The 130,640-nt window shown below is 44.8% G+C and overlaps 1 protein-coding gene across 1 annotated transcript; it reads left to right on the forward strand.

Moving 5' to 3' along the window:
* Positions 1 to 31,152: 31,152 nt before the first annotated feature.
* Positions 31,153 to 113,094, forward strand: ERO1B (endoplasmic reticulum oxidoreductase 1 beta). The gene is made up of 16 exons (XM_074988647.1): positions 31,153 to 31,451; positions 36,590 to 36,709; positions 45,246 to 45,329; positions 50,536 to 50,577; positions 76,159 to 76,241; positions 84,298 to 84,371; positions 92,282 to 92,402; positions 92,495 to 92,541; positions 94,479 to 94,490; positions 95,014 to 95,040; positions 97,691 to 97,783; positions 98,110 to 98,356; positions 101,676 to 101,745; positions 104,412 to 104,498; positions 106,351 to 106,484; positions 112,697 to 113,094. Exons 1-16 carry the CDS (start codon positions 31,356 to 31,358, stop codon positions 112,755 to 112,757), a joined length of 1,398 nt encoding a protein of 465 aa, XP_074844748.1. The 5' UTR covers positions 31,153 to 31,355; the 3' UTR covers positions 112,758 to 113,094.
* Positions 113,095 to 130,640: the final 17,546 nt, after the last annotated feature.

Genomic DNA, 130,640 nt, shown 5'->3' on the forward strand with positions numbered 1-130,640 from the left:
GATTCATTAACCTAATATGCATGTTCCACAGTGACATGACTGGCTTTGTTCTTTCAAATGGCAAGTCCTCAGATCCATTTGAGATATCCAATGGTGTGAAGCAAGGGTGCTTACTGGTCCCAGTGTTATTCAACCTCTTTTTCACATGCGTCCTCAGCCACGCAGTTAGGGACCTAGACCATGGAGTCTACATAAAATACAGACTTGATGGGTCACTTTTTGACCTTCGTCGTCTGAATGCTAAAACCAAGACGCTTGAGAGGCTCATCCTTGAAGCCCTTTTTGCTGACGACTGTGCACTTATGGCACACAAGGAATCTGATCTCCAGCTCATTGTCAGCAAGTTTGCTGATACCACTCGCCTCTTTGGTTTGATCATCAGCCTAGGAAAGACCGAGATACTATTTCAACCTGCTCCAGGATCTGCTGTTCTCCCCGCTTCAATCTTTATTGAAGGAACAGAGTTAAAAACAGTAGAGGAGTTCAAGTACCTTGGCAGTGTGATAGCCAATGATGGCTCCCTTGACAAAGAAATCAATGCCAGAATCTGCCAGGCCAGCCGGGCACCAGGATGTCTGAGAGCGCGAGTGTTGAATCAGCACAATATCCAACAGTCCACTAAACTGGAAGTGTACAAGGCTGTAGTCCTGACCAGTTTCCTGTATGGCTGTGAAACCTGGACCTTGTACAGAAAACATATAAAACTGCTGGACCGCTTCCACACATGCAGCCTGAGGTCAATACTGTACATCGATGGCAGGACAGAGTTATGAACCTGGAAGTCCTGGACAGAGCAGGAACCACGGGTGTTGAAGCCATGATTCTGAAAGCCCAGCTTCTCTGGACCGGGCACGTCATACAAAGGGAGGAGTCAAGAATCCCTAAGGAACTCCTCTACAGTGAACTCTCCCAGGGCAAAAGGAATCAAGATGGGCCTCGCAAGAGATATCAAGACTGCACGAAGGCCAACATTGCTCATGCTGGTTTAAAACCAGATCAGCTAGAGAAGCATGCAAAAGACCACACAGGCTGGCGTGCTCTCGTACAACACGCATATGACAACTTTGAAGAGCAGCGACGTGTATGCCTCATTGATGCTCGTGAGAGGAAGAAAGCAACAGCAGCAGCCGCACCAACAGAGCCAGGACAATTCCCTTGCCCCCACTGTGAATGCCCATGCCGTGCAAAGCTTGGACTCCTCAGCCACATGCGAGTCCACAACCAATGAGCCTGTGCAAGCTCGAGACATCATCGTTGGACACAACGGACTACCTACATACATACATACGATACCTTTCAATTCCTCAGTGTATTCAATACAGCACAAACCTTCTAATATCCATAGACACTATGCCAAGCCCATTGCCAAACCTTCCAACCTGCCACCAGTCTGTGTACAACAGACCTACATTCTAATACTCGATTCTGCAAATGGGATTTTCAGAGCTTGTAACTTAGAAGTCCCCCTGAGAGGACTTGGAAATCCTCTCCCCTTGCCCCGATGCTGCCTCCTGCCATATCCTACTGAAATCCCATATCATGGGGTTAGCTCTCCCAAACCGTGACTTGAACTCCCATCTAACCACTAGGCCCAGCTGCCCCTCTCCACTGTAGAGATTCCCAGACCCCATGATGCCTGCTCGTTTCCTAGGTGCTGCCTGTGAGCCATCCTTTCCAAGAAGTGGGTCTGTCCCACAAAAGCTGATAACATAATAAATAATATTGTTAGTTTTTAAGGTGCTACAGGACTGCTTTTTTGTTTTCTAAAAATACAGACTCGTCCCACCCCCTGCAGTCCTGGCCGAGCTAGCTCCCTCATTCCCCAGGGCAAGGCCAGATTAAGATAGGGGCTGCACACTAGTTGTTCAAATACTCCTTCCCAAACAAATGCTAAAACTTGATGGAAATAACTTATCTGGAGATCCAGCTCTAATTGAAAAGTCAAACAAACAGAATCTATGGTAAAGTTCTTCCAGTTTTTAAATTTACCTTTCACCAAATAGTAAAGTAAGAGTATATTTATTTAAAATTATTAATCAAGTATTGATTATGGCTTGCAAACAGAGCAATTGCAAACAGGAAGGAGTTTTGAGAGGGGAGTTTAGAGCAGGGAGGTTAGAGGGTGTCATTTACAATCCCAAGAAGCTCATTTTGCACAGCTTAGCCAGCAGCAGCACTGTGTAGACATAGCCAAGAAGAGGAAAAGACAGTTACAGACCTCTTATAACTGTTGCTCTTCCAAAGACATTGATCCTGTCTATCCTAAATTCCACCTACCTCCCTTCTGTCAGATTAGACCAGCACTTCCCCCACCAAAAAAAAAAAAATCTAAACAACTAATTCAATTACTCGCTCCCTTCTGCCTCAGAATGCTCAGATGCAGGGAGCCCTGTTCAATCCATATCTAACTTAGCAATGATGACTGCCCTGTACCGCGCCCCCCCCACCCCCCCAACATCTTCAAACATTGGTGAGACTCCACAGTTCTTACAATGGGTGAGATCATAAATTGTGACTTTACAACAACATGTTGTTTACAATAGACAAAACCTCATTGCTTCACCTGCTCCCATCAGGCTTTGTTTACACAATATTAATATGCACATCTTTGCATTTTCATGCAAATGATCTCTAAAGGATGCATTCCCCAAATCCTTCAGCGGTATTGAGCATTGCTGGCACATTCCTTACACTTTAAAGGTCTAGCTCTGTGATTTTCATATCTTTGCTTTTTTTGTCTTCTTGTATTGAATCTAACCCATTGTGTTTATATATTCAACTCAAGAACATTCCACAAGTCCCTCTTTGTTTGAATGACCGTCCATTTCTTTTTTCTTTTTATACTTCTGTCTTTTAAAAAGAGACTTCTAAGCTGTGTCTACACTACACACAAATTTTGAAAGGTGGAACATTGAAAATCGAAATTGAAACAAGGTATTTTGAAAGAACGTGGCTACACGCACAAAGCAGATTGCCGTACTAGTCCCTTATTTTGAAAAAGGCCCCCAGTCTTTCGAAAGGGGTGTCCACACAGCAACGTGGGCCCTTTAGAAAGAGCAAGCTAGGAAACACAGTGCATGGGGTTGCATGGCCAACAAGCCCTTTCAGGTCTTGCAACCAGTGGCCCCCTTAAAGGGCCACTCTGCAATACAACCACCCTCCACATACAGAGCACTGCAGAGCAGCAGACAGCACTGTGGAGGCTGTGCTCTGGGAACCATGCAGCACATGGAGCATTAGCAGCTGCATGAGGCTGATGCCTCCACCCACACCGGGGCCCGGATGGCGATGGCTGTCCTGGCCATGGTGCAAGCCCTGCACCCCACAAACCACCACTCACACGGGGGTCCTGCAGGCCCTGGGAACAGGGCAATCACCACACCCCATTCCCCATCCCCTATAATGCCTCTGGAGCCACCCCAGCAGTGGGGACTGGTGGGAGAGTCTGGTACTGGGCCAGTGGGAAGACAAAAGGTTGCTCCAGAACTTCTGAATGTCAAGGCAGACATTCATGGAGTTGTGCCAGTGGCTCACACCCACCCTTTAGCACACGGACACCTGTATGCAGCCCGCATTCCCAGTCGAGAAACACGTGGGGATCATGCTGTGGAAGCTGGCCATCTCGGATAGCCACTGTTTGGTGGGACACCAATTTGGGATGGGCAAGGCCACCATTGGAGCCATCCTCCTGGAGGTAAGCCTGGCCAGGACCCCACAACCACCCCTGGAAGGCGGGAGTGGGCCCCTGGGAAGGGGGGACCGTGCAGGGGAGGGGGATGGGGGGACCAAAGGGGTGGGCAGGGCAAGGAGGGCCACGGGGCTTCCTGCCATCTAGGCCCACATGTCAATGCGCCCCCTCACACACATGGTCCAGGCAATCAACCATGTGATCCTATGGAGAGCCATCCGCCTTGGGGATCTGGATAACACCATGGCAGGATTCGCAGCCATTGGATTTCCCAACTGGTTCCGCACTTTCGAAGGCACCCACATAGCAATCCACACCCTGGACCACAGCGCAGGCCAGTACATAAACCGCAAGAGATACCACTCAGTGGTGCTGCAGATCATTGTCGACACCAGAGGCTGGTTCAGTGACATCTGTGTGGGCTGGTCTGGGCGAGCCCACGTCGCCTGGGTGCTGCGGATCTCCTGGCTGGGGTGCTGCATGCAGGAGGGCACATATGTCTCTGCCTGGGAGCTCCCCATGGGGGCCACCACACTGCCACCATGCATAGTGGCCGACAGGGCGTACCCATTGCAGCCAGGGCTGATGCGCGCCTACACAGGGCACACCACCGCCAGCCAGGGCCCTTTTAGTCACTGCCTCAACCACGCCCACAATACCGAGGAGCAGACCTTAGGAAGCCTAAAGGGGCACTTCTGATGCCTTAGCCTGCGGCTGGATGTCAGCCTCCCCAACATCCCTGGGTTGGTCGTGGCTTGTTGTGCACTGCGCAACATAACGGAGGGCAAGCACGCGTGTTTCATGCAGGAGTGGACCGTGGATGAGGGCCCCAGGTACGAGAAGCCACCTGTGACTCCATGCCACCGGGCACACAGGGATGGGGTTAGAGTCTGGGAGGCCCTCCGGGAGGCCTTTGACCAGGAACCTCACTGACCCTCCCCCGGCACCCTCCAGCCCATATCCACCTTGCATCACGCTAACCACGTAGCCACCCTGCATCACTGACCTCCATGCACCCACCCCACACCACAGCCCACACACGCACAGGGGACATGGGGGTGCACAATGGAACACTTTACTGAACAGGAACTAACCAAACATGTAAATAAACTGCACTTGAACAAAAAGCAGCAGTAAACTGAGAGCCAGGTACAGGAGCAAATGGGGGAGAACTATGTACGTGGGGGGTGCCCCTGTAGACGGGGGTCACAGGCCTGGGTGCAGGCAGGCCGAGTCCTCCACAGGGGTGGAGGGGTGGGACCCTTGGTGCATGCGGGGGCCACTGCCACCCCAGGTGCGGGGCACCGTTGGGGTTGGGATGGGGTTGGGATGACGGGGAGGTAGGGCTGGGGCAGAGGCCAGGGGCACCACCCCGGCTGTGGTTGGGGAGCTGCGAGGGGTAGGAGGTGATGAGGGTCCAGGAGGGTGGGGGGGGCAGGCTCCCCTGGCCCACACTGGTGATGAGCTTGCGGGCCAGTGCAAGCTGGGTAGCTGGGGAGAGGGAGGCCTGGATGGGGGCAGTGGGGTCAGGGGCCGCAGAGGTGGAGATTGGGGCAGTGGGTGGAGCAGCAGGGGGGCAGCAGGAGGGCAGCAGGGAGGCAGGCAGGGGGCCAAGGCACCAGAGGGCCATGGCTGCCTCACCCCAGACCTCTCACCGCGAGACCCTGTCTTCCCACTCCATGAGGAGCCACTCCCAGAGGATGTCCGTCTACTCCCATATGGCAGTGGTTTGGGCCACTGCGGTCTCCTAACCAGGTTGTAGAGGCAGTGATGGTGGGCCCTCTAGGGCTAGGTGAGCAGCAGCCTGGGTGGTGGTGACGGGGGTTCCCCATCTCCATCGGGTAGCGGGGCTGAAGTGCTGGCACCCAGGATGTGACTGGCCCAGCCCTAAGATGACACTGTGGATGCACAGGGGGGAGAGGGGCCACTTTTCAGTGTTGCTGCCTGGCCCTGGGGGCCCTGCCCATCCCCCCACTCCCAAACCATCCCCTGATACAGCATCCACTCACCCAACCCCCCCCAGGGAGTCCTGTATGGCCACTGGGGCCGCATCCGTTGGGTGCCCACTAGCTGCGTTCTGGCCCCCGCACCCCTTTCCAGGTGGGGAGGTTGTGGCACTGTCCACAGGCGCGGGTGCTGGATGCTGCCACGCATGGGTCTGGGATGTGGCCAGGGGACCAGGATGTGGTGCCTCTCCCACCCCAGGCTGCACAATCTGCCCGTTACCTACCTGGGGCTCCAGAGAAAGCATTTGGGGACACCTGCCCCGAGGGGGCCTGACTGGTGGAGCTGGAGCTGAAGGCCATGGTGAAGGGCCCTTTGTCCTCTGAACTGCTCCATCACCCCAGTCCGACCTACTGGTCCTGGCTGGTTATGCACCTCTGCCTCAGGTTCCAACTTGGGGCCGGCCATGTCCACCACGGCTACTGGCTTAGTGGCATCCTTGGGGCCAAGAAGCTGGTTCAGCTCCTGGTAATATGGGCACCTCGGAGTGGTCTCTGCCCCGATCGCCTGCAGGCGTCCCTGTCCCAGCTGTAGGCCTGCCTGAGCACCTTCCCCTTCAATCGGACTTGATCGGCTGTGTGCTGGCGGTGGCCCTGCTTCCACAGCCCCAGCAGAGCTGATCGAAGGTTTCTGCATTCCGGGGCCACCCAGTGCTGTACAATAGAACATCCTCATCTGCCCAAAGGTGGAGGAGGTCTTTAACCGCGGCCTCTGTCCAGGAAGGGCCCTTCCTCTTCTGGCCCTGGCTTGTCTCTGCGACCCCTCAGGCTGGGTGGAGGGGGTCTCCTGGGAGTCTGGGGAGTTTGGGGGGCTCGCCATCTGGCCAGTGAGCTGTGTGGCTACAAGGTCTGTGGTACTGGAGGGTGTGCCTGTCAGAGCTCATGCTCCTGAGGCTCTGGGCACACTCTCAGCTTCCTGCACGGGGTTTCTGGGTCCTTACAGATTTAAGAGGCTGGCCCTGGAGACCACAGAGCCCCACTGGGGCTTGCTAGAGCCTCTCTGGGCTCCCTGCAGCCACCACCATGGTTGATCTGCTATTTTGAAAGAGCAGACCTCAAGCATCTACACATGCCCTGTTTCGAAAATCAATTTCGAAAGGGGCCGCTTTTCCTGAAATTGCATGGGAAGAGCAATTTCAAAATGTGTACCCCTTCTCACCAAAAACAATTTCGAAAGAGGCCGTTATGCGTGGGGATACTCTGCGGTCTCTTTCGAAATTGAGCCCCCTTTACAAATTGCTTTTGAAACAAGGGGCTAGTGTAGACGCATCCCGAGAGTGATTTTCCTTCAATCCTTTGTATATGCTGTCATTTTAAAGCAGAGAGATACCAGTGGGTAAAGCAGGCTATTATCTCAATATGTGCTGTTACTCAGCAGCCTTCATGTTCCCAAATATATTGATTCTGCTAGTTTGCATTGCTAACTTTAGAAATGAGAAGTTCAGATAGGAAAAACCTGTAAAGTTCACAGGCAGAAGGCTCTCAAATCCATAGGTGAGGGATTCTGAAAATCCATTTCACAAACTTGGCAAAGCAGCTGTGACATACGAAATTGAAATGTGAAGCTGGTTATCTTTTACACCTGTACATTAATGTGTTCCTAAGTTAAAATAAATAGCATGTGACAGACTCTAAACCAAATACTGAACGCCAGTCTTGGATCCTGTCCACAGTTAAAATATCTGACCTGTGTGCAGGGTACCTATGCTGCAAAATGAAAAACTGGCCACACACCATCAATGAATCGTAGAAAACTAGAACTGGATGGGACCTTACGAAGTCATGAGATCCAGTCCCCTGCTTCATGGTAGGACCAAGCACCATCCATATCATCCCTGTTAAATATTTATCCAACCTGTTCTTAAATAGTAACAGAGAGGGAGCCATGCTAGTTTATATACTATCAAAACAAAGAGGCAGTCCAGTAGCACTTTAAAGACTAACAAAATAATTTATTAGGTGATGAGCTTTCATGATACAGATCCACATGAGAATTCCTGAGATACCATCACTGGACCTAACCAGGTTACTCACAGAATCACGGGCACATTCTCATGTTCCTCAACTAACATCATATGTGCCATCATGTGCCAACAATGCCCAGATGCTTGTATATTGGACAGACTTCAAACTCTCTTAGACAAAGAATTAATGGGCATAAAACAGACATAAAAACACTCCTGATCCACAAACCTGTCAGTCACCACTTTAATGGAGTGGGCCATTCTGTTAATAACCTGAAAGTCTGCATCTTACTGAAGAGGAATTTTCACAACATTTTGGAAAGAGAGGCTGCTGAACTCTCTTTTATATTCAAATTCAACACATTAACATGTGGTTTGAACCACGATGGGAATTTTTTTAGGTCATTATAGGGGCTCATTTGCATACTTGGCTTAATCTAATTATTGACTCGCACCCCCCTTTTCTGCCCCTCTACTCTTTGATTTGCTCACCTTGATAATATTTTTCTGATTTGTCTACCTCGATTACTATTTTTGGTTGTCTGTGCTTTAAATATTGACTCTGTTCTGGTGTGGCGATGGTCTGAAGAAGTGGGTCTGTCCCACAAAAGCTCATCACCTAATAAATTTTTTGGTTAGTCTTTAAAGTGTTATGTGACTGCTTTTTTGTTCTGTTCTTAAATATCTCCAATGATGGAGAGTCTACAACCACCTGAGGCAATTTATTCCTAATGTCCAACCTAAACCTCCCCTGCTGCAATTTAAGCACATGAAGCCTGAAGCCACTACCCTTAAAATGTTAACAGCTGCAGTAGCTTCAATGGCTGCTTTTCTTCTCTTCTGCTTTACTGCAAAGGAAGGTTTGACCAGTGGATCCATATAAAAATCCATGGCCTGCTCCCCACTGCTCCCCACTTTGTACCCAAATATACCTATATCAAAAGCAGAGAGAAATGCCATCATCACCAAGTTTAGTGATGTAGATCTCCTTTGTAGTTTCCCATTTTTGACCTTTCTACCTTCACTGTTGAATTGTTCTGGCTCTGGCACACAACGGCAATTGCAAGAAAAGGATAGGACTTGCTGGAAATTATTTGCATTTTTTGAGTAATATTAGCATATAGTTTTAATTTTTATACCTATATTCTTGTGCTTAACAGCACTCTTTATACATTCAAAATTAAATATACTGCCAAATTATCTCCATCAGCCTTGTTGGACACGCTATATTCCATTAAGGCAGAAGATGAGACTATCTGTCTCTTTCTTCCCAGTGAGAGCCCCAGGCAAGGTATTATAACATTGCTGCACTTTTCCTTGAAAGAAGCCAGTTTAATATATATTACCAGCCTATAAATTTGCTGTGAAGGCTGATTTGCATTTTGCAGTAGAGCTCTGTTTCCTCTAGGGCCATTCCATAAAACCTACAAACCACAGGTCCTGGTTATACAAAGGCTATTTTCCAAATATTTTCCATCATTGGGAAAATAACATTCTGGCTGAATCAATGTTAGCAACAGTAGGAAACGACTTTAAAAGTTCACAAGATTAGACAGAGCTATGCTGGGCAAAGTAACAGCAACGAAAGGTCCTGTGGCACCTTATAGACTAACAGAAAAGTTTTGAGCATGAGCTTTCGTGAGCAACGGCTCACTTCATCAGATGCTGCTCACAAAAGCTCATGCTCAAAACTTTTCTGTTAGTCTGTAAGGTGCCACAGGACCCTTCGTTGATGTTACAGATCCAGACTAACACGGCTATGCCTCTGATACTGGGCAAAGTGTGGCACAGGTGTAATTACACCAATGATGAATTTGGTTGTGTCTGCAAAAAAAAAATAAAGCACGTTTCCACAGTCAGCTCCTGATTCTGTTCCAAATGATAGAAGAGGTTTTGGAACAAATACTAAATAAATGCAAAACCATTACATGGTGCTTCCACACTAGCCTTAATTCGATCTTTTAAATTCAAACTTGATGCTACACCCAGTTGTTTTTGATGATGTTGTAATATCAACCTCCATATTGGTGCGCATGATAAAATTCATTCTGCACATGGACAATCTGTGGTTGGCTGAGTGTGGGAGGGGACTGAGGGTTGGGGGGATGACGACTTTGGGATGGGGATGAGGATGAGGTGTTTCGGATACAGGAGGGGACTCCAGGCTGGGGACAAGAAGTTTGGAGTACAGGAGTGGGCTCAGGGCAGAAAGCTGGGGTCGGGGGTGCAGGGTCTTGGTGGGCTTTAGAATGCAGGAAGTGGGTCAGTGGTTGGGTGTGGGGTCAAGGAGGGAGATAGAGCACTGGAGTGGGCCCCAGGTTGGGGTGCTGGGTTGGCGTGTGAGGTCTGAGAGGGAGTTAGGGACTTAGGGTGAAGGAAGGGGCTCAGGGCTGGAGCCCAGGAGTTGGGGTGCAGGACGCTTACCTGGGGCAGCTCCTGTTTGGTTATAGGGTATCAGGTGGCTCTGCACAGCTCATGCTAACTGGCACTCACCTGCAGGCACTACCCCCAGGCAAAGGCAGTGTCACAAATCATGGGTGGTATAAATGGTTAGCATGAGTAAATTGACAGTAATTGGGCTGAAGAGGAGCCATCCTGAGACAGTACCCCAGTGAATTATGGACATGTTCATCACTTTGGGAAAGAACTGCGTGTGTGCTGAAAAGGAAGAATTGCACAGAAGGAGGTGAAGCTCTGTTAGCCAATGTCCGGGTAATGAGTGGTCTGTGAGCCTAGTCACATCTAAGTCTTTGACTGCTAGGACCGACAGTCCCTTCGCAGCAGGCAGCCAAAATGGCTGATGTATGCCCCAGAGATCCACCTGAGTCTTTAACTGCTAGGACAGGCAGGCCCTTTGCAGCGGGCAGCCAGTGCGGCTGATGGGTGCCCCAAAGGTTGGTGCAGAGAGCTTATTCCACCCGAGTCTTCAACTGCTAGGACAGACTGTCCCTTCGCAGTGGGCAGCCAGGATGGCTGTCGGGTGCCTCAAGAGTCTGCCCCGTGGAGGTGACACGACTCAGCGCTCAGCTTTTACAGCACCTTACCACTGACCAGGCTGATATAGCCAAACGGCGAAGGTTCTTTGTTTTGTGTTCGGCCGAGTTACAGTAACTGAAAGGAGTCAGGCTGAAAGCTTAAATGGTTGCTATTTATTAAAAGCAGAAACAAGAACCTTAATGGTTACAAGGTTATTGCTCTATCTTCTTAATTACTAGTAGGATGATACATATGACATGTCAATTAAATTACATGTGAAAAGTTACCCATTTGAGGACCAGACGCCTCAGCCTAAAGAACTCTTACTATTAAATGTGCATAAAAGTACATTGCAGGTATAATTCTCACCCCTGCGTCCTTCGATGCCTGGCATAGCCAACGTCATTCACCGAATCCCTCGGGAAGAACAGTAAGAGAAGGGTGTCCCCTGGGTCCTCGAGAGGCAAAGATCTTACCCGACTGGTCGGTATAGGTAATTGGAGCTCAGTTAGAGTGGTCTGCCGGGCCCTTCTTTATACCCCTTGGGTCACATACACTCTTCCTTATCTAAAGGTACCAATTGTAGTGGTTCATCTTTGTGACGCCAGTTCTTACAAGGGAGTTGCAACTTAATTTACACTTGCAAGATAGAGATAACTAAATCATTAAGACAGGACATTCTTTTCTTATGGGAGGGAGATTCCTCTTCTGGGACAATGTGTGGGCATGCCATCCAAGGGCAGTTTGAGGCCTTGTGGTCATCGGCTGGACTGTTAGCCCTCTTATCTGTGTTGTTCTGTTCAGGGTCACGATGAGACAGCACATCTGGGCTCTGAAGCATCAAAAGACTGTGCTTGAGATAAGCGCATCTGTGCTCCCAGGCCTCTAGGACTGTGCTGCTTCTTTGTTCTTTGTGCACTGAGGCACCTAAGAGAGGCAAGATGGAGTAGAGCGGGGGGGATTCTGTCTGGCTACAAGCTCCCAGATAAAAAGTTAGCAAGGAAATAAAAAGCACCAAGGACCATTCTGCTGCTTATCAGTCATGTCTGGGTAAGCTGAATTGGGTGGTTTAAACAAAATGTTCCAAAACTGTTCATGGACACACACCCACAGAGGTGTGACCAATGACTAAGCAGCACCCCACCCGGATTGGGGGTTCAACCAATGGACTGGACATTACTCCCCACAGACTGTCCCCCACCAAGGGAATATATACTACACCAATTTGCCACACAGGCCAGAGTCCATCAATTCAGCATATTGGGGTGACATTCATGTCGGACTCTTGCCGCAGTCAACTGACCAACATTACCTGGAGACTGGCCAGCCTGAGAAGGTGAGTGTATGACTGAATGTGCTTAGGAAAGTGTGTATTAAAATTGGGTTAAGAATTAGACTGTTAAATTGGGTTAAAAATTGGACCATTAATTAGTTAAGCTACACGTTACTTTTGACCTGCTTTCTAATTGCTAACTATTCAATTAAAACAAGGTTCTTGAACTGCTTCTTAATTGCTTACAGTAAAGTGTGCTAAAGAAATATGCCTATTCTGTGCTGTAGATCCATTTTGTTCTGTGAATTAGCCTAAGTGACTGCTGTTACCAGTCTAATCAACTGCACAACAGCATCCTCTTGTAACAGCAGCATAGGGACAAAGATTCCTGGTGCTTGTGGCAATGGAGGAGGGTGAGAGCAATGGTAGTGTACAGAGCTGCATCACCACCCTCGCTCCCCTCCAGGAAGCACTGACCTAGAACACAAGGCCTTTAAGGGCTTCAGCCCTATCAGAAGCTGCCAGGGGTGGGGAATTGTCTCCTCAGGCCCCAACAGGGAGCTGCCACAGCCAGGGGAGAGATGTGCTGCTCCAGCCCTAGCAGGGCTTGTTAGGTAGCTGTGCAGCCACTCAATTTAGAAGGAATCTTGTGGTTTATAACCTATTGCTTGAATGAGCCCTGTACCAGATGACAGGATTTTAGCTAATGTAATGCTGATTTTTAAGAAAGCCTTCTGAAGTGATCCTGGCAATTACAGACCAGTAGTCGCAGTATCACCCAAATTGGTAGAAACTGCAGTAAAGAATAGAATTATCAGGCACATAGATAAAAACATTTTATTGGAAAGAGCTAGCATGGCTTTTGTAAAGGGAAGTCACACCTCACTATTCTATTAGAACTCTTTGGGTAAGTAAAGAATGTGTGGACATGGGTGATCCAGTAAACAGAGTGTACTTGATGTTTCAGAAAGCCTTAACAAGGGGTCCTTCACCAAAAGCTCTTGTGCAAAGAAAGCAGTCATGGGATATGAGGGAAGGTTCTTTCATGAATCAGCAACTGATCAATCAATAGGAAACAAAGAGTAGTGAGGTCAGTGCACAAAATGGGTATATAAGCAGAGTCCCTCAGTGAGACATACTGAAACCTGTGCCATTTCACATATTAATAAGTGCTCTGGAAAAGGAGGTGATCAGTGAGAAGACAAAATCTGCATATGATACAAAATCATTTAAGACAAGTAAGTCCAAAGCTGACTGCAAAAAGTCACAAAGAGATTTCACTAAATAGGGTGATTGGGCAACAAAATGGCAAATGAAATTCAGTGTTGATAAGGTCAGCACCTTTCTGAGGTGGAGTGCTGAAATGTGAGTTTTTGACCTCTGTGTACAGTCTGAGTGCTGGTGATACTTTTTAAAGTCACTAATTGTCCTACTTATAACAGCGTAATTAATTAATAAATTAATAAATAAATAACATTAATATGCAGAGCTTTACTGTTTCTGTATTTAAATCTCTGTCCTGAAGGGATATTTAAATATATAAAAATGTCCAGAATTTGAATACAGGTTGACTTTTTCCGATCCTGAATTCTCTGGTCCAGCAAAATCCCTTGTCTGGTAGGGGAAGGTGATATGCTCCAGCCTGCCTGAGACTGCCCCCCATCTGTCCATAGGGGAAGGTGAGTATGCAAGACATCCCTGACCCCACCTGTCTGTGCTGGGTGGGGGGCAGACATAAGACACACCCACCTGTCCATGCAGCGGGGAGGCAAACACGAGACATACGACTCCTCAGACTCCAGGAGCGGTGGGGGTGGCACAGGACAGGAGTGAGAGGGGCAGTGCAGGCTCAGGGCCCAGGTTTGATTGCTGAGCCAGCCCCAACCAGGATTCCTCTTGGTCCAGTTTCCAACATACCCTGTCAGGTTTCTCTTGCTCCAGCCCCGACCCCACTCCATCAGGGTCCCTCTTTGCCCCCACCCCTGCTCTTACTTTCTTATTGTTTGCAACTGGACTGAGGCAGCAAACAGTAGGGAAGTTTCCACTGTTAAGTACAGGTTGAAACTCTCTTCCAGCACTCTCTGGTCTGACAACATCCCTCATCCAGCAGGACAATGGATGTTGCAGGGCACAGCTGGCAGCCTGCTCTGGGGAGCCCCAAGGTCAGACCCAGAGCAGGCATCAAGGTCCATGAGCCCCAATACCAAGAGCCTGGCTGGGGTTTGGGAGCCCCACTATGGGAAGCCCAGCCCAGAGCCCCACAGTGGGGAGCCAGCAGGGAGCCCGGCTGTGGCACAGAGCCTGCCAGAAGTCCTGCAGTTGCTGGGACCCCAACTGGGCCCAGGAAACCCCTCAGCCCCATGGAAGGCAGGCCTGCTGGCTAGGGCCAGGGGAAGTTCTGGAGCCCTGCTGGTCATCCCACTGCCCCATGACCAGCCAGTCCCACCAGTCTGAACTGGTGATGTGCCTCCAAACATGATCTCCCAGGGGATACGAGCACAGGTGGGCCCGTACGGCACTGACAGAGTGCTCCTCAAAGCATGTCCAGGCATGTCCCCCCAGAGGAGGTGGAGGACGGCCGTGATCAGGTTCAGCAGTAGCTAAAGGAATTGTGAGTGAGGCCAGTGCAAGCTCTCTCAGAAAGTGTGGGAGCCCTGCACTAGCTACGCTATCCCTCAGCGAGGTAGGCAAGCCTCAGCATGGGCAGGGAATGTGCATGGGGGCAGGCACTTTTAAGGGCACACCTTGCCGGGGCTCTTGGAAGGCACTGCTGGCGATCTGACCCTATGTGACAGGGTTCTAGGCCCCATTCTGTCTAGAGAGCAGATGGGCTATCTGACCACTCTGTGGGGACAGAGTAGATTGCTTTTTTGATCTGATTTCATGTCTGGCTGTAATCCATCAACAGACATTTTGTGGGAAGATCTCTTTCGACAGTGAATTCCTTTGACAGATCACTCTTGTGTAGATGTAGCCATAGTGCATAGTACTCTGAAAACATCTGCTCAGTGTGCAGGGGCAGTGAAAAAAGCTAATAAAATGTTAGGAACCAGTAGAAAAGGAATACATAATATAGCTCAGTGGTTTGAACATTGGCCTGTTACATCCAGGGTTGTGAGCTCAACCCTGAGGGGGCCATTTAGGGATCTGGGGTAAATAGATTAAAAAGGGGATGGTGCTTGGCCCTGCCAAAAGCACAGGGGACTGGACTTGATGACCTCCTGAAGTCCCTTCCAGCTCTAAGAGATGTGTATCTCCATTACATATATCATAAAGCCCTGGAAACCCACACCTTGACTGAGTACAACATGTATTAGAATTGGGAAGAAGTGCAGAAATGGTAATAAAAATGAGTAGAGGTAAGGAACAGCTTCTCTATGAGGAGAGATTAAAAAAATTGGGGTGGTTCAGCCTAGAAATGAGACTAATAAGGGGTGATGACAGAAATCTAAAAAATCGATATAATGCTTCTTCCAGAAGGAGTTGGCAGCAACCAGGGCTGGGTTCAATATCTTGGATTTCCTTCTCATCCATCTCACACAGAACGGCTGGAGCCCCCGCCCAGTAACCTGGGAAATTCAAACACCCCTGGGCACCTCGGAGAGGCAGTGCTTCTCTGCTTGCAAGCACAGAGTCTGAGTGTAGAAAAGAAACTTTTAGTGAAAGAGGCAGGGAGCTCATATGGCATTAGCTTGGGAAAATACCACACCCAGGGTGCGTCTACACTAGCCAGCTACTTCGAAGTAGCTGGCACCACATCCAAATAGCATGCATCGCGTCTACACACTCCGTGCACTATTTGACGTTGAAATCAACGTTAGGTGGCGAGACATCGAAATCACTGTTCCTATCTGAAGATGGGAATAGCACCCTACTTCGACGTTCAACATTGAAGTAGGGCGTGTGTAGATGATCCGTGTCCCACTGCATTGAAATAGCGGGGTCCTCCATGGCAGCCATCAGCTGAGGGGTTGAGAGACGCTCTGTCCAGCACCTGCAGGACTCTATGGTCGCTGCCTGCAGCAGCCCTTAGGCCAGGGCTTCTGGCTGCTGCTGCTGCTGCAGCTGGGGGTCCATGCTGTGTGCACAGGGTCTGCAAACAGGTTCTGTGGACCTCGTGCTGTGCAGGCCAAGTGTGTCTGGGAGGGGTCCTTTAAGGGAGCAGTTTGCTCTTGCCCCAGAAAGGCTAGGCCAGCCTGTGACCCTGTCCACAGGCTTTGCTGGCCCCTTATTTCAATGGAGAGTGCTTGTGTGTGTGGACATTCCGCATTTCCTTCCGGGGCGGCTCCTTTCGACATTCCCCGTCGCTACTTCAACATTGAATGTCGACAGCACAAGCCCTGGAGGATGTGTAGACCATATATGTGTCAAAGTAGCCTATTTTGATGTTCTTACTTCGAAATAGGCTACTTCAATGTAGTGTACTAGTGTAGATGTAGCCCCAGAATCCATAACCAACCCTCAAGTAACTGTCCCAGCTCAAATGGATTGAGCAGTGTCCTTGGCCTTTTAGGCTCCCCAGTCCAATACTGTAACCAGCCAATCCACACACCCAAACTTTCTCTGTATCCCTCTTCAAATGTCCCATTTACAACTCAGTCCAGTCCGTGCAGGCCCTGACACATTACCCTGATGCATTCCCTCATTGAACCTGAGGCAATTTTGCGCTGATCCAGCATTCTGCTGGCTCCCTGCCAGCTGCCTCACCAGCCACCCCACCAGTTGCTCCTGCCCGCCAACCATCAATAGCATCTGCTGGCCGCCTGCGGCCTCTCCTACCAGCCATCCAGCAGTTGCACCTGCCCATTGTCTGCTGGTTGCCCAATGCTGTCCTGTGGGTTTTGCTGTAGGCAAAACCCTGCAGTACCAGCTCTCTGCGGCATTCAGGTCTGGGTCTAGCCACAGCATCTCAGTATCCACCAAGGCGGGTTCTCACAGAAAAACTGTTGACCCATCTTGAGGTCTGCCTTTGGACAGTGGGGTAAGGACGAGTCAAACCAGTCTTACAGCTGTATAGTCAAAAGGCTTCTAGCTAGCTGGTTCAACCATTATGCCTCCCCACTTTCTATCCTCACAAGTGCTTTGAGTGAGGAAGTCCTCTGTAATCCATATCTCACACAGTAGTGATGACTGCCCTGTACCCCCACAAAACTTCAAGCATTGTTGAGACTCCACAATTCTTACACTGGGTGATAGCATAAATTGTGACTTTACAACATGTTTACAATACACAAAAACTCATTGCTTTGCCTGTTCCCATCAGGTTTTGTTTACAAGGCATTACAGATGCACACCTTTGCATTTTCATGCAAGTGATCTCTGAAGGACTCATTCCCCAACTCCTTCAGCAGTATTGAGCTCCTGCTGGCACATTCTTTATATCACTAAGGCTGTGTCTACGTGAGAGCCCACCATCAAAAGGGCTAAACTGAAAGGCAGGAATTGAAATCCTGGCATTCAAAAGCATACGACCACATGGCAAAGATGTGTCGCAGGTCTGACATCCACTTTCAATTATCCATCCCATTTTTTGAAAGGGAGCGTCCACATGGCTATGAGCACTCTTTCAAAAGTGAGGTGGAGACGCTGCAGGTGGGGTTGCATGGCTGCTCAGCCCCTACAGGGCTAGCTGCCAGCTGCTTTCTTAAAGCGCCCCCTTCCAACTGTCCCACACTGCACGAGCCAAGACCTGTTGAGCTGCCAGCAGTGATACAGACCCCAGCGCAGCAGCACTGTGGCCAATGCTAGATGCAGACATTGTGGACACTGTTGCTCACCTCATCTGCATGGTCACCATGGCTGCCCCCTTCCTCCTTCGGAGACAGAGTGGTCCCCTCAGGGATGTGGACACCCCCAACCTGCACCACACCTCCTGGCACCCCAGTGCTCATAGAGCCACCCCAACTGGTGCTGGGGCAATGGGATGATGCTACATGGCTGCAGAACTTCCACATCAGCCAGGACACCTTCCACGAGCTATGCTACTGGCTGGCACCTGCACTGAGGCACCAGGACACAACCATTTAGTCCTTGAGAAGTGGGTCACTACTGCAATAAGGAAACTGGCCACCTTGGACTCCTACTGCTCAGTTGGCCACAAGCTTGAGGTGGGCAAGGCCACTGTCACAGCGGTGCTCATGGAAGTAAGCTGGGCCCAGGGTGCAACCCCAGCATAGGGAGGAGGGAGGGGGGCCTGGGCACAGGGACCCCTGGGGTCTGCTGGCTGGGAGGTGGCATGGGGGAGATGCTGGCTGGAAACGCCCTGCTGCACCCTCATGAGAGCGCATGGCCTCCCTCCCATGCAGGTTGTCTGCACCATAAATGTGATACTCCTGCATCGGGTCATCCGTGTTGGGGACCTGGACACAGTCATTGGAGGTTTCTCCTCACTGGAGTTCCCGAACTGTTTCAGTGCCTTGGATGGGATGCACATCCCCATCCATGCCCCGCCACACAGCGCCAGACACTATATCAATCGGAAGGGCTACCACTCGGTAGTCCTCCAGGCCCTGGCAGACCACAAAGGCTGCTTTATGGACATTTATGTGGGCTGGGTGGAGTGAACCCATGATGCCAGGGTCTCCCGCAATTGTGGTCTATGCTGATGTATGGAGGCCGGCACCTTCATTCCCCCAGAGGACATGCCAGTTGGGGACACCAACATGCCACAGTGCATGGTCGCGGATGTGGCATACCCATTACTGCCATGGCTGATGTGGCCCTAAGTTGGCCACCTTGACCCCAGCCAGGAGGCCTTCAACACCCGCCTCAATCAGGCCCAGCATGTGGTCAATTGGGCCTTTGGGCACCTCAAGGGGTGGTGACAGTACCTCCTTGCCAACCTCAAGGTTGGGGTGCACAATGCCCCACAGGTGGTGGGCACCTGCTGTGCCCTCCACAGCATTGTGGAGGGCAAGGGGAACACCTACATTTCGGGGTGGGCGGCTGAGGCTGCCACAGGGTTCAAGCAACCGGCCACTGTCACCAGTTGCCAAGCAAACTGCGACAGGGTACAGATCCAGAAAGCCCTCTGGATGAACCTCACCCCTGGGCTGCATTGATCCCCCTGACACCCACCCCTCACTGTTGCCTCACACATCCACCCTCCACCACATGCACCGTCACCACCTCCACCATTACACCCACGCCTCCCCCCCCATGAGACAACAGAATACAGGCATTGGTATGCAATAAACCTTTATCAACATGAACCACAACCCAGTGCTTGTGCAAATGTGTAACTATTTACAATGAGGGGTGGGGGGCCAGTCATGTATGTCACTGGGCAGGGAGAGGCCTGAACTGGGAGGGGCCCGAACTGGGAGGGTCACTCGGGGACAGAGGTTGCGGGCTGAGAGCCCTGTTGGCCCCAGGATCCCTTCCTGTCCCCCAAGTGAGAGCTCTGCGGCGGGGCTGGGATGAGGCAGGGAGCACTGGAAGGTAGGGGTGTTGGGGTATGTCAGTGGGGGTGTGGGGGTGCGGTGGGGCAGGGGCCTCTGTGGGGGGTAGGGCTGGGCGGGAGCTGTTGTGGGAAGGTCTGTCGGGTGGGGGTGCCTCTCTAGGGGTCTCAGAGGGGTGGCTGGCAGGGTTGAGGGGGCTGTATGGAGGGCCAGGAGCTGGGCTGCATTGCATGGATGCCCTCCAGGCAGGACATCAGCCAGTCCCAAACCTCCCTACACCTCGCCAGGTCAGCCTCCTTCAGCTGGAAGTGCTGCTCAGTCAGCTCAGCCTGGTGGAGGCTGACAGTGTCATCCCCCGTGTGCCACTGCAGTCTCTGGCTGCGTGCATGGTGCAGGCGCCTGGCCCCATCCACCACCTCAGGGGGGTTCTCGGGGACCACTGAGGCCAATGGACTGTGTGGGCCCTTGCTTGCTGCACCTGGAAGGGGAGATGGATGGTGAGTCAGTCCCTGAGCAGAACCCCCAGGGCCCCATTCCCTCATCTCTCCAGGACCTCTTCCTCCGTTCCCCCGGGATCCTGTCCCCCCAAGCCCCTGGGACCCCATTCCCCTGTTCCCCTGGGGCCCTGTGAGGGCTCTGAGGGGGGTCACTGGGGCTCGGGAGGCTGCTGGTCACTGGCCATGTGGTCTCTGCAGTTATTGGGGTGGCTGACCAGGCGTGCTGTTGGCAGCTTGTGCTGTTGCAGCTCACCTGCTCTCAGCTTCCTTCCACGGGGTTTCTGGGTCTGAGCAGCTTTAAGAGTGGCTGGATATGCTGATCATAGAGCCTTGCTGCTGCAGGGCAGGGCGTCTCCGCACTCTAGCTGGACGCCACCAGGGAGGACTCCTCTTTCGAAAGAGCAGGCCATGGAGCGTTTACATATGCCTTCTTTTGACGTAGTTTGTCGATGGAGGGCGCTCGTCCCCCTACGGGATTGGGGTCCAGCTTTTGACATCTGGGCTGCGTTCCTCTGATTTTCAATCGAAAGAGCAAATGGCATGTGTACACACTCCCTCTGTTCTTTCGAAAGAGGGCCTGTCTTTTCGAAATAACATGTACATGTAGACACACCCTAATAGTATGGAGAAAGTGAATATGGCAGTGTTATATACCCCTCCCATAACACAAGAACCAGAGAGCACCAAATTAACAGGCTGCAGGTTAAAACAAACCCAAGGAAGTACTTCTTGATACAACACACAGGCTGTGTCTACACTAGCAAGTTCTTTCGAAAGATTTTTTTGAAAGAAGGGGGCTCTTGTGAAAGATCCCACCGAGTGTCTACACACAAAAAGAGTTCTTTTGAAAGTAAATAGAAAGAATGCGGCACTCCTTTCAAAAGTGCTCTTCCACTCCCATTTCAGGAAGAATGTCTTCTATTGAAAGAAAGCGTGTGTAGATGCTCCACGGGGCCCTTCTTTCAAAACAGGATTCCTCATGGTGCTGGATGTTTCGATCCCCATCTTGTTCAGGAACTGCATGGATGCTGTCTATTGAAAGGAGTTTTTTCAGAATATATCTTCTGGAATAGTAACAGAGAGAAAGCCGTGCTAGTCTATGTGCTGTCAAAACAAAAAAACAGTCCAGTAGCACTGTAAAGATGAATAAAATAATTTATTAGGTGATGAGCTTTTGTGGGACAGATTGAGTCTGTTCTGGTATGGCTATGATCTGAAGAAGTGGGTCTGTCCCACGAAAGCTCATCACCTAATAAATTATTTAGTTAGTCTTTAGAGTGCTACTGGACTGCTTTTTTGTTTTGATATCTTCCAGAAGAACTTTTTTTGAGAGATCTCTGTGGTGTAGATGTAGCCACAGTCAGCTTGTGGAGCTCATCACTAGGGGATGTTGTTAGGCCAAAAGTACAAGAGGTTTAAAAAAGAACTAGATAAGTTCACAGGGGATAGGCCCATCAATAGCCAAGCCATAACCCAATGCTCTGGATGTCCCTATGTCTCTGAAGGTCTGCACAGCAGCATCAAATCAAAATAAACTATGCCAGAAGATATATTCCAGAATAATGTATTTCAAAATAACACTGCTATGCACAAAATGCATTTCAAAATAGGGCTCAGCTATTTCAAAATAGAGCGTCTACACACAATAGAGCCGATTTCAAAATAGAGCCAATGGGCACACTATAGCTTATTATAAAATAGGCTCTAATCACTGAATACACAGCCTCAATTTTAAAATAGCTACTTTGAAATCGGTGCAATTCCTCATGGAATGAGGTTTACCTATTTCGAAATAAGCCAACAGCTATTTTGAAATTATTTAAAAGTAGTGGTTCCATTGTGTTGATGCTAGCAAAGATAGTCGAAATGTCTGTTATTTCAAAATAACTTTTCCATGACTGACAGAATCTAAGACTGGACAATGGGGCATGATTCATGCAACAATTGCCCTGTTCTGTTCATTCCCTTTGAAGTAACTGGCACTGGCCACTGTCAGCAGACAGGATGCTTGGATTGACTCAATACTGTCGTTCTTATGGTCTTATGAAATCAAAAATCAACATTCCCACTGACTGCACCTTCAGCAAGTTTGCAGATAACACAAAGCTAGGGGGAGAGGTAGATACGTTGGAGGGTAGAGATAGGATCCAGAGTGACCTGGACAAATTGGAGGATTGGGCCAAAAGAAATCTGATGCGGTTCAACTAGGAGACATGTAGAATCCTGCCCTTGGGATGGAAGAGTTCCAAGCATTGTTATAGGCACGGGACCGACTGGCTAAGCAGCAGTCTGGTGGAAAAAGACCTTGGGGTTATGGTGGGTGAAAGGCTGGATATGAGTAAACAGTGTTCCTTTGTAGTCAAGAAGGCTAACGGCATATTAGGGTGCATTAGGAGGATCATTTCAAGCAGATCTAGAGCAGTGGTTGTTCCCCTCTATCTGGCACTGGTGTGGCCACATCTGAAATATTGTGTCCAGTTTTAGGCCCCCCAGTATAAAAAAGATGTAGATGTGCTGGAGCAGGTTCAGCGGAGGGCAATGAAAATGATTAGGGGGCTGGAGAGGATGAGGGATCTGGGCTTATTTAGTTTGCAGAAGACTGAGGGGTGATTTAATAGCAGCCTTCAACTTCCTGAAGGGGAGCTCTAAAGAGGATGGAGAGAATCTGTTCTCAGTGGTGTTAGCAGAACAAGGAGCAATGGTCTGAAGTTACAGAAGGAGAGGTGTAGGTTGGATATTAGGAAAACCTACTTCACCAGGAGAGTGGTGAAGCACTGGAATGCGTTTCCTAGTGAGGTGGTGGATTCTCCGTCCCTAGGGGTTTTTAAGTCTCGGCTTGACAAGGTCCTGGCTGGGATGACTTAGTTGGGATTGGTCCTTCTTGAAGCAGGGGGCTGGACTAGATGACCTCCGGAGGTCCCTTCCAGCTGTATGATTCTATGATTTTCAATGTGGACAAGATTATGCCCAATCTGTGTTAAAGGCAAACCCATTTTAGTGTATATAAAGCAGAATTATATGCATTGACAACTGAATGAAAAATGACTCAACAGATATTTTGTCTCTAAGTTCTATGAAATAAACACAACTCTATCAATAATGCAATTATGTGCAAATGGTTGCATAATTGTGAGTTTTTCAAAGTTTGTCATGTCATTCCTGAATGTATGATTTCATTAAAAATAATCAACACTTTATAGTGGTGAAAAAACTTTCATAACGTGACCTCAGTGTAAACTGATGAAGTGCTGTCACTTTACAGACAGCTTGTCAGAAGTGTGAACTGCCTGCATTAAGTACTGTGAAATGTTGACATTAAAGGCTAAGGATGGCAATGTCATAGTAACCATTACTTGTTTTACCACTAATCATTTAAGCTGAAATACTCAGTAAATATACCCGTTCTCTACTATAGGAAGTAGTAGCAGATTCCGCAATGGGATGAGATCAGAAATTGATGTTAAGGTTTCCTTAGATGGTAAATGAATTATGGAACCTTCTATCTTCCTGATCAAACATCCACTGAAATCATTTGGAAGATCTGCATTTTTCAATGGGTATATTAGATCATAAAGGATATTCTGTGAGGCTTTGGGAAATTTTTGAGTGGAATAGAAAATGGAACCATAATTCTAGCACCCAAGAACATAATTTAGGTCTAATGAAAAACTGCACACCTGACTTCACCTATAACTAAGGAACCATTCTCAGGTTTTTACAACATGCAACCAATCTGTAAAGAACTTCTAAATAATAAAAACTCCTTTTATGAATGTGGGAGAGGTTTATTTTTTGGCCACCAGAGCCTAGCATCTCTGTGAAGTAAGCATTGCTCTTGAAGTCTTATACAGCCTTCCTTTTCAAACATTAGAAAGATGGAAATATTGTCAGTGAATTACAGTCATAAACTTAATTGTCTGGAACCAATGGTTGTCCCTGAGCCAACTCTTGGCATTTGGAAAAGAAGAGAATATCACTTTTTATTGCAGTTCCCATAATTGCTGGACCTTTCAAAAAACAAGTGACAGGAAAGGAGCTTCAAATTTCAGTTAGTTGTAATACATAAACTTGACCGAAAGCTTCTTCAAAACAGTCAGGCCACAAAGAAGACCTGAGGACTGAGGTATATTCCACAGCTTCCTACATTTCTTTTAGTTACAAAAGGAGAGATCATGCTGATATCTATAGAAATGTCTCTGATGAAAGAAACTGAAGAGAAAAAAGGGTAAAGAGAAGTTTAATTTGAAAGGAAAAAAGCCTTTAATTAGTGAGTTTTAATTTTATATATATAATCTTTCACAGTAACTTTAAGACATCATCATCAACAACCATGGGCTCAGTGCCTGTTAGTGTCTGATGCCGCTCTACTTCCTTCCATCTTTCCCCGTCCAGCACGGAGTGGCTTAGTTTCTGTAGACTAGCTCTGCACCAATCTACTGTATCATCTACCCATTCTCTGTGGGGTCTGCCTCTCCTATTCGAACTGTTCATTATGCCAGGATCTTGATTTCTCATTCCCCATTCATTCTGCAAATATGCCCGAATACCTGTAACTTCCACTGGAGAACCTTCTGCAGTAGCTGTAACTTCCATTGTATAACCTTCTGCAGTAGGCTCTCTTTCAGCTGTATCTTCCCATATAATTCCTCGTTGGCGACCTTCTGCATCCCTCCTACTCTCAAGATCTTTCTGTAACAACTCTTGAACGCCAATATCCTTCTCTTTGAATCTTTCATTATCACCCATGTCGCACATCTGTACAACGTGCTGCTAAATTCATGTTTTCAAGATGCTCTGCTTCATTCCTAAATTAAATGTTTTGCTTTTCCAGATCTTATCCATTGCCTTAAAACTTGCTGTTGCTTTCGCTATTGTACTATTTCCTTCTTACAGTCTAGATCATACATTATGTTGCTCCCCAGATTTGTGAACTTCTCTACATTCTCTAGTTCAATCCCATCTACACGGACCTTCCTTCCTATTTCCTTATCTCCAAATACCTTTGTTTTTGTTTTTATTGATATTCATAATTGGTATGTACCACTACCTCTCCTCATTTAGCACCTACACCATTTTCATTAGCTTCTCTTCATCTTCCTCAATGATAACTATATCATCCGTGACCCTCAAGTTGTTAATTCTTTCCCTGTGCACAGAGATCCCTTCTACCTCTTCCTTGATCTAGTCCATCAGTCTCTCTAGATGCACGATGAAGATACTTGGCGATATTGAATCTCCTGGTTGCATTCTAAACCAACTTCTCAACTCCCTGCACGTTCTCACTGCTGCCTCTGCATTGTCATCTATATCCTTCAACAACTCTATCAAGCTGCTACCCGCTCCATATGACTCTCAGCACTGCCCAAGTCACTTTCTGATATATCCTCTCAAATGCCTTCTGAAAATTGACAAAGCAAGTGTAGGTATTCTTGTTCTTTTGTTGAGCTTTCTCCACTAACAATCTTAGTGCCAATATCTGCTGCATGGTACTTCTATCTTTCCTGAACCCCACTTGCTTGTTTGCTAGATATTCCTCTATCTGCGATCTTTGTCTCTCAGTCAGTATCATCATCAGCACATTGCCTAGATGACTTGTTAGGGCAATCATTATGTAGTTTTTGCACTCCACTGTACTTCCTTTCTTGTGTATTGTCACTAGCATGGATCTTGTCCGTTCCTTAGGTGCCTTCCCTTCCTTCCATGCTATGTTACATAGTCGGTGTATCTCCCGAGTCATATTTTCTCTGCCATATTTGATCATCTCTCCCATTTGCAGGGCTCTTGTTGTTCTTTAGTCATTTCACTGCTCTACTTCCTCCTTTGAAATATCAGTCTCGCTCTTGATGCTCAGTGGAGATATCTCTTTCAGTTCTTCAATCAGTCTCTTTGAGACACTTGGGTCCAACTGTGCTTTGTATAGATCAGTGCAATAGCTTGTCCATCACTGCATAAGCTTCTCCTTGTTCATGAGCACCTCTTCATTCTCATCTTTGATCACCATCCGCTTTGGCTGCCACTTCCTATTAATATTCCTAATCCTCTTATATACTTCTCTGGTCTTACATTTGCCATAATACCTCTCTATATCTTCACACCGCTCTCTTAGCATTTCGCCTTATCCTTTCTGGACACTTTCCTTACCTCACTGTGTTTCACCTTACATTGATGTTCAGCCCTCTCGGAAACATCCCTTCTGATCTTCAGTGCTCTCTTATCTTTGACCCACTTCAGTGTTTCCTGCTGTCACTTCTTACTGATCTTCTCTTCTTCTGGAATAGTCTGCCCAATTGACTCTTCTATTGCCATGGCTGTCCCTTTGACTCTCTTATCTATGTCTTTCTCTGTTGTTGCATTGCTAATCTCCTCTTCGAGTGCTGCTCTGTGTGCATTCCCTATTTCTTCCTTGCCTAGCCATGGCACGTCTCTTCTCTTCTTAAACTGTGTCTTACACTTTCTATTCAGTTTAGCTTGATGTCTGCAATCACTAGACGGTGCTCCTTGGAAAATTTGGCACTGCTGTACTGATATTACCCATCTTCTTATCAAAATCATATCTATCATGTTCTTGGACTTCCTGTCATTCGATCACCATGTCCACTCCCTAGAGTCCTTTTATTGGAATCTCATGTTGCAGATTACTATCTCATGCTCCACAGCAAACTCTAGTAGTTTCTCACCTCGTTTGTTTTTTTCTCCATATCCAAATCTTCCCATGACTCTCTCCCAACCTTTATCTGTTCTGATCTTTGCTTTCCAATCTTCTCCAATGAACAACACATTTGTCTTTAGTATCTCCTCCAGTGTCTTTGTCAAGTCTTTATAGAATAGCTCCATCTCTTCCTCTGTACTGTACGATGTGGGTGCATACACCTGTATGACAAACAGGGAAGAACTAGTAGAAGAAATAGAAGTGGGAGGGAACCTGGGCTGCAGCGATCATGAGATCGTAGATTTCAGGATCTGGACAAAAGTAAGAAAGGTGAGCAGTAACATACAGACCCTTGATTTCAGAAGAGCAGACCAACTCCCTGAGAGACCGGATGAGCAGGATCCTTTGGGAAACGAAGATGAAGGGGAAAAGAGTTGAAGAGAACTGGCAGTATTTTAAAGAAGTCTTACCGAAGGCACAGGAACAAACCATCCCGCTGCATAGTAAGAAATGCAAACATGGTAGGCAACCAGCTTGGCTTAACAGGGAAATACTTAGTCAGCTTAAATTCAAAAAGGATGCATACAAGAAATGGAAACGTGGACAGCTGACTAAGGAGGAGTATAAACATAAGGCTGGAGAATGCCAGGCAGTAATCAGGAAAGCGAAAGCACAATTGGAACTGCAGCTGGCAAGGGATGTGAGAGTAACAAGAAGGTTTTCTACAGGCATGGGAACAAGAAACAGGGAATCAGAGAAGGTGTGGGGCCATTACTGGATGAGGGAGGTAACCTAGTGACAGATGATGTAGGAAAAGCTGAAGTACTCAATGCTTTTTTTGCCTCAGTCTTCACGGACAAAGTCAACTTCCCCATGATGGTCCTAGACAATGCAGTATGGGAAAGTGGAGGGCAGCCATCTGTGGGGAAAGAACAAGTTCTGAACTACCTAGAAAAACTAGATGTGCACAACTCCATGGGTCTGTATTTAATGCACCCAAGGGTACTGAGGGAATTGGCAGAGGTTATTGCTGAATCTTTGGCCATTATCCTTGAAGACTCTTGGAGATTGGGGAGTACCGGATGACTGGAAGAAGGCAAACGTAGTGCCAGTCTTTAGAAAAGGAAAGGAGGACAATCCAGGGAACTATAGACCTGTCAGCCTTACCTCAGTCACTGGGAAAATAATGGAGGGGATCCTCAAGGAATCCGTTTTGGAGCACTTGGAAGAGGGGAAAGTGATCAAAAGTAGCCAACATGGATTCACCAGGGGCAAGTCCTGCCTCACCAATCTGATTAGCTTCTATGACAAGGTAACAAGCTCTGTGGACATGGGAAAGTCAGTGGATGTGATATACTTTGATTTCAGCAAGGCTTTTGATACGGTCTCCCACAACATTCCTGTCCATAAGTTAAGGAAATATGGATTGGATCCTTGGAGTATAAGATAGATAGAAAGCTGGCTTGATGGTCAGGCCCAACGGGTAGTGGTCAATGGCTCAATATCTGGATGGTGGCCTGTTTCCAGCGGAGTGCCGCAAGGGTCAGTTCTGTGGCCTGTGTTATTCAACATCTTTATTAATGACCTGGATGAGGGACTGGATTGCACCCTCAGCAAGTTTGCGGATGACACAAAACTAGGGGGAGAGGTAGATTCATTGGAGGGTAGAGAGAGAATCCAGAGGGATCTGGATAAATTGGAGGACTGCGCCAAAAGAAATCTGATGCGGTTCAACAAGGAGAAGTGTAGAGTCCTGCACCTGGGGCGGAAGAATCCCAAGCATTGTTACAGGCTGGGGACTGACTGGCTCAGCAGCAGTACGATGGAAAGGGACCTTGGGGTTATGGTGGATGAATGGCTGGATATGAGTAAACAGTGTGCCCTTGTAGCCAAGAAGGCTAACAGCATACTAGGGTGCATTAGGAGGAGCATTTCGAGCCGATCTAGAGAAGTAATTATCCCTCTCTATTCTGCACTGGCGAGGCCACATCTGGAATATTGTGTCCAGTTTTGGGCCCCCCAGTATAGAAAGGACGTGGATTTGCTGGAGCCGGTTCAGCAAAGGGGAACAAAAATGATTAAGGGTCTGGAGCACAAGACCTATGAGGATAGGCTGATAGGTTTGGGCTTGTTTAGTTTACAGAAGAGAAGACTTAGAGGTGATTTAATAGCAGCCTTCAGCTTCCTGAAGGGGAGCTCTAAAAAGGAGGGTGAGAAACTGTTCTCAGTGGTGTCAGATGGCAGAACAAGGAGTAATGGTCTGAAGTTGAAGAGGGAGAGGTGTAGGTTAGATATTAGGAAAAACTACTTCACCAGGCGGGTGGTGAAGCATTGGAATGCGTTACCTAGAGAGGTGGTGGATTCTCCATCCCTTGAGGTTTTTAAGTCCCGGCTGGACAAGATCCTGGCTGGGATAACTTAGTGGGGGTTGATCCTGGTTGAAGCAGGGGGCTGGACTAGATGACCTCCTGAGGTCCCTTCCAGCCCTGTGATTCTGTGACAGAGATGTTGAACGGTTTTGCTTTGAATTTCTCTATCACCATTCTTGCACTCACCAGTTGTATGCTAATGATGCTCCTCTAGCTCTTTTGCTAAGAAGGAATCTGACTCCCGCCTCATGCTTCGTTTTGTTCCCTGACCAAATGACTTTGCAACCACACATCTCCCCAATGCCATCCAACACATCTCTATCAGTCCAAGCATATTGCACCGGTATCTCTCCATCTCCTTCCAAAGCAGATCTAATTTTCCAAAAACAACAAGATGTCCTGTGGCACCTTATAGACCAACAGATATTTTGGAGCATAAGCTTTTGTGGGCAAGGACCCACTTCATCAGATGCTAATTTTCCATTCGCCCACAGTGTTTGGATGTTCCATGTTCCAATAGACAGCATATGTGTTAGTTGTAATTTTCTTTCAGTAGCCAACTTATCGACCCAACCCCGACTGCTCGATGTGTGTTGCAGACCTTGTTTATCTGGGCCATGTCCGAGCCGGCATCTTTTATCATTTAGTCATACTGGCATTGGATTTCATTCGTATTGTTGTTTCGCCCTCAGCGCACTGTCACTCATCTGACCAACCCTCCTCCTTTATCCAGGCTTGGGACTGGCATGGAACTCCTGGTTGTTTCATGGCAGAGCTAACTTTAACACATGCTTTTCATTATTTAACAGTGGTGGTAAATGCAAAGAGTTAGTCTTTAAATATACTTTCTATTTCAATAATATCTTATCTCCAATGCTCTCTAGGAAACTGCACAGCACATTAGCAGATAACTGAGGCTGTGCTCTGTTAATAAATGTTACATGGAGGGGACACGTAATAAATCTCAATACATGACATTATTATATTATTGTATTTTATATGTTAATTTTCTATGTAATTAGTAAGCATGAGGGAAGCTGACTTATTTATGATAACAAGCAATTTTTGATCACTGAGGTGTGCATAATAGAGGTTGTATTGTATAACCATGTTGCAGAAGACAGACAGAGTAAGTCAGAGGTTTGCCACCAAAAATATCAAGATGAGCCTTTTCTTCCAATTTGGTAAAAAAAACTCAGTAATTCAAGAGCTACAATGCATGTGAATACAAAACAGTTCTTCACAATGTCAAACCATATTTTGTAACTCCTATTTTAAAAGCAGTGCACACTCAGTGATTTGTAATATGATATATGATTACTGCAGGACCTTCTCAAATGTTTACCATCTTCTATTTCCTCACACTTTACAGTAACAGAGAGAAAGCCGTGCTAGTCTATATACTATCAAAACAAAAAAGCAGTCCAGTAGCACTTTAAAGACTAACAAAATAATTTATGTGTGTGTTTGTACCACTGTTTTCCTGACTTTTACTCCCAAACCTTCTCTCTCTACGGAGGATGCTAAAGGGAGCTATCCAATATTTCAAGATCACCCTTTGTTTCCTATTTAGATATGAGTTCATTTTCGGGCTTTTAGGCTTTTGTTGTCTAACAAAAATAATCATTTTTTTAAACTTTGCAGTTATAGCATGGGGAGCCACAAAGAAGTCTAGTTGCAGAACTCGGCCCACTCAACAAATCACTTTCAGAGAAGAACAGAGAATTCAGAGGTCCTCCTCACACCCGTACCGACGTCTCAGCATTAGATGGCGTTGCCATCGCCATGGTAGCCTCCTGCAACTGTCAAAACGGCACTATTTTAATTTTATTATCAATTTTTCCATTTTCAAAATTATATTTTCCTGCGTGGCAGTACGAAAGGGAGCCCTCCCCCAACGAACCAGGGAAACTGACCGCACGGTAAAGAGCCACTGCGGCGCTTCCTCCTGCCCCCCGCCGCCCCCACAGGCCGTGCGCCGAGCGCAGAACACAGAGGCGCCAACTACACCCGTCAGCCGTGCAGCGCCTTCGCACAGAAAGCCCGCGCGCACCCCTCCAGCCTCTAACGCTGTGGCGGCTGTAGCAAAGAGGGCGGGGAAGGAGGCTCTGGGCAACGCTAGCCGAGCCGAGCCCCGCCCAGCGGCGCCCCGCCCCCACTCCCAGTAACAGCTACTAAATCGCCTCTTCTTGTTTTGGAGGTGCGCGTGGTTGTCCCTGATTGGCTGCCGCTCAAGGCCCCGCCTTCTGTGGTTGCAGCCCTCAAAGCGGGTTGGGAAGGGCAGTCGGTTGGACTTTAAGTCCCAGGGTGCTTTGGGCGGCGGTTGCGCGAGGCGGGGTGGGGGGGAGTGAGCCGGCGCGCGCTTGAGGTGAGAGTGGTGGCGCTGGCACCGGCGCCTGATAGGTGTCCGGCGGAGGCAGCGCGGAGAGCGTCGGCAGGTACCTGTTCGCCCGCGTCCCTCCCTCGCCCAGTGTCGAGCCGGTGGCCGTGGAGCGGGGCGAGCCCTCCCCCTGTGGCAGGGCCAGGGGGAAGCAGCATGAGCCGCGGCGTCGCCCGACGAAGAGCGGTGGGGACAGGGCTGGCGCTGCGGCTCTTGTTGCTGGGCAGCATCTGGACTCCCGCGGAGGCCCAGGTGAGAGACGGGGACCGGAGAGGAGCTCTGGTGAAACGACGGTGGCTGCTTGTGTCGGGGCAGGGAGGCGCTGCGGGCTTTGCTCCCGCGGCAAGGTGACGGCTCACGTGTGGGCAGCCTTTTCCGCCCTCGGGGCTGCCAAGACTCTGAGCTTGCTGCTGCTGCTGCTGCTGGGGGGCTGCTCGGAAGGACCCCGAATCATGGCTCTTTACGCTGCCTGCCTCCTGCTGAGTGAGATGTATGGAGATTTCACTGGGGAGGTGTTTTGGTTGCATCGGCTATCAGTAGCCAAGCTGCTGTTGAATGTAGCTGACTTGTAAACGTGCCCGGGGGCCGTATGATTAGGGTATGATTATATGAAAAGGCGAATGTTCAGAGAGGTTCTCTGTTACCGGATACAGTCGGATTGTATGCAAAGTTTCAGACTTTAAACGCGTTAAGTAGGAAGCAGTGCTTTATATACATATATGTAGATTTCATCCTAAACAATCGCAAAGTGCTCCACAGGTCATGGGTGGTATCATACCATTCATTTTTGAGCAAAATTGATTTATTTAGAAAGTCTGTGAGAAGTGACGGTCTCTTGGTAGTAAGAGAGATGAGTTATATGCCTGCCTTTATTACTGATTGCTCTGGGGTGGTGTTGGACATTATAACGTGTACAGCTGAAGTTAATAATGCTTACCTCTCCTTTGGAATTGTTTTAAGAAATTGAGAACTTCATCTGCCAAGAATATACTATGGGATTAAAGTGGAGAGTCTCTTAGATATGTAACGGAGAGAAAGCCATGCTAGTCTATATACTATCAAAACAAAAAAGGAAAAAGAATATGGATTTTTAAAAAAAAAAAATATGTATTTGTGTCAGATAAATACAAGATAGCAGCTCTGAGGTGGTAAGGGTGGGGGCTGTGGCGGGTGCAGGGCTAGATGAAACTTTGGCAAAAGAGACTAGGGAAAACTTTTAGGAATTACGAACAGGCACACAGAGCAAGCAGTTTTCATTGTCTCTTGGTTGATTTTAAATATATCTTTTCATTCTGTGAAACCTGCCCTCTGGTAAGTGACCATCCAAGCGACTGTCAATAAATCACATGCTGAGTATAGATAACCATTTATTTAAGTGAAAGTGAAACAGTCATACTAGATAAATTTGGGTTAGGAAATAAGGCTTACATCTTTAAGTGAGAGTGATAACTGGAACAAGCTACCTGGAAAAAGGGTGAATTCTTACTGATGTCCTCAAACTACAGTTAACATTGAATGCCTTTCAGAAAAGTTATGCTTTAGTCAAACGTGATTTAATGGACTCCATTTGGTGGTAATTGGATGAAATTTTCAATGGCCTGTGATAGAGAGGAGGTCCTAGTAGATAATCTCATTGTTCCTTTTGGCCTTAAACTCCATGGCTGTGTATACACTACATGATCTATTGACAGAGTCCAACAGGTAACTTCTAAGTCCCAGGGTGCTTTGCGGAGCAGGATCACGGCTACACGTGAAAGTGGATCATTCTGTTGATCTGCTCTACCTGGCTGCTGTCTTGACAGAATGGCCATCTGGAAGTACAGCAGACAGGACTGTCTGGTGACCCAGAAGCCCTTTCTGTCGACAAAAGGGCCCCTGGAGCTTCCACGTGCCTTTTTTGTTGACAGATTCTGTTGAGAACGGCATTCTGCTTCATGGGGGAAGAGGTCAAAAGAATGCATTTTTAGTGTGGAGACTGCAAGTTTTGGCAACAAAATTCTACTGTAGAAGTAGCTCATGAATCTATGAAAACTGTATTGGAAACTTAATGGAATACATTGAATCATCCATATCCAGATTAAATTGCCTTTAAAACATGGTTTTGGGGGTGGGGTATTTTGTTTTGTGTTTGGCTTTGCTGGTAGCCCTGAAAGCTGTCATAAAAAATGTGACAGCAAGTTTCATTGTATATGTTTCTTTCTTAAGCTGTGAGAGAGATCGAGTGCTTTAATAAAGGGTTTATGTATTTGTAGCTGTGGTTCAAATTCTACATTACGCTTGTTCTCTCATTTTGCATATTCTACACAACGATAAAATTTCAAGGAACAAAACAAGATGTCCCAGTTGGTTTTGTAATGGGGATGTATACTTGAGCATGTAGTGAGCCGGTGTGGCCTCCAGCTGACTCAGAGGCAGAGGAGGCTGCGCAGAAGCCCTGGTGGGCAGGCCTGGAGCCAGAACACCAGGGGCCCGCCCCTCAGAGGGCGGGGCCTAGAGCCAGAAGGGCCAAGGGCAGAGCTTGGGACCCATTAAAGCCTGGGCCTCAAGGCAGGGAGGTAGCACCTTTGCGAGCTTCCAGATGCCAGGGGCAGAGTGCCCACTGTCGCCCGGCTGGCCGGGAGGAGCAAGCCCCCAGCAGCCCAGACCAGCCAGGACAGCTACGGATCCGGATGCCCTAGGGGACCTACCCAGACTTCCCAGATCTGCCAGGACCCTCATGCCAGTGGAGGGACCCCCTCCTTGGAGGAAACCCCAGGCCCAGCCAGACAAGTGGGGGCTAGCAACCATGAGGCCCCAGGAGTGGCCTTCTACGGAGTTCCAGCAGACCCCTGCAGCCCCCAGGCCCAGGATCGCCTCAGACCCACCGTGCTACCGCCGCTGGACTCTCCCAACGATGTGGAGATGACCAACTGGCCGGAGCCCCCAAAGGTAGATGATTTGGAGGGGGCTGACCCCGCGGGACCCCCTGACCAGATGGACTGGGACCTTTCCCTGATGGAGGTGGAGGTAGGAAGCGGCCTGGGGAACGCTGCACCAGAACCCATGGGGTTGCGGCCTGGATCCTCACCGCTGTGGTCATGTGTAAGCGACCCCCAGGGCCCCAGGCTGGGTCACAGTGGTGTGGGAGGACCTGCGACCGCCTACCCCCTCCCCGATGGGGTAAACCCTTGCTGGGCTTGTTCCCCAACCCTAGTGCTGTTGCCCCGCCCTGAACTGAGGGCTGGGCTTTCCAGGACGGCGCCTGTGACTGCAGTTCCTCCTGGAGCTAAAGGCTGACCCTGGACTGTTTGACTGGCCACGGCCCCGCCCCAGCCTTTAAGGTGGGGCCCTCCAGTTGTGGGCTGGCTGACCGCCTACTCTTAAAGGGGACAAAGCCCTGGGACGGCCAGACCCAGGGCAAGCGGTAGAGGCCTGTGCCTCCCAGAGGGGCACGGCCATAGCACCCGGGCGCCTACAGAGCAGTTAAAATACATCCCACCTGATAGCACACTTTTAAGGTTGTCTGTTTTTTTTAAATGTTACTGCATCAGGTATTCTATTCAAAGCTTGTATGTTTCAAAACATAATCTAAATAGAAATGTTACTACAAATTCCATATTTTAAATGTAACTTGTAACTTATGCTTGTAACTTATGCTTAAACATACCTTTTTTTTAATATAAAAGGTTGACCATTTTGTAGTGAGTGAACAGGTTGGAGAATTAACAGTTGATAGGCTATGTGAGCTATCACACAGAGCAATAATTTTAACTGACACTAGACTGATATAATAATTTTCATTGATACTAGAAAAATACGTTTTATGGGTTAGCCACTTTTGATTCATGTTATGAAAAATGTTAAAATTTAATACATTAGTGTTTTTCAATTTGTATCTATAGTAAGGCAGTGAGGGAATTGCATACATTGTGATTATATTTTATTGGTCTGTTTGTCACTTCCTTAAACATACTTACGTGTAACAGTTGTAAGTGCAAAGTTAATATTAGAATTAATAATTTTAAGCACCTTGGTACATTATCTAGAAATATCTCATTCTTCCCCTTCGTCATTTGTCTATATAAAACCGAGCTTTGCTAAGTTTTCTAAGGTCACTACTGGAATATTTGAGATATTGTTGGTGCAATTTTTGTAAAGGGACTCTCTTAAAATTTCTAAATTAGTGCTGGAAATGTTTCCATTAAGCAGTTAAGTTTCACATCAAAGTCCCTTCCTCCAAAACAAGAAATCCTACTTTTATTGAAAGTAGAAGTACTGTTATGAGAAGAAAAATGTTATGAACCAAATCCAGTGTTGGTATAAATTGACACAACTCCATTAAAATAATCGAAGGTATGATAACTTATGCCAAGGTAGCATGTGGCTCTAAGTAGGTTAGTTTCATTGTCAGAGATTTGGGGTGGGGACAGCATGAATAATTTAAATATTTGTTCTAATGTTTTAACATATGGGACCTTTTTAAAATATAATTTTTCTCTGATAATGTAGTAAAGAGGGTGGAATTATTTCCAGACATAGATTCAAATGCTAATAGAGATGATGCAGATACCTGTTTATATTTAACTTCATGAATAGTGTACTTTGAAGTGAGATAAAACTGAGTGTGGAGTCCATGCTAATAGAACAGCTCTTGTTAATTTTAATGAGTAGCTTGAATTTCCTTAGTCAGTTGCGTTGGTTTTTAATGAACAAATGTTGTATCACCTTCCAGTCTTGTGCTTTAATTCACAATATGGGCCACTAAAGCATCTTCATAGCATATTTTCATACAATGAAAACAAATTAAGAGTGGTTGTTGCATCAGCTGGTTTCACCAAGTCACCAATTCCTAACAAAACTAAGTAGTTGATGATGCATCAGTATAATACAAGTATCAGAGAGGTAGGCATGTTACTCTGTAGCTTCAAGAACAAGTAGTCTTGTGGCACCTTATAGACTAACAGATATTTTGGAGCATAAGCTTTCATGGGCAAAGACCCATTTGAGTGGAGGGGGGTGGTTTCAGATGGGTATTTAAAGAGTGGGGTCCCAGTAAGAGGGAGGGCCAGAGCTGACAAGGGAGTATCAACAGTTGATACTGGGCCATTTTCACCTTGTCAGCTCTGGCCCTTCCTCTTACTGGGACCCCACTCTTTAAATACCCCTCTCCCACTCATGCATCTGATGAAGCATGTCTTTGCCCACAAAAGCTTATTCTCCAAAATATCTGTTAGTCTATAAGGAGCCACAAGACTTCTTGTTGTTCTCAATATAATAGTTATCTTAACTCCCCTTCCACCTTTATTAAGGAAGAATTTTCTAATTTGGGGGTGGGGATTGATTTGTTTATCTAACAATATTTTTACTACCTTGAATCTTGGTTAGTAAAGCAATAAATTTGTTTCTCATAGCTATCTGGAGTGTTGGATGACTGCTTGTGTGATATAGAAAGCATAGATGACTTCAATACTTACAAGATCTTCCCAAAAATACAGAAACTGCAAGAGCGAGACTACTTCAGATATTACAAGGTACAGTAAGAATGGCACTTTTGTACATAGCTAACTGAAAATCTACATAGTAGGTGGTGGTCTAGAGACTAACTTCATCTGATCATTTTTTTCCTGAAATCTGATCCATTTTCGTAGCAACTCTAAACTCCTTTTAATCACTTAATAGTGTTTAATTTTTTTGGTTTAAAATTATACTAGTCTGAGCTCTGGTATATGCCACTAGTACATGGTTTAACACAACAGGAAAAACACTAAAACTGTAGTTCAGAGAACAAGTGATGGTTTTACAGTTGAATATTTTTGAATATATATGTCTAGAAACTGAACTGGCACACCCACTTTCCCATAGTTGACAGCGCTTAAAACTCACAGTATGATCATCTCACCTGACCATGCTGTCCAGGTAACTGATAGAAGTAGAAACCCGTATGCTTTTATTCCTTTTGAAAACAGATAGAATCTTAATTTTCAAATTGTATAAAGTATTAGTTTCTGACTGTAGTAGCTCATGAGACATTTGCTTCCATAATCAAAATAAGGTTTCGATGCATGAGCATAACCTGTGTTGTTGCGTATCTTGCACATATTTGTTGTGGGAGAAGCTTCTACTCCAGAAGAAGGAACCAGAGTATTAAGAAGCAAATTTGAGTCTCCTATTACTACTAGTACTACTGCTGTTGTAGCAGGGATGTAGACAACATTTTTTTTATTTGGTGGAGGTAAAATGAAATATTGACATAGCTGTTCCTCACCTGTAATGAGTAGTTTTGTACCCTGTCTGAATTTGTCCCCTTGCAATAAGAGTGAGGTACACAAGTTTTTCTGTTCAATGAATATAGGAACAAATGAATTTTGATGCATTCTCTAAATTTGGAAGAAGGGTTTAAAGTCTGCAGTTGTCTAAGTCCAGACATAGGCAGTTCTAATTTCTATGTTCAAGAGGAGCTAGTTATGCACAATTAGGTAGTGAAAATGGAACTGTTTTAGTATGTACACTAAATAATAAACTGTACATTCATCCCTCGTTTAAATGAGTACTTTATTTAGGAGTATTTGCTTAAACGAGGGACACACATACCTACCTTTCGCTCATTGGATGAGTGAACAACCTACCCGCCGGCTAATACAAGACTTACCCCCCACCCCTTGCTGCTCCAACCCGCCGCAGCCTGACCCCCTCCGCTGGCCCCTCACACACCAAACTGCCACAATTTAACCCCCCCCCCCCACCAGACTTGCGCACCCGAACCGCTGCAGTCTGACCCCGCTGGTTCCCGCACACCTGTACTGCTGAAATTTAAATCCTTCCACCAGCCCCACACACCTAAACCCTCCCACCGGCCCCTCAGACCCAACCTGCAGCAGCCTGAACCCCACCTCCTGATGGCCCTGTAGGTGCAATGCCCCACCCAATGCCCCTCCTTCCCATTCATGTCCCCAAACTGTTCCCAGCCTTTAACCCCCCACAACCCCAGGTTCATTTACTTTTCAAAAGCAGTGCTAGCTGCTGCCACTCTGAGCTCTTGGAACCAATCAGATTTTTACACATATTTTAATAGGAATTTAGTGTCCCTGTTACCAGTTTTATCTATGAGCAAAAAGGAATCAATTGTGCTCATATAGTGAGAGATGAGTGCAATTTATTGTGGTGCGTTTGGTGAGAGTAACAAAAGTAGAACAAAAAGTAAATCTAAAAAAACCTAAAAGTAACTGTCTGATAGGCCCTCAACTGGCTGCAGAGTTTTCTATGTAGCACTTTAGCCCACACCAGAGAGTCATGTACTAGTGTCATGCTCTGCCTAGTTTAGGAGAACTCTCTTAGCATGTACTAAAGACATTCTCAGGTTTCACATGAGCCAGTTAGTGTGCACTCATATTTGCAATTCTCTGTGCAGATTAACTCATAAGGACAGCCATACTGGGTCAGATCAAAGGTCTGTCTAGCCCAGTATGCCTTCTTCCAACAATGGCCCATGCCGGATACCTCAGAGAGAGTGAACAGAACAGATAGTAATCAAGTTATCACTACTGTCCTCCATTTCCAGCCTCTGACAAGCAGAGGCTAGGGACACTGTTCCTACCCATCCTGACTAATAGCCATTGATGGATGTAACCTTCATGAATTTATCTAGTTTTTTTTCTAGAGTCATTAATTCATTTTTACGAGCTTGTAACAGTATGGGTAGCATGTTTGTGATTGTAACTGTTTTTAAGTGAGAATTTTAGTATTGATTTAAGGTACAAAAAAATCCAATTTTTATTATGTTGTTATCCACCCTGTTAATTAAGTAACAGAGAAGTAGCTATGTTAGTTTGTACTCCAACAAAACAAAGCAGCAGGAATGCAGCACTTTAAAGACTAACAAGATGACTTATTTGGTGATGAGCTTTCCTGGGACAGACCCACTTGTTCAGATCAGTTTCATTTCCAACACAGACTGACATATGTGCAAAGGACCAAAAAGAAAAAAAAATAGCAGTAAAAACTGACAAATCAAATAGGATAGAAAGAAGAGTGTGAGAGGTTGTGGGGGAGTGTTAATTGTGCTGTCTGAGATAATTAGGAGCATCAAAGGAAGGGAAGTAGTCCTTGTAGTGCATGAGGTAGTTGATCTCTGTTCCAACAATGTGCTGCCACTATGTACATTGGACAGACTGGGCAAAATCTTTGCCAAAGAATAAATGGACACAGAGCAGACATCACTGACAGGCTTATGCATATAGAGTTTCTTGAACACTTTAATGGAAACAAAATAAACAGTGAAGTAACACTTTAAAGACTAACAAAATAATTAACTAGGTGAGCTTTCATGGGACAGACCCACTTCTTCAGACCATAGCCATACCAGAACAGACTCCATATTTAAGGCACAGAGAACCAAAAACATAATCAAGGTTGACAAATCAGAAAAAATTATCAAGACGAGCAAATCAGAGAGGGGAGGGGCAGAAGGGGGTGGGGGCGAGGTCAAGAATTAGATTAAGCCAAGTGTGCAAAAGAGCCCCTATAATGACCCAGAAAATCCACATCTCAGTTCAAACCATGTGTTAATGTGTTGAATTTGAATATAAAATAGTTCAGCAGCCTCTTTGCAGACTGTTGTGATAATTCCTCTTCATTAAAACACAGACTTTTAAGTCTTTAACAGAAAAGTTAAAAGTCCGCGTTTGTAATGAAGAGGAATTCTAATTCTTGATTTCCTCCCCCTGCCCCTCTACTCTCTGATTTGCTCACCTTGATGATTTTTTTTCTGATTTGTCTACCTTGATTACTGTTATTGGTTCTCTGTGCCTTAAATATTGGCTATGGTCTGAAGAAGTGGGTCTGCCCCACAAAAACTTACCTAATAAATTATTTTGTTTAGTCTTTCAAGTGCTACTTGACTGCTTTTTTGTTTTGATAGTATGTAGACTAGCACGGCTTTCTTTCTGTTACAATTTAATTGAGTGGACCATTCTGTTAAAGACCTGAGAATCTGTGTCCTGAAACAGAATTTAACAGACTAGTGCATGAAATTTCTGAGTTAAGCGTACGTATTCAAATTTGACACATTAACTCATGGTATGAACAGAGACATCAGCTACCTCATGCATTACAAGGACTGTTTCCCTTCCTTTGATGCTCTTAATTATCTCAGTATGCATCTGATGAAGTGAGTGTGTGCTCATGAAACCTCATGCTCAAAACTTTTCTGTTAGTCTATATAAGGTGCCACAGAACCCTTCGTTGCTGTTAATTATCTCAGACAGGACAATTAACATACCCCTCCCACTGCTCTCCCCCTTCCTTCTATCCAGTTGATTTGTTAGTTCTTACTGCATTTTTTTTTTCCTTTTGGTCCTCTGTACATATATATGTCCGTCTGTATTGGAAATGAAATTGTTTTGAAGAGGTGGATCTGTCCCATGAAAGCTCATCACCAGATAAATCATTTTGTTCGTCTTTAAAGTGCTACATTTCTGTTGCTTTGTCCTGTTAATCAAGTCATTTTACTAACTAAATGTGTTTTGCCCTTCTGTAGTTGGTATTGCAAGTATTAGCAGTTGACCTGACCTCAGAATCCTCTAGGGATACATCTACACTTCAATAAAAGACCTGTGGCACAACCACAGCTGGTCCAGGTCAGCTGACCTAGATTTGCAGGGCTTCGGCCGCATGGCTGAAAATGTAGTGTAGCTTCTTGAGCTGAAGACGAGTCTCCTGGTTCCTGTTGAGGGAGGAAGGTCTTGGCAACTCGGCTTCAGCCCAAGACAAAAAGTGTATGTTGTAAGTATTAGCCCTGCAGCCTGAACTTGATGAGCCTGTCTGCTGATCCTGTTTCGGAGATTTAGTGCTGTGGGGTTTTTTATTGCAGTGTAGACATCTCTGTAGAGGGTAGAAACTGGAAGCAGTGAGAAATTTTGTGGGAGGTTGAGCTACCTAGATAACTCTCATCTTTGAGAATCTTCTCTGTGATTCCTTAAAGGTAATTCGTGCTTTTTTTTTTTTTTTCCCCAAATGATTTATCAGAAGGCCTGAATTAATGAGGAGTGTCCTATGATCTTCCCTGAGTTTGCTGCTGCAGAATTGATTGGAAATGGATGGGAGCTTTTTCAGCCTTTAGTTAAAGGAGAACTGAGTCTTCAACAAATGTTTGTTTTTTTTGTTTTGTTTTTTTTTCCCTACAATTGCTACTCAGGCCTTTTGAGTTTGTTTTTGAACACTAACCAAAAATCACCTGTTGAAGCAGAAAGAAAAGTTATTTACAATGGCAGTGTAAGGCAGGATAAACCTTTGACCTCCTTTTTGCCTTATGGAAGGGAAAACATTAAATATCTAACTTGATTTCATTTTAAGACTTGTAGATGAAAGGCACTATTGTAGTTTCTGACATCTTTTTGAAGTTCTGCGCTTAAGGCTAATGGCTAGCTATGTTGTAATTTGCAGCTGGTCACAGAAGTATAATAGACCATAACATTACTGAAGGGGGGGAAAATTGAATATAAACATGTATAGTTAGCTATCTTTCTGCTTATTAGGGCAATTGAAAATTTTGTTGGGGATGATGACCAAAAGCATCTGATCGTCTTCAGTTTTCACTGCTTCAGTTCACTCAATTGCTTTTAAAACAAATTGAGTTAATCCAGATAAATTATTACTTAATGTAACTTTTTTTTTAAATTTGAAAGAAACAAATGTCACTGAGAACCAAGTCGAGATGCTTTGTGTAAGCAGTACATCAGAGTTAAGGGTAGCACGTCTGTCTGATAGCGTCACTTGTTTTTTGGGATCACAGAATCATAGGGCTGGAAGGGACCTCGAGGTCATCTAGTCCAGCCCCCTGCTTCAAGCAGGATCAACCCCCACTAAGTCATCCCAGCCAGGACCTTGTCAAGTCAATCAGGACAGAACATTGCTAATTCTCAATTTGCTATATATTAAACAAGTCAAGAGTCTTGCTTTACTTTTGAAATTTGCTAGTTTTGTAATGAGAGCTAATTACTGAGTTCTTGTTTAAACTAGTGATACTTGAATTTTTTTTATAGTGTGCACCACCTGTCATTCCTTCATTCACAATTGCATAACAGCCCTGTGTCAACTACACTTGAGTCTGGAAGAGTAATTTTAGGCTAGTGTTTGTTGCCTATTAATGCAGTTGGTATCTGGAAACAAGAACAGCGAGTCTATATGACTAGACAATTCCCCACAGATCGGTTTGTATATATCTACACTAAATGCCCAGCTTGATGACTAATATAAGCGGTAACCTAATTAAAAATTAAAGCCTACTAGTCAAAATAATAAATTCAATTTTGTGGTTAAGTAGTCTTCAGTCTCACTGACTATTCTCTTACTAAATTGCAAACTTTTGTCTATAGTGGTTTTGCCTACACTGACAACTTTTTCAGAAATTCTCACTGTCGTAGCATTAGTGCAGTTCCTTGGTGCTTAATCATTGGAAAAAATCATTATACTTATGAGCCTCCCAACAGTATGAATGAGTAAGCTTGAAGAATTCTTCTAGGAGAGATTCAGGATTAATTTCAAATAATGAATTTTTTGAGAGTTCCATCCTAAATTAGCATAATGTCCTTTTGAGTAGGAGATGCACTATACTTTAATAAACATTGATTGAAATAATATTGTATTGTTTGCTATTCTACAGCTAAAAAAATACTTTTGAGCTGTATTGAGCCTTCTTGAGAGAAGAAACCTTTTAGTACTTGTTGCTTTTCATGGAGATTTGTATAATTCTGTTGTCTTCTCCCTTGGAGTTTAAAGTTGTTTGTTGCAAACCAGTAGTTTGTATAAAATTGATTGGACATCAGGTTTCTAGTTTCATCATTGCTCATGCAGTATCAAGCAGTGAAACTCTATCTAGAATCATTTTAGAAATGAATGTGTAGTAAATTTAAAAATGTTAAAGTATAAGATTAATACAGGTCTTTTGATGCACTAAAACACTTCTTGTCCTATTGTCTTGGCATTAATTAACACTACCTCCTTATATATGTGACTTAGGAAAGTGTTTTAGGGTCAGAGAGACTGAAAAGCAGTTTTAATTCTGAGCTTACTCTGTAGTGCATGTGTGAAATCTCAGATACACAAATCAAATACTAATATATCATCAAGGTTGGAGAAAAGAGTATTCAGAAGTTAAATTCAGTTTGAGTAGCAGTTCTGGTTCTGTCCTAGGCATGAAATTGACCTTAAATTCTCATATCTTTAAAATATCTGGATGTAGGTTCTAGCTTCAACAGATTTGCGTTAATACGAGTGCCAGTGTTTTGTTTGAAACATGGTGGAAATATGTGAGGTAGCTTGTTAAATGTTTTGATTGGAAAAGGACTTACTGGTGTGCTTAGACTTTACAGAATAATTCATCATTATGTTAAATTACATATATACCATTCTCACATCAAATATGTGTCAAGGTTTTTGATTTAAATTTCATATTGAATGTTGTTAGCAGGTAATGCCGTTTTACATAATTGAATCCGTTGGTGCATTCCAGCCAAGCACCTGAGTTTTACAAGATTTGTAGGCAGCACATTTGACAGCATGAGTGATATGGGTAAAGGACTCAGTTTCAAAGTGGTACTTTGTTGCTGTTTAACAAGATGTTCAAGTTTGAACAGAGCTGAGTCTAAATAATGTCCTAGTACGAGTGCCTTTGAGTGGTGTGTTTTAACTCAGAACATTTGTACAAACCACGTTAAAAAGCAAAATGGTAAGGTTTTAAATGTATCACATCTGAAAGTCAAATTATCACCATTTTTACTTCTAAATCTACAGGTTTTTTTTAGCTACAGGTGCTTGAAACTATCTTCTGATTTATTTTTTAAATACAGTGTTGGATTTCAAATGTCGTCTTTTTGGGGGCCTTGTCTAGGAAGCCAAATTTACTGGTATAATTACACTGCTAAATTTCTCAGCACATATAAAGTCTGGGGATTGAAGACAAAAGACTGTGAGATAAACAGAGGATAAGAGGCTAGTTTTGCTGCTAATCAGTTGGTTTAGGGGTTTTAAGCTAAATTGAAGGAAAACACTTTTGTGATTTGAATTGTTAAAATGTGTAGTAATAGATCAGATATGAACTATTCTGAATCTCTTTAGCATATTTCCATAGCACAATCCATACAGCATTTCTTTGTCATTGCACTATTTCGTACCAGACAGCAGTCATCAGAAAATGCCATTCATGTTCACCCTTCATGATATGGCCCTTCTTCACTGCCTTTCCTTACACTATAGGATGTTTCATGTGCTTTCAGAAGTGTAGCCAAGTAAAATACTGTGCTTTGGTAAATCTTTCAGAATTTCCAACTATATTTGAGTTACATCAGCTATTTGGTTAAGAAGTCATTAGTATTCTGCTGCTATTGTTTCACTGACTCATTGGGATGTGTAGTGAACTGCAGTTCTTCAGTGCGAAATCTTAAATCATTAGCATGGTTTGTTTAAACTGGTTACAGTTTTTGATTTGGTTTTATCATAGATCTGATGTATTGGTGTTGATAAAGGAATGCATATATAAAGGAATTAAAATCAAGTACTATTTGCAAGTGACAAATTGCACGTTTTTAAAGATATTTGTGGTTTGGAATGCAAAACTTCCACACCCGAAATTCACTTTTAGGAGATCAGTTATTGCTAAAAGTGATCTATATGAGTATGTGGAGAAAATGCATTTGTGAGGTCCCTGGGGTATTACAGCAACTTTGGTTGAAGGCAGTCTTAGTGAAATAGTTCATTGGTTGTCTCTCTTCACAAGAGTCAAATACTGAAAGTGGGAGGATTATCAAATCATTAGATTCCTTGCTCTCCATTCCTTAACAAAAAAGACTGTGCTGGTATGAGGAGTTCCCTAGATTTTTCAAGTATGAGAGGTAGCCATGTTAGTCTGTATCTTGGAGAACAACAAGAAGTCCTGTGGCACCTCATAGGCTAACATATATTTTGGAGCACAAGCTTTTATGGGCAAAGGTCCACTTCATCAGATGCATGAATCAAGACTTTAAAGTTCTAAATCACCTTGCTAATAACATTTCTGTTTCTGCCTTTTTTTAGGTTAATCTTAAGAGACCATGTCCATTCTGGGCTGATGATGGCCATTGCTCTATCAGAGATTGTCACGTAGAGCCTTGTCCTGAGGTATGGATCATTCTGACACATAGCCAGGCCAATTTCTTCCATGATGATCTCTTGGTGTAAACTGCTTCTACCTCCCATGCAGAGCTCCTTTTTGTTTTTTTGTTAGATTTTATATTTGTGCGCTTTATCAGGCTTTGGATCTACTGCAAACGGTAAGCTTTTCCATTTGAATAGCTTGCATGTGTATAGCTATTTCCCTCAATAGTCCTATTCAGCTCCAAAAATGAAGTTGCAGAACTGCTAACTATGGTTTAAATCCTCTTCAGTTATTTTGTAGTATGATACCAATTTTTCAAAAAGGTTGTTCTGGCAATTACACACCAGTATGTCTAACTTCCAGTACCAGCAAACTGGTTGAAACTATAGTAAAGAACAGATTTGTCAGACACAGATGAACATAATTCGTTGGGGGAGAAAAGCCAACATGATTTCTGTAAAAGGAATTGATGCCTTGCTAATCTGCTAAAATACTTTGAAGCAGCCAACAAGCATGTGGATGAGGGGGATGCAGTGAACATAATGTACTTAGATTGCCAGAAAGTCTTCGACAAGGTCCCTCTTAACTACAAGGCTCTTAAGAAAAGTAAGTTGACATGGAGTAAGAGGGAAGGTCCTCTCCTAGACTGATAACTGGTTGATAGGAAATGAAGGATAGGAATAAAGGATCCATTTTCAGAATGGAGAAAGGTAACTAGTCGTGTCCCCCAGGGGTCCATACTGGGACCAGTACTATTCAACATATCCAGAAATGATCTGGAGAAAGGGGTAAACAGTGAGGTGGCAAAATCTGTGGATGACATAACACTGCTCACGATAGTTACTTCCAAAGTAGACTGAGAGAAGCTTCAAATGGATCTCTCAGAATGAGGTGATTGGACAGCACCATGGCAGATAAATTTTAATGTTGATAGATGTAAGTAATGCACATTGGAAAACCTAATTCCAGCTACATATGTAATGTGATGGGGACTAAATTAGCTGTTGTCACTTGAGATCTTGGAGTCACCATGGATAGTTCTCTGAAAACATCCATTGAAAGTGCAGCAAGTCAAAAATACAAAGAATATTGTGAATCACTAAGAAAATTATATTGCCTCTATATAAATGCACTGTATGCCCACATCTTGAATATTATGTGTAGATGTGGTGACAGGCAGCAGAACAAGCGGGGTGGTGGTCTGAAGTTACAGCAGGAGAGGAGTAGGTGGGATATTATGAAAAACTACTTCACCAGGATGGTGTTGAGGCACCGAATGCATTGCCAAGGGATGTGGTAGAATCTCCATCCCTCGAGGTTTTTAAGTCCCGCTTGAGGTAGTCAGGGCTGGGATGACTTAGTAGGGGTTGATCCTGCTTGAGGAAGGGGGCTAGACTAGATGACGTACTGAGGTCCCTTCCAGCTCTGATTCTATGATTCTACGTGGTCACCTCATCTCAGAAAGGTATCTTGACATTGGCAAGAGTTCAGAAAGTGGCAACAAAAGTGATTAAGGCTGTGAAATGGGTACCGTATAAGGTGAGATTAATGAGATGGGACTTTTCAGCATGGAAAAGAGTAAGGGGTGCTATGAAAGAGGCCTATACAATCATGACAGGTGTGGAAAAAGCAAATAAATTATTTACTTCTTATAACATAAGATGTAGGGGTTACTAAATGAAATCAATTGATAGCAGGCTTAAAACAAACAAAAGGAAGTACTTTTTCACAATGTGTACAGCCAGCCTAATGGACTTCAGTGTCCTCTGTCAAGGAGTTTCAAGACTGTAAGAGGGTTCAAAAAAGAGCTGGGTAGATTCATGGAGGAAAGGTCCATCAATGGCTGTTGGCCAAGATGGTCATTAATAGTATTCCTACCCTCTGTCAGAAGTTTGGAATGGACCATAGAGGATGAATTATTTGATGTGTTCTGTTGATTCCCTCTGGAGCACCTGGCATTGGCCATTGTCGAAAGACGGGATATTGGGCTAGATGGACCTTTGGTCTGACTCATATGACCGTTTGTGGTGTAGTGGAAAGGGAAACTTACTGTATGTAAAGCGCTGTCAGAGGTATAAATTACTATAAATTAAAAAATTAATCTATTGGTTTTACTTACAACAATAATTTAATAGAGAAGTATAAACAAATTGCAACTTTTAAATGCATGCTTTGTTTTAAACTTCTGATTGTTAAGCACCTAACAGATGTGCATTTTCAGTTTTCTAACTGATGATAGTGCCATGCACAATGAATTGCTATAAGGTAGTTGAGCTGTAGTATCTGGTGTGGAACACTTACTGCTTTTTAAATTTATTGTTGCAGTGCCTTTGTAATGTTTCTTGTGCAAAACTGGCTCACTCTGTTATGTAGGTTTTATACCTGAAATTCTTTTATTACAGTTATTATGTTAGTCATCCAGAGATTACAAGTATTTTCTAATGGAAGGTAAACATCCCCATTTAATATATAGAGAAACTGAAGCTGAGATCATTCAAGTGGCTTGACTTAAATCACAATGAGTTTGCACAGCCAAGAAAAAAATTCAGGTCTCCTGGGCCCATTTCTTCTCTCTAGTGGACTGTACTGTGTTCCCCTTAATTGTGAACTACAGTAAAATATCTATTATCCAGCACCCCATGGGGACCTGGGGCTTCTGGATAATCAAATATGCTGAATGGTGGAGCGTGGCTGGTGGCCCCAGACAACTAACCCAATGTGTTGGTTATCTGGGTACCAGATAATCCAGCTTCCACTGCATATTCTGTATTTACCAGAGGTAATGTGAAGTAAACATCTGTGTATCTGTCTGTGGTTTTTTAGCAACAAAGGCTAGTTTAGTTTGTGATCTAGACTTTACACAATAAGGCAGTTATAGATTTAGTCAGGGGGAAAAAAAGGAATAGGCAAGTCAAAACACGTGCAACATGACTTAACATTTTTGAAACACTTCACTCTTGTATTTTCAGAAAGCGCTGGGCACGATTAATAATGCATGTTCATGTGTGTTTTGGTTGTTTGTGTTGCTATATTTTTAAGGTTTTTAAAATGAATTATCTCTGACTTGAGCTGTGAAATGCCACCTCATTGAAGGCAGGATAAGATCTCATTGTTTCTATTAGTCTGTCACACAAAAATGCTATACAGCCATGCACGCAGCTCCCATTGAATAATCAGAGCTGAATTCATACAAACTTGATTCTTTGCTTGGCCAGCTTTTGGTAATGCTGTGCTAAGAGTGTTAGCAATGCATCTGTTTACAGTACCAGTTATATCTTTACAAATGTAAAAACAGTGGTTTTAAATTAAAGCTTTCATTTTGGAGAACAAATCTAAAATGTAGCAAAGATGATAAAGAACCCTGTTTGTTCTCTTTTCTGAGTTCACAGGAGGATCTCCTGGGTCCTAAGCACTTTCGAAAATCTGAATCCTTTGTGTAGGACTCCCAGTTAGGCAACAGCTCAATTAGACAATCTGGATCAATTATTCTTCAGTTTAGATAATAGTTTGCATTTGTGTAGCTACAGAGAGGAAGCCATGCTAGTCTATACACTATCAAAACAAAAAGCAGTCAAGTAGCACTTTAAAGACTAGCAAAGTAGTTTATTAGGTGAGCTTTCGTGGGACAGACCCACTTCTTCAGACCATATCCAGACCAGAACACCCTCCACTCTCTGATTTGCTCACCTTGATTATCTTTTTTTGATTTGTCCTCCTTGTTTACTGTTTTTGGTTCTCTGTGTCTTAAATATTGAGCCTGTTCTGGTCTGGCTATGGTCTGAAGAAGTGGGTCTGTCCCACGAAAGCTCACCTAATAAACTATTTTGTGTAGCTATGTTCATCAAGACACCAAAACATTCGGCAAGCATTGATTAATGAAGCTTCATGACTTGCATGGGTGTAAAATCAATAGTAACTGACACTTTCTGCTGCGTGCCTAGGACAAGCCTAGCTCACAGATCCTGGACCTGGGGGTGCAGCATCCCCAGTCTTGTAGTGATTTCCATTATATGCATGGTTAAGAGCTCGTTTCAAAAGCTCTCACCACCCCCATGCTAAAAATTGTTCCAGTACCCCAGCATAGTGTGTATATGTAACTTATGCTTCTGAAATATACACGATAGATTTCAGTTCCTCCCATGCTTTTGAGATGAGTCATATGTTATCCGTTAAAGGCTAATCTTCTTCAGACTTGCAATTTAAAAAAATGGCAGATATAATTGAAATATTTTCTTCACATTGGTTGGGGCAAATATTTTTCAGACTTCTGTAGACTTTCCAGATTTTTATTATAGGGATGAACTTCATTAGACAAATGTGTGTACAGTGAACCCCCTACTTTGGCGAAGGTTGTGTTCTTGTGCAACCCTAAGTCAAATTTTGCATAACTCAGGGGAGCCAGGAGTCTGTTTTCTGTCTCCTGTGAGAGGTGGGCAGCCCATTGCTCATAGTAGAGGGGCAACTGACCAGCGCAGCAGCAATTGCTCCTGTCAGGGATGGTAGCCTCTCCTGTCAGTGGCAAGAGTGTTGGCTGTGAAACGGCTCCTGTCAGGTATGGCAAGAGTCGGGCTGCCCCTCCTGTCCGTGGCAGCAGCCGAGAGTCAGGCTCTCGTCTGCTGCCATTGACCGGAGTGAGGAAACTGACCAACACTGCTGCACTGGCCAGTTTCCTGGCTCCCCAGACTGGTGGGCAGCCTGGAGCTAGGTGCCAGCTCCCTGCCACTAAGTTGTGTTCACCCAAGATTCACGCAACTTAAGAGCATGTATTTTGGGTTTCTGCTGTATTTATAGATCATTCTAGCCTCTAATGGTCAATGTTTGTGAGTGACATCTTAGATCGGCAAAAGAAATTGTCAGTAATAAACTTAGTTATTACCACTCTTGTTCAGTAATAAACGGAATTTTAATAATATCTAACACCAGTAAAATTAAATGATTGGCATCCAAAGGATTAGCTATTGCTCATGGTTCTGCCAAGCAAAAATAAGTATAAAATAATTAAAAAAAACAAAACAAAAAAACAAACAAAAAAAACCCCACTGAAATAGGCTTTCAAACCAGAAAGTGTGGACTGCTTTTATCTTGGGTTGGAGGAACAGTTCATTCCAGGAACTGAAGGTATGAATGTGCAGAAAACAGTTAAGTTTGGATCACTATGAATCTCATAGGCATTGTGGCATAATCATTTCTGTGAACAATCAAAAAGAGTAATTTTTCTTTTTATTTTAGAGTAAAGTACCAGTTGGTATTAAAGCTGGGAGTTCTAATAAAGTAAGTAATGCCACTTCATTTTTCCAAGCTGTTTTTTATTATAAAAATTAACACCAAATTAGAAATACTTTGTTTAGTCTTCATTGCACATTTTCATTCTCAGATTAGTGGTAAACTTTTAGTTATGTTTTGTCCTCTCATGTGTAATTTCTTTTGAAAAGAAAAACCTCATGCCTTTTTATGTGTAACACTCGTGTCAATGGCAGGTGACCTCCAGAAGGGCTGGGTTCAGTTCCTGGGGGATTCTATCAATAATGTAACCTAATCAACTTGAGCCCCCACCCAGTAACCTTGAACATTCTAACCCTATCTGCTGGGTGCCTGTAAGGGCAATTCTTCCTCTCTCGCAAGCACAGAGTCCGAGAGAGAGACAGTGGCCATTTCCACACACGCAATTTTTTTCTGGAAGCGGCATGCTAGTGAGGCATGAATGTAAATTTCTCATGCCTCGTGAGCATATGATCATGTGATTGAGTCGTGAAGCAGCTCTTCCGGACTCCAAAATGGCAGTGCAGAAGCATGGCCTCCAGGGATCTCCTGGAAGGATATCCTCCTTCTGGAAGCCCCATCTTCCTGAAAACTTTCCTTCCAGGAGAGCCTCAGGGGCCGCTCTTCTACACAGCTATTTTGGAGTCCGGAAGAGCTGCTTCTGGACTCTGAATCACATGACCATATACTAATGAGGAGCTGGAAACTTACATCCGTGGTTCATTAGCATCTTCCATGCTGTTCATTAGCATGCTGCTTCCACAAAAAAAGGCATGTGTAGAAATGGCCACTGTGTTTAACAGTAGCCTAACATAAATTTACACTGCAATACATGCAGTAATTGCTAAACAAAGGAAAGGAGAACCCCATTAAGTAAGGCACTGTCCACAGTCTTCTGAGCTGAGTCTCTTGTATAGAGTTCTTACTTGCACATACCCACTTATAGGGTGTATCTGTCTCAGCATGGTCTGGTCCATACGAACCCAGAGCTCAGACACATGAGCAAGGAGTTGCTTGTCCCACAGGGTACCCTTGATGTCCACTTGTCCACTGCTTTGTGAGTTTTTGGCTTGAGGTTTCAGCTCTCTGTGATTTCAGCTGCCAGTAATTTCCACTCTCTCTCTGGCTTCAGCTATGGGCCTAGTCACAGAATTTCAGTATCCACCAGGGTGGATTCTCACAAAATAACTACAGGTGCCAGCATAAGTCTGGGCTTAAGTTCTGTCTTTGAACAGTGGTGAGGCTGGTGGGAACTAGTCAAACCAGACTCATGGCTGCAGGGCTAAAAGGCCTACGGCCAGCGGGTTCAACCAGTATCCCCTCCCCACTTCTATTTCACAGGGTTCTGCTGAGGGGAGACCTGTGTGATTCATATATTATTCAGCAATGAACACCACCCTGTACCTCCCCCCCCCCCCCAATATTTTCAAGGATTGGTGACATTCCACAGTTCCTACACTGAGTGATAGCTTAATTTGTGACTTTACAATAAGTTGTTTACAATAGGCAAAACGCCACTGCTTTTTCTTGCTACCCAGCTGCTTTTGTAAAACATGCAATTATTTACATATACACACCCACACAACTCTTTCCATTTGCATCTCTATTTGCACCTCAAATTTCTTCAGCAGGATTGAGCTCCTGCTTGCACATTCATTACATATCAGAGGGGTAGCCGTGTTAGTCTGGATCTGTAGAGCAATGAAGGGTCCTGTGGCACCTTATAGACTAACAGAAAAGTTTAGAGCATGAGCTTTCGTGAGTTAACTCACTTCTTCAGATGCTGATCCTGATTTCCAGGACCAGCATCTGAAGAAGTGAGTTAACTCACGAAAGCTCATGCTCTAAACTTTTCTGTTAGTCTATAAGGTGCCACAGGACCCTTCGTTATTCATTACATATGTATTTGTTAGCTCCCCACAATTCCTTTACACCAAAAATTGTGTATATATTTGTTTGGTTCAGTTCAACACTGTGTTGGCAGCATTGAGTCTTAGCAGACTTAATCAAGGCTGAAGAAAAGTGGCTTCATGTGTTACATCCGATAAAAGGTATGTTGGGAAGATAGGCTCTGTTATGGAATGTTGCAGGACCATCTGTGGGGATGAGAGCTCTTGTAAATGAAAGCATCATCCTTCCTCTGCTCTTCATTGTGAGCTACCTTATTGGTCCCCAGACATGCAGCATGGCAGGGGTTCTAGTATCTTAATGTCTACGTATGTCCTGTAATGATGAATATGATGGAAGAATCGGGTCAAGCGACTTTCAGTTAGAGGAGCCAGAATGACTTGAGAGCTAATGACCTTTTTTATTAAATAATATGGGACACTTGTCCTGACTCTCTAAATAGTGATCTCCCTTCTCGCAATATTTTTTTATTTTGCAAGTGGATAACTTAGCTTGATGAAGACCCACTCTTAACCTCCCATTCCCCTTCAAAAATCTTTCCTTAGCTAGAGAAGAACTAAGCCCACATGCACAGTATTTGAGACAGTTGGCAGATGTCTCTGAAGTCCCTACCACCATCTCAATTTTTTTAGTCCATTTATTGTGTGGTAATTGAGCTAGTCAGGATCTGTAAAGAACAAGATTCAGTGACAGCCACAGAATGCCTAATACAGCATTTAATTCATTTGTTTAACAACGTGTTACTTCTCCTTCTGAAGTGAGAGCAAACCCTACTGATAAGACTTGCAGAGCTTCCATTAGACAGCAGCAATGGAGTCTTTTGGTTGTGTAAGACATACACAAAAACAATTTTATGCTCTTTATGTGGAGATGCTGTCATGGTGCTCATAGCTGAGAATTGCCCCATTTACCCCCACCGTATCCACCAAGAAAGAATCTTTATTATGGTGTATGGGTGGCAGATCCTTAACACAACCAGTCTTTCAGCTACTATAGAACTGCCCTCTGGGCCATGTCCACTGTACAGGTTTGTCTAGTTTTTCATTTTAAAAAAAAAAAAAAATCCAAATGGTCATGAGACATTGGTACCTCAAAGGATTTTCTTTATTTATAGTCAGGACTATAAGGTTGCTTTTCACCTCCAAGTAGTTTCAATCTTTTGTAACTGTCTTTGATGGTTTTTCCTTCTTTGTTTTGGGATGGGGCATGGATAGACAGTAGAATGTTACATTCCTCTCGGGAGTTGGATCTACACGTGAGCACCCCTTCCAAGGGGCAAAAATTGAAAGAGGGTGGTTGAAAGTGTGACCTTCAAAAGGGGAGCAACTGCACATTAAAACTGGATCGATAGGTCAATCTGCCCTTTTGAATGGCTGCTGCACCCTTTCAAAAGGGTACGTTCACATGGCTCCAAGCACTCCTTTGAAAGAAGGGAGGCAGGAAACACTGCAGCTGGGGTCCCATGGCCGATAAGCCCTTCCAGGGCTGCAGCCAGCCACTCCTTGGAGGGCCCCTTCCTTCACAAGCTGAGTACTGCCCAGCTGGCCCTAGCCTGGCAGAGCCCACTCATGCTCTAGGATGGAGTCTCAGCAGCAGCTCCTCTGAGGACACCATCTTGGAGGCCCTCTTGGCATTGCTGTGCCCTGTCACTGTAGCTGCCCAGAGCTGCTTGGGTGGCTGAGCCACCCCACTGGGGCCGTGGGGCCTCCTTGCCCAGGATGCTGCTGTCTTGCCCTGGTGCCTCTGGATCCACCCCAGAAGCACTGACTAGTGGGAGCCCCTGATGCTGGGGGAGTGAGATGATGAAAGGTGGCCATGGAACTTCTACATGTCAAGCCAGACCTTCGAGGTCTGCCACTGGCTCACTCCCACACTCAGGCACCAGGACACCTGCATGGGCCCTGCTTTTAACCTGGAGAAGCAGGTTATGACTGCCATCTGGAAACTGGCCACCCTAGACTCGTACTGCTCTGTAGGACCAAAGTTCAGGGTGGGCAAGGCCACCATTGGGGCTGTGCTCATGGAGGTAAGTTAGGCCCAGGTCACATGCCTCACATGGATTGGGGACCAAGGGGAATATTCAGGGGGTGGGAGGGATGGCCTGTGACAACCTCCTGGGAGCACATGTCCTGCCCACCCCCTCGTCCCCCATAGGTTATCAAAGCCATCAGTGTGATGCTGCACAGGATCACCTAGCTGCCACCATCACATGCTTCAAAGAGCTGGGCTTCCTGAACTGCTTCGGCACAGGGGTTGGCACGCACATCCTCATCCATGCCTTAGCACGCCGCACTGCCCAGTACATAAACAGAAAGGGCTACCCTTTGGTGGTCATACGGGCTCTGGTGGACACTAGGGGCAGGTTCACGGACATCTATGTGAGCTGGGCCTTCTGCACCCATGACACGCACATGTTCAGAAACTCCAGGCTTTGCTGGTGCCTGGGGCCTGGCACATTCATCCCCCAATGTGAGATCCCAGTAGGGAGGGGGACGTCGCCATGCTGCTCTGCATGGGGGGTGAGACGGCCACTCCCCTCTCACCATGGCTCCTGCGGCTATACTCAGGCCACCTTGGTCCTATCCAGGAGGCATTCAACCAGCACCTCAGCCATGTCTGCAACATGGTGTAGGGGGTCTTTGGGCTCCTTAAGGGGCAGGGGAGGTGTTCCCACATGAGGTTGGAGGTCGGGGTCATCCATGTGCCCCAGGTGGTCGGCGCCTGTTGCATCCTCTACAGCATTGTGGAGGGCAAGGGGAATGCTTATGTCACGGGCCCCAATGGGGCTGGCGATGGGTATGAGCAGCTGGGCGCACCCTCCTCCCCACCAGACCCACCTGCACAGCTGCTGCATTAGGGAGGCCCTCAGGTAGGTCTTTGTGGCTGGCCGCCTGTGCCCCACACTGATCCCCCATGCATATCCACACTCCGCCACCACCCCCACCAGTACTGCACCTACACATCTGCCACTCACCATCTCTCCCCAAGGGGCATGGTACAAAGGGTGCATGGAAAATAAACATTTATGCACAACTGAAAAGTACATTCAACTATTTACAGGGGGTGGGGGGAGAGATGGTGTACTGGGGGGGCAGGGAGGACTCCTAACCTGGAGTGGGTGGGAGGATTCAGTCCAGGCCTGGGGTTGTGGGCCATGACCACCTTTGGCTGCAGGATTCCCTGCCCGTCCCAGGTGGGGAGGGGAGGGGCACAGAGCACTGGCAGGTAAGGCTGAGGGGGAGGCAGCTGAGGGGGCCAGGAGGTGGGTAACATTGGCTGCATGCTCCTGGAATGTGGTGCTGATGCCCTCCAGGGTGGTCAGCAGCCTGTCCCACATTGTCCTCTGCCACTCCAGATCAGCCTGGGAGAGCTAGAGATGCTGCTCAGCCTGGCGGCAGCTGTCTGAGTTCTCCTATGCCGGCCAAGGGGCACTCTGGCCATGGCCCCAAGGGTGCACTGTGTGGGGTGGGGCCTGGTCTCCCTCAGCATCCACCTTGAGCTTTCTGGGGCCAGGGACAGTACCAGGCTTTCCTGCCCTCCCCCCCCCGGGTGGTGCAGCTGTATGGAGAGAGGGACAGCATGTTGGTAATGTTTTATGGCTGGGGGGAGGGCGTGTCTGACCCTGGGCTAGCATCCCATCTGATGGGGGGGGGGGCATCTCGGGTGGGCAGGGCTCCTCGGCCCAGTGTTGGTGGTCCCCAGGTGTTGTCCAGCATCAATTGGCCACTGCCCCATATGTGGCTCGCAATGCTGTTCACTGGGGGTGGTTGCTGGCTATCACTGAGTCATTGTGGGGTACTGTATATGGCTGGCTGGTGCATTGCCCCCCTTCTCCCCTCCACCGTGGATTGGGTGTGTGCCTTGCCATTTACATACGAAAGGGTCCCTCAGTGATATCCGGGGATGCCTGGTGACCCAGTTGCCCTGCTGGATGAGTGGCAGGGGATGTAGATGGTCAGGTCTCCCTCCTCATTTGACCACTCAGTGGTGCCCTTGGCCTTCTGGATCCCTGGTCCAGGCTGTTCTTCCACCTGCAGCTGTGGCTCATCCTCTGATGTATTCAGGAACGCTGGGGGTGGGGAGCTGTCCCGAGGCCCCAGGATGCCTCAGAGCTCCCAGACATAGGAGCAGGTGGCTGGATCTACCTGTGAGCAGCCAGCCTGATCTTGGGCCTGGGCATAGCCTTGCCAAAGTTCTTTAACTTTGGAGCAAACTTAGTCAGTAGTATGCTCTGGGTGGCCCCTTGTGAGGAGGCCCCGGGACAGGCGGGTGAATTCTGCAGGGTTTCGCTGCTCTCCTCCCGTTTCATGGAGGATCTCCTTCTGTAATCTGAGGAGGTCCCTCAGCTCCTGCTCAGTCCAGGAGGGGGCCCGTTTTTTTGCCTGCCCCTGGGAGCCCTGCAAGGTCTTGGTGGGGCTGGGGTTCCCACGGGGGCTGGCTACTGTCCGTCATTGCTGGCTGCTGCTCTGGGGCTGTGCAGAGGGCATGCTACTGGAGCTCGTTCTGGGGCTGCTCCTAGCATGCTCTTAGCTTCCTGTCACGTGGTTCCTGTGTCTGCTGCTTTAAAGGTGGCCAGACACAGGCATCATGGAGCCCAGCTGCTGCTGGCTGGAGCGACCCTGTGCTCCAGCTGATTTGTGCCACGGTGGACCCCTCTTTCAAAAAAGTGGACTGGAGAGTCTACACATGTTCTTTCAATTTAGTTTTTCAAAAGGGGACCATCTTGCTGGTATGGGATCAGGGTTCGGATTTTGACGCCTGTGCCCCATTCTTTCGATTTTTCTTTCAAAAGAAGGTGTTGCACATGTAGATGCTCCTCCCAATCTTTTGAAAGAGGGCCATGTATTTCAAAGTTTTGTGCATGCGTAGACAGCTTAGGTGAATTACTTTCATCTTGCTTAAATGAGTCATCAAGACACATGACTATGGTGATCATTTCTACTTTGTCCATAAAACATATTTTCCATATAAATACATTACCCCATAAATATTACCCTTACATACTTGTCTCAAAGATTGAGTCTTGATGAGTTACAAGTTTTCTGTGCCTTATGTGTCGTTCCCTGGGTATCAGTGAATAAATAATCTCCAGTGATTTTTTTGGTAGTGAATTTGTTGGGTATAGGTGAAAGATGTCTGTAAAGAACAGGAGCCCGTTTGCTAGTGGACTGTTATACTTCCTCATTGGATTGTGCTGATTAGCCCTCTTGTGTCATATTCCATAGCCATTAGTTCTGGGCACAGCCCTCTGGACGGGGCATCTGTTGCTATGTTTTCTTTCCCTTTTGATTTGAACAATTTTTCAAGTGATTTCTCATGTGCATGCTAGTAGGTGTGTGTGCACATGTATGCATGACCACCTAGTGATATCTACAAGTTGGGCTGTGGAGCCCCCTTGGGTGGTGCTGCTGTAGTAGTGCATGTAAGACAGCTGATCCTCCGCCATCTCAATTGCTTGTTACCCCTCGTGCCAGGAGCTGTTCAGTGACTATCTCTTGCTTAGCAAACATCTCTGTAATGGTCTCAGGGTGGACATTCTGTTGTCCATCTTCCCAAGATGGGGTTTTTCCCCATAGTAGACCTGTTTGCAGAGAGGCACTGCCCCTCAAAGTCCATCCAAACAAACACCAGGGTGTTCTGGCAAACATTGGCTTCCACTGCTTTTTATTACATCTATTGCCATAACATAGTGGTTCCCAAAGTGTTGGGTCAGAACTCCAAAGATATGGAGGACACCATTTTGCCCTGAGCAGCATGACCCCCCCCCACATACAATGCATATGACTATGAACTTATGAGGTTCAGAGGATGCCATTTTACTCTGCAAAATGGCACCCAGCACATGGTACGCATATGTGATCACACCCCATGGAGGATTTAATTTTGCTCAATAAATGCCATTCTCCTTGCTGTCTGGGGTCATGGCAGGAACTAATTCATGAAAATAGGGTGATGCTGGCAAAAAGTTTGTGTGCTACTGCTACTACTACTTAAACCCTTCTACTCTGAGTGGAGCATAGGTCATCTACAAGTCTCCTCCACATCATTCTGTCTTCGGACAAAACTTTTAGCTGACTCCAGAAGCACCACATTTGTTGTCCTTCAATCTCAGTAGATCTTCTTCACATTGACTGAGGCCTTTCTCTTTTGCGTTTTCCTTGGGTTACTTGAGGAGAGCTTGACAGACTCTGCTGGATGATGGTTTTCTGAGAATGTGGCCTAGCCATCCCCACTTTCTTCTCTTGATTTCAATGTCAATTTGTTCTTGTCCTGCTCTGTTTCAAAGCTCCTTATTTATGTAAAGGATGTACCTCAGGCATCTGTTTATAAATGTCTCTAGCTTGCGATTTGAAGACTTTTTTTAGTATGCCAAGTCTTGCATCCATACAAGAGCACACTCTTCACATTTGCGTTGAAGATCTTCTGTTTTGTTTTCGCAGATACTATTTGTGAACTCCATATGAGAGAGAGTCTTGAATGCAGCTGTTGCTTTCCCTATCCTGTTGATATCTGTTCCTCTGTCTTTGCTCATAATATTCCCCAAGTAGGTGAATTGCTCCCTATCTTCCAGGTCACCCCTTCCCAGTGTGATGATGATGTTGTTGGACTGGTTGATCCTCATTGTCTTGGTCTTTCCCTTGTTATGCTCAGTCCAGTAATTGAGGCAGTTTTGTCTAGTGTTGTGACCTTTTTCTTTCATGCTTTCATGTTCGTGTGAAAGGAGGGCAACGTCATCCGCAAAGTCAACATCCTCTAGCTGTTTGAAAAGTGTTCACTGAATGTCCTGTTGATGGCCATCTGTTGTCCTGTTCATAATCCAGTCTGTTATGATCAAGAACAGGAAAGTTATCAATAGACACCCTTGTTGCACTCCCGGCAGTATGCTGAAGGATTCTGTCATGACACCATTGTGGACATCTTGGCACGTTGAGGGTTCTTTGAATGGATCAGATTGATTGATTGATTTGATTTTGGATGGGATACCACAGTGTGGCAGCAATTTCCACAAACTGTCTTGATCGGTGGTGTTGAAGACTTTGAAAAAGCCTATGAAGGTTGTATACAGTGGGGAGTTCCACTCAAGCAACAGTTCTGTGATCGCTTTAAGAGTGATGTCCCTCCAGTTCTTGCATTCTTTCAGGTTGCATTTCTTTGGAAGCTTGATAAGGTAGCCATGTCTCCAGGCTTGTGGGAGCTCCTCAGTGTCCCACATTTCCCCAAATAGATTATACATCACGTTGACTGTCTCACTGCCTGCCTTGATTGCTTCTGCCGAGATGTTGTGTGGACCAGGTGCATTTCTGCTCTTCAGACGGACAGTAGCTTTTCTCATTTCTTCGTTTGTAGGGCTTTTGCTGTTAATTTGTGGAGGTATATTTGCAGGTGGTAACTCAGGAGGTTCTTTGTTGACAGGGTGATTCAGTAGCTCTCGAAAGTGTTCCTTCTCTCTACTGAGCTTCTCACCTGGGTTTGTTAGCACACGCCCCTCATTATCCTATTCTGGTTGGTCTACTGTATGCCATGACCTAGCTAGCTTCTATGTGATGTCAGAGCTCTTTCAGGTTTCTCTGTCCTGGAGCTTGTTCGGCTTGTTGTCCAAGGTTTTCCACAAAATTCTTCTTGTCCCATTTTACAGCCTTTTTAAGTTTTTGTTGCTATCTGAACATAGGGTCTGAGCTTCCACCTTGGCTGCTCTTGGTTTGCTGTTGTAGACTGTCACTTTTCTGTCTTTTCATTCCTTCACTTTTATCGGAGTTTCTGCTGTGATCCATTTTTGTGATGCCTTGTCCTCTTTCCCAGTGTTTTATCACAGGTCTCTATTTTTCAGGCTGTTTTGGTGTGTGCCCAGATTTGATCCATGATAGTATCTTTCAGGGTGAGGTTTGTCAGAAGTCTGTCTGTCTGTCTGGACAGCTTCATTTGGAAATCATCTGTCTCTCTACTTCAGCTGCTCCCTGTTGAATCTCAATCCCAACTTGGTTGCTTTTATGGTGTACCTCCTTGAGCTTGAACTTGAGTTCTGTTGGGACCAAATGGTGGTGTGTGAGCCTACATTATACAGCTATGTCATAGCTAGGGCTCTGAGATGCTATCAATCAGAAGCCCTGTTTAAGGTGTACAAAGGTAGAACACAGACTTTTGTTCCCCTCCCCAAAGAACTTGCAGTGGAAGTATCGGCTGGGACAACAGATGGTGGCAGGGTGGGGTGCGCGGGCGGGGAACGGGGAGAAGAGTATGGAAGCAATGAAAGTATGGGTCAGTATGATAGATAGATAGAAGTCTCAAAAACCGAAGCTGCATCTACACTAGTCCCTTACTTATGGAAGGGGCATGGTAATGAGTGAAGTCGGAAGATGCTATTATTAGCATAATGGCTGCCACGGTGATTTTAAAGTGCCTCTTTCGACCCGTATGCCACCCATGTAGACGGAGGCCTTTTGAAAGGACCCCCCCCAAGTCTTTGAAAGCCCCTTCTTCCTATCTGGTGTTAAGAAGGGGCTTTCCAATACTAGAGGGTCCTTTCGAAAGGCCCCCATCTACATGGGTGGCATGTGAGTCGAAAGAGGCACTTTAGAATCGCTGTGGTTGCCATTATGCTAATAAGGTGCTGCATATTCATGGCAGTGCCTCATTTATCATCTTCCGAGCTTGCTCATTACCATGCTCCTTCCAAAAGGAAGGGGCTAGTGTAGACACAGCTCAAGTCAATTTGCATGAATAGCCTGATTCAATGTTGGTTTAATTAACAGAAGAAGGTGGTCCATTATTAGGTTATAATTTTAAATGTTATATAATTTGTGCTCTAAAAACTTGCTGTTTGCTTAACAGGATAGAAAATAATTATGTTCGTAAAATTGCTTATGCAAAAATTACATATCAATGCTAAAGATATGGATACCATGCTGAGAGTGTATATCTTCCTTCTGGTGCCCGTCAGCAATTGGGTATTGTTCAGCAGCATTATTTTCTGTAGAGAAGAGGATGGTAACTGTTTTGATGTGTGGGCTGCAGATGGAACAGAAAATACTTTTAGAAAATACACAGAAAATAGGAAAGTTTAGGAGATGTTTTGACCTCATAAATTGTTACTTTTTTCATTTCAGCTTATCTAACCTTTTCTTCCTTTTAGTTTTGTTTTTTCCTAAAGACCTGATGAAAACCTGTTTAATCCTAATCTTTTCTCTAAACCAGAGTGACTTAGACATATTGGAAGACTGGGCTGCAAGAAATCTGAGGTTCAATAAGGACAAGTGCAGAGTCCTGCAGTTGGGCCGGAAGAATCCCCAGCATTGTTAGAGGCTGGGGTGTGACTGGCTTGGTAGTAGTTCTGCAGAAAAGGACCTGGGAATTGTAGTGGACAAGAAGCTGGACATGAGTCAACAGTGTGCCATTGTAGCCAAGAACGCTAATGGCATATTAGGTTGCATCAAGAGGCGCGTTGCCAGTAGATCCAAAGAAGTGATTGTTCCTCTTTATTTGGCTTTGAGGTTGCATCTGGAGTACTGTCCAGTTCTGTGCCCCCATATATAGGAAGGATGTGGATACACTGGAGAGGGTCCAGCAGATGGCGACCAAAATAATTAGGGGGCTGGAGCATATGACTTATGAAGACAGGTTGAGGGAATTGGGACTGTTTAGTCTTCAGAAGAGAAAACTGAGGGGGGACTTGATAACAGCCTTCAACTTACTGAAGGGAGTTTGCAAAGAGGCTGGAGAGAGGCTGTTCACAGTGGTCATGGATGGCAGAACACAGAACAATGGTCTCAAGTTGCAGTTGGGAAGGCCCAGGTTGAACATTAGGAAAAATGTTTTCACTAGGAGGGTGGAGAAGCATTGGAATGGGCTTGATGGACCTTTGGTCTGACCCAGTATGGCCATTCTTATGTTCTTATGTTCTTAATGGTCTACCCAGGGAAGTAGTGGAGTCTCCATCCCTGGAGGTGTTTAAGTCTTGCCTCAACAAAGCCCTGGCTGGGCTGATCTGATGGGTTTGGTCCTTCTTAGGGCAGGGGTCTGGACTTGATGGCTTTTTTAGGTCTCTTCCAGCTCTGTTGTTCTATGATTCTATGAACCCTAACCCATGGTTCATAGCAGTGTTTTCCAAAGTGTGGTCTGTGGCCCAGTACCAGGCCTTAGAAAATATACAAATTATTGCTATGTACTATTATTGTGAATAAATAAACAGTGAATGTGTTCATTTTTCATTCTTTTTTTATATGCGTTTATATTTTTTGGGCTGCAAAAAAAACTACTGAAAAAAACCGGGTCCCAACTATATATAAAGTTTAGGAAACCCAGGTTTATAGGATTATGCAAGTGAATCACTGATTTCCTTCACCACCACCTGAGCCTAAAATGGAGTTTAGCTGTGTCCATTTTTGCATTTGCTCTTTAATTTAGTGTTAATGTCAGTAGTAGTTGTTTAGTATAGAATTATTAGAGACAGTAGTAAGAGGTTTGAGATGCTCTTCCCCATCTCCCATTTTTTTCTGAGGAGCTTATTTGAAACCCAGCTTGCTAGGTTTGAAATGTTGCCTTTTTTTTTTTTACCAAGTCTCAAATCTGGAGCACAGAAGAATTGGAAGACCATTTGGAAGTTGCTGCTCCTTTCCACCAAAGAAAGGTTCCCCACCCATCTTAGATCCTCCAATATTGGTTTTATGCCAGGATAATAGAAATCTCTAGGGACTTCTGACAGATTGACAGCTTTTCTTCAAAAATCTCAAATTGTATTTTGACTCTGTGCAATAGTTGGGTGGTCACTAAAACAGGCATAGCAAACTGAATGAGTAAAAGTAATAGTATAAGGAGGAATCAAATGAAATATGTGACTGGATTGCATGTATACGTGTGTGCTCATGTACACACGTATGGCTCTCCTTTTGCAGTCCATTTTGTATTAATATAAATAACTAAAATATTTGAGATCGCTTAAAATAAACATATTCTAAAATAGCTACGATTTTTGGTAATTGCTGAATAGGCAGGGTGAAATCCTAACATTATTGAAGTTAGTTGAAAAACTCCAGTTGATTTCAGCAGGGGCCAACTCTTCACCAGCAATCCATATGATTCTTGCCTCTGAAGTCCTGGACTATGCTACTTGGAAGAGAAAAAATTCAACGAAATAATTTATTAGGTGATGAGCTTTCGTGGGACCGACCCACTTCTTTAGATCTGTCACAGTTTTCGATAAAGCCACAGTTTCTGAAAGATTATTGAACATTTATATTTCTGGTTATCGTCAACAAACATGGGCTCAGTGCCTGTTGGTGTCTGATGCCTCCCTCACTATTTCATTCCATCTTTCCCTGTCAAGTGCGGAGTGGCTTAGTTTCTATAGACTAGCTCCACGCAAATCTTCTATATCATCTACCCATTCTCTGTGGGGTCTTCCTTTCCTAGCTGAAGTGTCCATTATGCCAAATACCAGGGTCTTTGATTTTTTTTTTTATTTATTCATTCTGCAGATCTGCCCATATAGCTGTAACGTCCATGGTATAACCTCCTACAGTAGTAACGGAGAGGGAGCCATACTAGTCTATATACTATCAAAACAAAAAAGCAGTCAAGTAGCACTTTAAAGACTAACAAAATAATTTATTAGGTGAGCTTTTGTGGGACAGGGAAAGGTTCCAGGACTGGTATTCCTGGGGTATAGACTGTGGCTGTTGGTGAGGATCCTCATATGGCTGGGAGGTTGTCTGTGGGAGAGAACAGGCATGTCACCTAGGGTCTTCTGAAGTGTGGCATCCTGATTAAGGATCGGTTGTAGATCTTTAATAATTCGTTGCAGTGGTTTGAGTTAGGGGCTGTAGGTGATGACCAGTGGTGTTGTGTTCTTGGCTTTTTTGGGCCGATCTTGGAGTAGCTGGTCTTTGGGTATTCATCTGGCCCTGTCGATTTGTATTTTTTATTTCTTCTGGAACCTTTCCTTGCAACAAAGTTCGCTGCCAGGTTTGTCCACATATCTTCTCCGAAAATACCATCACTGGACCTAACCAAGGTATTCACAGAATCATGGGCACATTCTTATGTTCCTCAGCTAACATCATATATGCCATCATGTGCCAACAATGCCCAGATGCTTTGTACATTGGACAGACTTCTAACTCCCTTAGACCAAGAGTTAATGGGCACAAAACAGACATAAAAACACTCCGGTCCACAAACTGGTTAGTCAACATTTTAATGGAGTGGGCCATTCTGCTAATGACTTAAGAGTTTGCGTGTTACTGAAGAAAAATTTTCGCGCCACTATTCAACGGGAGACAGCCGAGCTGTCCTTTTGTATTCAAATTCAGCACATTAACACATGGTTTGAACTGGGATGAGAATTTTCTGAGTCACTATAGGGGCTCGTTTGCATACTTGGCTGAATCTAATTCTTGACACACACACACACACCCCCCCCCGCCATAGTCCTCTACTCTCTGATTTGCTCACCTTGATCCTTTTTTTTTCTCATTTGTCCTCTTTGATTACTGTTTTGGTTCTCTGTGCCTTAAATATTGAGTCTGTTCTGGTACGGCTGTGGTCTGAAGACATGTCTGTCGCACAGAAGCTCACCTAATAAATTATTTTGTTAATCTTTGAAGTGCTACTTGACTGCTTTTTTTCCCCACCGCACAGTAGGTTCTCTTTCAGCTGTATCTTCCTATATAATTCCTTATAGGTGACCTTCTGCATCCCTCCTATTCTCAGGATCTTTCTATAACTCCTTTCAAACATCACTGTCCTTCTCTTGGCATCTTTCATTATCACACGTGCCTCACATCCATACAACATGCTGCTGAATACACGTTTAAGACGCTCAGTATTATTCCTAAGCTAATTGCTTTGCTTTTCCAGATTTTATCCGTCACCTTCAAACTCAATCTTGCTTTCACTATTCTAGTCATTATTTCCGTCTTACAGTTTAGACCTTGGCTTCGTGAACTGGGGGGCATGAAGAAATTCCAGGCGATCGTGAGGCAGCCCAGTCCCCCCACCAGTCATTCCCCACACCCCAAGAAAGAGCCGGCCCTTGCTTACGGCTCTCAGCCCCTGCCATTTCAAATGGGCAACCTGGTGCAGCCACTGTAAAAAGCAGGCAGCTGGCAAAGACCCATGTGGAGCTAGCGGTCTCCTGCAAAGGTGAGTGTGGGTTGCAGGAGGAGGAGGAGGAGGATGTTTGTTTTGATGAGGGACGGGTGGTGCCTGGCTTTGTGGGGGCGGGGCTCAGGCAGGTGGCTCACAGGCAGCTGGGTTGGCTGGCCCACTGTTAAAATAGAGGTGGGGGGCGTGAGGGTATCTCAAATATCAAAAGGGGGGCATCATGCCAAAAAGTTTGGGGACCAGGGGTCTAGACCATACGTTATTTTGCTCCCCAGATACATGACTTTCTGCACGTACTCTGGTTCGATCCCGTCTACACCAAATCTTGTCGCATACCATTGGTTTTGTTTTATCGATGTTCATAATCAGTTTGTACCACTTCCCTTCTTCGTTTAGCACCTGTACTCTTCTTGCTAGCTTCTCTTCATCTTCCTTGATGATGATGATATCATCTGTGAATCTGCTTGTTCTAACCCAACTTCCCAACTCTCTGCACGTTCTCACTGCTGCCTCCGCATTGCCATTGATGCCCTTCAACAGGTGTATCAGTCTATTCACGCTGTACAGCTTCAACACCGTGCAAGTCACTTTCTGATCTGTACTGTCAAATGCCTTCTGAAAATCGATGAAGCTAGTGTAGATGTTCTTGTTCTTTTGTTGAGCTTTCTCCACTATCAATCTTTGTGCCAATATCTGCTGTATGGTACTTCCGTTTTTCCTGAATCTGCTTGTTCATGTTCTATCTGCAATCTCAGTCTCTCCATCACTATCCTCATCAGCACCTTACCTAGATGACTCATTGGAGCAATCATTCTATAGTTCTTGCACTCAAATTCACTTCCTTTCTTATGTATTGTCACTAGCACAGATCTTGTCCATTCCTTAATTGCCTTCCCTCCTTGCCACACTATATTACACAGTTGGTGTGTTTCCTGAATCATACTTTCTCTGCCCTATTTGATCATCTCTCCTGTGATATTAAAATTTCCAGGGCTCTTGTTCTTCTTTAGTCGTTTCACTGCTCTTTCTACTTCCTCCTTCGAAATATCAGTCTTGCTCTCGATGATCAGCAGATACCTATTGAAGAACTGAAAACAGTCAGGACACTCTCCTACAGTGCTTCATACAGATTGGTGCACTATTTCATCCATTGCTGCAGAACCTTCTGCTTGTTCATGAGCACCTTGTTGTTTTCTTCTTTGATCACTGTCTTTCTGCTTTGGCTGCCATTTCCTATTAATATCCCTAATCTTATACGTGTCCCTAGTCTTATATTCTCTGTAATACCTCTCTGTATACTGCTGTATTTTCACACTGCACCTCTAACCATTTCATCTTATTCATTCTGGCCACTTTTCTCACCTCATTGCATTTCATTCTATATTGCTGTTCCGCCTTCTTGGAAGCATCCCTTCTGATCTTTAATGCTGTCTTCTCTTGGACCAACTTCAGCATCTCCTGTGTAATCCATTTCTTATTGATCTTTTCTTCTGGAACACTCTACTCAATTGCCTCTTCTATCGCCGTGGCTATCCCTACAACTCTCTTATCTAGGTCTTTCTCTGTGCCCATGTTCCTGATCTTCTATTCAAGTGCTGCTCTGTATGCATTCCCTATTTCTTCCTTGCTTGGCCTCACCATGTTTCTTTTTCTCCTTATACTTTATCTTGAGTTTCTTCTTGATGTTCACAATCACTAAACTGCACTCCGAGTCTATATACGCTCCTTGGAAAGTTTGGCACTGCTGTACTGATCATCGTCTTATCAAGATCATGTCTATTAGGTTCTTGGACTTCCCATCATTCGATTGCCATGTCCACTTCCTGCACTCCATAGCAAACTCTAGTAGTTTCTCACCTCGTTCGTTTCTTTCTCCATATCCACACCTTCCCATGACACTCTCCCAACCTTTATCTATGCCAAACTTCACATTCCAGTCTCCTCCGATGAGCTCTCTTTGGTGTCTTCTCCAGTGTCTTTGTCAAGTCTTTATAGAACAACTTGATTTCTTCCTCTGTACTGCCTGACATGAGTGCATACACCTGAATGACTGAGATGTTGACTAGTTTAGCTTCAAATCTTGCTACCGTTATTCTCACACTTACTGGTTTGTAGCCTAATAATGCTTTTCTAGCTCTTTTGCTCAGTAGGAATCTGACTCCTGCTTTTTGTTCCCTGACCAAATGAATTTGCAACCCCACACATCTCTCCAGGTGCCCTCTTATGCATCTCCTCTAGTCCAAGTATATCACATCGGTATCTCTCCATCTCTTTTTGAGGCAGCTCTAACTTTCCAGCTGCCCACAGTGTTCAGACGTTCCAAGTTCCAATTGATAGTATATATGTTAGTTGTAATTTTCTTTTGATTGCTAAGTAATCAAGTCAACCTCACTTGCTTGATTGGTGTCACGGATCTTGTTTATCTGGGTGACATCCAAGCCAGCCTCTCTTATCAGTTAAGTGTGTTAGCATCAGATTTCATTCCTGTTTTATGATCAGTGCTTTGTCACTCATCTGACCAACTCTCCTCCTTCATGCAGGTTTGGGACTGGCATGGAACCCCAAGAGAATTCATGGTGGAGTTTTTCTGGTTTTGATTACAAATAAACCTTGATCAGCATTTCTTCCTGACATCTGTATTGTTTGCTGTGCTCCTTAGGGAGATAACTAGTTTGGCTATTTAGAACTACCTGTTTCTGTATTTCAGTACAGTAGAGTCGCAACATTTGCGAGGGCTCAGTGCTGAGAACCCTCACGAATGTTGAATGTTGTGACTATCTAGACGCACTGCACAGGCACCTAGGGCATCTCGCAGCGGCTCCAGAAGCACAGCACAGGCACCTCTCAGCAACACCAGCGCTGCACGGGAGGCTATGGAGCCTCACACTGCACAGTGGCAACAGTAGTGCTATGCGGGGGAACAGCACCTCACGTCGCGTGGCAGCAAACAGCAGTGCTGTAAAGGTGGCATCAGTGCCTCATGCCACTCAGCAGCAACACCAGGGCCACATGCGCAGCTATGGCGCCTCAGCAACAGTGCAGGGGATGATGAGCCACTCGCGAGAAATTGAGTTTGTGAATGCAGGGATGTTGTACTAAAGTAATTTTTTGCAAAATTACAAAGTGTTATGAATCAGTTTACACTGTATTGTATACCAATATTTGAAATTTAAACAGACTATTTTAAAAACTACAGTTTTGGTGGTGTTACCCACACTAATTTTTTTATTCCCTTCCACACTTCAGAGATGCACATACCTTTTCCCAGTCCCAAGGGCTCAAGCCATGACTCTGTTAATTTAAACTTCCACCCTTACCCCGTTCCTAGGACTCGGGGCATAGTTCCCTGGGGATATACAGGATCTGTGCCACTGTAAAAAGCCTTACACAGTTATATTCTTATTCTCTATTTATTTACAATTACCAAGAAAGCTGAATACATGCTGAGCACTCCATACCATGCTCACTAATCCTGACAAAGGCAGGCAGACTTCCCCTGTTGGGACAGTCAGTCAGTCTCTCTGGTGCTGGTTGCTGTATCTCAGGGTTTGGTAGTTCTGATCTTGGGGTGGAGGAGGGAGTCTGCCCAGGTCTTTCTCTTCTTACTGTCTTCCTTCTTTCCTCCTTCCTCCTGCTTTCCTTCTTGGACTCCAGTTTAAGTGGTGAAAATCAAGTCCTGCTTAGATGTACCTTGACCAATTCCTTTAATATAATATTACTAACCAGTCATAAGCTACTGTAATGGAATTACCTAACCAGTCAAATCCCACCACTTTAATTGATTTACACCTAGCAAAATTAATTATACAGCAGACAGAAACAATTACAAACCAGGGAGAGATCGTACACAAAGCAGAAAGCCAGGGCAATCATCATAGAATGGGGATTCCACAACCTCAGCTATTTATTAATAGTTGCTTTCCAGATGAAATGCTGTTCGCTACGTTTTCTTTACCCATCTTGAGATCTGCTTTCTTTATCTGGTGAAAGTGAGTAGCATTAGAATGTGGTATCCCTCTAACAGCCTGGCGTGACGCTATTGTAATGAAATTTAGATAGAATGTAAGTGACTTGTAGCTCTACAGTTAACAGCTGCTGCTTTTTATTCTTGCTGCAGAGGAGTTCTAGGCCTCACAATATGGCTATAGAAAAAATCATGTTCTTCTTCAAGTGGTCCCCGTGGGTGCTCCACAATAGGTGTCGGGCTCGCCCGGCGCCGCAGATCGGAATTCTTCTAGCAGTTTCTATTGGATCGCGCATGCGCCGACGCGCACTGCTCCTTTGTGCGCCCCGGCCACGTGCGCGATCCGGTCCCCGCCAGTTCCTTCTCATCCGCCATCGGCTGCAGACGGAATCCGCTCCGGCTAAAGCCAGAGACAGATAAGAGAGTTGTTTTTTACATGTAGTTCATTTGTTTGTCGCTATTATACAAAAAAAAAAAAGAGAAGAGCATATTAGATAGCAGAGAGAAGAGGAACGAAGGAGGGGCGGACAAGAAGGCTGTTAAGCCGTCCGCTGCCCTAAAGGCCGTGAATGTTATTTTGGGTTAGAAAGCACTGATTAGTGGCTAAGTACCCTATTAACAGTAAAGACTCACCGCGATGGCTTCCTCGGGGCTTAAGAAGTGTAAGTCATGCCGCGAGGCTATGCCGGCCTCAGATGGGCATAGTAAATGCATTCGCTGCCTGGGAGAGTCTCACGTTACCCAGAAGTGTTCCCACTGCGTTAAGCTTACAGCCAGGGCCAGGAAGGACAGAGAAATGAGGCTCAAAATGATCTTGTTTGATAAAGCTCTCCAGCCTGAACCGCCGGAGAAGCCTCACACAGAAGGGCCCTCTGGGTTGCATAAAAGGAAGGCAGCCTCTTTGACCCCCTCGGTGCAGAAGAGGAGGAAACTCTCCCCAGTTCGATCCTTGCCGGCGGTCCCAGCGAGCAGGACGAGCGGAACGCAGAGCCCCCAGCCGCGAGCTGATGAAAGCGGCAGCACAGCAGCACGCGTGGCAGAGGCCGAGCCTCTGATTACACAACAGGTGGCACGGAAGGCGCCGCGAGCGCCAACGCGGCAAGCGGCGGAATTGGTGGCGCCACTGCACCGACGGCGCAGGGGCACCCGGCACGGAGCCTACCGGCACCGGAGGAAGCTACCCGCGTGGCACTGCTGTTGATGGGGCCGAGTGTGGCGCTGACAATGGGGCCGAGATCCCCAGCACTGGAGGGGGCGGTGCCCACCCCGCAGGGTAGGGGCAAGGCCAGAGCTAAAACCCGGCACCTTACTCCATCTCCAGGCAGGGCTGCGCTGCCCTTATCACCCAGCCCCGCTCCCGAGATACACACACCGCAGCGCCGGGCTGCAACTCCACCGGCTTATTTCAGGCCTCCCTCTCCGTTCCTCCAACCAATTTTGCCATGGCTCAGGCCACCTTCACCATTTTTGGGCATGGATCCCCTTGAGTACTATCACAAACCAGCTTCACCACTGTCAATGTCGTCGCGGAGATCCCGCTGTCCCAGACATCATGGGTACACTCCCCGATCGTGGTCCAGGTCTCCATCACCGGGCCCTTGCTCATGTTGCTGTAGTCATCCTCATCATGTTGAACACAGACACCACAGGTCTAGATCCAGGGGCAGGTCCTCTCCTACTACTCGTCAATACTCCCGTGTACACTCTTGCTCTGGGATGGGAACGCAGTTGTCCTGGGGGGGAATTAGGTCCAGAATCCTGAGACTTCCCTTCACAGCCCACCAGGGAGCAAGTATATCACCGAACTCAGGAGCCAGAGGATTTGAGGGAGGTTTACCCCAGCGGTTCCTCCTCATCCTCCCCAGACGAGGCCATGGCCCCCGGGAATGTCTCCCCTCCGGATGACCATAAACAATTCCAGGAGCTGTTCAAAAGAGTAGCATACACGCAGGACATTCAAATAGCAGAGGTGCAGGAGAAGCACCATGAACTCCTGACAAATTTGAGACCCCCGGCTTCATCTAAAATCGCTATCCCGCTGGACGAAGCCATTATGGAGTCAGCCACTAACAGATGGCAGACTCCAGCCTCTATTCCGCCTGCGAACAAGAGAGCGGATAAGAAGTACTTCGTCCCAGCCAAGGGCATGGAGTTCCTCTTTAGTCACCCACAACCCAATTCTTTGGTGGTTGAATCGTCCCAGCAGAGGTCGAAAACGTCTCAGTACAAATCGGGGGGGTGGGAAAAAGATGCTAAGGAGCTAGAGCTGTTCGGCAGGAAGGTTTACTTCTTCTCTACCCTATTATTGAGAGTGGCAAATTACGCGGCACATCTATCAAACCATAACTTTGACAATTACTCTAGACCCACTCCTCTCATGGATTCACTCCCGGAGGACAAGAAGCCAGTGTTAAAGGCGATTGTCCAAGAAGGCTATGCGGCGTCGCAGACGGGAGTCCAGATTGCCCTGGACGTGGCAGACACAGCGACACGTTCAACAGCAGCAGGAGTGGTAATGCGTAGGGAACCCTGGCTCCAGACGTCCAGTATCCCCAGAGACCTACAGGCGAAGATCATGGATCTTCCCTTTGATAAGCAAAAGCTGTTTGCAGACTCAAGCGACTCGGTCCTCCACTCCAGCAAAGACTCGAGGGCCACACTTAAGACCTTGGGTATTTATACTCCCCTGTACAAGAAAAAGAAGTTCTATCCTCAGCAAAGACGCTATGCTTACCAACCACAGCGCGCTCAATATCAGCGAGGCTATGACCAAGGGCGCCATCAACAGCAGCAGCAGTACAGGGTCCCCAGACAACGTTCTCAACAAAGCCGTACACCCTCGGGACAAGCCTAGAGACAGCAAGTTTGACGGGTATGTCAAGGACTGCACTATCAACACCATCGCTCAATGCCATTTTCATCTCATGTTCCATCATCGCCTCAAACCGTTCCACTGCCAATGGCAAAAGATCACCACAGACAAATGGGTGCTAGAAATTTATAGCCACGGGTTACACGATCCCCTTCCAGTCACTTCCACCAACGAAACCTCCCACCCGGCCTCATCTCAGGGACGCTGCCCACGAGGCAAGGCTGAAGCAGGAGGTAGATCACCTCATGTTCATAGGGGCGGTGGAAAGAGTGCCAGAAAAATTCCAAGGGCAAGGTTTTTACTCACGCTGCTTCCTAACAGAGAAGAAAACGGGAGGCTGGAGGCCAATCTTGGATCTACGGGGCCTCAACCGTTACTTGCGCAAGCAACGCTTTCGGATGATCACAGTTGCCTCCATACTTACGGCACTGGACGATGGAGACTGGTTTGCAGCCCTCGACTTACAAGACGCTTACTTTCATATGACAATCCACCCGGCACACAGACACTTCCTCCGCTTCACGGTCGGCGGGGAACATTTCCAGTACAGGGTTCTTCTGTTCGGCCTATCCTCGGCACCTAGAGTCTTTACCAAAACCCTGGCAGTGGTATCAGCCTACCTGCACGGACAGGGGGTGTTTATTTTTCCATATCTGGACGACTGCCTACTGAAAGGGACCTCAAAGGCAGAGGTCCTACGCATGATATGCATCACCGCGAACACGTTTACTTCGCTAGGCCTAGTTATCAACCTCGCAAAGTCAAAGACCGAACCCATGCAAGGTATAGAGTTCATAGGGGCACACACAAACTCTATCACAGCAACAGTATACCTGCCCGACGCCCGCTTCCGCACCATCAACTCCCTGGTGCAAGTCATGACGTACAGCCCCACGGTGCCGGTCCTAACGTGCCTGCACATGGCGGCACATTGGGGCACATGGCGGCAGCGACGTTTGTGGTACAGAATGCCAGTTTACACATGGGAAGCCTGCAGCATTGGCTGGCGAGTGTTTACAAACTGGCATCCCACACTGTCCACAGGGTAGTGTTGGCCACGATGGAAGTGCGCAGATCCCTAGCGTGGTGGGGAGATCCCAAGAATCTGCTAGCGGGGGTGCCCTTCCACCAACCACAAATTTCTATTTTTCTTACTACCGACGCCTCCTACATAGGATGGGGAGCGCACATTGGCAGCAAGGTGACGCAAGGGCTATGGTCCCCTGCGGAACAGACACTGCACAAAAACATACTGGAGCTCAGAGCGGTGTTCAATGCGTGCAGACATTTTCAGAAATACCTACATGGGAAAGTAGTCGGGATCAATACCGACAATACCTCCACTATGTTCTACATCAATCGACATGGAGGGGCACGATCCCGTGCGCTATGTGCGGAAGCAGTCAGATTGTGGAACTGGTGCATCGCCAACAACATAACGTTGAAAGCCTCGTACGTGCCGGGCGCCCACAATGTGAAGGCAGATCAGCTGAGCAGGCGCTTTGCACTCGCGCACGAATGGCAGATCCGCTCCGACCTGCTACGGCGCATATTTCGTACATGGGGGTTTCCCCAAGTCGATTTGTTTTGCCACCCAGTACAACAAGAAGTGTCCCCAGTACTGCTCCAGAGCAGGAATAGGGCAGGGGCCCCTGGGGGACGCATTCATGATTTCATGGAAGGACCCTCTACTCTATGCGTTTCCTCCCACAACGCTTATCCACAAGGTTTTGCAGAAAGCCAGAAGGGAGAGAGCTTGCATGATACTCATAGTTCCAACTTGGGACCTACAACAATGGTTTCCCTTGCTTCTGTGCATATCGGATTGTCCACCACTCCCCCTACCGGTGGCACCGGACTTACACAGGCTCAGGGGTCCATAGTGCACCCGCACCCTCAGGGACTATGCCTACAAGCATGGTTAATCCATGGCTCAGCGCCTTAGAGAGCATGTGTACGGAGGGAGTACGACAAGTCTTGGAATGTAGCCAAAGGCCCTCCACCAGGAGGACTTACAAACGGAAATGGACACGCTTCACAGCCTGGTGTTCCGCCAAACAGTTAGCTCCCCTCAACGTTTCCATAACCGTAATACTAGAATACCTATTGGACCTCAAACGAGACGGGCTTTCTCTGTCCTCAATAAAGGTCCACCTCACTGCTATATCAGCTTTTCGGCATATAGAGGAAGGCCCACCGTATTCGCCCACCCTATTGTCATGAGGTTCTTGAAGGGGCTGGTAAACCTGTGCCCCCCTTGAAAACTGCTGCTGCCGTCATGGAGATTGGACTTGGTGCTCAGCACGCTATTGGGACCACTCTTCAAACCCTTAGCCACGGTACCCCTCCGACTCCTTACTATGAAAACAACTTTCCTTCTTGCGATTACGTCAGCCCGCAGGGTGAGCAAGCTTGCAGCAGTGATAGCAACGCCGCCCTGCACAGTATTCTCAAAGGAGGCGGTAACCTAACGGTTACACCCAGCCTTCGTTCCAAAAGTTTCCTCGGAGTTCCATCTTAACAAACCAATAGTCTTACCCTCGTTTTACCCAAAGCCTCACAGCTCCAGCAAGGAGGCGCGCCTACATCTCCTAGATGTGAGAAGGGTGTTGTCCTTCTACATAGAGAGAACTAAGTCCTTCCGCAAAACAGACAGGCTTCTGGTGTCTCTCGCTCCCAGGTCAAAAGCGGAAGGCCTGTCTTCCCAGAGAATTTCGAAGCACATTGTATCTTGTATAAAAATATGCTACGAGCTTCGAAAGACCCCTTTGCTGGCTCCGCCTAGGGATCACTGCACCAGGGCGGTGGCGGCATCAACAGCCTTCTTCAAGGGAATTGCGTTAAAAGACATCTGTAGAGCAGCGACCTGGTCATCCTACGACACCTTCGCCAAGCATTATGCCCTGCGTTGGGTATTCGAGGAGGATACCCGTCTGTTGACAGCAATCCTCTCGGGGGCAAGCTGCACATAAATCAATTACCCACCTCCTTACTTGGGTTACTGATGGGTAGTCACCTATTGTGGAGCACCCATGGGGACCACTCGAAGACGAAAGAGAAGTTACTCACCTGTAGTAACGATGGTTCTTCGAGATGTGTCCCCATGGGTGCTCCACCACCCGCCCATCCTCCCCGCTTCAGATCTCTGTCTGGTGTATTTCAGGAGCATCTGAGGCGGTTGGTCAAGGAACTGGCGGGGACCGGATCGCACACATGGCCGGGGGCGCGCAAGGGAGCGGTGCACATCGGCGCATGCGTGATTGAATAGAAACTGCTAGAAGAATTCCAATCTGCGGCGCCGGGCGAGCCCGACGCCTATTGTGGAGCACCCACGGGGACACATCTCGAAGAACCATCGTTGCTACAGGTAAGTAACTTCTCTTTATACTGTTACACTCATACTGTACAAACTACCTTAAAAATTACAACAGGGCTAGCCTTAGAATGTAGTTTCTATTAAAGTTGAAAGAGAATGTTCACGTCATTTGTGCTGTATTTTGTTGTGTTGGCACAGTAGCTAAGCAAATACTTCATTATTTGTATTACATGGAAAAAGCTGAAAACTTTTTTTTAAAGGAAACTGATTCTGGAGAAGGTTCCAAAATCATCAAGATTACTGCATATCCTCAGAATCCTTGTTTCCCATGTCAGCAGATTTGTATTTGCTGAACAACTTTGACTTCTATGAGAAATGGGTGAAGGACTTCTGTAGTTAGTATGTAGTATGTACTAAATGTAAGCTTTCTTACAGTACTCAAAAAGAATAAATAACACAAAAGAACTGGAAGACTGTGAACAAGCTAACAAACTGGGAGCAGTTAACAGTACTCTAAGGTAAGCTTTTCTTAAAGTAAATAGTACCAGCAAAAGGTCATCCTGACTCTAGCATGCGATTTTTGGAAACTGTTACTTTTTTCCCTTCATTTTTATACAGTCCCTATAAAAACAGTGGAAAATATCCTTGGTGTTAAATACAAGTTAATGGACTCAGAAACCTCTGAAGCTAAAGATGGGAAGAAAGAGAACAAATATTTTCCCTCTTAAAGGAAGATTTTTATTGTATACAAAACTCCATGAGCAGGGAAAGAAGGAAATCCAGTATTGGAGGGGTAGCCGTGTTAGTCTGGATCTGTAACAGCAATAAAGGGTCCTGTGGCACCTTATAGACTAACAGAAAAGTTTTGAGCATGAGCTTTCGTGAGCACAGACTCACTTCATCAGATGCTGGTCTTGGAAATCTGCAGGGCCAGGTATAAATAAGCCAGAGCAAGGGTGGGGATAACAAGGTTAGCTCAGTCAGCAAGGGTGAGGCTTACTACCAGCAGTTGATTTGGCGGTGTGAACACCAAGGGAGGGGAAGCTGCTTCTGTATTTAGCCATCCATTTGCAGTCTTTGTTTAAGCCAGAGCTGAGGGCATCGAATTTGCAGATGAATTGTAGCTCAGAAATTTCTCTTTGGAGTCTGGTCCTGAAATTTCTTTGCTGTAGGATAGCTACTTTGGCCTGAGAGATTGAAGTGCTCTCCTACGGGTTTTTGTATGTTGTCATTTCTGATGTCTGATTTGTGTGCGTTTATTCTTTTACGTAGAGACTGTCCAGTTTGTCCGATGTATATAGCAGAGGGGCACTGCTGGCACATGATGGCATAAATTATATTGCTAGATGTGCAGCTGAATGAACCTACGATGGTGTGGCTGATCTGGTTAGGTCCTGTAATGGTGTTGCTGGTGTAGATATGTGGGCAGAGCTGGCAACGAGGTTTGTTGCATGCATGGGTCCCTGAGTTAGAGTGACTGTGGTGTGGTGTATAGTTGCTGGTTAGGATTTGCTTCAGGTTTGCTTCAGCAGCACAAGAAGAATAACTCCACGTGGACTTCTCCTGAGGGCAGAAATAACAGTCTGGACCTGTATATAGAATGCTTCCGCGACGCGCACAGGCAGAAATTGTGGAGAGACAGCATCGCTTGCCTCACAACCTCAGTCGTGCGGAACGCAATGCCATCCACAGCCTCAGAAACAACCCTGACATTATAATCAAAGAGGCAGATAAAGGAGGAGCTACTGTTATCATGAACAGGTCTGACTACCAGAAGGAGGCTTCCAGACAACTCTCCAATACCAAATTTTACAGGCTACTTTCCTCAGATCCCACCGAGGAATACACTAAGAAATTTCACCATCTGCTCAGGACACTCCCTACACAAGCACAAGAACAGATCTATACCAACACACTTCTAGAGCCCTGTTCGGGGCTATTCTACCTACTACCCAAGATCCACAAACCTGGAAATCCTGGATGCCCCATCATCTCGGGCGTTGGCACTCTCACTGAAGGACTGTCTGGTTATGTGGACTCTCTCCTCAGACCCTATGCCACCAGCACTCCCAGCTATTTCTGAGACACCACTGACTTCCTGAGAAAACTGCAAGACATTGATGACCTACCAGAAAACACTATCCTAGCCACCATGGATGTATAGGCTCTCTATACCAACATCCCACACAAAGATGGAATAAATGCTGTCCAGAACAGTATCCCTGATGATGCTACAGCACATTTGATGGCTGAGCTCTGTAACTTTATCCTCACACACAACTATTTCAGATTTGGCGACGATATATATCTTCAAATCAGCGGCACAGCTATGGGTACCCGCATGGCCCCTCAATATGCCAATATTTTCATGGCTGACCTGAAACAGCGCTTCCTTAGCTCTTGTCCACTAACACCCCATCTCTACTTAGGCTACATTGATGATGTCTTCATCATCTGGACCCATGGGAAGGAGACTCTGGAGGAATTCCACCGGGACTTCAACAACTTTCACCCCAACATCAACCTCAGCCTGGAACAATCCACACAGGAGATCCACTTCCTGGACACCATGGTGCTAATACACGACGGCCACATCAATACCACCCTGTACCATAAACCCACTGACCACTACGCCTACCTTCATGCCTCCAGCTTCCATCCCAGACACACCACACAATCCATTGTCTACAGCCAAGCACTAAGATATAACCGCATTTGCTCCAACCCCTCCGACAGAGACAAACACCTACAGGATCTCTATCAAGCATTCTTGAAACTGCAGTACCCACCTGAGGAAGTGAGAAAACACATCAACAGAGCCAGACGTGTGCCACGAAGCCTCTTACTACAGGGCAAGCCCAAGAGAGAAACCAACAGAACACCACTAGCCATCACCTACAGTCCTCAGCTAAAACCTCTACAACGTATCAGGGATTTACAACCCATCCTGGACAATGATCCCCCACTTTCACAGGCCTTGGGAGGCAGACCAGTCCTTGCCCACAGACAACCTGCCAACCTGAAGCAAATCCTAACCAGCAACTATACACCACACCACAGTCACTCTAACTCAGGGACCCATCCATGCAACAAACCTCGGCCACATATCTACACCAGCAACACCATTACAGGACCTAACCAGATCAGCCACACCATCGTAGGTTCGTTCAGCTGCACATCTAGCAATATAATTTATGCCATCATGTGCCAGCAATGCCCCTCTGCTATATACATCGGACAAACTGGACAGTCTCTCTACGTAAAAGAATAAACGCACACAAATCAGACATCAGAAATGGCAATATACAAAAACCCGTAGGAGAGCACTTCAATCTCCCAGGCCACACAGTAGCAGACTTAAAAGTAGCTATCCTACAGCAAAGAAATTTCAGGACCAGACTCCAAAGAGAAATTTCTGAGCTACAATTCATCTGCAAATTCGATGCCCTCAGCTCAGGCTTAAACAAAGACTGCGAATGACTGGCTAAATACAAAAGCAGCTTCCCCTCTCTTGGTGTTCACACCTCCAGATCAACTGCTGGTAGTAAGCCTCACCCTTGCTGACTGAGCTACCCTTGTTATCCCCACCCTTGCTCTGGCTTATTTATACCTGGCCCTACAGATTTCCAAGACCAGCATCTGATGAAGTGAGTCTGTGCTCATGAAAGCTCATGCTCAAAACTTTTCTGTTAGTCTGTAAGGTGCCACAGGCCCCTTCGTTGCTGTTAAGGAAATCCAGGGAAAACATCTGTGGTCCTTTATTACTGCTTTATCATGGGCACAGTGATGTAAACAAATTTGAATGGGGACTTTGTTCTAAAATCCTTTCTCTGCACATTTTGAACTTATTGCAGGTCGCCTTTAAAAGTGTTAGAACATAACATTTACTGAGGACTTCATAGGAGAACCAGGATTCCCAGTAGAGAAGAGTTTGGAGCTGTACATTGAAGGGTCATTTTTCTTAAAGAGCTTCATTGTGCAGCAATGGCAGTTGCTACATAGTTGAGGAACCAGTTTTCTATTCGCTCAACTTTGGTCTCATCTCTGTTCCCCACTTCCCTGTTAACACTATCCTTACTAAAAATTAAAAATAAAATAAAAAGAAATAGTGTTGATCTGAAGCAGGAAAAATATTTTTCTGTAAAGTTCAAAATGATTTGGATTAGAGGTTCTTGAGTTAGATCCTACTTACAAACTGAGTAGATAAACAATGTTAGACTATGTATGTTTTGAAATTTTATAAAACCCATTATCCCAAAAGAGAGAGAGAAAGATAAGATGGACTTCAGTGTACTTTCCTAGCAAAGTCTGGTCCCTGGTAGGAGACTTGGGAACTGGGTTAGCAGGGCTGAGCAGGCCTCCACACCCGCAGGTGACCATTTCCCGTCACGGGCTTGTGTCATGTGGTTAGCTAGGTCTTCTCCCACTAGCATAGAAATCAGATAGTTGTCATAGATGGCCAAAGTCCAAATTCCTGGCCAGCCCTTGTACGTAACTGGCAACTTGGCTTTAGGCAGGTCGAAAGAGTCCACCCTGAAGGGTTGAACAGTTACTTGAGCCCCTGGATGTATAAGTTCAGTGTCCACTAGGGACTGGTGAATTTCAGACACCTGTGCTCCAGTGTTTCTCCAGATAGTAACCCTCTTGTCAGCCACACTCAGCCTCCCTTCACTCAAGGGGTATATGTGAGGCATCTGGGCCTGAGGACTCGTGGTGAGACCCCGGTGCAATGAACTGTATTCTGTTGGTGTGCTTGGGGCAGTTGGTCTTTACATGACCTGGCTCATTGCATTTAAAGCAACACCCAACTGGCAAATCACTGGGGCAAGGTGGATTCTCGGAGAATGGAATCATGGAACAAGAAGGTGTCTGTGGCGTCCTTTGAGGTGGATAGGGCCCTTCCTTTCAAGGTACGTTCTTGGATTGTTTCCAATTTTATATATGGAGATACACATCTCATAGAGCTGGAAGGGACCTTGGGAGGTCATCAAGTCCAGTCCCCTGCCCTTTTGGCAGGGTCAAGTGCCATCCCTGTTTTGTTTTTTATTTGCCCCAGATCCTTAAATGGCCTCCTCAAGCACTGAGCTCACAATCCTGGGTTTAGCAGGCCACTGCTCAAACTACTGAGGTATCCCTTCCCCTCGGTTCACTCTTCCATTTTGAGGTGATCTCTCTCGATGTCCCTTCTGTTTACCCCATAAACTGCTGTCTGTCCTGTGGCTTTTTTCCTCCCCCTACACTCCTGCTCCTTCCATCTGACCCCAAGTACTTCTGCATCTCTTAGGGACTGGGGGTTTCCATCTAGGGTGTACCCTCTAACCTTTAGAGGAACGCCCTCTAGGAACTATTCCATTTGCATCAGGAGAGAACTTTCCTAGGTGTCAGCCTTCTCTCCTGAGATCCATGTTTTCCAGCTTTTAGCTGCATGATGGGCATGTTTGGGAAATATCGTACCCTGGTGCCACCTTAGGGCTCTGAAATGGCAACTGGCCTCTTCAGAATTGAGGCCCACAGACAGTCTGGACTCTTGCTTAAACCATTCATGATCCTTTATGACATCCTGAGGCATGTCAGCTGCCACGCCTCAACATCCAGTTATCTGAGATCTTAATTCCACCATATATTTATCTGAAGGGAAGTTGTACCCTGACAGGCCCTCTCAGATTTTAGGAAGAAGTCTTCTACATTATCTTCCCTCCATGGGGCATTTTCTAGGGTATTGAACAGTGATTTGATTGGAGCTGGGCGGGGAGGTCAGATGGTATACCTGGAGCATTCTGCCCACTAAATGTTTTCCAGTTCAGTTTCTGTGGGCTGCATTGCTCCACAAGCCTCACCTCCCCTTGACTGCATTTTGCCTCTGCTTCCACACTCCAGGCTTCTGTATGCGTCTTCTCCATCTGGACGAGGAACTTCACTTCTTAAATGAACTGTCAGCATTCCTGGAAGGCAGTCTTCCACCCTGAGGTCCATTGTGAGGCGGGGGCAGGGCTATGTTCCCCTGACCCCTCAGAACCACACTCTGGTCCCGCTTCCCTGGGTTGGGACATTTTAGTTCATGTCTAGGGTTGCTTCCAAGCTTCTGTGCCAGTCCCCAATTCTTGAACTGGGCTGCTTCCTGCCCTACTCTACCCTAGCTATCCAGTTGCCCCAAAAGCAAGATATAAAACAAACTGTTTGCTGTGGACTCTCTAGCTTTACAGTTGAATTAGGTGTGAGCCTGTCCCCCCTCAGACAACAATGGTGGGGAGTGAGAGGAGGGAAAAAATCCCTCAAAACTTCCAAACAGCAAAAGACAAAACCTGTCCTTTTAAAATCCTGAAGTTTGTGTTCCTGGTTCAAAGTGATCCCACCAGCACTGCCACCATGTCAGGGCTGCCTCTCCACTCTGACACTCGGAGTGCAGAAAGTGAGGACCCCCAAAAACCTTAAATACTTTGCCTCTACAGGCTCTGCTTAATAAAGGTTCCCAAGGTCACAGATACCCTGACCCCAGGTTGGTAGACTGCCACAGCCCAAGTGAGAAAACCCCCCTTTAACACAGGAACACACACTTGGGATATCATCCTGGTTGTGGCCACACTACGCCTCCCTTTCTGAAGGGGCATGTTAATAAGGCAGTTTGGAAGATGCTAATGAGGTGCTGACATGAATGTGCAACCCCTCATTAGCATAATAGTGACCAAGCATGATTTGAAAGTGCTGCTTCTGGAGTGCATGCCACCTGTGTAGACAGGGGGCCTTTTGAAAGGACCCCCTGACTTCGAAAGGCTCTTCTTCCCATTTAGTTTTAAGAGTCGGGAGGTCCTTTTTAAAAGGCTCTTGTCTACACAGGCAGCGTGTGTTCTGAAAGTGGCACTTTTGAATTGTGTACAGCTGCCATTATTCATATTCATGTCATCACCTCATTAGTATCTTCCAAGCTGCCACATTAACATGCCCCTTCAGAAAGGAAGGCATAGTTATCCCACAGCCCCTGTGGGATAAACCCCAAGTTCTTAATCCTCCTTTAGGAGAGAGCTTGGAAAGAGAGAACTGTAATCTGATAGCTGACATCTCAGTCTAAGACACGAATATACACAGACCCTTATCTCGGACATAGGAATCAAATCATTGCTTTAAAAACAGTAATTTATTCGCAGAACGAGAGATGGAAAAAGTACCAAGAAAATAACTAAGCATACTTAGATGTAACTCAAAAAAAAAAAAAAAGAACTCAAAACATTCTGATGGCAGCACAGAGTTACTTCCCTGGGATTCATCTTAGAAGTTAGAGTAGAGGGAGGAAAAAAATCAGCCAAACCTGGCAATTAGCTAGTTCCAAAATAACCATATCATGATCGTGTCTAACTAAACATTTCCTTTCTATTTACGTATCTATGTGCTGATTATGAGATGGCCAAGAGATTTACTGGATTCATTCCAGCGTTTTTGGTTTCTCCTGGCTCCAGTCAAAGACACTCTCAGACTGCAATTGTTCTCTGTTTTAAAAGAATTTCTCTTCCTTACATTGGCTTACCTGACCACCCCCCACAGAGGGGGCTCTCAAAGGGTTAACCCTTTTCCTTCATTCATTCATGACATTCCCCATGACCTGTAGGCTGTCTGATGTGGGTTCAAGGCCCTCGGAGCTGTCCCAGCCTCTAGAAACTACCATTCAGCCTTCAGGATGTGGTGTGGGGAGGCTATTGGAACATGGCTGCTATCTACCAAAGTGGTAGTTTATTGGCGTTTCGTGGTGTGTGGTTTGTTTTTTTGAAATGTTATATTAAATAAGCGACTTACCATTGTTTGCTAAAGCCCTAAGTCCTAAACTATGAGTTTGTTATACATACAGAAAGAGGAAGAGTTATGGAAGTGTGATAATTAATTCCTTTGTATTTTTTTAAAGAGGATAATCCTATTTTTGGCGCAATATACAAAATCGAGATCATTGTCTTGTTTCATATTGTATTGTAGAATCTGTTGATGTTAGAGATGGGGCAGAGGACCTAAAAGACCTGTGTTCATCTTCGTCAATGCAGAGTTTCTTCTACAGTATATAAAGGCTTGTCTCAGCAAACAAAGTCTTTGGGATGCGGAGGCTTGTATCTTCCTTCCACGTACACCCATACCTAAAGTTCCCTATGCTCTAACCTACTCCTATTTCTATGCTCGGTAAACTAAAGCGTGCTAGGAAACTTGTAGTGCACAGCAGTAGGGCCCATGTGGCAGCTGGTACATGGTAGGCCAGCACAGGTTAGATTTACTTTCCATCTTGCCGTGAAAGATGTGTTTGTATGGCAAGTGTGAATATAGTCATTTATATTACTTCTCCAGGGGTAAATTAATAAGTATTTAACAGGCGATAGCTCATTGATACTTTTCAGTGCTTTGGATATAATTTTAAATTCAGAGATCTGGCTCACCATCAATTCTGTGTATTCAGAATTATCCAGTTTATATAGTTTTATGATTGCTTATTTTGACATGCTTCATAGATAGATTTAAGCACAAAAATAAAAACATTTTTACAAGTGAAATTCAATTAAATGTATTTATTTATTTTGTTTTGTTTGTTTTTTTTTCCCTCAGTAACCAAAGTAAAGAGGCTTTCATTGACTGGGCAAGATACGATGATTCACAGGACCACTTTTGTGAACTTGATGGTAAAATAGTTACAGAAGTGAATAAGTTTTTCAAACTGCTCTAGTTCTCTAAGGAAGCATGTTCGTTTGCTTCATATGCTGTCAGTAAATAAATTGAAGTGTCTTACAAATGTCTTAATGCGCCACATAAAAAGCTCCATACGGTATCATGTAGAAGGAAACTTCTTAAAGGGGAAAAAAGTACAGCATAGGGGCGCTGGGTGGTCACTCGATAACAAGTAGGACATTTTCATGTCACCCACCTATTTGTGAGTCTGTTGATAGCTGGTCAGCCTTGTTCTGGAACCACAGTTATTATCACAGAAGGGGCAGGTTTTAGTAGCTACTGGAGGAGCTTGGGGCCGTTTTTTACTCTTCTTCTCCGACTCTTCTCGTCTGCACTGCGGTGCATCCTCTCAAATTGCACCACCCCCTCAAGGATTACCATTTTCCACTGGGGACGGTCTTGGGCAAGGTTCTCCCCATGTGTCAAAACCAGTGCTGCACCTTTTCATGTGTGCCTTCAGCATATCCTTATATCGCTTCCGTTGGCCCCCAACACTCCTCTGTCCTTCCTCCAACTCAGAAAATAGAATCTGTTTTGGGGGGCACTGATCAAACATCTGAACCACATTACCAGTCCAACAAAATTATTGATGAATGATAATGGCTTCAGTGCTGGTCATATGCAACTCTTCCAGGACACTAGTGTTTGTGTGCCTATCCTCCCAAGAGATATTTAAAATTCTCCCTTAGGCAGCATTGATGATATTGTTGAAGTGCCTTCAAATGACCCTTCTATGTTTCTCCAGGTTTCACATGCATACAGTAGTGTTGGAATAACCACTTAATGGTACACAAGGAGCTTTGTCTTGGGATAGATGTCCCAATTCTCCAAGACCCTTTGTTTCAGGCGAGTGAAAGCAGAGCTTGTACAGCTCAGATGATGCGGGATTTCTGCATCAGTGCCAACTTTAGTGGAAAGATGACTTCCAAGGTATGGGGAGAGCTCCATATTTTCCATTAACTTCAATAGAAGGTACATGAGATTGTCCCTTCGGCAAGAGTTGGTGGAACACCTTGGTCTTTTTGATGCTCAGTGTGAGGATGAGAGTCTTGTGTGCTTAAGCGAAGTCACTTAAGATGGTCTGAAGGGCAACAGGGAAAGAGAGCAAAAATCATCTTGTCTTCCATGATTGAGGTTGTGGAGGTCTTTCTTTTAACCTGCAGTCTCCTGGGATTTAAAAGCTACCTGTTTATTCTATAGACAATTTTCACACCATCTGGAAGCTTGCTATCAGTGAGGTGAAGTGTCATGTCATGGTGATGAAGATGCTGAACAGTGATGGAGTAACAATGCAGCCTTATATGACTCCTGTTTTGACCTCTTTGGGATCCCTTGTTGCTCAATATTATGGCAGTCTTGTTGATGTGAAGCTGTGATTGACGGAGTTAGATGCTTTGGTCGGGTTGAAGAAACTTGTGTATAAGGCTTGGTTTTGTTCACGACCCTTTTCTTGCAATTGCCAGGCGGTGAAGATTGTGTCTGCTGTTCCTTGCAATGGTCAGAAGTCACACTGGGATTCTGGGAGACTTTCTTCTGAGAGTGGCAGGATTCAGTTTGCAAGGATTCGAGCTAATAGTTCTCCCTGCCGTTGCTAGGAGGGAGATGCCACAATAGTTTCCACAGTCTGACTTGTCATCCTTCTTGAAGAGACTGATGATCAGGGTGTTTCTGAAATCTTGCAGCATCTGCTCCCTATCCCAGATCTTGAGAATGAGGAGGCGGAGTTGTTTGTGGAGCGCTGATCCTCCTCCTTTGAAGACTTCGGCAGGGATTCCATCTAGTGCAGTTGCCTTGTTGCACTTCTTCACTTTAATGGCAGCTTGGACCTCACTCAGAGTAGGAAGTGTTGCAAGGTTGTTCCTAGGCAGTTGCTGATGGGTTTGGTCAAGGGATTCTAGGACCATGGTGGAGGGACATTCAAGAGCTCATTATAGTACCCTCTCCAATGAGAAGCAATGGCTTCATTGTCTTTAAAGAATTAGGTACCGTCCTTTGATCTCAGGGGACTGATTCCATGATTTCTTGTTCCATAAACAGCTTTGGTAGGATTAAAGAAACCTCTTGTAGCGTTTAGCTCTGTGAGATGCTGAAGTTCTCTCGTCTTCTCAGTCCACCACTGGCTTCTGAATCCTTGTCTTACGTTGCATTTCTGTATTTATGTGCTTCTCTCTTTGTTGTGCAGTTGATGTCACTTTGCCAGACCCTAAAGGCTTTCTGTTTTGCCTCAACTGCACATTCATTTTCTACATCATTTTCATCAAGCCAGTCCTGATGCTTTCGGGACTGGAAGCCAATGGTTTCTCCACAAGCTTCAATGATGGCATTTTTCAGTTGATACCAGTGTTTTCCATATCTTCAGGCTGTACTATCAGTAGCTTCCTTTGGAGCACTATCTAGATGTCACTTCGTCTGATGGGGTCCTTCAAGCCTGGTATCCTGATCTTTCGTCATATCTGTTTCCTCTGATGTCACTATTTGGTGACAGTCCTAATTGCCGTTGTGGATCAAATAAGGCAGTGATCAGTCTAGAAGTCGTTAGCACTAGTCATTGCACATATGAGAAGGACATCGTGCCGATCCCAAGTGTGGACAAAGAATCTTCCTTTCCCAGTGGTAGTCTGCCAGAGGTCCATGTCTCTTCTGACCCTGGCATTGAAATCCCCTCCAACAGAATAATCTTGTCTTCTTTAGGGATGTCTTTTGGGACTGTGTCCAATTGGGTGTAGAACTTCTCTTTCACATCATCTTTGGCATAAGCACTAATGACAGTTGCGTGCTGGTTTTTGGCAAGCTTCAAGTAGAGTGTCATGAGACACTCACTGATGCCATCAGGGATTTCAGATAGGATCTTTTGTTGGTTTGTTTTTGATGGCAAATCCTACTCCATGAATTCGTTTTCCTTCCTTGGGGGTTCCTTTCCAGAAAAATGTGTACCTGCCGCCTTCTTCTCTTAGCTGTCCTCCTTCTGGTCTATGTGTTTCTGCCAGGGCAGCCATACTAATGTTGAGTAGTCACAGCTTGTGGGCAATAATTGCCATGCATCTTTCAGGTCGCTCACTGGCTGGGTTGTCCATTAGAGTCTGAATATTCCATGTTCCAAAGTTTACTGTTTGATTTCAGCTGCATAGAAGTAAACTCCCTGAATGTGGTTGTCCAGCTAGGGGGGTTGAGGTGGACTGTATTTAGGGCATCTTTTCTAGCCCCTTCCCCATGTGGGGTGAGTGAAGCGGCTGCTGAGTTGTGGATGCAGTAGCCAGACCATTCTACTACCTCAGTCCTTGAAATGTAATGACCGCTACATACATACAGTGCCTACATGCTGGTCAGTGACTAAAAGCTTCCAGATTTCACAATCTGTCTCCCATCACCATTCTCCAGTCACTGTAGGGCTTAAGTTTAGGAAAGTCGTATGCAGAGGAAGGTGCCTATGTGTGACTTATTTCAACACTGGGGGGACTGCTGCACTGCAGTCCCCGTCCCCCCCACCGATTCTTGATGGATAGAAGGCTCAGGTCCAATGGCATGGGGTCCACAATGACAGAGTTTCCTGTCTGCTGCAGCCTTCATCTGCCTTCGTAGGCACTATAGTGTTACCCTTGCTATCCTCCGCTTGTACTGCAGTTGAGAATCATTTTAGGATAATTCTTCATCTGCACCGCCCCTCCCCACCCCACCTCAACCTTGCTGCCATAGGTTACCCTGCTGGGAGTACAAGACTTCCTATGGCATCGCTCTTGGGTTCATTGGAACACACAAGCCCACTTACCACAACAAGGTGACAATCCAGAGAGTAAGAAGGGCATGTGGAGGTGGTGGTGGTTGTTGTTGTTGTTGTTGTTATTACTGGTATGGGGCATTTATAGTGAGTAGATAGTGTCTGCTTTATGGAAGTGAAAAGGGAAGTGTGTATATAACTAACAAGTAAAGATGCTGAAATCTCCTTCCATACTAGGAAAAACATAAGATCACTAATGCAAAACCACATTGCTTAAACATATGTCTACGCAGTATAAAACAATGTGGCAGGGAGTCTTAGAGCCTGGGGTAACTGATTGTTGCTGTGGGGCTAAAAATAGCAATATAGACATTTGGGCTTATGCTGTAGCCAGGGCAACAGAGAGAGTCTCTGAATTTGGGTCCAAACAGCCACACTGCTATTTTTAGCCCTGTAGCACGAGTCCTGCAAGCTCAAGTCAGTTGATCAAGGCTCTGAGACGAGGTGCTCACTACTTGTTTTCTTGTTGTACAGTTATACCCTGAGGCTACATTACTCCTGCCGCTTCTTCTGCAAATGGTGTGGTAATGAGCCGTCTGGAAGATGCTAAGGAGGCTCAGATGTAAATTTCCCGTGTCTCATTAGCATATTGGCGCATGATTCGGAGTCCAGAAGAAACTCTTCTGGGCTCCAAAATACACGTGTGGATGCATGGCCCCTGGGGATCTTCCAGAAGGAAAACCTCCTTCCAGAAGCCCCCTCTTCCAGTTCATTATCATGCTGCTTCTGGAAGAAGCCACATGTGTAGACATAGCCTTAGTCATTTGCTTTATTCCCTTTGAGGACCTCAGAAATTGTGCTGGGAAAGAGCTAGTTTCTTCACAGCCTGGCTTTTTCCGTAGTTGCCCGTGAATTGAAATTATCATCTTTGCCTTTAGTAAACATCTTTGATTAGCAAAAACTGGTCTTTTCTGAAAGCAAAAAGCAGTCAAGTAGCACTTTAAAGACTAGCAAAATAGTTTATTAGGTGAGCTTTCGTGGGACAGACCGACATTTGTCTTCATCTGAGAGGCTGGCTGCTATAAATGCTGGTAACTGCTATTGTACTTTTGATTATTTCAGCTTATTCTAGGCAACTTATTTACAAAGAGTTGTGAAGCTGTAAAACAGTGTCAATGTTAAATGTTTGCTAAAATATTAGAACACGCTAAACAGTTTTCCGGCTTGTGTGGATTTATCATTTCTGCCTATTGCCTGCACCTTTTCTCTTTAGCTTCCCCAGGTGATTTTTGGCTACTGTCTACTCCCTTCCTCCCCCTCCCCCTTTTTTTTTTTTGATCAATTCTGGAGTGACTCTTAACTGCAGTTCTGATGACGTGGTTTTTTTGTTGCTAGCAGGCCTGCTGACAGGAGGGAGCAAGGGGGACAGTTGCACAGGTACTTGGCATTTCAGAGGCCCGGAGCTCTGACTGCTACTTCTGCTTCTTTGGCAGCAGTGGCAGTGGAGCTTCAGTCCCCTTTGAATTGCTGTGGCAGTGCTACTCCACCACTCCAAACTACCGCAAGAAATGCGGTGGGAGGGTTCAGTGCCATGGTCCAAGCAACACTAAAGGTCTGACTGCACTATGCCCTGCCCCTTTTGAGGCCACAGAGCTGTACCCTCTTTCACTGTTGCCAAGGCCCATGGTGGCTGTCTGCCCTGCTCAGTCCTAGTAACAGCTTTTCCTTTCTGCTATGTTTGCTCATCATTCAGTATTTACAAGATCAAGTGCTCAGGGACTTCAGTGGTTTACTCTTGTGACTGATTAAGTGACACTCTCTTGATACTTGGTTGCAGGTTTTAATATTTCACATCAGATATTGTATTTACGTATAATTATTTCCAGTTTTTACTTATTTAAAAATTGAAATACTATTCTCAAGTTCTCACAGTTCGTTTAAAAAAAAAAGCTGAAAAAGCTGTATGTAGCTATCTTGAAATTTTCTTTGTGTTTTTGAACGTTGTCCTTTTGCGTTCATGTTGAAATAAAGAGAATGTTTGAATGTACTGTTTATAGCTCTTCCTGGCTTAAGTAAAAAAGCATTCTAAAATGCACTGTTAAACATTTCTAATTTGCAGCATTATACATTGGTAGAAAATTTTGACTAAAGCATTTGAGAATAAATCTCATACATTTCTTTCGCTCATGAGGGAACTAAACTTGAGAACTACAATTTATAAAAGCAATCATAGCTTCATGGAAATAAAGCCTAGGTTTTAGAACAGTTAGAACCTTGCAAGTCCTGTTTTTATCATTATTTAGTGTTACTTGTTACCATATAGCCCCAATCCTGAAAACACTCATGGTGACATGCTTAACTGTAAACATCTGAATAGTCCTATTGAAGTCACTGGGACCATTCATGTTTCCTTGTAAGCCCAAGCATACGTGTTTTCAGGATTTGGGGCCTATATTTACAGTAGTCAAAGTCTGCAGTGCAAATGCGCACAGGCACAAAAAGGTCCGCTACAGCCCTCAGCTCACGACCACCACCTTCTCCACTGTAAACACATAATTTTTTTTTAAAAGAAAGCGTTACACTTAAATGCACAAATCTTTGAAAAGAATGAAAGAGAACCACATGTGACACATTATTCCTGTTGCATATTGCTCTGCTGGAAGGTATTCATCTGCTACCATGATGAAAGCAGTACAAGAACCTGTATAGAGTGAAGCAGATCTTCTTTAGCCACCTTTAGTGTATAGCATTGATATTACATGTAGGATATTTATGATGGGAACAGAGAGATAGCCGTGCTAGTCTATATACTATCAAAACAAAAAAGCAGTCCAGTAGCACTTTAAAGACTAACAAAATAACAGTAGGTGGTGAACTTTCGTGGGACAGACCCACTTCTTCAGATCATAGCTATACCAAAACAGACTCAATATTTAAGTCACAGAGACCCCAAAATAGTAATCAAGGTGGACAAATCAGAAAAATATTATCAAGGTGAGCAAATCAGAGAGCAGAGGGGCAAAAGCTGGGGAGAGAGGGAGAAGTCAAGAATTAGATAAAGTCATGTATGCATAAGAGCCCCTATAATGACCCAGCGAATTCCCATCCCGGTTCAAACCACGTGTTATGTTGAATTTGAATATAAAAGAGAGTTCAGCAGCCTCTCTTTCCAAACTGTTGTGAAAATTCCTCTTCAGTGAAACATAAACTTTCAGGTCATTAATAGAATGGCCCACTCCATTAAAGTTCTGGCTGACAGGTTTGTGTGTTTAGAGTGTTTTGATGTCTGTTTTGTGTCCATTCTTTGTCGAAGAGTGTTTAAAGTCTATCCTATGTACATGGTGTGTGGGCATTGTTGGCACATGATGTTATATATGATGTTAGCTGAGGAACAGGAGAATTTGCCCGTGATCCTGTGAATAACATGGTTAGGATCCAGTGATGGTATCTCCAGAATAAATATGTGGACAAAGTTGGGAATGGGGCTTGTTCCAAGGAGAAGTTCCAGGACTGGTATTATTGTGGTGTAGCCTGTGGTTGCTAGTGAGAATCCTCATAAGGTTGGGAGGTTGTCTGTAGGAGAGAACAGGCCTGTCACCTAAGGGCCTTCTGGAGGGTGGTATCCTGATTAAGGATAGGTTGTAGATCTTTAATATTGGACAGACTTCAAACTCTCTTAGACAAACGTGGTTTGAACCGGGATGGGAATTTTCTAGGTCATTATAGGGGCTCTAATGTATACTTGGCTTTATCTAATTCTTGACCTCTCCCCCTCCCCCTCGCTTCTGCCCCTCTGCTCTCTGATTTGCTCACCTTGATAATATTTTTCTGATTTGTCCACCTTGATTACTATTTCTGGGTCTCTATGCTTTAAATATTGAGTCTGTTCTGGTAAGGCTGTGATCTGAAGAAGTGGGTCTCTCCCACGAAAGCTCATCACCTAATAAATTATTTTGTTCGTCTTTAAAGTGCTACTGGACTGCTTTTTTGTTTTGATATTTATGATGGTATGTAAAATCAAACTGGAGTATAAGATAGAGATATGTTATCAACACTCACTTTAACATGGTTATGTATAACTAGTTTTTATGAAATGAAGTCCTTTTAAAATGACTGGTTAGGATATGTAACAAAGGGTTTCCTGTTTAGATGAACAATCTCCAGATGTGCAGTATGTGGATTTGCTGTTGAATCCAGAACGTTACACTGGATACAAAGGACCCTCTGCATGGAGAGTGTGGAACAGCATCTACGAAGAAAACTGCTTCAAGTAACTGAGGAGGGAGGAAAATACGCTTTATACGTCAAACAGTAACACTTCTTCTGAGCACAAAAATTATTTATTTTTTAACTTTTTTTCAGGCCTCGATCTGTCTATCGTCCTTTAAATCCACTGGCACCCAGCAGGGGTGGGTTTCAACTACTTTGTACTCATTAAATGCTTTCAACAACATTTTAAATTACTTTTGTGAATTTCCAGTCCAGATAACAGCCTACGCTGTTGTACAATCTGTTGTTCTGTTGGCGCTATATAAAGCTACAAAGACTAGATCATAAAATAGAAAAAAAAAATTGATTCTTATGTATCAAACTTAATTAGCCAATATAATACTCTGGTTATGTTAAATTGCACGCATGCTTCATCTTATGCACATCAACAATCTCATTAAAGTCGGTGGGACTAGTGTGCAAATTCAGAGCACATCTATAAGTGTGTAGATGATCATGTTCAGAATCACATGACAATGAGTGGGAGTTAAGCCTTACCAGCAGTATCCTCAATAGTCCAGGTCTTGAATCTGACTTTTTTTTTTTTCCTAGTACATCTAATTTTGTCACGTCAGTATGTTTATTAGCTAAGAAGATGCACAGTATTGTAGTCAAGTTTGAGTAGTAACCAAGAGGTAGCTGTGTTGGTTTTTTTTTATTTAGAATACAGACTATCACTCTAAAGACTAACAAAACGATTAGGTGATCACCTAATAAATCATTTTGCTGGTCTTTATAGTCAAGTTTGTAATAGGGTTTTCCTGACAATAATATAACTTTTTGTTAGTGTAAATGTAGTGGGATCCATAATTGAAAGATTAAAAAAAGTGTTAAAGTAGGCACACTTTCTGACAATAGAATTCTGGTTTAGAAAGTTGAAATGAAAATCAGTTTTTCCTCAGTGAATCTAAACTGAAGTCTTGTGTCCCCACTGATAGCTTTCTTAGTTCCCATAGCAATGAAATGTTAATATAAATCCATTCAGAAAGAAATCTTGCATGTTGGAAATGAAAAAAGACTCATTTAGCAGTGGCTGGCCGTGTCTACACTAGCCCCAAACTTCGAAATGGCCACGCAAATGGCCATTTCGAAGTTTACTAATGAAGCGCTGAAATGCATATTCTGCGCCTCATTAGTATGCGGGCGACTGCGGCGCTTCGAAATTGATGTGGCTCGCCGCAGCGTGGCTCATCCCAATGGGGCTCCTTTTCGAAAGGATCCCACCTACTTCGAAGTCCCCTTATTCCCATCTGCTCACAGGAATAAGGGGACTTCGAAGTAGGCGGGGTCCTTTCAAAAAGGAGCTCCATCAGGGCGAGCCGCGCGGCAGGGAGCTGCGTCAATTTCAAAGCGCTGCGGCCGCCCGCATGCTAATGAGGCACTGAATATGTATTTTAGTGCTTCATTAGTAAACTTCGAAATGGCCATTTGTGTGGCCATTTGGAAGTTTGGGGCTAGTGTAGACGTAGCCGATGAGGACCATCGGCAAAATTTGAAACTAGGCTTTGTTTTAAAATGTCACTATTATAATCTGTTAATTCATTTTACAAAAATAACACAGTATACCCTGTGCATCAACACAGAAGGAGTCTTACTCTTGCTAATACTTTTCTGTGTTTTTTGTCTAACTAAAAACTTAGACACTGACCTCATAGATCAGTGATATTGATATTAACTGTTGGCAGGCAGTAAGTATATTTGAATAATGTATTTTGTTAATTTATGTTTAAAAAAATTCAGCATGTTTTATAACAACATGCACAAAAGTGAGCTGATTACAGGGTGAAGGAAGGATCATTAGACATTAGCTCATGTCTTCTGCATAATACAGGCAATAGTATCTCATCCAGTAATTTGAACCAAGCCCATACTTTTTTTTATGAGCTACAGCGTATCTTTGGTGTAAAGGATAAGCTGTTTTGTGAGTTTCCTGACATGAACCAAAGAAACATTTTATTGCATTTTTAATATTTCAGTAACAGGGTGTGTGTGTCATTTCCTATACAGAGTGGAAGTAGTTTTTTTCCGAATGTTCCTAGATCTTTATATACAACTTTTGTCTTTCTTTTGTTTTCAGGGGAGGATGATGGTAAGTCTGATTAATACATTCTACATAATATTTAAATACATAGTAGTAGTTATAGTGGACTTTACTTTGGTAGTTGTTATTGTTAACTTAAGCTGTGTGTACAGTTGCATTCGTCTTTCGAAAGAGGCATGCAAATGAGGGAAATTGGAAATGCAAATGAAGTGCTGATTTACATCTCACACTTCATTTGCAGAATCTTTTTGGAAGCAATTCTATCAAAAGAAGAAAAACTGTAGACGGGGCTCATTTGAAATCAAACTGTTTTGGAGAAGAAAAAAAACCTTATTTCTAACTTTTTTTAAAGCTAAAATTGCTTGTCCCCAGTTAACTTCTATGTCTAGTGTAGACATAAACCTACTCAGGTTAATCTTGATGATATTGCTCTAAAGCATGCAGTTGTGGAAACTCATGCCCTCAGAATAGACAATGCACATAGTATTCAAGGGTTTCTCCTTAAACTTAAAGGATGTTAATTTGTACAAATGCATATGCATGGGTTTACCATATGTTTTTGTATTTTCAGGAGAATCTTTCTACACATGGCTAGAAGGTAAGAGGAAAGTTGACATGATGACTAAAATTGTTTCCATTAGAAAAAACATAGGCCAATTGTTCTTCACCACTTTCTTACCCCAATTATTCTGTCCTGTTTGGTTGATACCTGGAGCAAGGGTATGTCTTCATCCCAGAATCAATAATTTGTTTCTTAACGAACCATAACAGAGAGGTAGCTGTGTCAGTCTGTATTCTACGAAAACAAGCGAGCTGTCATGTAACACTTTAAAGACTAACAGAATAATTTATTATGTGATGAGCTTTCGTGGGATAGACCCACTTCTTCAGATCAATAGCATTCTAGTATAGACTGACAGTTACATAGCACAGAGGTCCAAAAAAAATGAAATAACTGACAAATCAGATACATGGAACTGAAGGGGGAGGAGTGAGGGGGAGAGATACTAACAGTCTTGCCTGCGATCATTATGAATGCGAAAGGAAGGGAAACAGTCCTTGTAATGTGTAAGGTAATTGCTCTCTCTATTGAGACCAAGTGTTAATGTATCGAATTTGAACATGAACTCCAGTTCGCACATCTCCCTTTGTAATCTGCTGTTAAAGTCTCTTCGCTGTAGAACACATTCTCAGTTCTTTAACAGAATGGCCCACTCCATTGAAATGAGAGTAAATTAACTACCTGAAATTATTCATTAATGCTCAGAATGTATCCTTTTTATTCAGAGGTATCATTGTGCACTAAAATACTCCACAAGGCATTGAAAGACCTCCTTTTTTGTTCATTTGGCATGTTATTGTAAATGCTTTAAGGTGGTATTTTTAAAGTGTGGTGCTTGTTGCATTTTGTACATTTGTTCACTGTCTAGCTGCTCAAGACTCCTTTTTCAAATCTCAGATGAGAAGGTAGACAAAGAAATTGTTAGGATCTTTATTAGCACTAACTGTCAAATGCTTTTAAAAGCGGTGGTGGTTGAACCACTCATTTATGCAACCAGAATTACTTTTTAAGACAGAGGATAGGAACAATTAGCAAAAAACAATTTTTTACCTTTTTTTAAGTGCCTTAAAATGCCAAGCAGGTTTAATCCATATCAACCAAAGGTATCATAAAGGTGTGTGGAAAAGACTATTTTGTTAATTTGAGCAAGAAAGCATAAGCCTTTTCAGAAGCTGACTGTGTTCTGCCTGAAGCATTAATGTCTGCTACTACCAGATATAAGAGCTACTAGCACAGGCAAGAGTTAAAAGTTCAAATGTGCCCTTTAAAATGAAGTAGCATGCCTATAAATGAGAACAGACCTCCTAAAAGGCAATTACTTCAACATGGCAGTGGAATCATTTTACTCAGAAGCTTTTGGAAAATATGTAGGAAGGGCTTATTGTCTCAGTGGAGTAATGTACACTAGAGATGGGAGGAGAGGGCATTTTTAAAGTACATAGTAACATGTTGTGTGTTAATGTAACTGTACTTCTGCACTAGAGCTTCCCTAGTGCACTTCACTATATTGCTGCAGTGCTGCATTGAACAGCACTGGGGAACGCTTAATGTGCAACAACATGGTCTATGCAGACCAATTAATGCTTTAAAAATGAGTCCCTTTACTGCATATTGCCCTGCTGTGTACACAAAATCTCTACATTTGGAATTAGCATGCATCTCAGTTTGCTCTCTCTGTGGTGGGGGAAATGCTGCTTACTGACTTCAGAAAATATGGTTTCTAGTCAATTTGACTGTAGCGGATTTTCTCCTGGTCCCCCCCCTCTTTCATAAGGCATTCCATGTCCTTTTACTTAGACCTGTGAATTCCTGTGTTTCTCCTCTCATTTCTTACATGTGCCTTTCAGTGAACACTTTACTCCACTATATTTGCCCTTTTATTTTGATTTTAATCGCTATAATAGCATTAGTATGTTATTTCAGTTTTCTAATTATTGAACTACCCAGCGTCCTTTGGGTTTTTCTCAGCTCAATGGGACCCTTTAGCACCTTTCAGTTAAACCCCCTCATGGATGGTGTCAGTGACCATGCCCTGCAGTGTGTGGACATATGCTTGTATCATCACCTTATTTGTGATGAAAATGTTTTATTTCTGAATTGTATCATAGTTAAGCAGCAGCCTTGAGACTTCCACTTCCACTGTTAAGTTTAATTTATCGTGGCTAGTTTTGTCTGAGTATTCATTTTGTTTTTGCCATTTTTGTGCTTTCATGCCTCAGACCAAAAAGAACAGTCTTAACAAATTCAGATGTTTCCTCCTAAATTTGTCCAAAAATATCAATAGTGAATATCAGTGGTAATTTTTTTTAACTTTTTCTAAATTTTTTTATTCAAACTACATAAACATGACACATTTTGCGTGTGGGTTTTGTCCTGACTATTTTACCAAATATGTAAATGCTCCTTACTTTGAATTTTATGATAACAAAAGCCTTACAGTAATGAACAAGTGTGCCTGTTGTGGAGAAGGGGCCAGAGAGAGGAACTGAGTAAGATGGTAATCTTGAGATGTAAACCGTTACCACTGAAAATAATAATTTTTTTAAAAATGACACTAACATGCTATTTTCATTAATTGTAAGTCCAACACTAACAGTTGAACACTGCGAATTTTGCATCACCTTTTTTTCACTGAATGTTATTTTTTTAATCCTAACCATGTTTCTAATAATCATTTTTTAACCAGGTCTTTGTCTGGAGAAAAGAGTGTTCTATAAACTTATTTCTGGACTTCATGTTAGCATCAACTTACATCTTTGTGCAAATTATCTTCTTGAAGGTAATATGTATATTTTATATAAGAGCTCTGAAAGCCTCCCTCATGGTCAGTAGGAACACTTGTTTGTCATGTAGGGGCATGTGTGTGCATGCATGCGTGCATGCACATGTCTGTGTGTAAAAGCCTATGAGATGTATGTATGTAAACACAGTTTGTATTTGTATTTGTGTAGTTATTTGACTACACTGTAGAATCCTGAGATACGCGCACACAACTGCTCTGGTTAGTTTCCTGGCTCCCCTGAGTTATGTGAAATTTGCAAGAATGCAACCTCCACATAAGTCGAGGGTCTGCTACTGAAAGTTATCCTTCTGTTGTCTTCTTAGAAACCTGGGGGAAGCCGCACTGGGGACACAATGTCAAGGAGTTTATTCGTCGCTTTGACCCTATTGAAACAAAAGGAGAAGGACCAAGGAGGCTAAAGAATTTATATTTCTTATATTTGATTGAGCTGCGGGCTTTGTCAAAAGTTGCACCATATTTTGAGCGTTCAATTGTAGACCTTTACACTGGAAATACCCAAGAGGATGCTGAATCTAAAACCCTCTTACTAGACATCTTCAGAGATACAAGGTAAGGTGTGAGATTTTACATTGGTATTTCAGGCATCTTCTGGGAAGGGAAGTGTATTTTGGATGAATAGAAGGTTTGGGGAAGTCGTGTAAAGAAAATCATGGTGTGGAAATTGAGGAGCAAATAAGCTGTGCTCCAAGCTCTAAATAAGGGTGGAGGTGAGCAGAGTGTTGAACTGGGAAAAAAGGAGGGCTGCTTCTTGGTGATGACCCGCACCACTGAGATTGATTCTGCTATTACGAAACTGGTGTAGTTATGGCTGTGGCTTACACCACACTACTAACAGGAGGAATAGAATTACACCCAAAAGAAAGAGAAGCACCCCCTGGGGTTTTTCTAACTCCAAGTAGTTATCTAAAACAGCCCACAGGTTGGTGGATTTCATTGGCTGTTATCTATCCCAATTTCTAAGAGCTGTTATCTATCCTCAAAAAGTGTGAGTTTCGAGTTTCAGGGGATGGGACTACTTAAGGGTTAATAGGAGGGTATGACATGCAGACACAAATGACACTCTGTCCTGTAGAACATGGAGGTTCAGCGGATCACGCTTCCCAGCTGAGGCAGCTTGCTTTCAGAACTTCCCAGTCATTGGGTCAAAGTCTTTTCGGGGGTTCTGGGGCGTCTTTGCCTCAGCCTTACAAGTGACCCTTACAGGCTCGTGAAACTAAAACATAAACACATCACCATACAGACAGATTTGCCACAGGACAGGATACAAACAGACAGAATACAAATAGAGTTAATGAGAGCATTTACTGAGCACATATACTTACATAGTTAAGCAGATACAGGAATAAGATGCACCGTTGCATCATGTTACTTCAGCTAGCTATACTACAAATACAGATTTTCGTGGTACCATTAGGTATTCACACCCTATTCTATCTAACTTGTGAGCAGGCGGGAGGAGTGATGAAGGGTGATCGGGCCTTGTCGCATACAGCGTCCAGTCTCTCCAGGATTCGGGAGTTCCTCCTCCTCCTTACATTGTAGTCCCCCTTTATAATCCTGCCGTTTGCTGACTCCACCCGAGGCCTGACACATCACAGCCTGGTTGCTTCTGGTTCTCTTCACTTTCAGCCCCCCTCAGCCCCCACTCCCCATTTTAACAAGGAAAAAAAATAAGTATGAGATGTTGTGTAAAGTACGCAGCTGGCTCCTCTGGGCTGATGGGTCAGAGGCCATGGTCTTTCCTGTTTTTCAATTTAGGCCAAGAGGATGTGGATGCTGCTGAAGTTGCATACTGCTGTTCATGCAGGCTGTATGCAGTCCAGTAAATCCCGGTGCTAACTGGTTTAGACTTGCCCAATTTACTTGGTTCCTCGGTTCTTGTCCTGGGGTTAATGTTTTAGTCATTTTGTGCTGAGGCATATTTCTTTATAGTATTTTAAAAGGGTCTCTGTACCCTGCCTCCATCCCACGTACCTCACCATGTTGTTCAAGTGCCTGTGTAATTCACCCAAACATGCCCAAGCATGGCCAGTCACTTAGGGTTCACCAGGTTATTTTGCACAGAAATGAAATGAGGAAATAAGTTGGAAGGGAACTGGAAAAGAAGTCTGGCCATAAGCAGGAGGAGGAGGTAACATTTTTTGTTAGCGCCATTAGGAAACATTTTGCCAGATGGTGTTCATAATAGGTTTGTTGCTGTTCAATATATAAAATATACATAACCTGAAAATTAGAAAAATGTAGCATTTAATGTTTTTAGCAGAGAGCCTGCTGCTAAGCCACTTCTTACACTATAGCTCAATTTCCTCCCCTTCTCTATGTCTGCTAGTTGGGAGTCCCTTCAACAAACCAGTATTTTCATTGTTGCTCATCACTACATTTTCCCCTCTGCTATTTATTGCATGACTCACACGCTTTTCTTTTGTTTTTGCTCTGGAAGAACTCAATAAATTATTCATTACCTAAATCCTAGTGAAACTAAGTAAATTGTAGGCTTCAAGGAGAATACTAAGAGGACGTATGGGAAAAAAGTGGGCAGAGGGAAGCAAAGAGAAATTTGCCATGTAGAGGAATCCCAAGAAATTTTCTGGTGTGGACTAAGGATTCGAAAAAAAGACTTCTTTAAAAAATTCTCTTTTTATAATCCCAGGGTTACATCTACATTCCAGCCTGGATCAATCTCAGAGTTTCGATCCACTGCCAGTCGATTTAGTGCAGCAATGGGCAACGTAGCCTAGTGAGTGGGCTGCATGAGTAGCCTTCCTCCATGTCAGTAAGCTGCAAGACTGTCGTAACCAAGACAGTCTCCCAGGATAAGGTAGTTTTTGCCAACTGCGCTTGAATTTGTGGGCTGTTCTGTTAGCAGAGGGAGTGACCAGCTCTCACAATCAATGTTGTAAGCATTTAAGATGCACCTCACTTCACATACCCTTGCTTTACTTGTGTGTCGCATTAGTAATACTGGTAGGAAGAAGACAACACAGATTGAAACAAGTGGAATCTGGCAATCCTGCATGTGAGTGACAGTAAATAAAATATCTTATGAGCCACACAAAGAACCTGATAGACCGCATATAGCCTTCAGGCTGCAGATTGCCCATCAGTGATTAGAGGGTATAGTAAAGACCTGTCAAACTGACCTCAGAACTCTTCTCATGACTTTCTTATTCTACCCTGGATGAGAAGAATAAGGGAAATTGACAGGAGAGTTTCTTTAACCACCCCACGCCCTGCCCCCCGTCAGTGTAGAGCTGGTGGTAACTCAATATAAAGTATGTGAACTCCAGTTAATGTTATTTGCGTAGGTGGAGTTGCACAGCTTAAGTCAACTTTCTGTTGTAGATATAGCCTGAATAACATAGCTGGAGTTCATGTACTTTAAGTCAATTTACTGCTGGCTGTACACTGCAGGGGAGAACTCTGCTGTCAACTTCCTTTGCTCTTCTCATCAGGGTAGCGTAATAGGTTTGATCCTCAGTCGATTTTGTGGTCTTAGATAGATTCACTAAAACAACCACCAGTGGATGGATCCCAGAGTAGAAATATAGGCTGTAATGTAGATGTAATCTCAGATGCTTTAGGTTGTATGTTATTGCAGAGTAAGACAGACACACCTCAGATATAGTAGAGGATTGTAGGTTTTTTTTTTTCTTTTGGCTTTATGATTTACTATGCTTATAGTGCATGTTCGCATTAATAACCACTGCTGCACAGGCTGTTATATCTTATCTTCAGTGAACCAGAACAGAAACTTCCAACTAATTGTCAAATAATTAGTAGAGTGTTTTTATAAAGTTGGATGGTAATGTCTAGTGTGTGCTGACTTTCTTTACTTGCATTTACTTTCTTGAATTTTTTGTTTGACCAGATCCTTTCCAATGCACTTTGATGAAAAGTCAATGTTTGCAGGAGATAAAAAAGGAGCTAAATCATTAAAGGTAAAGTCCTAAATATGTATGTAGTTTACACTTTTAATTATTAAAACCCAAAATACTATTTACAACAGAAAACTTTAAATAAACCTTTGCAACAATGTACCTTGGATAAGATATTGAGAAGGCACACTGAGAACAGCAGTGTGTTTTGGACTTGTAAAAGAGACTTCCTTAAATTAACCTCTAACAAATTGATCTAATTTCATCTGATTGCCAATAAAGACTATTGTGTGACAAAAAACGGCCATTACTACTGCTTACTTATTGCTTCACTCTTTTATCCTCAACCTGGCAGATTAAAATCTGTACTAAAGTGCATTGCTCTGTCACACATACTGTGGCAAGACAAATTCATGCAATTGATGATAGCAGTATTGTTTTTAAATAGACTATTTTCCATGAGGCATTCTCCTGTGATTTTATGCAGTACCTAACAAACTTGTGTGACTTCATATTAGGAAACCTTGATTCTTAGAAACAGATAGTCAGTCAGTCAGTCTTAAAGCACTCCATCCACATGACCTAGTATTTGTCAATAAAGTATTGTATGGCCTTTTGTTCAGATTTGATTCACCTGCACCATACTGTTACAGTTGGAGCAGAAACTTGGATCACTGAATTAGTAAACGGTAAAGGTACAAATCTGTTCTTTGTATAGTTGCTTCATTTGCAGTGTGATAGTTTTTTATTTATGTTACATGGGTTGTCTACAGAACTATTGGAGTTGTCAGAAAATTAATTAGGCCCAGTTACTACTAACTTGATAAAATGCTGTGTATAAATGTGGATTCTCTATTAATTTTGTCATCTTAAATGAGTTGATGGGCTGTCTAATTTCAGTGTGATATACAGTTAGCTGCATGTTCTTATTTTCTGCTGAAACCCATTTTGTAATCTGGAGTTACTATCTCTGAACTCGTTTTCATAAAATTCTAGGGCTGGAGGGGACCTCAGGAGGTCATCTAGTCCAGCCCCCTGCCTAAAGCAGAATCAACCCCAATTAAATTATCCCAGCCATGACTATGTCAAGCTGGGACTTAAAAACCTGTATGGATAGAGATTCCACCAGCTCTCTTGGTAACACATTCCAGTGCTTCACCACCCTTCTGATGAAAGTTTTTCTTAATATCCAGCCTACACCTCTCCCTCTCTAATATCAGACTATTGCTCCTTGTTCTGCCATCTGCCACCACTGAGAACAGTCTCTCTCCATTCTCTTTATAGCCCCCTTTCAGGAAGCTGAAGGCTGCTATCAAATCGTCCCTCAGTCTTCTCTTCCACAAATTAAATAAGCCCAAATCTCTCAGCCTCTTCTCACAGGTCATACACTCCAGCCCCATAATCATTTTCATTGCCCTCTGCTGAACCCTCTCCAATATGTCCATGTCCCTTTTCTACTGGGGGGCCCAGAACTGAATGCAATACTCCAGATGTGGCCTCACCAGTGCCAAGTAGAGGGGAATAATAACTTCTCCAGATCTGGAAATGTTTCTCCTAATGCACCCCAATATGCTGTTAGCCTTCTTGGCTACAGGGGAACACTGTTGACTCATATCCAGACTCTCATCCACTGTAATCCGCAGGTCTTTTTCTGTAGTACTGCTACTTAGCCAGTCACTCCCCAGCCTGTAGCAGTGCTTGGGATTCTTCCATCCCAAATGCAGGACTCCCCATGTCCTTTAGCGGAAAATATTGCTCAGTAATGATATTTGCCACACATGCAGTAGACCTCCCCTTACCTTCATACTGACCAGGATGATGTGTTTAGAGCCCCCTTACTGAATCCTTTTGTAACCTTTTTTCAGACTCTTGAACCTGAGGAGAGTATGGGCAGCTGTCCCCCTGGTATGTGTAGGCACACTGTCAGGGTGCAGATTCTCTGCTGGGACCATGCAATCCAACTGGCTTGCCCTTGAAACTATTGCTGATCCCTCTGACTCCCTCGTAGTTTATTGTGCGCTCTCGTATAATTCTAGCCACATGTTTTTCGTTTGTCATTAAGGGCTTGCGATACTGAAAGCAAACTCTCACAGACATTGAATAATTTCACAGCCTGGAAAGTTCTTTGGGCTTTAGCAGTTTTCTGGGGTGTTCAGGAGACTTCTACTCAGATCCTGGTTTCTCTTCAGTCATCTGATGTCCTGTTCTAGGTGATCAAGACTTTTTTCTGACATTGACTGGTCCCAGAGGCAAACACCTAACCCTTGCTACAAAAGTAGCCCCTCTTTTTTTTTTTTTTTTTTTTTTGCTCAAATTTTTCCTTTTCGTGCTTTATGAATTCTTCAAGTTTTTATGTCTATTACCAACACCAGGTTTCTTCTTTTTGCTACTGGGGATTTTCCACTTCCAGGTCCTTACAGAAAAGCTGGAGGAGCAAACTTCTCTTAGTATGAGCCAACTCGTTGTTCCTTCCTGATAGGCAACCATTAATATTCAATCACTTTCAGCTATACTTGATTAGGCAGAAACATGTGATAACGCCTCTTAGCAATTAAGGAATACCCCATCCATATAGAAACATTCTGTAATACAACTTCATAACATCAACCTGAATTCTATAGATGCTGCAAATAGTAAATTAGCAAGTTGGCTACTTTCTAAACTGCTTAAAGTACTAGACTTCTTTTAAAAGCTTGATTTAGTGTGAAACTTTGTGTGTTTATTATTAGGAAGAATTCAGGTTGCATTTCAAAAACATATCCCGCATAATGGATTGTGTTGGATGTGATAAATGCAGATTGTGGGGCAAACTGCAGGTATGTGTATTGCTTTCTTGTATATGTGTACCTTTTTGGGAAATTGGCCATTTTATCTAGAAACTTATTGGCTGTCACTGTTCAGTTGTCTGATATCTGTGCTATTGTTCAAATGTATACTAATGTTCAGAGTAAATTCTAGAAACTATTGATATTTGCCATAGTTATTTTACTGATTATAATACAAACGTGCACAAAGTTATGAAACACAATTCTCAGGAAACCGCAGAGGAAAAAATCTCATTAGTGATGTCTTTTATTACCATCTACAGACATGTGGGCATGCTTAATATGTAGTAAATGAACTTTGCAAAATCTCTCTTGCCAACAGGCAGTGGGAAGCTTTCCTGGGAAGTATAACAAATGCAGCACAGTTGCACCTCCCTAGTCTGGCATGGTTGGATCCAGATAGGTCCTGAGCAGGAGAATTTGCTGGACCAGGGATTCCGCCCCCAGGCAGCCCCACTCTCAAGTCTGCTGCAGCTCCAGTCTCCCTCCCCAGGACTCTACCTGTAGCCCAGGCTCCCCATCGCTGCCTTAAGGTTCCAGCAGGGACAGCCAGGAGACTCTGGCTCCATCCCCTGGCCCTGCAGGGGAGGCAGGGAGCTCTAGCTCCTGGTCCCTGCTGCCCAAGTGGCCTCCCTGGTTCCGGCTCACCCCAGTGCTGCCACGGGGCAGGCAGAGGCTTTGGTTCCCACCTCCAGTGTTCCTGCAGGACCGGCAGGGGCTCTGGCACCAGCCCCAACCAGGCTGCTGGCCGTGGCCAGGCTTGCGGACCCTCTCAGATCAATAGCCCCAACCTGGTACACACTTGTCCTAGAACATCAGTGATCCTGCTAAATTTTAGTAGACTCTCTAGGAAAACTGCAAGAGTTGGCAATGCATTGACAGTCTTTCTTTCTGCAAATCTAAACTTAAATTAAAAGTAAAATTTAAAGTTACTAACCCTGAGTGTTGGAACCAGTCTTAAAAATATGAATGGAGAATGACAAATACTGAGAGAGCAATTTCAGGCATTACACCACCAGGCATGTAGGAGCTTCACTCAGCCTCTTTCAGCTCAGCAACAAAATACATGGAAGAGCAAATGTAATGGCCTCTGCTGAATCCTTAGAACCCTCCTCACTGGACTTCTCTGTGCCTCCATTATTCTTTTGCTCCTCTCAAGAGGCCACCTGAAGCCAGGCTCACATCTCCCCTGTCCTGCAGTTCTCTTGCAGTTGTCCCCAGCCACTGCCTCCAGCTCAGGGGACAGCTACAAGAGGATGTGTCCCCAGGCTGCAGAAGTGAGTGGAGTAGAAGATAATGGGCACCTTTAGAACTCTTCAGAATCTTTAGTATTTGTGTACACAGAGGAAGGAGCTAAAGCAGAAACCACTCCCCCTTTTATTGAAGGGGATAAAGTAGTAACACTGACTTGAGCCAAAACTTCAGAAGAGGTTATTGAGGCAGCCATAAGCATGCCTAATTAGGGAAGAGGGGCTGAGGTGGCTTTAGCAGTGTTGAAAAGCTGTTTTGTGCTAGTGGATAACTTGAATTTGGAAGGAAGTGGCTACAGAAAGGTAAGAACTGAAATTTGATGGTGATGGGAAAAGAATTCATGGAATCTGAAGCTGAGAAGCATATGTAATAGAGAGGATGAACTTGCTGTGCAATTGGGGGAGTGCGTGCACATTGTTAGTTGTGTACTGGTAAGTATGGGAACATTTTCAGGCATTGAATGGGAAGGTAGAGTGTTTGGAAGCTGGACTTACACCCAAGCATGTACCTTCTCTTGACAGTTTTGCAAGTGTGAACTATACTGTTTTTTTGTTGTTATTGATTAAAAAAAATTGGAATTTTTTTTTTTTAGACTCAAGGTTTAGGAACAGCTCTAAAGATTTTATTCTCTGAAAAAGAGATTCAAAACCTTCCCGAGAATAGCCCATCAAAAGGTTTTCAACTCACACGTCAAGAAATAGTTGCTCTCATAAATGCATTTGGAAGGTAAGTTACCATCAAACAATAAAAGATATCTAACAGCAGGCTGTAGATTTTATGGTCAATTCTAGTTCTGGGATTCCTAACCTATGGGTTGTGATTAGGTTTTCTGAGGGTCATCTGCTCGGCTCTTAAGGAGCCATGTGCAGCTCTTGAGCTGCCCCTTGACTTTTGATTGGCTCTCAGTCCCTGCCCTATGGTCTCAGATGGAATTCAATTTCCTTGGTTTAACAGCTGGCAGGAGGGATCCCGCCTTGAAACCAGGTAAACCTGAGTCTCATTTTAAGTCTGCAGGGGAGGACACTGCCTGGCTGCAGGTGGGGGAAAAGAGTGATGGGGCTGGGGGCAGCTGGGCAGAGCCCAATGAAGGAGCAGCTGGGGGCAGTAGGGCAGTAGAACTCACCTGTGAGGTAGGTGATTGGCCCAGGCTGGCTTAATTTTTAAGCCTGCTGGGGAGCAGGGGGGCTGAGAGCCAGTCAGGGCTCCCCAGCTTCAAGCCATGGGGGACAGCTGGGGATTCCCCCACCCAGCTGGGGTCCTGTGTCTGGCGCTGCTGGCTGGGGCTCCCAGCCCCAGCTGACTTAAAGCCGCAGGACAGCGGGGGATCCCCCCTCACATTCAGCCGGGGTCCTGTGGCTGGTTCTGCCACCCAGGGCTCTGCACTCCAGCTGGCAGCCCTGGCTGGGGGATCCCACATAGATTTTCCAAAAATCTAGCAACCCTAGTTGAGAGGGGATTAAGACTGTTGAGGGAGATGGGGGTGGGGGGGAAGCTGAGAGGGGTTTAGACTGGAGGGATGTCTTTCCCAGGGGAGGAAACCCCTCCACCACTGTTCCGAATTGCTTTGGGTCATCAAGCCTGCCTGAATTTTTTTCAAAATGGGTCTCTGTCTTGTAAAGGTCAGGAACCACTGTGCTAGGTAAAATCTGGGGCTGTTGGGGGTGGGAATACATATTTCTCAGCAGTGTTTTTTTTTTGTGCTGGTACTTGCTGGTACTAAGTACCAGCACCTCAGCAGCCCTAGCCATGTGATTGCTGCAGGAGAAGGAGCTGGCTGAATACTGGCACTTCTTCTTTTTACAAAAAGGCATTGCTTCTAAGATTAGCTTTTGGAGAGAGGAGGAGGAGAAGTAAATGTATACATATCACTAACACCTTATTGCTAACTGTTTGAGAAGTGACTATGGCAAGTCTCAGAATGTTCATATTTGAATAAAGATTGAAGAATCTAGTTATCAGAAATGAAGCTGAGAAATTTTTGCTTTGAATCTCTTCATTGTTTATGATGAGACTTCTGATATACTTTTTCTGTCTGAGCCAAGAATAGTATGATCATAGCTTTTATCTTAGTAGTGATGCACTTTGAGTCCTGAATGTGCACACGTGAAAAACGGTGGACCACTGCAGAACTGATACCTTCCATGCACTTCTGCACTGGAACTTGGCTGAGCAAATTTGGTTCTTCGTCAAGTGGTCCTTGTGGGTGCTTCACATAGGGTGCTGGGCTCATCCCATCACCACAGAACAGAGAACTTTCCAGAGCTATAGTCAGCCAGACTGCGTATGCATGGCTGCCGTCCCTCATTGGTTGTGCTCTTTTCATGACGTGCATGGTCCGACCCCCCCCAGTTTCTCTTTAACCACCTCCAATTGCAGACGAAACATCTCTCCTCTCCTCTCCTCATGGGGATCCTTTAGAGTGAGACTTATCTCAAGAGCCTTGGTGCATAGTTCTTGCTTCCTCTTGTTTGTGGGAGTGGAAAAAAAGAAAGATTCAAGTTATCAGTTAACTTTTAACTACGACCCATAACTTCATCTATAAGCTTTCATTTTTTATCCTTTTAAAAAAAATACGCACACACACATGAAGTGGTTTACTATTAGTTACTCGTTATGTTCTGGTATGACCAACAATATGCCCAGCTCTCTGGGGTTTAAGAAATGTGGCATGCCTCCTGGATCAGATGCCTCATGTGCCCCACAAATGTGCACATTGCTCAAAACTCACCGCAAGAGCCTGCCATGCCCAAGAGATGTGGCTCTGAATGCTGCTTTTCGATAAAGCCCTCCAGCCTTCTTCATCACAGGCCGTGGCTTCCCCTGAGCCTTATTCACATAAAAGGTGAGCGTCCTCAACCTTAGAGACCTTGCCAAAGAAAGTCTGGGTGTCTCCCACCAGATCCCTGCTGGCGCTCACTCAGAGTGGATCCAGAAGCTCAGGTAAGCCCCACAAAAAGGGTTCTGAGTCAGCTGCACCAAAACTGGCTTAACCACAAAAGCGGCAAGAAAATCTGCTGTGGCGTGGTCTCTGGAACCATCAACACCAAAGTCAGCATTGGCACCGGTGCACAAGGCACTGCTTGAGTTGCCTGTGCCGAGATGTTTGTTAACACTACAGACTGTGGTAGCAGCCTGAGACGCTGACTCGAGACCAGCACCCAAAGACAGTGCCAAGGGATAAGCTGCCAAAACATTTGGCATTGAAAGACTCAGCACCAAAAGAGTCAGTGCTGAGAGACTCAACACCAAAGGACCTGGCACCAATGGGACTGATGCTGAGGATGGCACCAAATGACACGCTATCAAGAACAGCACCGAGAGAGCCAACACCGAGACAGTCCACACCGGAAGAACTGGTGCCAAGAGTTGCTGCATCTCCTTGCAGAAAACTGCACAAGGCTTCTGCAAAAACTAAGCATTGTAGCCCTTCCTCATGTTCACTGTCCTTAATCTTCTCTATAGTGCCCTTGTTATCCCCACAAAGGCAATCATTTACACTACCTTGGAACATGTCATGTCATTTTTCTCCTCAAAAGCTACCCCTGCCATTTCTAAGCCCAGCGTGATCTGACACTCATTATTACCATCATTTTTCAGCTTCTCCTTCACCTAGACCTCTCTGTGGACACTCAGAATTCCCTCACTCACCCTACTAATCTTCAAGGGACCATAATAGAACATCACGATACCAACCATACCTGTCCCCTCTCAGATTGTATCATTATCGACAACATCATTGCTCCTATTGACCATATTATTCATCTTATTGGACTGAATCACCTTTTAAAGAAGACATGCTGCACTTCTATTTCTTCCCGGCATTCACCTATTCCTCCACTATCATCTTCCACCCACCGACATACTTGCCCTCAGCAATTATCTGAGCCAGAGGAGGGGCAGATATCTGCCCATGATGACCACCAGGCAGCTGTTTCTCCAATGGATCAGTCGTCCTGCATGCCAGATGAGGCCATCATACCAGGAGACATGTCCCCTCCTGAGGAAACTGAACAATTCAATGAGAGTTATTCAAGCATGTCGCCCTCAGACAAGAGGTTAAAATGGCTGAGGTGGAGCAAGAGACATCGCCTCAAAAATCTACGACCAGTTCAAAGCTTCAAAGTTGCCATATCTTTAGATGAAGCTATATAGGAGGCTGCCAAGGATATTTGGCAAATCCCAGCATCTGTACCACTTTCCAGCAAGTGCATGTATAAGTGGTACTCTGTTCTTCCTAAGGAGATGGAGATTTTATTTACTCATCCACAGCCTAACTCACTTGTGGTTGACATTGCTTGCCATAGATCAAAAGCAATGCAATTGTGGACACCGTTACCAGACCGACTCAAAGGGGATGGACCTTTTTGGCAGGAAAGTCTACTCTTCTGCCACCTTTTTATTAGATATTGCTAACTCTTCAGCCCATCTGTCTAATCACAATTTTGACAATTACTCCAAATTGGCACCCTTAATGAATTATGTGCTGGAGTCAAAATGATCTATTCTAAAGTCTGTTGTAAAGGAGGGATGTACATCGGCTACAGCAGCCATTCAGATCATGTTGGATATAACAGATACGGCTACACATGCCGCCGCCGCCGCTGCCACCACCACAGCTGTGGTTATGCGATATGCCTCCTGTTTACAGTCAGCTCCAAACCAAGGTGGAGGATTTTCCTTTCAGTAGTCTCAAACTGTTCACTGAAAGGATTGCTTCAATCCTGCATTCAAGTAAAGACTCTCACAAAACAGTACATACACTAGGTATGTACATGCCTCCCACCCGTTTGTGCTGATTCATTCCATACCACGGGCACTTTGACTACTAGTTCCAAATTCTTTCCATGAACAACAACGTGCATTTGACCAACCATGTTTGTGATGTCCACGTAAGCGTGGAAATAAAAACAATCACAGAAGCAACCTCACCAGTCTTCCAGGCAGAAGGTTTGACAGTTTTGTCAAGGACACCATACCAGCCCACCTCATCGTCTTGAACTGCCTTGCTACCCACAAATTTCGCTGTCATCTGAGGCCCTTTCTCCATGAATGGGCCTCTATCACCATCACCAAGTGGGTTCTAGAAATCATTCGGTCAGGCTACCCTATTCTTTCCTTTCCATCCTACCAACCACCCCACCGATCCCTTTTCTTTTCAAGGACCCATCGCATGAGGAGCACTTCCTGACTCCCTGTTTCGAAATGTAGGATCCCTGCTTCATCCTCGAATGCAGACCCTCCACCTCACGGCATGGCTCCTATTTGGCTACATGTGTCTGAACATGTTTGCTCCAACCAAGTTAGAGGTGTTTGATACAAAGCTGTGAGAAAACTACCCGAGTCACTTACCTATCCAAGTGGCATAAGTTCACTTCATGGTGCTCTTCACATGACCTGGAACCATAGTCTGCTCCTTTGCACTTAATTTTATACTATATTTTGCACTTCAAGGACTCAGACTTGGCACTGGTGTCACTCAGGGTGTACCTTGCAGCCATTACTTCCTTCATTCATCATACAGAAGGATTCTCAGTATTTGCACATCCTACCACTCAGATTTCTCAAAGGCCTGGCTAATTTGCACCCTGCTTGTCATCCAGCTCCTCCTCAGTGGGATTTGAACCTAGTTATTAATGCTTTTATGGCACCAACGTTTGGACCATTGGTACCTGTACCCTTACGAATCATAAAAATGAACGTGGTTTTTCTCCTTGCTCTTACCTCAGTGTGCAGTGTCAGTGAACTCTCGGCTCTTATGGCGGTACCCCCGACACAATTTTCAATAAAGAAGGAGTTATTCTAAGATTCCCATCCTACCTTCATCCCTAACGTGCTCAGACTGTCATCTAAATGAACCTATTGTTTTATCATATTACTCTAAACTGCATGCCTCTCCACGAGAAGCATCACTGCACACTCTGGTTGTCCGGAGGGTGTTGGCCTTTTATATTGACAGAACTAAATCTTTCCAAAAATCTGATAGACTTCTTGAGTCTCTCACTGATCGGTCCAAGGAGTGAGCTTTTATCAGCCCAATGAATAGCAAAATTAATAACCTCATGTATGGTACGGTGCTAGTCCTCCAAGGGAATACCACTACAAGTACCACTGAGAGCACAATCCACAAGGGCAGTAGCAGCATCAGTGGCCTTTCCTCAGTGTTCTGTTAGACAGCACTTGCAGGGTAGCCACTGGCCATCTCACAACATGTTCATGAAACATTATGCGCTAGAATAGCGATGGGACCAGGGGAGCCTCTCTTGCATCAGTGGTGCTAACATTCAGTGACAAACCACGACTCTTGCTGCCTTTCCATTATGAGAGGGTACTGTTACAGTCACATGTTGTGCAGCACCCACAGGGACTACTCAAAGAAGAAAGCAAAGTTACTCATCTTGGTGCAGTAACTGTCATTCTTCAAGATGTATTCCCCATGGGTGCGTCACAACCTGCCCTCCTCCCTACCCTGGAGTCTCTCTCTTTTATGTCTTTTGGCGTTCAGGGTGGTTTCAAGAAACTGGCAGGAACTGGAGGATGAACAGTGAGGGATGGCAGCCACTCATGCATGGTCCAGCTGGCTACAGCTCTGGAAAGTTCTCCATTCTGCAGTGTTGGGATGAGCCCAGTACCTGTTGTGCAGCACCCTTGGGAACACATCTTGAAGAATGACAGTTACTGTACCAAGGTGAATAACTTCACTTTATCTTTAAATAAAATAATGAAGTAAGGGAATTCTTTTGAAATCCATCTGACCTCTCACTTAGGGTTGAATGTGCCTTATAAATAGGGAAGATTTTTGGAGGGAAAGGAAGTTTTACTTTTAGTATTTTATATTTCTAGTTACAGCCCTTGAGCAAACAAATGGAAGGAAAATTTGCAATGTCTTAGCTATTTTCAACATTTACTAATACATTGGTGTTTTTTGTTTTGTTTTATAGGCTTTCCACAAGTATAAGAGAGCTGCAGAATTTTAAACTTTTATTACAGAATACTAGGTAATGATGGTTTTTCACAAAGTAGTGATGAACATTAAATGACTGCATCAAGCAAAAAAATCAATCTTACAGGACTTGTGCTGAAAACTGATTTTAAAAAATTAAAAATTCAGATATCAACTTGAATATTTATGTTTAAAATAGGACCGGTTATTAATTAGAAAAGAGATTTCTGACTGAAGCGTCTGGTTTTTAAACACGTAAATTATGCTGATTTCCTGTCTAAGATTGTGTCCAGCCACTGTTCTGTTCTATCACCATTTTATATAAATTTTCTTTATTTCACTGTTTGCCATTCAAGGAATACTGTTTAACATTAAATTACTATCTCAACATCTTAACTGTAATGTTGATATGAACAAACATGCACTGCTTCAAACACAAAGAACTGATCCTCCTTTTAAATATCAGACATCAAACTATTGTAAGGAAATACTACTTGATTCTAGCTTCATAAAAGAAAATTCATTTTTTTCCTTCAGTGTTCACTTGTTTTTATTTCCCTTGTTTGGAATAACTGTAAACATTGGAAACTTAATTAACAGAATCTTTATTTAGTGTTGGGAGGTCCTTGGCACCTCACTAATGCCAGCCGTTATTCACCATCCGTGGTTTTTAAACTTTCTTCATCCTTAAGTGTTCTCTCAGACATTATCATAACTTCTTCTTGCTGATGGAATAAGGATGAAAACGATTCCTCCAGAGCTACCAATGGGGGTTGTTAGTGAAGTGCTACTAGCATAAGGGTGTTTGTCAAAAATGCCTGCCAGCCACCCCTTCTTCCTCTCCTCTCCTAGAATCATGATGTCAGCCTTCAGGAATTGTTTGTCCTTCCATCTTGAGTCTGCGGAAATACATTAAGAATGGGTACGGCTTGGATTGGATTTTAATGGAATTATGTTTGTTGTAACTACTTGTTTGGATTGATTTTCTTAATGCATTTTAAAATCGCAAAACATGTTGACATTTAATATTTGCATACTTTTTTATCTGTGCAACCCCTAGTACTACCTTCATTTAAAAAGGTATTCAATGTATTTAATGAAATGGGTATATTATAGTGCATCTTACATACATTGATAGTTAAGTTGCTCAGTCAGGTTGCAAAAAATACTTCTGATCAGTAGCAAGCAACAGTGGTTTAAATTTAAAACAGAAGTAATAAACATAAATAGTATTTTTAACAGCTTGCTTAAGATGTAGCAAATGTAATACTCTGAGATTGAGTACAGTATGAATGTCAGTAAGGCTGGTGCAGTATGTGTGTCAATAGCATCTTTTAATTTTAAACTTACGACGACTTTCGTAGAACAAATAAAAAGTGCTCTTAAACCTTTTCATCCTACCAAATCTTACACTATCTTTTTCCTCATGGTTTATAGTATTGTAACTGTGACATCTTTACATGTTAAACTCTGTATCTACATCTACATGATACCATGCTTTTGAAAGGTGATTATTCAGAAGATGTCACCTGGAAGATCATCTTTTGAGAGAGAGAGAGAGAGAGAGAGAGTGTGTACGTGTGCGTGCACACAGAGAGAGAGAGAGAGAGTGTGTACGTGCGCGTGCACACAGAGAGAGTGTGTACGTGCGCGTGCACACAGAGAGAGTGTGTACGTGCGCGTGCACACAGAGAGAGTGTGTATGTGCGCGTGCACACAGAGAGAGAGAGAGAGAGAGAGAGAGAGAGAGAGAACTGTTTGTGGAAACCAGACTGCTCTTTTGAAAGAGCATCCAAACAGTCCTGGGTGCCCTTGGAAAGAACGGGCTGGGACATGCTGCAGGTTGGGGTGCATGACTGACAAGCCCTTCTGAGGCTGCAGCCAGTTGCTCCCTTAAAGGGCCTCTCCTCAGCACCCTCGCCCTGTGCATGTTGAGGCCTCCAGCACTGCCACAAGTCCCTGCAGAACTATAGTCATCTGGAAGCTGTCCACCCTGGACAGCTCTTGCTCTGTTAGGCACCAGTTCAGGGTGGCAAAGTGACTGCCAGGGCAGTCCTCATGGAGGTAAGGCATGCTCAGGGAAAACACCCACCGGGGAAGCAAGGAGGGGGCTCCCAGGAAAGGGGGACTGTCAGGCACTGAGGGGCTGGGAGGAGGTATGGGGGACTAGGGCCCTGTCCTGCCCTGCCCTGCCCTTACAAGTGCAACCACCCTCCATCCCATGCAGGTTGTCTGGGTGATTAAAACTATGCTCCTGCAGAGGGTTGTACACATGGAAGACGTGGACACGGCCATCACTGCCTTCATAGCACTCTGCTTCCTGAACTGCTGTGGCATCCTGGATGGGACCCATATCCCAATTCATGCTCTGGAATGCAGCATGGGCTGCTATATTAACAGAAAATGCTATCAGTCGTGATGCTTCAGGCCCTGGTGGACAGTACATGCCCACTTTATGGATGTATACGTGGATTGGGTGGACCGCATGAACAATGCCTGTGTTCAGAAACCAGCCGCTGCAGCGCATGGAGGTTGGCACCTTCATTGCCTAGTGGGAGCACCCACTTGGGGGTGCCCCCATGCCTCTATGCACGGTGGAGGATGCTGTGTACCCCCTCCAATCCTGACTTATGCAGCCCTATACCTGCCACTCCCACAAGAGATGTTCAACACCCAGCTCAACCATGCCTGGAACGCAGTCAAGCGGGTCTTTGCATACTCGAAGGGCTGGTTCCAGTGCCTCCTGGTGCATCTCAAGGTGGGACTGTGGAATGTCCCCCACGTGGCATTCGCCTGCTGTGTAGGATGAAAACTTCTGAGGCAGTTTATGGTTTTCTGTTAACAACTCTCTATTTGAATCCTGAAGTCTAGAGTAGGCCTATAGTTCAGAAACCCATTTGGCATGAGTGGAAGGTTACCCCTGTTTGCCCGCCCCCCATCTTACCCACACGACCCAGGGAAGGTCATCCCAGCTCAGACAGGGCCTTAGAGTTTGGAAGGAGGCATAGTTGCCCTAGCAACCACATTCCAGAAGAGGCCCTATATGTGAGAACAGAGTTATGGCTTTCTCTCATCCGCTATCCCAGGCTGGTACATAAAAACAAATGTGTAAGTGCTATATGTTAATGTCTTTTTGCTTTAATCTTCTAGATAATGTAGCCCCTTCCACTGCCTGGGTGAAGGTGCCATCACTCTTGTAGGCACATCATTAATTTCATTAGACACACAGTTGTCATTAGATGTCTGCTTTGCTTAAGTAAACTTGTTAAGGAAAACCACCTGTACTAGAAATAAGGTGTTCTGTAAGCTATGGGCGGAGACACTATGTAACCTTTTTAGATTATTGCTTCATTGTGCTAATTTAGTCTTGCTGCTCGATCTTACCTGGGCTTGGAAAACACCCATAGTGTTGCTTCCCCTGGCCATCAGCATCCTCTATTATCAATTGTAACCTATTGTCTGGCAGTTTTCACTGAGCCTTATAAGTGCAGTGACACTCCACCACCGCTGTGTGTACTAAGCCCTCCTGTGTGCTTCATACATGGGGGCCAGAGTTTGTTCCAACACACTGAGCCCTCCACAATATTGTGGAGAGAAAGGGAGAGGTGGCCATGTCGAGCCCTGGAATTGGAACAGCCAGCCACTGCTCCTAGTTGCCAGGCCCTGGGAGGCTCTCCAAGAGTATTTTGCTCATGAGCCCCACTGGCCACCCTCTGAAGGCTTCCCTGTCACTACCCATCTCCTTCCCCACACAGCCAACCCCCACCATTCACACAGGGATGGGGAACAAATTAACTTCTATCTGAAAAAGAACAGAAGGATTTATGTAGAACATGCTAACAGCTATTCATAGTGCGGACCGGGAGCTTACTGTATTCATTGGGGCAGTGAGCCTGGGATGGGGCAGTGGGAGGGCCTCAGTGGGGTCAGACTGGGATGGGGGGGCAGGGCAGAGCCAGGCCAGGAGCTCCCAGAGGGTGGCTGTCAAATCCTTCAGGGTTCCTATCAGTTCCCCAAAGGTCATCTGTTGCCAGGCCAGGTCCTTCTCCTCCACCCAGAGGTGCTGCTCAGCCACCTCCACCTGTCAGATGACAGCAGGGTGAAGGGTGGCATCTGTGGGTTGGCTTGGAGTCCTCCTGGTGTGGGTCTGCCTTGGTGCTGGTGGGGAGGGTGCCTGGTCCCCATCCTCCACCTCCGGTGGGCTGTCTGGCATGACAAAAGGGATAGGGCTCTCCCAGCCCTCTGATGGCATAGCTCTAGGGATGGAAAGAGTCAGTCCCACACTGGTGTCCTGGGGGTCATGCCCGCTGCCCCCTGTCTAATGGCAGGGCGGCCATGGGGGAATCACAGGTGCTGATGGGGTTTCTGCCCCATGGAACCAGCCCTGCGAGAGGTCCAGCCCCTTTACACCCTCCCTGCATGAGGGGCTAACGGTGCTGTCCATGGGAGGGGGTGCTAAGTGGCAGTGGCAGCTGTTATGGTGTGCTGCGGTGATACAGCCAGCTGGGCTGTGTCTGGCCTCGGTCTGCTGGGTGTGTGGGCAGCCTGCTGGCAGATGTGGTGCCCCCACCTGCGAGCCAAGCTGTGTATCCCACTGGGTACTTACCAGAGGTCCCTTGCTGAGAGCTGGTGATGCCTGGCTGGCTCCCTCTCCTCCATGGACTGCTCTATGGGCAGCTCGGTTTCAGGCTGGGTGGTGCTGCCTGGGTGTCTGGCCTCCTCCATGTCCCCAGGGTGGAGCTTGTCTGCCGCAATGTCCAGGATGGTGTATTGGGGACAGCTGTCCCTGGGCCCCAGGAGGGTTTGGAGTCCCTGGTAGAAGGGACAGGATGCGGGCCTGGCCCTGAGCGGCCAGTGGAGTTGTATGCCTAGGCATAACCCTGCTGCAAATCCTCAACCTTGCTTCTGATGTCAGAGTTGCGGACAGGGTGCCCTGGGAGGCCAGCCCAGTGGCAAGCCAGGAGAAGGTGTCTGTGTTGCAGTGCTTGCCCCCCAACCCCCACATCTCCTGGAGGACCTCCTCCTTTCCCTGCGAGCCCTAAGGGAGCCTGGGGCTCCTGTCAGGGGTGGCTGCTGGCCATGGCACTCTTTCGAAGTTGAGGTTTGGCTGTGAGGGTATGCTGCCTGCAGCTCATGCCTTTGCTGCTAGCACGCTCTCAGCTTCCTGCCACAGGGTCTCTGGGTCCACACATCTTTAAATGCAGACAAACACATGGAGCATAGAGCCCTGCTGGCCAGCTGGCTGATGACATGGAGGACTCCTTTTTTGGAAAAGTGACCCACAGAGCATCTAGGCGTGTTCTTTTGAAAGACACTTTTGAAAAGGGGCACTCTTCCTGTCCCAGGGTTGGAGGAGTGCTGTTGAAAGCGATGCAGCATTCTTTCAGTTTCCTTTTGCAAATGCTCTGCTTTCAATTTTCCTTTTCAAAAAAAAAAAAAAGCATGCTAGTGTAGATGCATCTTATAACATGTTAAACTGTGTTACATTCCATAATGTTGCCCTCTATAGTTCAGGGGGCAAAAAAAATTGAAAGTACTATCGGTACAGTGTTTATTTCTATAACCATTCCAGCCCGTAAACAAAACTTACTACACTTTCCATTTGATTGCAAAGGAAATAGGCTATCCTATTCTCAATATTTTCTTCAGAGTAAAACTAGTGAAAACTAAATGGAAAAATCATTTTTAGTTTCTGTTGAATAGATTAGCATTGAAGCTGATATCCAGCTGTTTAAACATTTGTACAGGTCAGACATCTGAAGGCAGTGATAGAGTAAACTAATGACAACCTCACAATGTTAATTTTACCTTCCCAGTAACCTAACAAAAAATTTATTTTCTTTTTTAGTTGCAACATTTTCAGTTCTCAGCCACTAAGATTTAAAATATGTTTTACTGACTTGCTATAGCTGAAAGAGAGATGCTCCTTTATTATCCTTTTTGTGATTCTCCTGGCTCTTGGATTAATCATTTAAAGGCTGGAATTGAGCCTTAAGGCTCATTCATGTGTGAGAGGAGGTGTCCAGATGAGATTGAATTGCCTAATGAATGATATGTATTAGATTCCTTTCCATTTTCGAAAGCACCCTTCCCAATTTTTTTTTGGGGGGGGAAGAAGGGTGCTTTCCAAATTGGGGTTTCCTTTTGAAGCAACCCTGTCTACACAGCTAGTTTTCAATTTTGAAACAGCACTTTTGAGGCTCTGGGTGCCTGTCGTTATGCAAATGAGATGCTGAATATTCATATCAATGCATCATTAGCATTTCTGATCTGCAATTATTTACATACCCCTTCAGAAAGGGAGGGGTCATGTAGATGCGGCCTTATTGTTTTGTGCTTTTTCTGAGTCATGGTCTTTAATATATTGTAAATAATGCAGCCTGTTAATAAATAAAAGTAAATACAACACCTATATCTCAGCACTCCACAGTACCTGAATGCTTGGTGTATGTCTACAATAATACATCAAAATATGTAACATGTTTATCACAGTCCAAAATTCAAAGATAATACTGCTTGGAGGCATCCACACACTTTACAAACCTTTTTAATTTGTTTCAGAGTCTGTAAAATGCATATTTAAATAACTATTTCTCTGGTAGACATGGTCCTGTGGCTGTAACTTTATATGTTTTTTTCACTGAAAGTGCCATTTCTTTTCTTTAGATCTACTGCATGTTATATTTTTATTCTCTCTCTCCCCCCCTTCACAACTCCTCAAATAATTTCTACTACTAAAATAATATTTTAAAACTTAAATTACTAATTCATCTCTTATTATCCTATCACCAAACCTATTAGAAGAAAATGAACAGACTGGCATTTTGAGCAATGCTACTCAAAAGAAAATTAACATATTACTGTACATTATGCAGACTTTTAATTATAAGTGTTAACACTGCTATATGTTTGTCACCATTTTAATTGTATTGTAATGCATGATGTATACAATCTGCAAGTACACAGCCATATACTAGGGCCAAATTCAGCCCATTCATGTTCATGTATGGTTCCCATGATCTTGAGTGAGTGGCCATAAACTCATTCAAGGATGTCAGTGGGCATGTCTCTCCTGGAGTATTTTTGAGATTAACTTTTTAAAACATGGGAAATTATGAGGTATTTTAATGAGAAAGTTGGGCTCTGATTGTGAAATTATAGTATGTAAATAAAGATAAATAGCTCTGTCATTTTTATGCATTTTTCACGTGATTAAAGTTGAGTCTTTTTAATTTTACTTTTTTCATTTCTGTATTTTTATTTCTTTGATTAGCTAGGAGGTATTTTATGAGGCACTTGGTAGTGTGTCTGAAATCAAAAACTAAAATCATTGTGATGCAACACATTTGGTCACATGCAGCCATAATGGCGTTCTGGTTACTTCTGTGGAGATACACAGGGATTACAAATGAATATTGTCTTGTTTGTTTAAAATGCAAATTTGCCATGGTTAAGTGTTAGCTGTTTACAGTACAGCTATCAATGTACATAACCAATATATTCATGAAATTGGGGTAATTCCTACTGATTTTGCAATAGATCTTGAAGTACAGTTGTGCAAGCACCATAATAAAAAGCTGTTCTGATTCTGTCCTAACATAGCAGTAGAGCCACAATATTACATACTGTCAAAACAAAGAGCAGTCAAGTAGCACTTTAAAGACTAGCAAAATAGTTTATTAGGTGAGCTTTCGTGGGACAGACCCAATTCTTCAGACCATATCCAGACCAGAACAGACTCAATATTTAAGACATAGAGAACCAAGAACAGTAAGCAAGGAGGACAATTTGATTTGCTAGTCTTTAAAGTGCTACTTGACTGCTTTTTGTTTTGATAGTGTATAGACTAGCACGGCTTACTCTCTGTTACTATAGCTGCGTCTACACGTGCACACTACTTCGAAGTAGTGGCACCAACTTCGACATTAGGCGGCGAGACGTCGAAGTCGCTAACCTCATGAGGAGATAGGAATAGCGCCCTACTTCGACGTTCAACGTCGAAGTAGGGACCGTGTAGACAATCCGCGTCCCGCAACGTCGAAATTGCTGGGTCCTCCATGGCGGCCATCAGCTGGGGGGTTGAGAGATGCTCTCTCTCCAGCCCCTGCGGGGCTCTATGGTCACCGTGGGCAGCAGCCCTTAGCCCAGGGCTTCTGGCTGCTTCTGCGGCAGCTGGGGATCTATGCTGCAGGCACAGGGTCTGCAACCAGTTGTCAGCTCTGTGTATCTTGTGTTGTTTAGTGCAGCTGTGTCTGGGAGGGGCCCTTTAAGGGAGCGGCTGGCTGTTGAGTCCGCCCTGTGACCCTGTCTGCAGCTGTGCCTGGCATCCCTATTTCGATGTGTGCTACTTTGACGTGTAGACGTTCCCTTGCTGCGCCTATTTCGATGTTGGGCTGAGCAACGTCGAAGTTGAACATCGACGTTGCTGGCCCTGGAGGACGTGTAGACGTTATTCATCGAAATAGACTATTTCGATGTTGGCTGCACGTGTAGACGTAGCCTATATTACATACTGGTTTCTGAGGAGGAGCCTACATTAATGCATATCTCAAAATTTATTAATAGGCTTTTGATTGAAAAAGAAAGTTGTGTACTTTTGACAATTTGATTTGTCCTCCTTGCTTACTGTTTTTGGTTCTCTGCGTCTTAAATATTGAGTCTGTTCTGGTCTGGCTATGGTCTGAAGAAGTGGGTCTGTCCCACAACAGCTCACCTAATAAACTATTTTGCTAGTCTTTTAAGTGCTACTTGACTGCTTTTTGTTTTGATAGTGTACAGACTAGCACGGCTTACTCTCTGTTACTATATTACATACTGGTTTCTGAGGAGGAGCCTACATTAATGCATATCTCAAAATTTATTAATAGGCTTTTGATTGAAAAAGAAAGTTGTGTACTTACCAACACATGGGAAAGACATGCATGCTCTGAGTTCTCCTTCGGATGCAGCATCTTTCATATACCTGCTGATCTCTTTGAATTTACTAGCCAATTCAAGAAACCTTTTAACTTTCTGTTCTGGATATTTTAAAGAAGTTGCTATCATAACTGACTAGAGATCAGAATATGCCCTCAAAAGGCATGTTTTTAAAAAGACTGCTTCAGACTTCTTGAAATTACTGAGAGAGAAAGGATGTTCATTACGTTGCCAGAATCAAGATATTATCAAGTGTTTCGTCAAAGTAACACCCCCAAAAATTAAAGGTTAGACAGAATTTTTCAACTAACATGCTCAGTCTTGTGTCATGATTCTGTTATGTAGTTCAGCAGGAGGCAGCCACTACATAAGATAGAAACATATCTTAGAAAATCAAGGTAACTTTTTTCTTAATTCTAAAACTAACTCGACTGGTTTGGCTAAGTAAATGGATTCTAGAGATCTTGAAACTTCAGCTAGTTCATCATCCAGACAAATATGCACCTTAAAAATCTTCCCAGGCTCTAGAAAGGCTGTAGTAAATAAGAAGTTGAACATACTTATTTCTGTAGCATGTAGCCCTTCTGCACTATTAATAAATTATACAGTAGCACTTTGAGTGTTCAGTAATATTTCAGTAGAAATGTAGGATGTAATATGTACAATGTGTATTTTAGGTATTGAGACAGTGAAAAGATGCCTGTTGTCTGACAAGGAAAAAGCTGAGCCAACAATCTGATCAGGTAAACAACTAAGCTGGCAAACTGACTTTGTTGCTAGGCACTAAACATGTTTATACAATATACATTAGTTAAGGCAAGTGCCTGAATGTGAGTGTGCACTTGCATTTCATTTCATCCTATGCTGTGCCCTGTTTCAGTGGTTTGAAAGCCGTGAAGCAGCAAATAAATGACATATTTTCAGCTTAAGTTTCAGTTTGGACCTGCATGCTCTGGGTTGCAAGGAAAGAATCATTCAACAAGAAGAAGCAAGTGATTCAAAACCGGGGGGGAATGGAAGATGACCTTTCTGTCTAAAAGCTGCATCATATGGGAAGGCCAGAAGGCCATTTTTATTGGCATTCTGGGATCTTTTAACTTGCTCATGCTTAGCATTGTAGCTATAAGCCAACCTGACCTCACTTCATTTTTCTTGGACCCTGTTTTGCATACTAGTAATTTCAACTTGTGCATAACAGTGTCAGATTTTAATTTATTCTTATGCTGGATATTAAATTCATTTTAATTTTTCAGATTTTTGTTTGTATGGCTTATTAGTAAGAGAGTTTATATCAGTGCTTAAATGACAGTACTCTGAGCCAATATTAGAATGTGCAGGTGAATTATTTAGAGAGCTCATCTGGTTTCTTTTGTACTTAGCAGACTTTCAGTGCTGCCTAGTCATCTATACTGACAGCTTGCCATGTTAACGTCTTCATTGTAAAAGTGTATTCCTACTTTTGGTCTGAAATTTTTCATGCTGTGTAATTGTTTGTCACCCTACCCTGAATGATCAAAAATATTATGTGATATGGCAGTTTTGTCGGTCTTCTGCTGAGGTGCTAAGATGCGGGAGTGGAAATCCTGCCAGACATCTTTAGAGAAGCAGAATTACAAGACAAATATTTTTTCCCTTGGATTACTTTAATGAAGTTTTTGGATTAAAGACCTGTTTTCTATGCAGGAAAAAGCATTTGAAGTGAGAGTAATGGAAACTCTATTTCTCACTTTAGTGAAAATCTAGACTGCATGCGTCTTGTCATGCAAAATGTTAAATATGTAAGAATTTTTCACCATATGTGTCAGAAAGCTTCTGGAGTCTTCTTTTAATTAGTTTAAGAAAACTTCATCCTTTTTATTTTTTCTTTTTTGAGATAATCTAGTGATACCTCAAAGTGGGCTTGTTTATTAAATATGAAATTGTTGAGATTGGTTTGATAATGTAGCTAAGATGTAGGAATGGGAAATTTAGATAATAGTATATAGTATTTATATTTAAGCTAAAAATCATTTGACCTATGTGCAAAGGAGTTTGTCAGCTACTTTAAAAACTACTTCTTGGTTTCTCACTTTATGCGTGATTGATTCTCAAGCATGATTGAAGTCTCCAATGCTCTTTGATTTCTGTCCTTTTTGAAGCTTCATGCATTTATTATTAAAATGTCATGTCACCAGACAGAATTTATAGCAAATTCATTCTTTGGACTTCTGTGCAGATATGGCTGGATGAGGGGTTTCTGGAACTTCTAGATATGCTCAGTGGTTAACTCTTCCCTTTGCTTACACATGGTTTTCTCCTGAAGATTTGCTGTGGTATCATATTCCTTGTCTTAGTAATGACAGAGATAGCCATGTTAGTCTGTATTCTATCAAAAGAAAAAGCAGTCGTGTAGCACTTTAAAGACTAACAAAATAATTTATTAGGTGATGAGCTTTCGTGGGACAGACCTACTTCTTCAGATCACAGCCATACCAGAACAGACTATATATAAAGCACAGAGGTCCAAAAATTGTTATCAAGATTGACAAATCAAAAGAGCAGAGGGGGCAGCAGGAGGGGGGGGGTGGGGGGGGGAAGTTAAGAGTTAGGTAAAATACAATATAAAAAAAAAACCATAAAAAAGTTCTTGTAATGCGCCAGCTAATTGCTGTCCACCCAGTTCAAACCATGTGTTAATGTGTCGAATTTTAATATAAATGACAGCTCTGAGCATTCCCTCTGTAAATGGGGGTTGATCCTGCTTGAAGCAGGGGGCTAGACTCGATGACTTCCTGAAGTCCCTCCCAGCCCTATGATTCTATGATTCCATGATTCTATAGATGTTAAAGTTCCTTTTCAGTAAAACACAAACTTCCAGGCCATTAATAGAATGGCTCACTCCATTAAAGTTCTGGCTGACAGGTTTGTGTGTTTAGAGTTTTTTGCTGTCTCTTTTGTGTCCATTCCTTCTTTGTCGAAGAGTGTTTACAGTCTGTCCTATATAAATGGTGTGTGGGCATTGTTGGCACATGATGTCATATATGATGTTAGTTGAGGAACAGGAGAATTTGCCCGTGATCCTGTGAATAACATGGTTAGATCCAGTGATGGTATCTCCAGAATAGATATGTGGACAAAGTTGGCAATGGGGCTTGTTGCAAGGAGAAGTTCCAGGATTAGTATTATTGTGGGTTAGCCTGTGGTTGCTAGTGAGAATCCCCATAAGGTTGGGAGGTTGTCTATCGGAGAGAACAGACCTGTCACCTAGGGCCTTCTGGTGTGTGGCGTCCTGATTAAGGATAGGTTGTAGGTCTTTTAATGATGGGTCGCAGTGGTTTGAGTTGGGGGCTATAGGTAATGACCAGTGGTGTTCTGTTATTGCCTTTTTGGGGCCTATCTTGGAGTAGTTGGTTTCTGGGTATTCATCTGGCCCTGTCAATTTGTTTTTCTACTTCTCCCAGTGGGTAATTCAGGTTTAAGAAAGTTTGGTAGAGATCTTGTAGTTTTTGGTCTCTGTCAGTAGGACCAGGGCAGATGCAATTGTACCTAAGGGCTTGACTGTAAATAATGGATCATGTCGTGTGTCCAGGATGGAAGCTAGAAGCATGTAGGTAACTGTAGCAGTCAGTGGGTTTCCTGTAGAGTGTGGTATTGATCAGGCAATCATTGATTTGTACTGTAATGTCCAAGAAATGTATTTCTCATGTGGAATGGTCAAGGCATAAGTTGGTGGTGGGGTGCAGATTGTTAGTCTCGTGGAATTCTTCTAGAGTCTCTTTACCCTGGGTCCAAATGATAAAGATGTCATCAATATATCGTAAGTAAAGGAGCAGTAATAGGGGATGAGAGCTGAGGAATTGTCGTTCCAAGTCAGCCATAAATATATTAGCATATTATGGGACCATGTGGGTGCCCATAGCAGTGCCACTAATCTGGAGGTATGAGTTGTCCCCAAATTGGAAATAATTGTGGATGAGAACAAAGTTACAGAGGTCAGATGCCAGATTGGCTGTGGTAACATCAGAGATGATATTCCTGATCACTTGTAATCCATCTTCATGTGGAATATTAATGTAGAGAACCTCTACATCCACGGTGGCAAGGATGGTGTTGTCAGGAAGTTTTCCAATGTTTTGTAATTTCCTCAGGAAGTCAGTGGTATCTTGGAGACAGCTGGGAGTGTTGGTGGCATAGGGTATGAGGAGGGAGTCTACGTAACTGGATAGTCCAGTAGTAAGGGTGTCAATACCCGAAATGATAGAGCATCCAGGGTTTCCAGGTTTGTGGATTTTGGTAAGTAAATAGAATAATCCAGGCTGCAGCTCAGATGGTGTGTCTGAGTGAATAAGGTCCTGAGTAGAAGCAGGGAGTTCCTTAAGTAGTAGTTGTAGTTTTTTTTGGTATTCCAAAGTGGGATCAAAGGAAAGAGGTTTGTAAAATGTGGTGTTGGGAGTTGTCTGGCTGCCTCCTGTTCATAGTCTGACTTATTCATGGTGGGCTTTCCCATCTTACTTTCACAAAATCTACAGCAACCAATGATGCCATATTGACTGTAATATGAAAAAACCACTTGCAGCTGAAATTGTGCGGTCCTCAATGTACAGGTCATCTAGAGATGTCTTCTTCTAGGTTTCCAAATAATTTCCCTAGGTCCTCACTTTGTCAGACTCCGTTTGAAGTCTCACTATGGAAGTGTGCATCAGACTTTAAGGTTTGATGAAATCTTTGTATTACTTGATTTTTTTTTTTTTATTAACAGATGAAATAAATATAGCTCTGCAGTAAAATAGACCTCAGTATCTCTTGCAATATGTGTGGTATTTGATATGCTTTCAGTAAAGGGAAAGTCATGTATACTACTGCAAGTGTCTGTCCCTGTATACTCCATCCTTGGTCTTGTGCATGTAGAATAGAGGCCCACATTAGTTTTGGGTGAGTTATGATTTTAAATTGAGTTGGGATATTCACATGAAGAAAAGGCCCAAAGCACATGACCAAAAAGAATGAATTCATGAGAATGGAGAGGTATAATGTTAACCTAGCTGAGGACCCTGAAATACCAGTGTTATCATATTTAACATTTGGGTTAAAAAGTTATACAAATAAAACATGCTTCATTTAAATAATTGATTATAAAAAGACTTTCACATGGTCTTAGCTAAGGTCTTTTAATTGGCAACGGCATCACTTGTTTTGTTAAAAGGTATTAAAAAAAAGTGTATTCATTAAAACCTAATTGCTGACACCTGCCTGTCCAGTATAGGTGTAAGCACCTTTGGGTTTAGCTTGTTTGTAAGTATCTTGATCAAATGCCTATAAATATTATTACTGTTTTGATATAGTAAATTGCTTATCATGTAGGCTATTTAGTCATGTTTAGAGCAAATGCATAAAGAGCCATGGACTTAATAAAAGACATTATGGTTAGATTGATATTGTGTTAATAATATCAGCAGCTTGTGTGTTCATTGCACTTGATTGTGATATTTTGACCAGCACTGTGTGGTAGGCCATCCCTGCCAACCTTATAAAGAACAGGTACTCTACAATAACTGTGGTTCTTCACAATATTTCTTCATATCGATATACACTGTGACACACCCTATGCACCTTCTCTTACAGAATCTAGTAACACCTGAATACTGAATAAAGGAAATTAGGGGACTGTTAGTCCCTTCTGCTGTTTATCTCCTGGAATGGGAAGTGTGAGAGTATTCAGGGTTCGGACATTGACCAATGGACACAGCTGGCCAAAAGATTCTGACCTTAAGCACATGTGCACCAAGAGTGGATTATAGACAGGAAATCTCAATGGACCATAGTTACTGTTGGCTAAGTAATCATTCTTTAAAAATGGATTATCTTCTGTAATAATTAATGAACCTCCAGGTGACAATCCCTTTACGTCTCTAGCAACTATGGCCCCTTCCACAAAATATATTTTTATTTTACCCCTTATATTTTCTATGAACAAGTTCCAATTTGCACCTTCTATATATAGTTCTGTGAGACAGCTAAGGTCCTAATTATAGTAGAAATACAGCTCTTTTATAGTCCAGGTTAAAATCATAGAATCGTAGCACTGGAAGGGACCTCAGGAGTCATTGAGTCCAACCCCTTGCTTCAAACAGGACCAACCCCAAGTACGTAACCCCAGCCAGGACTTTGTCAAGCTGGGACTTAAAAACCTCTAGGGATGGAGATTCAACTACCTCTCTAGGCAACGTATTCCAGTGCTTCACCACCCTCCTGGTGAAGTAGTTCTTCCTAATATGCAACCTAGTCCTCTCCTTCTGTAACTTCAGACCATTGCTTCTTGTTCTGCCATCTGTCACCACTGAGAACAGTTTCTCTCCATCTTTGGAGTTCCCCTTCAGGAAGCTGAAGGCTGCTATTAAGTCACCCCTCAGTCTTCTGCAAACTAAATAAACCCAAATCCCTCAGCCTCCTCTCATAGGTCATGTGCTCCAGCCCCTTAGTCATTTTCGTTGCCCTCTGCTGAACCTGCTCCAGCACATCCACATTCTTTTTATACTGTGGGGCACCAAAATTGGATACAATACTCCAGAGGTGGCCTCACCAGTGCTAAATAGGGGTTGTGCTGCATGAATGACTCACCCGCTAACCCAACAGTTGCACCATCTGGGGACAGACCAGCCCCCCCTTTGCACCCAGGCAGCCCCAGGGAAGAGCCGGAGCTGGTGGAACCCATGCAGCACTCCCTGAAGGATGGCAGCCCAGCACCACCAGAGCATGCCTGTGCCCAGAGGGCATGTTGCCATGCCGAGGATGATGCCCTCCGGGCTTACACAGCTGCCCTCCAGTGGCAAAATGAACTAATGGAGGAGTGTCTCAGGTGGGAGGATGGGTAGTTGTGGGCCTTAGACCAGTGGCTGGCCCAGGTGGACCTCATGGAGGCTTGGCTGGCCCGGACAACCCCATGCACTGCCCCTGATGCCCCTTGCCCCGCTGCAGCCAGTACTCCCCCTTCCACCCCCACTCCTCTCCACATTTGGTCCCCCAGGCCCCATGTTCTTCTCCATGCCCTGCAGTGGGAGATGGACGTCACTGCAGTCCATTCCCCCCAGGCACCCCCTGGACCCCATGCCCCCCTGCTCCTCCTACCCCCCCCCCCAAAGCTCAACCTTGCAGCAGCCTCTCCCACTCCCTACCTTCCTGTGGTCCCAGCCCTTTGAGGGAGCCTGCTCATGGGGCACGAGGGGATCACATGGCCAGCATGGGTTGTGGCCCTCAGCTGTTGCCCTTGAGTGATCCCCTTCCAAGCTAAGGTGCCCCCAGATCATTTCCCTCTTTGTAAATAGTCCAGCCCCTTTTCTTTGTAAATAGTTGTAATTTTTATTTTTGGCATAATCCCAAATTATTTATAAGGTTTGTTTTTTAAGAACAACCCCTGCTTCCCTCCTTGGTGGATGGCGGTTTGTGGGTGGGTGGTGGAAGGGAACGGTGTTGTTGGGGAAGAGTACAGGGCTGGGGTGCCCCCTGTGGGTGTCCTGGAAGGGGTCGGGGGGGCTGTGGGCAAAGGTCTCCCACAGGGCCTCCCAGATGTGCACCCTCTCCACATGCGCTTGCTGGTTGGGGGCCACACTGGGCTGTTCATAGGGGGCCCTGCCCTCCACCACCATCCCTGCAGGATCTCCTCCTCCTGCTCCACCAAGTTGTGGAGGGCACAACAGCCAGCCACAGCTTTGGGGGTGTTCTGCTCCCCCACATCTAGTCACTTTAGGAGGCGGTGGAACCTCCCCTTCAAGCTCCCAAAGGCTGGGTGAGGAGTGCATTGAAAAGGTCCTGTGTGGGGGCCAGGTGCCTGTAATAGGGCCTCATTAGCCATCGGCGTAGTGGGTAGGCTGCATCCCCCATGATGAACAGAGGCATCTGCATGTCCCCCACAGCCATCTCCTGGAGGGGGACACAGGTGCCCACCTCCATCCTGTTCTGGAGGACCCTGGCATCATGTGTCTGGCCCAACAACCCAATGAACACGTCGAGGACTTCTCCTCGGTGGTTCACCAGGGCCTGCATGACCAGGGAATGGTAGCCTTTTCTATTGATGTAGTGTCTGGGGCCTGGATAGAGATGTGGGTCCCATTCAGTGCCTGGAAACAATTGGGGAAGCTGAGGCTGTTGAAGCCAGCTACGTGGGTGTCCACATTTGTGATGGAGATGAGCCTCCGCAGCAAGATCTTGTTAATGGCACACATCACCTGTGAGTCACTGGGCGGGATAGCACCCCTGGGTCTCAGTGAGATTCACAGCCCCCTCACCACACCCTGATTCCCCACGCAGCCGGAGGGTGCCTTACCTGCGTATGTACAGCCCTAACAGTGGACCTCCCAACACCAAATTGGTGGCCCACAAAGTGGTAGCTACCAGGGGGTTGCCAGCTTCCACAAGGCAATAGCGACCTGCTTCTTGAGTGCAAAGATGGGCCGCATGTTGGTGTCCTGTCTGTGGATGGCAGGGGCGAGCCTGGTATACAGCTTGAGGAATGTCGCCTTCCTCATTTGGAAGTTCCAAGTCTACTGCTGGTTGTCCCACTGCCCCATCACCAGGAGGTCTTGCTAATTGGAGCTGGTGGGGTAGTGCCATACCCATCCGAGCCCCACCCCCCCCCTGCGGTGAGGGCAGCTGGGGCACCGGGGCACTGCGGGTGTGCTCTAGGGGCTGCCTCTCAGGGTTGTCCCACCAGATGCAGTGGAACACACCAATCATGACAAGAGGCAGGGCCAGCCCGGAGACTGCTCTGACATGGTACTGGTGAGGCAAGAACAGCTTCTTGCTCAGAGGACTGGGGTCTCTGCACAGGCTTTGCTGTGCCTGTAGGAGCTATGCACAGCTCAGCAGGGGCACAGACCGTAGGCTGCAGGCGGGCCCTTTAAGGGCATACAGGGCTGGCTGGCTGGGAAGGGTTTGCCTTCCATGTGGGCTTCTGAGGTTAAGGGGCCCTCTCTGTTGACAGAGGTGGCTGGCTGTGTAGAAGATCTGTTGCCAGAGCGGATCACTATAGTGAGCTATGTGTGGCGATGATC

Source organism: Carettochelys insculpta, chromosome 3, assembly GCF_033958435.1.
Source record: "Carettochelys insculpta isolate YL-2023 chromosome 3, ASM3395843v1, whole genome shotgun sequence".
Classification (NCBI taxonomy): domain Eukaryota; kingdom Metazoa; phylum Chordata; order Testudines; family Carettochelyidae; genus Carettochelys; species Carettochelys insculpta.

Bases quoted from the DNA above. Each gene is read 5' to 3' on its own strand.
- ERO1B (XM_074988647.1), top strand. From the start codon at position 31,356: ATGAGCCGCGGCGTCGCCCGACGAAGAGCGGTGGGGACAGGGCTGGCG. The intron at 95,041-97,690 runs GTAAGAGGAAAG...TTTTTTAACCAG, and splicing joins TTTCTACACATGGCTAGAAG to GTCTTTGTCTGGAGAAAAGA. The intron at 101,746-104,411 runs GTAAAGTCCTAA...GTTTATTATTAG, and splicing joins AAGGAGCTAAATCATTAAAG to GAAGAATTCAGGTTGCATTT.